Source organism: Mobula hypostoma, chromosome 2 (assembly GCF_963921235.1).
Source record: "Mobula hypostoma chromosome 2, sMobHyp1.1, whole genome shotgun sequence".
Lineage (NCBI taxonomy): Eukaryota > Metazoa > Chordata > Chondrichthyes > Myliobatiformes > Myliobatidae > Mobula > Mobula hypostoma.
The window spans coordinates 220,555,151-220,699,329 of record NC_086098.1 but is presented as its reverse complement, the minus strand read 5'-3'; the positions used below and the strand labels follow the sequence as shown (position 1 = coordinate 220,699,329).

General features: G+C 42.6%; 1 protein-coding gene across 1 annotated transcript; it reads right to left on the bottom strand.

The window, feature by feature from the left end:
- Positions 1 to 81,515: 81,515 nt before the first annotated feature.
- Positions 81,516 to 142,595, bottom strand: LOC134342865 (protein-glutamine gamma-glutamyltransferase 2-like). The gene is made up of 13 exons (XM_063041523.1): positions 142,461 to 142,595; positions 141,977 to 142,156; positions 121,858 to 122,097; positions 120,076 to 120,194; positions 110,873 to 111,001; positions 107,656 to 107,833; positions 96,656 to 96,791; positions 91,907 to 92,010; positions 90,886 to 91,128; positions 88,617 to 88,889; positions 87,866 to 88,026; positions 85,988 to 86,124; positions 81,516 to 83,388 (listed from the first exon to the last, which is right to left on the bottom strand). The coding sequence occupies exons 1-13, from the start codon at positions 142,468 to 142,470 to the stop codon at positions 83,235 to 83,237; spliced, it is 2,064 nt and encodes a 687-aa protein (XP_062897593.1). The 5' UTR covers positions 142,471 to 142,595; the 3' UTR covers positions 81,516 to 83,234.
- Between the last annotated feature and the right edge of the window lie 1,584 nt (positions 142,596 to 144,179).

The window sequence follows — 144,179 nt, the reverse complement described above, 5'->3', positions numbered from 1 at the left end:
TAGAATGTTACCTGAGTTTCATCACCTAAGTTACAGAGAAAGGTTGAACAAGTTGGGTCTTTATTCTTTGGAGCGTAGAAGGTTGAGGGGGGACTTGATAGAGGTGTTTTAAATTATGAGGGGGATTGATAGAGTTGACGTGGATAGGCTTTTTCCATTGAGAGTGGGAGGGATTCAAACAAGACGACACGAGTTGAGAGTTAAAGGGCAAAAGTTTTGGGGTAACGTGAGGGGGAACTTCTTTACTCAGAAAGTGGTAGCTGTGTGGAACGAGCTTCCAACAGAAGTGGTTGAGGCAGGTTCGATGTTGTCATTTAAAGTTAAATTGGACAGCTATATGGACAGGAAAAGAATTGAGGGTTATGGGCTGAGTGCAGGTCGGTGGGACTAGGTGAGAGTAAGAGTTCAGCACGGACTAGAAGGGCCGAGATGGCCTGTTTCCGTACTGTAATTGTTATATGGTTATATTATATGGTTTTATATGCATACTATAATTCACGGATGTTTTTCTCTCTATTATTATTATGGCTAGCACGAGAGGGCACAGAGTTAAGGTGCTTAGAAGCAGGTACAGAGGAGATGTCAGGATAAGTTTTTTTTTACGCAGAGAGTGGTGAGTGTGTGGAATGGGCTGCCAGTGACAGTGGTGGAGGCGGATACGATAGGGTCTTTAAAGAGACTCCTGGACAGATATAGGGAGCTCAGAAAAATAGAGGGCTATGGGTAAACCTAGGTAATTTCTCAGGTAAGGACATGTTCGGCACAGCTTTGTGAGTCGAAGTGCCTGTATTGTGCTGTAGGTTTTCTATGTTTCCATTATGTATTGTATTGTACTGCTGCCACAAAGACAAATTTCACAACATACGCCAGTGAAATTAAGCTTGATTCATAGTCATAGTCATAGTTATAGTCATACTTTATTTATCCCGGGGGGAAATTGGTTTTCGTTACAGTTGCACCATGAATAATTAAATAGTAATAAAATCATAAATAGTTAAACAGTAATATGTAAATTACGCCAGGAAATAAGTCCAGGACCAGCCTATTGGCTCAGGGTGTCTGACCCTCCAAGGAAGAAGTTGTAAAGTTTGATGGCCACAGGCAGGAATGACTTCCTATGACGCTCTGTGTTGCACCTCGGTGGAATGAGTCTCTGGATGAATGTACTGCTGTGCCCAACCAGTACATTATGTAGTGGATGGGAGACATTGTCCAAGATGGCATGCAACTTGGACAGCATCCTCTTTTCAGACACCACCGTCAGAGAGTCCAGTTCCATCCCCACAACATCACTGGCCTTACGAATGAGCTTATTGATTCTGTTGGTGTCTGCTACCCTCAGCCTGCTGCCCCAGCACACAACAGCAAACATGATCGCACTGTCCACCACAGACTCGTAGAACATCCTCAGCATCGTCCGACAGATGTTAAAGGACCTCAGTCTCCTCAGGACATAGAGATGGCTCTGACCCTTCTTGTAGACAGCCTCAGTGCTCTTTGACCAGTCCAGTTTATTGTCAATTTGTATCCCCAGGTATTTGTAATCCTCCGCCATGTCCACACTGACCCCTGGATGGAAACAGGGCTCACTGGTGCCTTAGCTCTCCTCAGGTCTACCACCAGCTCCTTAGTCTGATTCTGTTCCTGGGATGAAACAGTTCAGTTGTGAGCTAGTTCTATTTTCTGTGGAGTGGAGTATCGGGGATTCAGGAGTTATGGTGTTTTGTGAGCATAGCAGGAATTCATTCAACAAGAACCAGTCCTTAGTGCAAATTGCACGCAGTAATCAGTTTGAAGTTAAATGGGCAGCTTTGTAAACAAACATTACCGTCTGTTTGCCCATAGCAGAGGACTGGCTGGCTGTTTAAAAGATCTGCTTTTTAAAGTGAAGTGACCGTGAGATGTTCTCGCCTACGTCAGCCAAAAATAATTCAATGGAAGTATATTAATTAGCCTGCAACAAATGAGGCATCACTGGCTCTGATCAACAGATACAAAAAGGCTGGAGGAATTCAATGGGTCAGGCGACATCTGTAGAGGGAAATGAACAGTCGACATTTTGGCCAAGACTCTTCATCAGGACTGGAAAGGAAGAGGGCAGAAGCCAAAATAAAAGCTAGCAGGTGATCAGTCAGTCCAGGTGAGAGCGGGAAGGTGGGTAAGTGGGAGAGGGGTGGAAAAGGGAGTATGTTATAGGAGATTGAAGGTGATAGGTGGAAGAGGCAAAGGGCTGAAAAAGAGGACAGTAGACCATGGAAGGAGGTGTGGAACTGGAGGGACAAAGGTGTGAATGGTGGGCAGTTCATGAGTGAGGAGGAAGGGAAAGAGAAATGGTAAAGGAGACATATGTTTAAGAGAAAAACAAAAGTTGGAGAGTTGGGGAAGAAGGGGTTGAGTACCAGACATTAGAGAAGCCAATGTTGATGTCACCAGGCTGGATACTACTAAGATGGCATGAGCTATTACTCTACATTGCAAACTTGTGTAATATGTATCCGACCTACAGGTGGCAGTATAGGCAATAAATCACTGGCTCAGGTATTCTGCACCATTTTGAATGAGTTCAGGGGAGTTTCCCGACCAGACTGATGCTGTCAGTTAGCACAACAAACATGGCCACAGGCAGATTTGAGTAATCAAGATTTGGAATATTGGTGTATTCAGGGAGTCAGCCCTCACAGCACTGATTTTGGGTGTCTGGGAACTCTGTCCTCAGAAACTTTGAGACCATTCTTGTGAATCACTTAGATCCAGAAAAAGTGTTTGAATATTCAGAGGAGTCCCCCATTATAGGTATGTAACTCAATTGAAATATCGCCAGATTTGAAATATTGAAGTATATGATGTGATTGTAACTACTGAAATTGTATGAATCACCTGCTGTTACTACTGACCTGAAGGGTATAAAAACTTGAGTTTGGGAGACTCTACTGGGAGGTATCCAAGAGAACTGATATCATCAGTTGTTTTGTGTATAGTTTTTCATAAATTCTATTGTATTTCTTCATTTTCCTGTAAATGGCTGAAAGAAAAATAATCTCAAGGTGGTATGTGGTAACATATACATACTTTGAGAACAATTTTACCTTGACTTCTGAATTTGAGCTTCAGTGTCTCTCTGGTGTCTCAGTTCATAGGTACTACATGGAGGTGGTTAAAAGAGACATGATTGTGATATAATGAAGAGGTGAATTCAGGGAGACTGCAGGAAACTTTCCCCCATATCTGCGAGGAGATAGGCTCAAACAAGAAGACAGATTCAGGGTAAAGGGGTATAGGGGATCTGGGTGGAAACTTTTTCCCTCAGAGGTCAAGAGTCAAGGTTACTTGTCACATGTACATCAAAACAGGTAATGAAATGCGTCACTTGAGCTGACAACCAGCACAGCCGAGAGTGTGCTGGAGCAGCACGCAAGTGTTGCCACACATTCTGGCGTTAACAGAGCATGGTCACAGTGCTTGGCAGAGAGGTGATTCCCGGGAAGAAACTGCCTGCGAGTATGGTAGAAACATTGAAACTGACTGCATTTAAGTTGGTACTCTGTGTTTATTTTTGTCACATGTACCAAAGTACATTGATGTGCTTGTTTTGCATTCTGTCCATACAGATCATGTCATCACGTCTTTGAGTTGAGATAGTACAAAGGAAAGCAATATCTGAATGCAGAATAAAGTGTTACATTTATAGAGAAAGTGCAGTGCAGGCAGACAGGCATACAAGGGCCTTGATGAGGTAGACTATGGGGGCCCTAAGTCCATCTTATCATACTAGGGGAATATTCAACAGAAGGGGAGAGGCTGTCCTTGCCAGGTGGTATGTATCTTCTACCGGATGGGTAGGGTGAGAAGAAGGTACATCCAGTGTAGGTGGGTTCTTTGATTTTGCTGGCTGCTTTACTGAGGCAGTGGGAAGTGTAGACAGAGTTCCTGGCGAGGAAGCTGGTTTCCAGTCTGTGCTGAGCAGTGTCCACAACCCTCTGCCATTTCCTATTGTCCCAGGCAGTGCAATTGCTATACCAAGCCATGGTGCAGTCAAGTAGGATGCTTTCAACCTTTTTCAACCCCTCACAGCTACGGTCAAAAATTCTCACCTGCTTCAAAAAGGCAACAATTATACCAGTGCCTAAGAAGAGTAGTGTGAGCTGCCTTTGTGACTATCACTCAGAGGCACTCACATCTACGGTGATGAGATGCTTTGAAAGATTGGTCATAGCTAGAATGAACTCTTGCTTCAGCAAGGACCAGAACCCAATTTGCAATTTGCCTATCACCACAATAGGCTTTTGGCAGATGCAATCTCAGTGGCTCTTCACATGGCCTTAGATCACTTGGACAACACAAACACCTCTATCAGGATGCTGTTCTTTGACTACGGCTCAGCATTTAACACCATTATTCCCACAATCCTGATTGATATGTTACAGAACCTAGGCCTCTCTACCTCCCGCTGCAATTGGATCCTTGACTCCCAAAGCTGCAGGTCACAACTGTGTGGATCGGTGATAATATCTCCTCGTTGCTGACAATCAACGTTGGCACACCTCAGGGGTGTGTGCTTAGCCTACTGCTCTACTCTGCTCTATACCCATGACTGTCTGGTTAGGTATAGCTCAAATACCATCTATAAATTTGTTGATAATACAACTATTGCTGGTAGAGTCACAGATGGAGATGAGAGGACGTACAGGAGTGAGATATACCAGCTAGTTGAGTTGTGTTGCAGCAACAATCTGGCACTCAATGTCAATAAAACAGAGCTGATTGTGGACTTCAGGAAGGGGAAGACAAAGGAACATGAACCAATCTTCATAGAGGGATCAGAAGTGGAGAGAGTGAGTAGTTTCAAGTTCCTTGTCAAGATCTCTGAGGATCTAACCTGGTCCCAACGTATCAATGCAGCTATGAAGAAAGTAAGACGGTGGCTATACTTCATCAGCAGTTTGAAGAGATTTGGTTTGCCAACTAAAGCACTCAGAAACTTCTATAGATGTACCATGGAGAGCATTCTGACAGGCTGCATCGCTGTCTGGTATGGGGAGAGGGTGGGTGGGGAGCTACTGCACAGGACAGAAAGAAGCTACAGAAAGTTGTAAAATTAGTCAGATCCATCTTGGGTACTAGCCTCCGCAGTACCCAAGACATCTTCAAGGAGCGGTACCTCAGAAAGGCGACATCCATTATTAAGGACTCCCATAACCCAGGACATGTCCTCTTCTCATTGTTACTGCCAGGATGGAGATACAGAAGCCTGAAGGCTCACACACTCAGTGATTCAGGAACAGCTTCCTAAATGGACCTTGAACCAATGAACACTACCTCACCTTTTTAAAATATATATCATTTCTGTTTTTGCTTGATTTTTAATCTATTCAATACACATCTATATACTTACTGTAATCGAGTTATTTATTTATTCATTTATTCTTTCTGTATTATATATTGCATTGAACTGCTGCTGTTGTTAATTAATTTCACGACACATGCAAATGATAATAACCCTGATTCTGATTCTGTGGTGGTGGTATTTAAGAAGTGTCTAGACAAGCAGTTGAATCATAATGTACAGAAGGCAATGAGCCAAGCATTTAAATTGAGATTAATTGTGCTCACTGATTGCTGTGAATGTGGTGGGCTGAATGGCCTGTTCCTATGGTATGTAATGACTCTGACTCTAACTGATTTGCTTTTAAATGCCCAGTGTAGTCAAGCTACAAAATATGCTTTTACATTTTTTGCAACTGTTTGGTATCCAGATATTTTTTTAAAATTTAAACAGTAAGTCCAGAATTTTCAATGGACCTTGCCTTTCAATGTTTCCTTTGAGCTAATTAAAGGTCTTATTTGTTCAGTGGAAAACCAAATTTATTTTCAACACATCCACAAAACAAGATGGATTCAATTCAGGAACTATTATAATTTTATACTATTATTTCATCTCAGCACAAAGGATTATTACTTCTGCTTAGATTATTTATTACAGTTGTATTCTGATGTTTTAATCCAAGGTTCTTTTTGAAACCAGGAAAGAGGCACAACACCTTTTGCTTCACGATCGTTTTATTCAGCACTGATAGAACAAATGACATTGAAGTGAACAGCGGTAGAGGCCTACTAAGTGAAGGGAGAAATAAAATGCTAAGATCTAAGATGACAGTGACCTTGTGGCGCAGCTCTTTTGCACCCATAGATAAAGAAAATTCTATACAAATTTTGTAGATAAGAGTCAACCAATGAGATAGCCCTTATTCAAATAACGCACTACCAACAGAAGCTTCCAGGATCATACCAATATAGCCACTAAGGGAGACATTGACTACCACGTATACAGATTGTGGCCACTAGGAGGCATAGTAAGGAGTTACTTCTATATAAGCAAGTACCTATTTTATTTTTTTATATATACTTGTTGAGACACATTATGTAGTAAGCCCTTCTAGCCCTTTGATCCACACCAGCTTGCAGCCCCCAATTTAACTCTAGCCTAATCATGGGACAATTTACAATGATCAATTAACCTACCAAATAGTACACCTTTGGACTGTGGGAGGAAACCAGAGCACCTGGAGGAAACCCACGCAGTCATGGGGAGAACATACAAACTCCTTACACACAGTGGTGGGCATTGAACCCAAGATCACTGGTACTGTAAAGCATTGTGCTAACCATTAAGCTACTGTGCAAGCAGGTACTTAATTGTTAAACTGTAAAGAAAATTATAATTAAGCAGTCTAATCTAAGAACTGACAGTCAAATCCAAGACAATATATTCCAAAATATCTATCACTATGCTTTACCAAGATTTATTATCAATTTTATATTACACTTCTCTACCCTGCAGTCACTTTTTAAAATTTTGCAAAAATATTCTGTCCCAGTTTTTTTCAATGGTTTAAAATGTGCTATCAAATCTTGCTTATTTAGCACTGAATCAGAAACAGAATGAGATTCAAGTTTATTATAACTGGCATACTGTATGTCATGAAATTTGTTGTTTTGCAGCAGTACAGTGCAAGACATAAAAAGCACAATGAATTACAATAAGAAATATATATTAATATATAAATTAGTGGTGCAAAGGGAACAAAACAAAAACTGAGGTAGTGTCCATGGGTTGGCTCATTGCCCAATCAGATTTCTGATGGCGGAGGAAAAGAAGCTGTTCACAATTCCATGAGATTTTTTCATTTTAGTGCTGAACGGACTCTGCAGCTATGGCCTGCAACCATCGACACTCACCTCGGCACTGAACTGGCTCCTGTGGCCATGGCCGTGGCCTGCAAATATTGAGCTCCTGAATTGACCTCACTCACCTCGGCACTGAACTGGCTCCTGTGGCCGTGGCCGTGGCCTGCGGCTATTGAGCTGCTGAATTGACCTCACTCACCTCGGCACTGAAATGGCTCCTGTGGCCGTGGCCGTGGCCTGCGGCTATTGAGCTCCTGAATTGACCTCACTCACCTCGGCACTGAACTGGCTCCTGTGGCCGTGGCCTGCAGCTATTGAGCTGCTGAATTGACTTCACTCACCTCTGCACTGAACTGGCTTTGTGGCTGTGGCCTGCAGTTCCGTGGCTATGGCCTGCAGATATCGAGCTCCTGGACTGACTTCACTCACCTCAGCACTGAAATGGCTTCGTGGCTGTGGGCTCACTTTCGGGGACTGTGAAGCAGACTTAATGTCTGTTATTTGTTTACTTTCTTATTATTTGTACAACTTGTTCTTTTTTCACACATTAGGTGTGAAAGCCCAATTTTTTTGATATTTGATGGTTTTTGTTGTATGGTGTTTTTTTAATGAATTCTGTTGTGTTTCTTTCTTTTGTGGCTTCCTGCAAGAAGAGGAATCTCAAAGTTGTATACAGTATGCATACTTTAATAATAATAATAATGTGCTGGCGCGTGGCCATGTGGTTAAGGCATTAGTCTAGTGATCTGAAAGTCGCTAGATCAAGCCTTGGCTGAGGCAGCATGTTGTGTCCTTGAGCAAGGCACTTAACCACACAGTGCTCTGTGATGATACCAGTGCCAAGCTGTATGGGTCTTAATGCCCTTCGCTTGGACAACATTGGTGTCATGGAGAGGGGAGACTTGCAGCATGGGCAACTGCCGGTCTTCCATACAACCTTGCCCAGGCCTGCGCCCTGGTAACTTTCCAAGGCGCAAATCCATAGGCTCACGAGACTAACGGATGCCTGTATAAACTTTAATAATAGCTCTCCTTTGAACTTTGAAACTAGCTGTTCCTAAAATGTTAATTTTATGCCTTTAGGATCAGAATCAGGTTTATTATCATTGACATATATAAAACAATTCTTGTTTTGTGGCAGTAGCATAGTACAAGACATAAAAATTACTATCACTTATAAAATAAGCAAATAGTGCAAAAGATGAATAACAAGTTAGTGTTCATGAGTTCAGAACACTGTCCCTCCTCCCAAGTCGTAGTCATGAGAAGAGGGCATGTTCTGGATTGTGAGGGAGTTAATGATGGATGCCGCCTTCCTGAGCCACTGCCTTTGAAGATGCTATTAAGTTTAATATTGCCTTTCTATTATTATTCTGTCATGAGATGGCATGTAGCGTAACATTTAGAGTAACACTATTACAGTGCCTGCAAATTGGGTTTAATTCCGCCGCAGTGTTTAAGGAGTTTGAATGTACAGTATGTTCTCCCCACGAACACGTGAGTTTCCATTTGGTTTTCCAGCTTCCTCCCACATTCTAAAGGCATACAGATTTGTAGGTTAATCAATCATATGGATGTAAATAGATGGCGTGTAACGACCTATTACCATGTTGTATTTCTAAGTAAGTACATAACTAAGTATGCTTCAGTTAGTATCTAAACAACAATATCAGAGCTGAGAGCTGCTCCCACTCTCCAGAACAATTCAGAGGAGAGGGGGTGTGGGTTAATGTTTGAGCTGGTTCCTTCTCTCTAGGACGCATGCAATTCGATTGCGCAGATTCATATCCCAAATGATCTCCAACCACTTCCCCCACCAACATTTATTTAGCTCTTTGGGCCTTTTATTTTGTCACATGACCAGCTTTGAACTGCTGAGTGTTTCCAGCATTTACTTTTTTTTATTTCCCATGTTGGTATCATTTTCCATTTCCCTGAATATTGGAGAAGCACCAAGCATTTTATACAATAGCTTCTTTCAGTGAGTGAATGCCACAGCACATGATGTCAGCAGCAGAGCCTGCATCAGACTTGCAGGTTCTCTTTGATTTGAACTCCTTCGCAAAACCTATTTCTGTCAGCAAGCTTCTACCTCTCTCTTTCGCGCTCTTTAACCCTCTCTTCCGCTACTTGCGTAAGAATACATCAAATTTAAAAACTCCTAAAAGATACAGGTGTCAGAGACGATGTTCTCTCAACATGCCACCTGAAAAATTATGTGAAAACTGTAACTGCACTGGTCCAATGAAATAATGCCCACGCAACATACAGATGTCCTTGAAGATTTATTTTTATTTCTCTCTCTCTCTCTCTCTCTCTCTCTCTCTTCAGTAGACACCGTGAAAACCACAAGAAAATAAAGGACATAAAGTTTGGAACATACATCCCTCAGTCTTTTAAAGTCTCTCAAGCCAGTGTCCGCCGATAAACAGGCCCAAACACGCCAGCACATCAGAAGTGTGCTGAAACCATATAAATCACTACAACATATCACACTGTTCATATAAAGACACCCCAAAAATGTTATATAAAACAAATTAAGAAAAACCGTGTGCGCCTCTTGGACCACATGCAGAATGAGGTTATTTTAGGGCCATGTATCTTTCTCTGCTTCCATGTTGGTTCTGACCCATAATACCACAGTCATGCTTCTATCAAACTCTGGTCATGTGACCCGATACACTCGGTCATGTGACCCGTTACACTCTGCATTAAATAATCCTTACATAAATAACTCAAGGTGATAAATTAATCAAGAATTTATGACAAAAACATATAATATAAACATTTCGATGAAACATGTCCCTGAGACAGTTACAAAAGCTATGTTTGGAATGACAGATAATGCTGAGAGACAGAGCATTCAATAAAACACAATGTTGGGTTATGCCTATAACGTGGTAGAATTCAACACAGAGACACAATCAAGTTGTATCATGAGCCCATAAGTCTGTATCAATGAGTTTTGTGTCTCCTTTTGGTGAGTGAGGACTTGGCAGTCTTTTGAAGGCAGCAAGAAATACAAAGAAAGCCTTATAAATAGTTATTCAATACAATGTTGTTAAGTATGAGGAGAGATGGGAGGAACTTGGACTCTTCAAACAAGAATGAGGAAATCTAGCAGCCATATTTAGTTTGAATTTTGATGGTATTCAAAAAAAGTCACTAGAATTTTTGAATGAAATAAGACCATAAGATATAGGAGCAGAAGTAGGCCAATTGGCCCATTGAGTCTGCTCCACCATTCAATCATGGGCTGATTCAATTCTTCCAGTCATCCACTGCCTTCTCCCCATAACCTTTGATGCCCTGGTTAATCAAGAACCTATCTATCTCTGCCTTAAATGCACCCAGTGACTTAGCCTCCACACCCACTCTGGCAACAAATTCTACAGATTTACCACCCTCTGGTGTTGGCGCGTGGCCAAGTGGTTAAGGTGTCGGTCTAGTGATCCGAAGGTCACTAGTTCGAGCCTTGGCTGAGGCAGCATGTTGTGTCCTTGAGCAAGACACTTAACCACACATTGCTCTGTGACGACACCGGTGCCAAGCTGTATCGGCCCTAGTGCCCTTCCCTTGGACAACATCGGTGGCGTGGAGAGGGGAATCTTGCAGCATGGGCAACTGCCAATTTTCCATACAACCTTGCCCAGGCCTGCGCACTGGAAACCTTCCAAGGTGCAAATCCATGGTCTCATGAAACTAATGGAATCCTATTATTACCACCCTCTGACAAAAGTAATTTCTCTGCATCTCTGTTCTAAAAGGACGTCCTTCAATGCTGAAGTCGTGCTCTCTTGTCCTGGACTCCACTACCATGGGAGGTAACTTTTCCATATCTAATCTGTTTGGGCTTTTTAACATTCGGAATGTTTCTAAAAGATCCCCCCTCATTCTCCTGAACTCCAGGGAATACAGCCCAAGAGCTGCCAAACATTCCTCATATGGTAACCCTTTCATTCCTGGAATCATTCTCATGAATCTTCTCTGAACAATCTCCAATCTCAGTGTATTCTTTCTAAAATAAGGAGCCCAAAACTGCACACAATACTCCAAGTGTGGTCTTACGAGTGCCTTATAGAGCCTCGACATCACATCCCTACTCTTATATACTATGCCTCTAGAAATGAATGCCAACATTGCGTTCACCTGTTTCACCATCGACTCATTCCGAGGTTAATCTTAGGGTATCTTGCATCTCTGCATTTTGAATTATCTCCCCATCTAAATAATAGCCTGCCCATTTATTTCTTCCAGCAAAGTGCATGACTGTACTTTCCACCATTGTATTTCATTTGCCATTTCTTTGCCCATTCCCCTAAACCATCCAAGTCTCTCTGCAGCCTCTCTGTTTCCTCAACACTGCCCACTCCTCCACCTATCTTTGTATCATTGGCAAATTTAGCCACAGTTCCATTAATCCAATAGTCCAAATCATTGACATACATCATAGAAGACTGCGGTCCCAGCACTGACCCCTGTGGAACACCACTGGCAACTGGCAGCCAGCCAGAATAGGATCCCTTTATTCCCATTCTCTGTTTTCTGCCGATCAGCCAATGCTCCACCCATGTTAGTAAATCCCCTGTCATAACAAGAACCACTTATTTAAGCCAGCAGAAGGTTTTTCTAAATAACCATATAACCATATAACAATTACAGCATGGAAACAGGCCATCTCGGCCCTTCTAGTCCGTGCCGAACTCTTACTCTCACCTAGTCCCACCGACCTGCACTCAACCCATAACCCTCCATTCCTTTCCTGTCCATATAGCTATCCAATTTAACTTTAAATGACAACGTCGAACCTGCCTCAACCACTTCTGCTGGAAGCTCGTTCCACAGAGACAATTATTGGAATAATAATAACATTTTTTGATAAATCTTATGAGTTATGGTTAAATTTTTCTGACTAACATGTTACAAAACAGCTCCTATTGTTTCAACATAGGTGAGGGGTCCATTTAGGATTTATATATCTCTGCTGACATTGAATTAAAAAGCATATGAGGAATCAAATGCCATCTTCAAAAATGATTCCATTCTCTAAACAACTAACTAAGTGTCTTCCAATATCATCAAATAACTAATGATGGAGAGCTGAAGAAGGGTTTTGGCCCAAAACACTGATTGGTTATTCATTTCCATAGATGTTGCTTGACCTGCTAAGCTCCCCCAGTGTTCTGTGTGTGTTGCTTTGGATTTCCAGCATCAGCAGAATTTCTTGTGCTTATTGATGAAGGCATATTGTTGTAACTTACTGATTTTCAAGAGATTCAAGACTTATATCTCCTAATAAACAATTAGCAAATGTTTAACAGTTGTCGGCAACTCTCTGTATTTTATATGCTTGCCCAAAGGAATGAAAAATTTGAACTTTTGACCTCTTGTTTGGGAAAACTAAGTCAGTGCTGGACAGAGTGGATGTCGCAAAGTTGTTTCCCATGATGGGAGAGTCTAGTACGAGAGGGCATGATTTAAGGATTCAAGGGCGCCCATTCAGAACAGAAATGCGAAGAAATTTTTTGAGTCAGAGGGTGGTGAATCTATGGAATTTGTTGTCACGGGCAGCAGTGGAGGACAAGTCATTGGGTGTATTTACAGCAGAGATTGATAGGTATCTGAGTAGCCAGGGCATCAAAGGTTATGGTGAGAAGGCGGGGGAGTGGGACTAAATAGGAGAATGGATCAGCTCATGATAAAATGGCGGAGCAGACTCGATGGGCCGAATGGCCTACTTCTGCTCCTTTGTCTTATGGCCTTATGGCTCTTATCTTGCTAAGGAGCCTCATGTGCGGCACCTTGTCAAAGGCCTTCTGAAAATCCAAGTATACCACATCTACTGCATCTCCTTTGTCTACCCTGCATGTAATTTCCTCAAAAAATTGCAGTAGGTTTGTCAGGCAGGACTTTCCATACAGGAAACAATGCTGGATTTAGTTTATCTTGTCAGGTGCCTCCAGGTATTCTGTAATCTCATCCTTGACAATTGATTCCAACAATTTACCAACTACTGATGTCAGGCTAATAGGTCTATAGTCTCGTTTCTGCTGCCTCCCACCCTTCTTAAATAGTGGAGTAACATTTACAATTTTCCAGTCATCTGGTACAATGCCAGAATCTATCGATACCTGAAAGATCATTGTTAATGCCTCCACAATCTCTCCAGTTACTTCCTTCAGAACACAAGTGTACATTCCATCAGGTCTAGGAGATTTATCCACCCTTAGACCATTAAGCTTCATGAGCACCTTCTCAGTCGTAATTTTCACTGCAAGTACTTCATTTCCCTGACACTCTTGAATGTCCAGTATACTGCAGGTGTCTTCCACAGAGAAGACTGATGCAAAATATGCATTCAGTTCCTCTGCCATCTCTGCATCTCTCATTACAATATCTTCAGCATCATTTTCTATTGGTCCAATATCTACCCTCGATTCTCTTTTACCCTTATATACTTAAAAAAGCTTTTAGTATCTTCTTTGATATTAGTTGCCAGCTTCATTTCATATCTGCCAGAGAAAGCAGGATCTCACAATGGCCACACATTTTAATTCCACATCCCATTCCCATTCTGATATGTCTATCCACGGCCTCCTGTACTGTAAAGATGAAGCCACACTCAGGTTGGAGGAACAACACCTTATATTCCGTTTGGGTAGCCTCCAACCTGATGGCAAGAACATTGAATTCTCAAATTTCCGCTAATGCCTCACCTCCCCCTCGTACCCCATCCGTTATTTATTTATATACACACATTCTTTTTCTCTCTCTCCTTTTTCTCCCTCTGTCCCTCTCACTATACCCCATGCCCATCCTCTGGGCTTTCTTCCCTCCCTCCCCCTTTTCTTTCTCCCTGGGCCTCCTGTCCCATGATCCTCTCCTATCCCTTTTGCTAATCAACTGTCCAGCTCTTGGCTCCATCCCTCCCCCTCCTGTCTTCTCCTATCATTTCGGATCTCCCCCTTCCCCTCCCACAATCTCTTACTAGCTCCTCTTTCAGTTAGTCCTGACAAAGTGTCTCGGCCCGAAAGGTCGACTGTACCTCTTCCAACAGATGCCGCCTGGCCTGCTGCGTTCACCAGCAGCTTTTATGTGCATCATTTCATAATTCATCTTTTCCTTCCTAATGACCTTGTTAGTTTTCTTCTGCAAGTTTTTAAAAGCTTCCCAATCCTCTTTCTTCCCACTAGCTTTGGCTTCCTTGTATGCCCTCTCTTTTGCTTTTATTTTGGATCTGACTTCACCTATCAGCCACCGTAGTGTCCTTCTATTCAAACATTTCTTCTTATTTGGCATATTTCTGTCTTGTGCTTCTCTCATTTTTTGCAGAAACTCCAGCCACTGCTGCTCTGCTGTCCTTCCTGCTAGTGTCCCTTTCCATTCACCTTTGGTCAGTTCTCCTCTCATGCCACTGTAATTTCTTTTTTTCCTCTGAAATACTGATACATTGGATTTTAGTTTCTCCTTTTCAAATTTCAAAGTGAACTCAATCATATTGTGATCACACATCCCTAAGGGTTCCTTAACCTTAAGCTCTCTTATCATCGCTGGATCATTGTACAGCACAGCCGATCCTTTAGTGGGCTCAGTAACAAGCTGTTCTAAAAAGCCATCCCTTAGACATTCTACAAATTCTCTCTCTTATAAGACCATAAGACAAAGGAACAGAAGTAGGCCATTCGGCCCATCGAGTCTGCTCCGCCATTTTATCATGAGCTGATCCATTCTCCTATTTAGTCCCACTCCCCCGCCTTCTCACCATAACCTTTGATGCCCTGGCTACTCAGATACCTATCAATCTCTGCTGTAAATACGCCCAATGACCTGGCCTCCACTGCTACCCGTGGCAACAAATTCCATAGATACACCACCCTCTGACTCAAAAAATTTCTTCGCATTTCTGTTCTGAATGGGCACCCTTGAATCCTTAAATCATGCCCTCTCGTACTAGACTCTCCCATCATGGGAAACAACTTTGCGACATCCACTCTGTCCAGCACTGACTTGGTTTTCCCAAACAAGAGGTCAAAAGATCAAATTTTTCATTCCTTTGGGCAAGCTTATAAAATACAGAGAGTTGTTGACAACTGTCAAACATTTGCTAATTGTTTATTAGGAGATATAAGCCTTGAATCTCTTGAAAATCTGTAAGTTACAACAATATGCCTTCATCAATAAGCACAAGAAATTCTGCTGATGCTGGAAATCCAAAGCAACACACACAGAACACTGGGGGAGTTTAGCAGGTCAAGCAATATCTATGGAAATGAATAACCAATCAGTGTTTTGGGCCAAAACACTTCTTCAGCTCTCCATCATTGGCTATTTGATAATACTGGAAGACACTTAGTTAGTTGTTTAGAGAATGGAATCATTTTTGAAGATGGCATTTGATTCCTCATATGCTTTTTAATTCGATGTCAGCAGAGATATATAAATCCTAAATGGAGCCCTCACCTATGTTGAAACAATAGGAGCTGTTTTGTAACATGTTAGTCAGAAAGATTTAACTATAACTCATAAGATTTATCAAAAAATGTTGTTATTATTCCAATAATTGTCTCTGTGGAACGAGCTTCCAGCAGAAGTGGTTGAGGCAGGTTCGATGTTGTCATTTAAAGTTAAATTGGACAGATATATGGACAAGAAAGGAATAGAGGGTTATGGGCTGCGTGCAGGTCGGTGGGACTAGGTGAGAGTAAGAGTTCGGCACAGACTAGAAGGGCCAAGATGGCCTGTTTCCATGCTGTAATTGTTATGTGGTTATACGGTTATTTAGAAAAAACTCCAGCTGGTTACATCTGTTTCTCGTGAGATACCAACACATAACAAATAGATCAAATTGATATGACAGTTAACTAGAAATTAAATAAGTGGTTCTTGTTTACTGTGTCACCAGGTTCAGATATGGCCCAAGCGTGGAGCGAGAGACACTGAAGAAGGTTGATAGTTCACAGGCTTTAATCCAAATGGAGTTAGAAGGAAAAGAAAACAATAAACACTAGGCCAAACAGAGCTGTTAACTAAAACTCTCAACACTCACAACACGCTGGAGGAACTCAGCAGGTCGGGCAGCATCAGTGGAAAAGATTGGTCGACGTTTTGGGCCGGAACCCTTGCCTGCTGAGTTCCTCCAGCGTGTTGTGAGTGTTGCTTTGACCCCAGCATCTGCAGATTATTTTGTGTTAACTAAAACTCTCAGGTGGAAAATGAAGCCTACACTTCGGATGAAAGAAATAACTAAATATGAAACGAATACCACTAGTCTTCAGAGTCAGTTGACTCGACAGTCCAATTTCTCAGGCAAGGCTGAATGCAAGCAGGCAGCAAAACATTGCTGTGCTGGGTTCAAGTCATAACAAGCACTATGACAGAATGAATGCAGTTTAATACTATCAAGAAGAAATAATAATTAGCTGACAAGTGCATATTCATGAGCGTAATTGTCGTATCTGCTGCGCTGCCGAATCCGTCGTTGTGACAACTGACCTTGTAACTTTATTGTTTCCTCCTGATAAGTTACATACGGTCATAACATGCATAGCGGAATCAGCTGCTGTAGATACATGGATTCATTTAGATTCTGCATTTGCTGCCATAATCTGACTCAAGCTGAATGTTTCTTGTCAGATCAATGCTATTGTTTTTATCAGCAAGCATTCTCAATGAAAGATACAGTTTCAAATGTTGATCAGACACATCCTTGTGGCTATCTACCTGACAGCTCAGAATCAGAATCCGGTTTATTACCACTGACTTATATGAAGTGAAATTTATTGTTTGCGGCAGCAGTAAAGTGCAAAGACATAAATTTACTGTAAATTACTAAATAAATAAGTAGTGCAAAACAAAGGAATAATAATGTTCCTGAGCTCATTGAAGATTCAGAATTCCAGTGGCCGAGGGGCAGAAACTGTTTCTGAATCATTAACTGTGCTTTCGCTCTCCTGCACCTCATCCCTGACGCTAATAAAGAGAAGAGGGAATGTCTCTGAAAGTGAGGGTCCTCAGTGATGGATGCTGCCTTCTTGAGGCATCATCTCTTGGAGATATCCTCGATAGTGGGGAAGGTTGCGCCTGTGACGGAGGCTGGCTGTATCTACAACCCTCTGTAGTCTCTTTCGATGCTGCGCATTGGAGCCTCCATTCCAGGAGGTGATGCAATCAGACTGTTTAGCATCTTAATGGGGGAGGCTGTTATTATTTTATGGGCCACGTTCTACTCCCTGTCTCTATTGATATTGAGTGTTGCTTAAGTTCAGTTGCTTGAGCAATAGCTGGAAGCAAATCTTCAATGGACCTATGGGTGTTCCTAAGAATGATCTCAAGGAAGAGGTGGCAGGGCTGCCAAAGAAGAGGTTTGTTTCTGGGGTTGTTTTGTCCTAGACTGACCCAGCAAACTTTCCACCAGACTCACTGAAGAGCAACTAGATCATTACTTGACTCTTCCTTTCTCCAATCCAAGGCTGACACCAGTTGAGTAATTTTACTGGGATTGGACAGTCCATCCTATTGCGAGAAATAACTGTGAGATCTTCCTTCACTCATCATTGATTTAGGAAGATGAATCACTGGGAGTTTCAGTCAAATAGTCAATGTAAAAAGGGAAGCAAAACTAGAAAGTTAAGTAGCAATTGTTAACCTTCACCTGGACCCAGCTATCCTGAATAAACCACTAATCACAAAACTACTAGCTGTACATCTTCTGAACTGGTATTGCTGCAACCTGCAGCCTGTAACTTCCCTTTCAGAAGTGTACTTTTGAACTGCCTAAGTACACTGGCAGTTTTATTATCTAAAGAATAGGAATGCAGGTATGGCAACTTGAAGCAGATGAAGGAGGGCACTGGGCAGACTTCAAGCCAAATTAAAATGAGAGGGTACACAACCACCTCTCCCTAGCATAGTTTTGGCCAGTGTATAGTCACTGGAAAGAAAGATGAGCTCAGCATTCTCTGGAGAGCAACCCAATGCTTGTTGGAGGGTTGTTGCTGCATTACTTGGATGACACACCAGCTGTAACACCCCTTGTTGACAAAAACAGAGAATGCAAGAAGCTGTGTCCCAGGAAAATGAGGGATTGCTGCATTCTCTTTCATCTGGAATATTGTGGGTTCAGTGCCAATGTTGTATTCTGCCAGTCAGCAGATTGCTTCAGGATTTCCTGAGTCTACAGTTGGCAGAACTGAGAACTGAAATAATGTCCCTGCAAAATAATGAAACCCATACCCAGTGTAAAAGTCTCAGTTAGTACAACATTCTCACCAGGGTCACTCTTCCCAGCACCAGGAGCCTGATCAACCACAACCCACTCCAGTGGGTAGGCAAGGTGACTGTATGTCTGTAACCTGGCTCACAAGACATATGTTACTCTTTCTTTTACAGTTTTGTTATCACTGGCTTTATTGATGTGAAGTTTATGGCTTTGCAGCAGCAGTACAGTGTATACGTATATCAAATAGATTTAAAATCCTGCAAAAAACAGAAATAATATGTATTAAAAAGGTGTCTCCCCTTTTGCCATTTATCCCACAAATCTTGCCATAACCCCCTAATTCTTTTTTTTTGTAATTTATTTTTTATTGAATTTCATCATCAAACATTTTCGTAAGATGTATTTCAGATACTGTACATATATATCATTTCATCATATTTGTCACAAATCTCCATATAATATTTATCTGAGGTATACACCTATAGAAAGGAGAGGAAAGAAAGAACAATCGAAAGAAGAAAACTATGTACAGAGTGGGGAGTGATCCTTTTTTTTTACAACATATTCATTGACTTGTGAGAATAAAATCAGGCCTATGAGGTGTTATGTAGTTAAACCATTTTTTCCAGGATGAATAAAACAATATTTATTATTATTTTTTCTTCTATATTATGCATTGCTTTGAACTGCTGCTGCCAAGTTAACAAAATTTCATGACTCATGCCCATGATAATAAACCTGATTCTGATCCTGACCTTTACAGAGTTAATAAAAGAATTGCCTAAATTTACAATATCTTCTTATGGCCACATGCAGAGCATTTGCCATACATGGCTGCTATGCATCCAGATAGGATGCTGTTTATGCTGTAGCCCATAACACTCCATTCCTTTCCTGTCCATATATCTATCCAATTTAACCTTAAACGACAACATTGAACCTGCCTCAACCACTTCTGCTGGAAACTCATTTCACACAGCCACCACTCTCCAAGTAAAGAAGTTCCTCCTCATGTTACCCCTAAACTTTTGTCCTTTAATTCTCAACTCATGTCCTCTTGTTTGAATCTTCCCCACTCTCAATGGAAAAAGCCTATCCATGTCAACTCTATCAATCTCCCTCATAACTTTAAACACCTCTTTCAAGTCCCCCCTCAACCTTCTACGCTCCAAAGAATAAAGTCCTAACTTGTTCAACCTTTCTCTGTAACTTAGGAGATGAAACCCAGGCAACATTTTAGTAAACCTCCTCTGTACTCTTTCAATTTTATTGACATCTTTCCTATAATTCGGTGACCAGAACTGAACACAATACTCCAAATTTGGCCTTACCAATGCCTTATACAATTTCAACATTACATCCCAACTCCTATACTCAATGCTCTGATTAATAAAGGCCAGCATACCAAAAGCTTTCTTCACCACCCTATCCACATGAGATTCCACCTTCAGGCGTTGAGACGCCACTCTTGTCTGTAGTCGGGGCTCCAGGTCTCGCTGCCGTAAAGCAGTGTGCTGAGGACGCAGGCCCTGTAGACTGCAACTTTGGTGTGCGTCGTCAGCTTTCTGTTCTCCCAGACTCTCTTTGTCAGCCTGGCGAATGTTGAGGCTGCATAACCCACTGAATAAATAAGTATACTCACTTTGCCATGTTTTCTGTCCTTGCTTGTGTGAAGGTGGTTTACCTATTTATGCAAGTACTTCTCTGACAATAGATGTGTAACAGCCTAATGTAACATTGTATGGAAATACAAGATAACACTGATGCAGACATGTTTTACACTTTTAACAAGGTGCTTTATTAATGCAACAGAGTTAGTCAGTTTTTCAATGTTTGTCGTCAGCCGGGTCATACTGTCCGTGAACTCCCTGTCGGTTGCCTCCATACACACCGTTTTTGTTTTTTAGTTTTAAGTCCTCCTGCGTGAGAGCCAATAGCTGTCCCTCGTTTGGCAATTTCATTTTAAGTGTTTCTAGTCTGTAACTGCACAAACGTGCACTTTCACAGCAAGATTCGACAACAAGTATGTCGCTTGATTTCTGTAGATGTGTCCTGCGCATTCCCAGTAGGAGGAGATTCACCCAAATACCTGTTTTAATGTGGGCGGAGGTATTTTCAAAAACACTTGGTGTGGACGCCTGTTGTTTTTACGCGAAACCGGAGTTCTCAAAATTATCCGGTCTAGTGTGGGTGCAGCCTCAGTCCTTGAGTCTCCTGCCACTCTAAGTCATTGAGAAAGCACTCAGCATTTTTCCCAGGCTCTGGGAATCAAGAACTGGAGGACATGGGTCTAAGGTAAGAAGAGAAAGATTTAATAGGAATTTTTTTTACATAAGTGGTGTTATCTTTGAGCTAATAAATGAGCAACCGGTTGAAGTGGTTGAAGCAAGTGCAACAAAAGACAGTTGGACAGGTACGTAAAATGGAAACGTTTAGGGGGATATGGGCCAAAAGGAGGCAAAGAGGACTAGACTGGATAGGGCACATTGGTCAGCATGGAGCAGCTGGGCTGAAGGGCCTGTTTCAGTGCTATGTGACCCGATTACTCCTTGAAGTACTGTCAAATTAACATTTGATGCACAAATTAAAGGATCACAATACCAGTCAATTAACTACAAGACTAACAAATTAGCAACATTCAATGTCAAAACAGGTCACACCATTGCCCACTTAAATAAAACATCCATCTACTTCTCTCACTTATTTCTGTAGTACTGTACATACCAAGCATTTTCCAGCCATGGCATCCTGGGGACATTTCAATGCTCTATGCAATCCATTTTTTTTATGAATAGATGTTTCTTCAAGAAAATCAGTTTTGCATTTGTATTGCAAAGTCTACTTGCATCCTCTGTTTGTGTCAACAGAGGGAGCTACAGCTAGTGTGTCATCCAAATGGCAGCAACCTTCAAAGAGGGATTGGATTGCTCTCCAGAAAAAAAAACAATGTAACATAACTGTCTAGCTTGTGTAAGCCTTAATGCTTTATATACACCATTTTGTCTTGCTTGGACTCAACCAAATGATGAGATTCAATGGAGAACCTCACTGAGGTTTTCAATTATAGGGTCATAAACACACTTCAAGATATACTGCTGTCCCTATGCATGGTCATTCTGCTGAAATTACAGGCATTAATGGGAACCTGACATCATTTTCCCCAGCTACATCCATGAATGTTGAGATGAAAGCAACTGCCGGTGCTTTTATCGTTATCTACCAGAAAAAGGCAACGGGGGTTTGGTTGATAAAGGGGCAAGTGTATCAGGAGGGCATGCAGGGCTAAATGTCTGAAATGAATCCATGTGATATTTTGTTCTTAATGTGCCAACCTCAGCTATCCCAGATAACATAAATATTCGGAGTCAAACCATGTTCTGAGGGTCACAGGCATTTATTTCACAAATCCACACAATTGTATTCTTTGCCTTAATTTTAGTCAGTTGTTTTAAAATGCAAACAACAGGAATTCTACAGATGCTGGAAATTCAAGCAACACATGTCAAAGTTGCTGGTGAATGCAGCAGGCCAGGCAGCATCTCTAGGAAGACGTGAAGTCGACGTTTCAGGCCGAGACCCTTTGTCAGGACTAACTGAAGGAAGAGTGAGTAAGGGATTTGAAAGTAGGAGGGGGAGGGAGAGATCCAAAATGATAGGAGAAGACAGGAGGGGGAGGGATGGAGCCAAGAGCTGGACAGGTGATTGGCAAAGAGAATATGAGAGGATCATGGGACAGGAGGTCCGGGGAGAAAGACAAGGGGGGAGGGAGAACCCAGAGGATGGGCAAGGGGTATAGTTAGAGGGACAGAGGGAGAAAAAGGAGAGTGAGAGAAAGAATGTGTGTATAAAAATAAATAACGGATGGGGTACGAGGGGGAGGTGGGGCATTAGTGGAAATTAGAGAAGTCGATGTTCATGCCATCAGGTTGGAGGCTACCCAGACGGAATATAAGGTGTTGTTCCTCTAACCTGAGTGTGGCTTCATCTTTACAGTAGAGGAGGCCGTGGATAGACATGTCAGAATGGGAATGGGATGTGGTATTAAAATGTGTGGCCACTGGGAGTTCCTGCTTTCTCTGGCGGACAGAGCCTAGGTGTTCAGCAAAGCGGTCTCCCAGTCAGGGCCCCAGACAGTCCTTCCAGGTGAGGCGACACTTCACCTGTGAGTCAGCTGGGGTGATGTACTACGTCCGGTGCTCCCGATGTGGCCTTCTATATATTGGCGAGACCCGACGCAGACTGGGAGACCGCTTTGCTGAAGGAACAACACTTTATATTCTGTCTGGGTAGCCTCCAACTTGATGGCATGAACATTAACTTCTCTAACTTCCGCTAATGCCCCACCTCCCCCTTGTACCCCATCCGTTATTTATTTTTATACACACATTCTTTCTCTCACTCTCCTTTTTCTCCCTCTGTCTCTCTGACTATACCCCTTGCCCATCCTCTGGGTTCCCCCCCCGCCTTGTCTTTCTCCCCGGACCTCCTGTCCCATGATCCTCTCATATCCCCTTTGCCAATCACCTGTCCAGCTCTTGGCTCCGTCCCTCCCCCTCTTGTCTTCTCCTATCATTTTGTATCTCCCCCTTCCCCTCCCACTTTCAAATCTCTTACTAACTCTTCCTTCAGTTAGTCCTGACGAAGGGTCTCGGCCTGAAACGTCGACTGTACCTCTTCCTAGAGATGCTGCCTGGCCTGCTGCATTCACCAGCAACTTTGATGTGTGTTGCTTTAGTCATTTGTTTCTTGATTTGCTAACGCTGTTAAACATCAGTGCTTTTATGGCAATGACCACAAGCTTTAAATTCCTTGGCAGTAACTTATCAGAGGATCTGCCCTGAGACCAGCACATAGGAGTCATCACAAAGATGGCACAACAGTGCCTCTGCTTCCTTAGAAGTTTGCATAGATTGGGCATGTCACCAAAAACTTTGACGAACTTCCATAAATGCACAGTGGAGAGTATCTCGAGTGGTTGCATCATAGCCTGCTATGGAAAGATCATTGCCCTGGAATAGAGATGTCTTCCAAAAGAGGTGGATATAGCCCAGTCCATCACAGGCAAAGTCGTCCACACCATTTACATGCTTCACTACATCAAGAAAGTGGCATACATCATCAAGGAGCTCCATCATCCAGGTCATGCCCGCTTCTCACTCGTACCATCAGCCAGGAGATATAGAGGGCTTATGTCCCATACCGCTATGTTCAGGAGCACTTATTACCCTGCAACTATCAGGCTCCTGAACCAGTGTGGATAACCTTACTCACTTTAGCTCTGAACTGTTCCTATGATTTACAGACTCACTTTTAAGGAGTCTTGTACACCTCATTCTCAGTGCTACTTTCATTTGCCCAGTTTGCCTTCTTTTGCACATTGCTTCTTTGTCAGTCTTTGCCTGTATATGTATAGCTTTTCGTTCATTTCTATTGTATTTTTTTCCTTTTAATACCTGTAAGAAATTGAAACTCAGCATAGTATAAGGTAACATATACTTACTTTGACAATAAACTTACTTTGAACGATAAACTTCGAACCACTGAATGTGCTTCATTTCACCCTGGGTTTTTTAGGAAGCACAAGTGGAAAAGCAGTTCAATTCTATTCTCTCTTCTCCCCCTCCCATCAGGCAGATGACACAAAAGACTGAGAGCAGGTACCACTGGGCTCAAGGCCAGCTTCCACTCCACTGTTACAATAGTATTGAACGGTACCCCAGCGTAGCAACATGCTGTTTTGACCTGACAATATATCTCACTTTGGTCTCACGCTTTATCGTCTGGCTGCACTGCACTTTCACTGTAATGGTAACATTTTATCCTGCATTCTGTTATTGGTTTTCCTTGTACTACTTGAATGCACTGTTGTAATGAAATGACCTGTATGGATGGCTTACAAAACAAAGTTTTCACTGTGTTTTGGAATATGTGACAATGGTACCAATTTACCAATATAATTTATCACCGTTGTGGGCACCTTGGTCTTAATACACTTTGCAAAGAGCAGCTGGGGGAGTCCAACTGCCTTAGGGGAGTGGAGGCCATGGAACTTGTGGGCAATGTGCAGAAAACGGTCCATCTTCACTCTTCACCAGAAACTCACCACGTGACAGAACAAGGATCTCGGCAAGTTAAACGGATGGCTGTAATATCAGAACACTGCAGGAATGGGGCCAGAGAGAAAAATCGGTTTAGGCAGCTAACAAAGATTCCATAGACATCTTTTAGGAGGTCATAGAATAAACAATTATAGCCCTGGGTGTTCGAACAAGATCCAATCTTTAAAAATAAAACCTGTTAAAATGTAAACTACAGGCAGGAATCAGTTTTTAAATTTAAAAGGTTTCTACAGAGCGTAAGCTGCTGGCCCAGAGCAGGGACTGGTTGCTCAAGATATTTAGTATTGTAGTGAGATGAGGCAGTACAGCTCGGTAGCCTAGGGTATGGTACGGTAGCACAACCCCAGTGACCCATGCTCATCGACCATCATTGCCCGTAACACATTTGTACGTTCTCCCTGTGACTGCAAGGGCTTTCTCTGGGTGCTTTGGTTTCGTCCCACATTCCAAAAAGCATACGGGTTAGTAGGTTAATTGTTCACATGGGTGTAATTGGGTGGTATGGGCTCATTGAGCTGGAAGGGCTTGATATTGTGCCGTATCTTTAAATTTAAATAACTAAACTAAAAAACTGTATATCATAGTCACAGTCATAGTTATAGTCATACTTTATTGATCCCGGGGGAAATTGGTTTTTGTTACAGTTGCACCATAAATAATAAATAGTAATAAAACCATAAATAGTTAAATAGTAATATGTAAATTATGCCACGAAATAAGTCCAGGACCAGCCTATTGGCTCAGGGTGTCTGACCCTCCAAGGGAGGAGTTGTAAAGTTTGATGGTCACAGGCAGGAATGGCTTCCTATGACGCTCTGTGTTGCATCTCGGTGGAATGAGTCTCTGGCTCAATGTACTCCTGTGCCCAACCAGTACATTATGTAGTGGATGGGAGACATTGCCCAAGATGGCATGCAACTTGGACAGCATCCTCTTCACAAATGCCACTTCACCATTCTGCCCTAATGATGGACGCTGCCACCAGAAAGCAGCATCCAGTCTATCATCAAGGATTTTTAAAACCCAGGCCATGCTCTCTTATTGCTATGACCATCAGGCAGGAGGTAGGCAGGATGCCTTGGGTCCCACACACCAGGTTCATGAACAGTTAGTACCATCAGACTCCTGCATTGGCATGGATAACTTCACTCACCTCAGCACTGAATTGATTCCACAATCTACAGATTCGCTATCAAGGACTCTACAACTCACATTCTCAATATTATTTATCTATTGTTTTATTGTATTGTATTTATTGTATTTATTTATTTACTTTTATTTTCACAGTTTGTTTCCTCTTTTCCCTTGGTTTTTTAATCAGTCTTTGTTTTTGCATAGATGCTCATAAATTCTACTGTATTTCTTTATTTTCCTGTAAATGCCAGTAAGAAAATGAATCTCAAGGTACTATATGGTGACATTTATGTACTTTGATAAAAATTGACTTTGACTTTGAAGATCTGGGTTGTCACTCTGCATGACTTTCAGACATTCTCATCTGCATCAGCTAGGTCTCTGACAATGGGGCTGTGTTAATTTGCCAACATCAAAAAAGGTAGGTTATTCTGCTCTCTTCTTCCAGAGATCAAGAAGTGCTGCCAGACCAGACTAAATTTTGTCACTTGGCTTTTCAAATATGGTCATAGGCATAGTTGCTCTTGATATCTGGGATATTTGTGTACTCAGAAAGTCTGCCCACAGCACTAATCTTGGCTATCTGATTCTCTGTCCAGAATGGTTTAGACCATTTGTGTAAATTTCTCTCTCCCAGCAAAGGTGTTTGACTATTCAGAGTTGCAGTGTGCTTCACGGTAAATACGTACTCAATGTAACCATTTGTCAGACACAAAATATTGAAGTAAACAATGTCATTGAAATTGTATTGACTCATTTGTCCTTAGTGTATAAAAAGGTGATATACTCTATGCATAGCCATTGTGTTGAAATTACAGGCATTAAGAGGAGCCTGAGGCTATTTTCCCCAGCTATATCCAAGAATGTTGAGATTAAAGTAACTGCTGGTGCTTTTCATATATTAACAAGAAAAAGGCAGTGGGAATTTGGTTGAGAAAGGAACGCGTGTATCAGAACGACATGCAGGGGTAAAGGTCTGAAATAAAGCCATGTTATACTTTGCTGTTAATGTGCCAATCACAGCTATCCCAGATAACAGATACATTAAGGATCAAACCATGTTCTGAAGGCCTCAGTCATTTATTACATAAATCCGTGCAAATGTATTCTTGACCTTATTTTTGTTAGTGTTTTGTTACTTTGCTAACTGTCGAACATTTGTGCTTTTATAGTATCCATCATAAATTCCTTGGCATTAACATATCAGTGGATCTGTTCTGAGTCCAGCAATTGTATCATCACAAAGAAAGCACTTCTAATTTCTCAGAGGTTTGCATAGGTGCAGCATGTCACTAAAATCTCCATACATGCACAGTGAGAGTATCTGAACTGGTTGCAGCATATCCTGGCATGGGAACACCAATGAGCAAGAATAGAAAAGGCTACAGGAAATTGTAGATACAGACCTGTCCATCACAGGCAAACCCCTCCCCACTATTGAGTACATTTACATGGAACACTGCGACAAGAAAGCAGCAGCTCTCATTAAAGACCCCCACCGTCCAGGCCCATTCTCTCTTCTTGCTGTACCGTCGAGCAGGAGGTACAGAAGCCTTCGGTCCCACACACCAGGTTCAGGAACAGTTACTGTATTGCCCTACAATCAGCAGGCAACTGAATGGTAGTGGATAACTTCTCTGGACTGATTCTACAAACTACAGACTCACATTTGATGATATTTTACAAGTCATGTACTCACTATTAATTTTATTTGCATAATTTGTCTTTTTTTTTACATTGGTTGCTTGTCAGTCTTGGTCCGTTAACGTAAGGTTCTTTAAGAATAAAATTCTATCGTTTTTTTGTTGTAAATGCTTGCAAGAAAATGAATCTCAAGGTAATAAATGTTTTGATTGGGCAGAAGATACAAAACCAGAGCAACACACACAAAATGCTGGAGGAACTCAGCAGGCCAGGCAGCATCTATAGAAAAGAGTAAACAGTCAACGTTTCGGGCAGAGACCCTTCATCAGACCTTACCAGGTTCAAGGGCAGCTTCAATCACACTACTACAAGATTATTGAATGAGCATCTAGTACAAACAGAAGGACTCTTGACCCCGCAATTTTCCTCATTATGGCCTCGCACCTCATTATGGTACTGTAACACTTTATTCTACATTCTGTTATTGTTTTCCCTTGTACTATCTCATTGCACTGTGGTAATGAAGTGATCTGATATGTATGGATGACATGCAGACAAGACTTGCTTGGTAGGCCACAATGGCCCGTTTCCTTGCTGTACGACTCTGTGACTCCAACTAACTTTCTTAAACAGTGTAACTCACCATGGACATCCTGTGTCATCAACATAAGCTCACCCTGTATTCCTGGGGTATGGAGTTTGATGTGGCAGCGTTAACAGTGAGTAACATTCCTCCTGCCTCTCTGTGATACAGGGAAATCACACTTACCAGATTGCTAGCTCTGTGTAATAGAAGATTAAAGCAATCCTTTGACTTTGCAATTGTTAAGTATCACCATCCTTGCTGCTTGAAAAAACCATCCATCCATGGGAGCCTCCTCAGAAAATGGAAGATGCTGGTTTGTTGTCAGTGTTTACATTCGTCATAAACAGTCATAATTCCAAGGACAAAGACAATATTGATTCACCAAATACAGTAATAGCTCAGATTTGTGCACTTTATTCCCAGCTTCATGATGCTTAACCTTTTACAAAGCCAGCCAGTAGTGTAGTGGCGTTAGTACCGGACTTGGAGGCAGGTGGGCCCAGGTTCACTTCCGGCCGGCTCCTTGCAAGCTTTCCAACCATGCTGGGTTGAGCGTTGAGCTAGCAACTTGGCCTTGTAAGAAACAGACAAGAATGCTAAACATTCGGCAAGGTTGCTGCCTGATGTGCCACAAGATAGTCTGGAGAGGAAGGTCTTCAAACAGGTCCACGGCCCAAGGATAAAAGGCAGGAGTGGTTCATGGCAGAGTGATAGAGCTTTGACTAGTGCCCAATAGGCGTTTGGAATTAATTAGTAAAAGCAAATTAAAGGAAGACAGGGGCAAGTGCGGTCGCCATTGGCCATAATCAGAGTGGAGATCTTAAACTTTAGCTCTTTGAGGCTGCAGTGAAATGAGGTTTCACTCAGAGAGAGCAAAGGAAAGAAAAGCTCATGTCTTCTTTTCCTTTCTCTTCCTTATATCTTCGCAGCTAGGTAGAAATGACAGGCAGGTTAGTTGAATGCTCCTCTTGTAGGATGTGGGAAGACAGGGAGAATTCCAGTATCCCTGACCACTACTACCGAGAGAAGTGCAACCAGCTGAAGCTTCTGACAAATTGCATTCAGGATTTGGAGCTGGAACTGGATGATCTCCGGATCATTCAGGAGGCTGAAGGGGAGATAGATAGGACATATAGAGAGGTGGTTCCACACGTGGTGACAGTCAGGAAAGGGAAAAGGGTTAAGGAGCCAGTGCAAAGTACCACTGTGGCCATCCCCTTCAACAACAGGTATATCACTCCGGATACTGTTGTGGGGTGGGGGGGGGAAATGACCTAACAGAGGAAAGCCACAGCAGTCAGGTATCTGGCACGGAGTCTGCCTCTGTGACTCAGACGGGAAGGGGGAAGGAAAGGCATGCTGTGGTGATAGGGGATTTGTTAGTTAGGGGAATGGACAGGAGATTCTGTGATTCCTGGATTCGAGAGTGAGATTCCTGGATAGTATGTTGCCTCCTTAGTGCCAGGGTCCGGGATATCTTGGATCGAGTCCTCAGCATTCTTAAGTGGGAGAGTGGTCCACATAAGTACCAATGACATAGGTAGGGCAAATGACAAGGTTCTGCATTGGGAATTCAGGAAGTAAAGTGCTAAGTTAAAGGGCAGGACCTCCCAGGCTGTGAACTCTGAATTGCTATCCATGCCTCGTGCTAGTGAGGCCATAAATAGGAAGATTATACAGTTTAATTCATGGCTAAGGAATTGGTGCAGGAGGGTGGCAATAAGATTTTAACATAAGAACATAAGAAATAGGAAAAGGAGTAGGCCATCCGGCCCATCGAGCCGGCCCCGCCATTCAATAAGATTATGGCTGATCTGTCCGTAAACTCAGCTCCATCTACCTGCCTTTTCCCCATAACCCTTAATCCCCTTACTACGTAAAAACCTATCTAACTGTATCTTAAATATATTTAGTAAGGAAGCCTCAACTGCTTCCCTGAGCAGAGAATTCCACAGATTCATCACTCTCTGGGAAAAACAGTTTCTCCTCATCTCCATCCTAAATCTTCTCCCTTGAATCTTGAGGCAATGTCCCCTAGTTCTAGTCTCACCTATCAAAAGAAACAACTTTCCTACTTCTATTTTGTCTATTCCTTTCAAAATTTTGTATGATTCTATAAGATCTCCTCTCATTCTTCTGAACTCCAGAGAGTATAGTCACAGGCAACACAATCTCTCCTTATAGGTTAACCCCTTCATCCCTGGAATCAACCTGGCAAACCTCCTCTGCACTGGCTCCAAGGCCTGTATATACTTCCTCAATGATGGAGACAAGAACTGCTCACAGTACTCCAGGTGTGGCCTCACCAGTACCCTGTATAGTTGCAGCATGACCTCCCTGCTCTTGAATTCAATCCCTCTAGCAATGAAGGCCAACATTCCGTTTGCCTTCTTAATAACCTGTTGTACCTGCAAGCCAACTTTTTGCGATTCATGAACAAGCACTCCCAAGTCCCTCTGCACAACAGCATGCTGCAATCTTTCACCAGATAAATAATAATCTACTCTTCTATTATTCCTTCCAAAGTGGATGATCTCGCATTTACCAACATTGTATTCCATCTGCCAGACCTTGGCCCACTCACTTGACCTATCTATATCCCTCTGCAGATTCTCCACATCCTCTGTACAATTTGTTTTTCCATTCAGTTTATTGTCATCAGCAAATTTTGCTAAGCTACACTCAGTCCCCTCTTCCAAATTTTTGGATCATTGGTCTCCCTTCCAGGGAAGGTGGGACCTGTACAGAAGAAATGGTTTGCATCTGAACTGGAGAGGTCTGATATTCTAGCAGGAAGGTTTGTTAATGCTGCACGGTGGGATTTAAACTGCAGGGGAACAGAAACCAGATTGCCAGAAGAGTTACTGGAGAGGTTGTGGAGGCAGATATTGGTAAGACTGCAGACAAATTTAGGAATCAAAAGGTTGAGCACGGTGTGACAAAATCAAAAAGGGTGAATACAAGACTGAAGGTGTTGTATCTGAATGCTCACAGTATACAGAATAAGGCAGATGCAGCACAGTTGCAGACTGGCAAGTATAATGTTGTAGGCATCACGGAATCATGGCTGAAAGAAGATTATAGCTGAGAGCTTAATTTTGAAGGATACACATTGTACCGAAAGGACAGGCAAGAAGGCAAAGGGAGTGGTGTTGCTCTGTTGATAAAAAATGAAACCAAAGCATTAGAAAGAGGTGACATAGGGCCAGAAGGTGTTGAATCATTGTGGATAGAGCTAAGGAGCTGCAAGGGTAAAGATACCCTGATGGGAGTTGTACACTGACCCCCAAATAGTAGTAAAGATGTTGCCTACAAGTTACAATGGGAAATAGAAAATGCATGCCAAAAGGGCAATGTTATAATAGTCCTGGGGGACTTCAACATGCAGGTAGATTGGGAAAATCAAGTTGGTGCTGGTGTGTTGCCCTTAAGGCATTCATTTGACTTTGTTGGGTCTACGTTTTAAATGATTTGTTTGTAACTATTTTCTAGTTAAAGTTAAAGATTGATAATTAAGTTACAGTCTAACAAAGGTAAATTCATTGTCTGTGGTATATCACGGTATGTGATGACGTCACCTCCGGTTTCGCCACGTCTTGTGTGTAACTCCAGTTCGGGAAGGTGTAAAGGTGGGGGCCATGCGTGCAGCATGATCGTGAAGAGCTCCGTTTCTACCCACAAAGAAACATTATAGAAGCAACGCCTTTTCACCATACGATGTTAATGTGGAAAGGTGCACAGTAAACGGTTAACCTTACTACAACTCTGCCTTCATTGACTCCGGTTTAACTTGGTGTTTAGTCAGAGTTTCAACAGACTGCACGAGAACACTACAGCTGGATTCCAGCACCGATTCCTTTTATGTTGTGTCAATGATTTGAATGATGGAATTGATGGTTTTGTTGCAAAGATTGTGAATGATATGAAGATAGGTGGAGGGGTATGTAGTTTTGAGGGAGTAGAGAGGTACTGAAGAACTTAGACAGATTAGGAGAATGGGCAAAGAAATGGCAGATGAAATACAGAGTTGTGAAGTGTATGGTTATGTACTTTGCTAGAAGAAATGAAAGGGCTTACTATTTTCTAAATGGAGACAAAATGTGAAAAACTGAGACACAAGGAGACTTGGGAGTCCTTGTGCAGGATTTCCTGAGGTTAATTTGTATGTTAAGTCTATGGTGAGGAAGGCAAATGTAATGTTAGCATTCATTTCAGGAGGACTAGAATATAAGAGCAAGGATATAATGTTGAGACTTTATAAAGCACTGGTAAGACTTCACTTGGACTATTGTGAGCAGGTTTGGACCCCTTATCTTGGAAAGATGGGCTGAAATTGGAGAGGGTTCAAAGGAGGTTCTTGAAAACGATTCCAGGTTTGAATGGCTTGGTTTATGAAGAGCATTTGATGGCACTAGAATTCAGAAGAATGAGGGGTGACCTTATTGAAACCTATTGGATGGTGAAAGGCTTGATAGACTGCATGTGGGGAGGATGTTTCCAATGATGGGAAAGTCTAAGACCAGAGGACACAGCCTCAGAATGGAGGGGTGCCCTTTTAGAATGGAGATGAGGAAGAATTTCTTTAGCCAGAGAGTGGAGTATCTGTGGAATTCTTTGCTACATGTAGCCGTGGAGGCCAAGTTTTTGTGAATATTTAAGGCAGAGGTTGATAGATTTTTGACTGGTCAGAGCATGAAGGGATATGAGGAGAAAGTGGGAGATTGTGGCTGAGAAGAAAATTGGATCAGCCAATGATGAAATAGTGGAGCCTGCTCGATGGGCCAAATGCCCTAATTCTGCTCCTATATCTTATGGTCTTATGGTCTAAGGTGCAGAGAGGGATAATAATAAAATAACCTTTCACAAATAGTGAGAGAATTAAGACTATCATCATACTGTGTTTCATTAACTTGTAATGAGTACATCATAAGAAGACCAACCTGGACGAAGCTGAGACAAGAATCAGAACAAGATGTTGGAACATCAACTGAAGACAAGCAGATGTCACCACTGCATTCACTGAGAGTGAGGATTGGCTGAAGGCCTGCGGTGAAAGGCAAGGATCGAGAATACAATACCTGAGTTGTAGTGGAAAAGAAGACAGTGACTATGACATTTCTAAATGAGAAGAATTGAAAACCAGTACTGAATTGGTGGAAGTAACAGAAAATGTCAGTTTCCTCCAGACCCAGAATGGGCACAAATGGAGGTATACTCAAGGGATTGAAAGGTAAGTGAGAGTAAGAACAGAAAAGGTAGATTTGATCAAGTGAATGTGAGGTAAAGCTGCTGCTCGGACTAAGATAAGAACAGCAATAACATTGGATTTTGCTGTAGTATTATACAGTTCTGCAGCCTGGAGTCTGAGGAAGAACTGGAGAAAGAGGATCAACGTATTTGAAATGCAGCAGCAAAGAACATTGCTCAGAACCCCGTGGTCAGCAGGGTTAACTAGGACTCTGGTCAAACAAAGCCAGCATTCTCTTAGAGTGTGGGCATGTGGCCAAGTGGTTAAGGCACTCGACTAGCAACCTGAAGGTCATGCGTTCGAGCCCCAGCCGAGGCAGCATGTTGCGTCCTTGAGCAAGGCATCTAACCACACACTGCTCTGCGACGACACCGGTGTCAATCTGTATTGGCCCTTGCCCTTCCCTTGGACAACATCGGTGTCGTGGAAAAGGAAGACCTGCAGCATGGGCAACTGCCGGTCTTCCATACAACCTTGCCCAGACCAGCGCTCTGGAGACTGAAGACTTTCCAGGCGCAGTTCCATGGTCTCGCAAGACTAACGGATGTCTTTAATATTATTTTATTTATTTATGATGCTGAAGCAAGACCTGATCCACCTGTGACATGCGGTGAGAGCAAACAGTGATGTAATGTTGGTAATCACAGAGGTAAGTACAGGAGAGGAGGATGAAATAAAAGGTAGTGAATGTATGCAACCATTGTTTTGTCTCCACACCTCCTTCTAGAGGTAACTTGTGGCACCTGCTCAGAGAATGAAGAGGTTTATCTGTTTTGGGTAGGTTGACAGAGTGGGCAGATATATGGCAGATCACTGTCAAAGTTGAGTCCATTGTCATATGCACAAGTACATGTCTGCACAGATTCAATGAGAAACTTAACTGCAGCAGCATCATAGGCAGAGAGCATCAGATAAACAACTGTCACACACAAAAAAAAAACAATTTCAACAAGAAAAAATCATTATTAGAATAAAAAGTCAATTTCAGTGCTAAGTGCTCAAAGAAGTTTTGGTGATTGGTTCAAGAACAGAATGATTGAAGAGAAGTAACTGTTCTTGAGGCTGGTGATATGGGATTTCAGAGCTTCTGTACCTCCTAGCGATGGTTGCTGTGAGAAGGTGGCATGTTCTGGATGCTGGGGATTTTTGATGATGGATGTTACCTTTTAGAGGCAGCGCATCCTGTAGATATACCAGTAGTGGTGGGTGGAGCGATGTGTCTATACTGTATTGGACAGAGTCCAAATCTCTCTGCAGCTTCTTGCATTCAGTACCAGACCATGATGCAACCAGTCAGGATAATTCAAACAGTACATCAGTGGAAGTTTGTTCAAGCATTCAGTGACAAGCCGAATGACCTTAAACACCTAACATGGTAAATACACTGGTACTCTTTCCTTAGCCTACACAGCCTACAGATCGGGGGCCAGGAGTGCGCTTCATTCAGCCAGGCCTGCGCTTTCACTAGGGATCAGGAAAGCGAAAGGGGCCTATGCGGGCAAAATACATGGACACCTCTGTGACACAGGTGACATCAGACGGATGTGGCAGGGAATTAAAGCTCTGACAGACTACAAGATCAGGCAGAAAACTGATGACAGTGATGCCTCTCTACCAGACAGGCTTCACAATTTCTTTGCCTGCTTCAAAGCATCAAACACTACAGCAAGCGGGAGAGCCAGTCCCTTTTTACCATCTGACCAGCCGGCTCCAATCATTGATCCAGAGAAAACACGGAGGACCCTTGCCAGGGTCAACCCATGAAAAGCGGGAGGTCCCGACAACATCCCTGGACGTGTGATCAAGGAATGTGCTGATGTATTAACAGATGTCCTGACAGACATTTTCAACATCTCCCTTAGTCAAGCTATTGTCCCCAGATGCTTCAAAGCCTCCACAATCATCCCTGTAGCAAAGAAATCAGTTGTAGCCTGTCTGAATGATTACCGTCCCGTTGCCCTGACCCCCATAGTGATGAAATGTTTTGAACGGCTTGTCAAGCCTCATATCACAGCCAGCCTCCCCTCATCGCTGGACCCTCTACAGTTTGCTTATTGTCCAAATCGCTCTGCGGAGGATGCAATATCCACCACACTGCACACAGTTCTCTCTCACTTGGACAACAAAGACACTTATGCCAGAATCCTGTACATTGATTTCAGTTCAGCGTTCAATACCATCATCCCGCAGAAACTAGTGGAGAAACTGTCGCTGCTTGGCCTTAGCACTGCCATGTGTCGCTGGATTCTGGATTTCTTGACAGAGAGACCACAGTCAGTCCGTGTTGGCAGGAACATCTCTGACTCCATCACACTGAGCACTGGATCCCCACAAGGCTGTGTGCTTAGCCCATTGCTGTTTACACTGCTAACACATGACTGTGCAGCCAGATTCAAGGAGAACCTGATCATTAAATTTGCAGATGAGACCACAGTGGTGGGGCTCATCAGCAAAAGTGATGAAACAATGTACAGGGAGGAGGTCAAACACCTAGAGGGCTGGTGCAGGGATAACAACTTGATGCTTAATGTCACCAAAACCAAGGAGATGATCATCAATTTCAGACAGTCTCAGCCTGAGCACACACCCCCAGCATCAGCGGCTCCACAGTGGAGAGAGAAGAAAACATCAAGTTCCTTGCGGTGCAGATCTCGGACAATCTCACCTGGTCCAGGAACACCACTGGGATTGTGAAACGGGCCCAGCAGAGATTGCACTTTCTGAGGAAGCTTAAACAAGTATCACTCCCCACTAACATCTTAACTACATTCTACAGAGGCATGGTTGAGAGTGTGCTGACCTTTTGCATCACAACCTGGTACTCCAGCTGCAGTGCTGTCGACAAAAAAGCCTTGCAGAGGGTGGTTAGGGGAGCAGAGAAGGTTATTGGGGTCTCCCTACCTTCTGTCCAAGACCTCTTTCAGAGTCGATGCCTCCAGAAGACACGGTACATAATTAAAGACCCCTCACACCCTCTCCATGAACTGGTTGTTTTTCTGCCATCAGGCAAACGTTACAGGAGCATCAAAACTAAAACCACAAGGCTACTAAACAGCTTCCTCCCGCAGGCAGTCGGACTGCTAAATAGCTGCTCCACCTGACTCTGCTTTGGAGAATTTAACTTGCACTGGACACTTATATCTTGATTTTAACTGACATGTGGCTGTTGTGTTTTACTATTTATTGTTATGTTTATTATTTAGTGTTGTGTTTGTTATGTTATGATTGCACTGCTCCTGAGAAACGCTGTCTCATTCTGCCCTGCAGAGCTGATGTATGGTTAGAGTGACAATGAAGTTTTTTGAATCTTTGAATCTTATGATTGCATCTATATGCTGGGCCCAAGGCACGTCATCCGAGATGTTAATGTTTACATCCGAGATGTAAACTGCTGACTTTCTCCACTGCTGATCCCCCAGTGTAGATTGGCAAATGTTCATCCCCTTCCAGTACAATGTAGGCAAGACCATAAGACCATAAGAGATAGGAGCAGAACAGGCTATTCAGGCCATCGTGTCTTCTCCGCCATTTCATCATAGCTGATGCATTTCTTTCTCAACCCCATTCTCCTGCCTTTTCCCCATGATATTTCATGGCCTGACTAATCAAGAGCCTATCAACCTCCACCTTAAAAACACCCAATGACCTGACCTCCACAACAGCCTGTGGCAATAAATTCTACAGATTTACCATCCTCTATCTAAGGAAATTACTCCTCATCTCCATTCTAAAGTGATGTCTCTCCATTCTGAGGCTGTGCCCTCTGGTCCTAGACTCCTCCACCATAGGAAACATCCTCTCCACATTCACTCTATCTAGTCCTTTCAACATTTGATAGGTTTAAATGAGATATCATGCATTCTTCTAAATTCCAGCGAGTAAAGGCCCAGAGGCATCAATCGCTTCTCATACAATAAGTCTCATATTCCCGGAATCATTCTTGTGAAACTCCTCTGAACTCTCTCCAATGTCACCGCATGCTTTCTCAAATGGAACTCAGCAGGTCGGGCAGCATCCATGGAAACGATCAGTCGACGTTTTGGGCTGGAACCCTTCGTCAGGACTGTAGCGGGAAGGGGCAGAGGCCCTATAAAGAAGGTGGGGGAGGGTGGGAAGGAGAAGGCTGGTAGGTTCCAGGTGAAAAGTTTTTCACCTGCTCATGATACTCCAAGTGAGGATAAGGGAGAGGTTAATTATTCTGATGGCAATGCAGAAAGGTGGACTATCCGAATAGTGAAAGGTGGTGTGAAATGTAACATCTATGCCCTTATAAACCAGTCACTGAGGGTAAGTATGCTCTGAAACTTATTTTTTGTGTAAATTTCCCTGAGATTTTGTTAATCTCCTGAAAGATACCACAAGGTGACTATAAAATTACCTTTGGCAATTATCCTCAGTCATTTTTTTCTGTTTTTGTTTAGAGACTGTTGTGTTTGACAATCCCCGGACATCAGCAGTTTCTGAGATACTAAACCACCCTGTCTGGCAGCAACAATCATTCCACAGTCAAAGTCACTGAGGTCACATTCTGATGTTTGGTCTGAACAACAACTGAACCCCTTGACCATGTCTGCATTCTTTTATGCATTGAGTTGCTGTTGTGTGATTGGTTGATTAGATATTTGTATTAACAAACAGGTGTACATAATCAAGTGGCCATTGAGTCTATAATGTAAAAACAAGCCTTGTCAACCCCAGCAAAACACTACTAATCACTGGCAGCCAACCAGAAAAGACCCCCTTTATTCCCACACTTTGCCTCCTGCCAGCCAGCCAGCCAGCCAATCTTCTATCCAAGCTAGCATCTTTCCTGTAATACCATAAGCTCTTATCTTGATTAGAGGTTTGTTTATGACACCTTACCATAAACGTTCTGAAAATCCAAGTAAGCAATATCTACTGACTTTCTTTTATCCACCCTGCCTGTTATTTCCTCAAAACATTCCAACAGATTTGTCAAGCAAGATTTCCTTATTTTATCAAATGCCTCCAAGTACCTCCAACCTCATCCTTAATAAAGGACTCCAATATCTTCCCGATCATGGATATCAGGCTAAGCAGCCTATAATTTCCTTTCTTTTACCTCCCTCCCTTTTAAAGGAGTGAAGTGGCCTGTGGCCATCAAACTTTACTCCTCCCTTGGAGAGTCAGACACCCTGAGCCAATAGGCTGGTCCTGGACTTATTTCCTGGCATAATTTACATATTACTATTTAACTATTTATGGTTCTATTACTATTTATTATTTATGGAACAACTGTAATGAAAACCACTGTCCCCCGGGATTGATGAAGTATGACTATGACTACGACTATGTTGATTTGTGATCATTGAAAACTTCAGAATGAGATCAGGGAAGGGGTAAGTGGCCATCTTCCATTTAATGTATTGTTAAAGGTGTACCCCTGCCACTTAATGCACAGATCAGAACAGGTCTGTGTTGTCACTTAATATTCTGGCCAGGGAGCCATTCCACAATACCACAACCACAGAGAGTGTCTGGTGTTAGTGCTCAGAAACTCTTGGACCAACCACCAGTATAGAAAATTCAAATTCTGATAGTTGAAATGTGTTCCCATTGTAAACATGTATTCCTGTGAACTGGACAGTGCAGACCTGCTGCTGCCTGCATCAGAGAGTGTCAGAGGAGTTGAAGTGCGAAGACAGTATGCAGTTTAACGAGTGATCATCTTAGTCACTTTTCTTGTGATTACAAAACCCTGGTGGATGCTGCTAATGTGGAATTCTGCATTTATTGATGGATGGGAGAGTGGATATCGAGACAGCTGCATAGTGTTGGTCGTAGCAAGAACTAGTCTTCAGGCCGTGGTGTCAACTGTTTACAGCTGCCCAGGACAGAGTTGTTAGAGATGATGTGCACCCCTGGAGTGCCAGAGGCAGTGTGGCGATGCTGCCCTCATGATACGCTCAGCTGACGACAAGCCATATTATTATGTTCGGCTGCAGATTGCTGCAACATTCATCGATTCAGGGTCTTAGATCATATTTTTTGTGGGACTATATTTTACTGATATCTTGCCCCAGAGAAAAGCTGTTTCATTTGGCTGTATTCATGGGTACTTGTGAACTTAAAGTCACCTGTCTACAATCAAACATGTTAAAGTAGGCAATTACAGCCATCGAAACTGTAGTTAATTGTTTATTGACATCTTTGTTTTAAGAAGTATAAAAATGTGTGAAGAGAGAACTAGATCCTGTCCAGAAGACACAAACATGAGGAAATCTGAAGATGCTGGAATTTCAAGCGACACACATAAAAGTTGCTGGTGAACGCAGCAGGCCAGGCAGCATCTCTAGGAAGAGGTACAGTCGACGTTTCGGGCTGAGACCCTTCGTCAGGACTAACTGAAGGAAGAATTAGTAAGAGATTTGAAAGTGGGAGGGGGAGGGGGAGATCCAAAATGATAGGAGAAGACAGGAGGGGGAGGGATGGAGCCAAGAGCTGGATAGTTGATTGGTAAAAGGGATATGAGAGGATCGTGGGACAGGAGATCCAGGAAGAAAGAAAGGGGGAGGGGGGAAGCCCAGAGGATAGGCAAAGGGTATAGTGAGAGGGACAGAGGGAGAAAAAGGAGAGAGAGAGGGACAGAGGGAGAAAAACGAGAGAGAGAGAGGGACAGAGGGAGAAAAACGAGAGAGAGAACTCGTCAAACTTCTCTGGAGTAAGCTTGTTCCAGACGCCTCGGACTTTTCCGAAGATTCTGCCTTGTCCTTTCTCATTCTTTCCCAAACTTTTTGCCTGTGTTTGGGGTAGAGCTGCGATGACATCTAGAACCAAATGCTTCAAGCTCAAAGTACAAGTTCAAAATAAATTTATTATCGAAGTATGTATGTGTCACCATATACTACCTTGAGATTCGTTTTCTTGCGGGCATTCATAGTAGAACAAAGATATGCAGTAGAATCAATTAAAACCTACACACAAAGGCTGACAAATGAACAGTGTGCGAAAGAAGAGAGAATGTGCAAATACAAATAATAAATAAATAAACAAGTAAATTAATGAATGACCAGATAGATGGATAAGCAAAACAAATAAACAAATTAAAAAATCCATAGAACATGATTTGTAGTCTCCTTGAAAATGAGTCAATAGGTTGTGGAATTAATTCAGTGTTGTGGTGAAGTGAAGTGGTTCGTGACGGTTCATGACGCTGATCGTTGAAGTATAAGAACTATTCCTGAACCCAGTGGTGTGCACTTTATGGCTCCTGTACCTGCTTCCTCCCCACAACAGCCAGAAGAGAACACGGCCTGAATGGTGGGGGTCCTTGAGGTTGTACACTGCTGTCTTGGTCTGGTCTGGTCTGGTTTGGTCCTCATAGATGTAGCTATGCTCAAAGGCGGGAAGGGCTTTGCATGTGATTGGGGTGAAACCCAAGCTAAAAATTAGTGAGCGGGGTAAGAGCAAGTATGTGGCACGAGAATCCAATCATTGAGACTTTTCTATATCTTTTGCAAATGAGTCGGAAGAGGTTGATGGGCAGTAGTTGGATTTTCCCTGCTACTCTTGTCAAAGGTTATATGTGGCAATTTTCAGAGCCGTGTTGAAGCATCTTGGCTAGAGACATGGCTACCTCTGGAGCTGTCACCACTCCCGTGGGCTTAAAGCCAAAGGATGAAGACCAGTGCTTGCCAAATCCAGAGACAGAAAGCCTAAAAATGTTGAAGACTGAGAGCGGTGAATCCGGAGGAAGAGGGCGAGTCCGTGCCAGAGACTGAATGCTGGTGGCCCAATGTCAATTAGATTGAGAGTCTGGCCTGGAGGTGGCCTGTCCTGGGGTTAGAGGCCTTTGTGTGTGAGTGGGTGGCAGGGTGGGCAAAGGGTTTAATTTTGCTGTTGTTTGTTTTTTTTTTCTGTTGTAGATGTTGCTACCTGCATTGAATGTTATAGTGTATTGTTCTGCTGTGGGCATGCTATGTTTTTTTTTAGCAAAATAAACTTCATTCATAATAAAAAAATTTACAAGAATAAACCGTTCAATGCCTTTTCATTCTTTACATGCATAGTCAATGCTTTCCTTGCCTTGCCCCCTAGGCCTGAGTCAACGTAGTAGTAGTAGTAGTAGTCAATACTTTCTCTTCTGTTCTATTGCATTTATACACATCACTAACACTGCTGCCACTTGTGGCTCTCTGGGGTGGTATACTGCTACAGTAATAAATTAGGGAGTTCCATCCTCAACCCAGACCCTGCCTCTATAGTAGGAGAAGAACCCAACATTCTGGTCCTTCCCCACCGAGCCCTTATGATGGCTGCACCAAGCTTCAGAGACATCCCTCATCACGTACTCCTGCAGCCTGGAATGCGCCAGCCAGCAGCATTCCTCTGTGGTCATCTCAATGTGCTAGCAGACCAACAAGTCTTTTACCAAGTTGATGGTCTGCCAGCGGTAACTGATGTCCACCTTCGTGTGTGCCCCTCTGAACAGCTCATAGATCAGAGAGCCCGCTGTCAGCAGATGCTCAGGATGAACTGCGGCACAGGCCCTTTCATCTTTTGCAAATCCACAGTCCACAAAGAGGTGAGCTACTCTGTCTTCCCCACTACAGACGTCCTGCAGGCAGAGCACTGTGGGAGTGATCCAGACTCTCCCGCTTGCTGTCATCGAACCCCTCTGTGACAGACAACAGGAAGGTCTGGGTGGCTCTGGTGTCATACCCCTCCTGCTTTTCTGTTGTACGTACTGATATCAAAGGATCTGCGGATCCTTAATATGTCCAACCTGTGAGGCTGCTACTGAGCCACCCTCTTCCTTAACCCCGTGGATCACAGTGCTCCTCCTGTGAAACACGAGCACATCTCACCCTCTTCCATGGTGCGGACACTGGATCAGAAGATGATCTTGGAGGATTCAGCAGTGAAGTGCTGGGCTTGCCAGCCTTTCACCTCTTGTAACTCCTCCCTTACATCCACCCCCTCGACAGCAGTAGGAGAAGTTGTCGCACTCTGTCTGGGGGGTGTTTACGTGGTTCCCTCTGACTCAGTCTCGCTTTCTTAACCCGTTTATGGCTGAAGAAACTCTTGACGTCCTCTTTGGTGGCTTCCCACCAGTGAACAGGGACATCAAAGAAGTGTTTCTGTGTTCTCCAACCTGCGTACTCCCTCTCTAGTTCCTTCATGTTCTTTAGGGTAAGCAGCTTAATGATCTGCTTTGATGTCCCTCTACCTGCATCTGGTCCTCCCGGAGGTGACAGGAGGCTCGGAGGAGGCAGAGGTCAGAGAAGAACTCTGGCATGATGTCGGAGGATCTGACCATGATGAGCTCTGATATGAAGAGGAAGTCGATCTGGGAGCAGGCTGAGCCATCTGATCACGACCAGGTACGTTGTGGCTCCAGGGCTGCTGAAGGCATTGAGCAGTTTGGGTATTTGAACCATTTCCAACAAGGATCTGGAGGTGCTGTCCAGCTTGCAATTGACACTATCGGACCATCCCACTGCATCAATGATGTAGTTGAAGTCACCGGCCAGAACGACTGGCTGAGACATTGCCAGCAGGAGTTGCCATCAGGAATTGCTTGAGGACAGCTACCGGCTTCCTCCACATGGGTGAGGTATACACATTAATTATCCGCAGTGAACTGTTCTGATATATTATGTCAGTCATGAGGAAAAGCCACCCCTCCAACAACCTGTCTGACTTGGGTGACTGAGAAGCTGCCTCCCTGTAGCAGAATTCCCAAGCCAGAAGCATGACAAACATTGCTCCCCCCCCCCCAACCACTCAGTCAAGCCATGGGCTACCATCGTGACCACCTTTAGGAGTTGTGGAGGTTTGGTAGCCCAGTCGTGTAAGAAAGTCACATCTGCCTTAACTTTGGCCAGGTGTTGTAAGGCTTTAACATATCACATATTTCTTCATACTGCATGCATTCAAAGATTCCAGCTTTATGCCCATGATTGAATTCTTGAGTCACAATTACTAATTGCACGTCATTCAGTCTGAGCTATCACGCCCACAGCTTTGGTAAACTGCTGCACTGTTTATGGGCTCAGGAACTGGGAACGCGCCTTCCTGGGTGTGGTGATACTGGTGGTGTGCCTTGGTCAACCCTCCTTCTCCAATATCCTGCACTGGTCGACCCGCACCCTCCAACTCTCTGTTGCTGGTTCACTCATGGACTCTCAGAACTGGGGTTTGATGGCTCCTGTGCTGCTCCCAGTCTCCCAGAGCTGATATTGACTGGGTGCAATACTACTCCCTGTCTCCTAGAGCCAGGAGCTTATGGCTTCTGTGCTGCCCCCAGTTCCCCAGGACTGGGGGAGGTCAGCAGAACTCTCTCCCCAGCTATAGTTCCCCTTTCCGCCTTTTCCTCTCCTGTTTGGTGCTTCCTCTGCCTGCATTCCTGGTTTCATGCCTTTGCTCCGTCCTCCAACGAGGAGAGGTTGCTGCGTTTTTTCGCTGGCTGCCCTTTTCTTCCCATTCCTTTATTCTCAGCAGCCCACTTTCTCTTGGATACTGTCTTCTAAGATTCCTTCCTCTTCACCACCCACCATTCTTCTTCTTGACCCTCTGCCCTCCCATCTTCATCTTGTGGATGGGCTTGGGGCTTTTCGGCTGGTGGTTGGGAGCCCAGGTGGTTGGCCTTTCCTCTGACACGGTCTCTGTTTCACTGCTGGTTGTGGCTTTGGCGCGGGTGGTGTGCACATCTGCATTGGTCTGGCTTTTTTCAGACCTAGCTCCCCCTTTTATTTCCTGTGCAAAGATGCCAGCATGCTTTGGGCAGGATCTGTAGAGGTGGCCTGCACTTGCTGTCCCTGCAGTTGTTTGGTTGGTGACCTTCTGGGTTGCAGTTCTTGCAGATGACGGTACTGCATTGGGCTGCCACATGAGCAGACTTGTTGCAGTTCAGCACAGCTGGAATTGACCGGCATACACCATGGAACCACGGTTCCCTCTGACGACAAAGACTGCGGGCAGGTGGATGATGGGGACATTCAAATCTACCTTCACTTGGCGCTTGCTTGCCCAGATCCCGAACATACCTTTGATGTTCATACTATTTCCTGCTCCCTTGGCGCCACAGAAAAAATTATGAGTCTACAATTGGTACATGAGGGTTGACCACGTGCACAGTGATCACACGCTCCTTCTGGGTGGGATGGTGAAAAGTAGCTGCGCCTTTAGAATGGCAGCGGTGCCTTTTTTCCCATTTCTCAATGGGAATTTCTGCAGGAACATCTGCCAATCCGCCCTGTATTTCATTGTGACATCAGCAAAGTCTTGGAAATAGTAGACAGCATTCAGCTTGAACTTGCAGCACTCGAGCAGAATCTTCCAAATGAAAAGGTCTCTGTTCAAGGGGTTTCCCTTGCTACCATTTCAGGTCCTCCAGTCGAGCTGGTAGATGCAGCCATTCTAATTGGGCATTGATTGCTGGAAAGGCGTGCTAAAATGGTGGCCCCATCAACATGAAGATCTGCTCCAAAGTCAGCTGATTAAGCTCTTAACAGCCCCTTGATCATGATGAGAGCCCCTTTTCTATCTTCAGTTTCGGCGTCTTTAGAGATCGAACATGATACCACACTTGTTCGTAGCCAAGAAGCTGAGAAGCATGTTATGTTGGCACTGGAATTTGTAGTGACACTTGTGGGCTCACCCCAGCACATCTTTAGCTAGTGTTGGATGTTAACACAAGCAACTTATTTCACTGTACATATGATATAACATCTGAATCTGAATGTGAATATGCTCAGCTCCCAGGGTTTTTGCAAGATCCAATACAGGGGCTCTATGGGTGATGGAAGACCTGACCTACAGGAATCTGACTTTATGTAAAGTCTCTAACAGAACATTAAATACATATAATCAAACAATGTCTCTGTGAATACAAACTCGTTAATTTCACTTGATAATATTTGTTTATCCATAAGACTTTAAAGTTTGAAATAGCATTACATTATTTATGCAAAAATGTCAGTATGGGCAAGCATCCAAGTATTTCATCTGTGGCTTAAATAAAAACAAATGTCATGGAGTGTTGTTGCCCCTGCTGGTATTCAGGCTCTGTTATGATCTATCTGCGGTGACTGAGAGCAAATGAGTGAAATTTGTTTGTTATTTCTGTAACACATGTGTTTTCCCTCACTAAGAAGCCGTTCAGTTTTTTTGTTTAGATGAGTAAATTATAGAACATTTCTTGGGAAGAGAGCATTAACGTAACCCAGGGATTGTTATCCATCCATCTATGTGCTGATCTCACAAACAGTGTATTACTTTGGTTGAAGGTGTGTTTCTTGGTTGGTTTGGGGCTTCAGAAGGACAGTGGTACCAATATATTAGTTGAGGCATTGAGATCAATTGTTGGGAAGTCATGATCCTGTGAATGAAACAGTTAATGTATGAGGAGTGTTTGATGCCTCTGTCCCTGTACTTGTGGGATTTTGGAAGAATGAAGGGGAACCTCATTGAAATCTATCGAACGTTAAAAGGCTGAGATAAAGTGGAGATGGATTTGGAGAGGATGTTTCCTTTAGTGGGGAGGGAGAGGGTGTCTAGGACCAGAGGGCACAGCCTCAAAATAGAAGGACGGTAATTTTCCAGCAGAGGTGAGGAGGAATTTCTTTAGACAGAGGGTCATGAATCAGTGGATTTCATTGCCACAGATGGCTGTGGAAGCCAAGTCATTGGAGATAGTTAAAGTTAACATTGATAGGTTCTTGATTAGTAATGACATCAAAATTTATGGGGAGAAGGCAGGAGAATGTCTTTGAGAGGGTTAATAAATCAGCCGTCATAGAATGACAGAGCAAACTCAATAGGTGGAATAGCCTAATTCTGCCTTCGTCTTATGGTCTTATGGTTATGTTGCAGCTTTATAACACTCTAGTTATGCCATTCAGGAGTATTGCATGCAAATCAGGTCATGCAATTAGGGGAAGGATGTGGTGGCTTTTGAGGGGTACAGAAGTGGGTTTACCGAGATGCTCTCTCAATTTGCAGGCATGTCAATGAGGAGAGTTTTGAACAAACTTGGACTGATTTCTCTAGAGCAGTGAAGGATGAGGGGAGACTTCACAGAGGGTTAGAAGGAACTGAGATCATGTAGCATCTGAAGGGAAATGAACAGCTGAAATTTCAGACGGAGACTGTACGCAGTGTTCACATCCCACCAAAGGCCAACGTTGAGTAAGTACTCAAGTGCCGATATCAGCAAACAGGAAACAGCCTACCCCAATGCCTTTCAAATCATACACTCTAGGCCTGGGCCCCACCACCACATCCAAACTTTCCAAATCTGCCCAGCACTTAGATCAATGAAATCCCGCTCTCAATTTAGGTGGACGAGCTCCGATATCCTCTGCTTCGTATGCCACAACTCCATCTCAACCATGACTCAACCTCACTCTAACCACTTCTCCTCGAATATGCCACAACCTTGCTCCTTCTTCTTCATTGTACCTGCACGCCTTGGCCCTCGAGTCAACCTTGCATTTGCTTGTTTCTTCATTGTTTGCGGTGATAGTTTACTGCAGTTTTCCACAAAAAAAACTGTCGTAAATAAAGTATTTATTTGTATTTCTTGCTGTACGAACCTCCATTAAGTTGTCGCCCGCCTTCAGTAGTGCCTCCTTAAACCAGCAGCTTTGACAGGGTTAGAGGACACATTTTGAGCCTGTAGAGGTAGGTTGTAGAGGTTTTGCTGGCTGCTCACTTTGCAGAACCTTCTGTCTCTTTGGTATTATGGGGTCTGCAATGAGAAAAGCCATCAGGGCCATCACAGGAGCTGCTGAGCGAGCCTCCAGGTGGCTATGGATCAAGAGGGGTGACCCATGGACCAGTGCGGCTCGGACAGAAACAGGGACCTGCTCAACCCTGGCTCGACGACCTGCTTGAGGGTATCTGATGTTGAAAGACCTGAAACTCCCAATGACCCCAGGTTACAAAACTGATTACGTGTCCTGGAACGCACCTCAGCACCCTAAGCTCTGGCTCAGCTAATGACACCCAGAAATAGACTAGCTGACAACCAAGGACAGCTTGGTAACTACAGGAGAGATAGCTGATAGCTCAGAAAGATGGCAACCAGGGCAGAAAGGATTATCAACCCAACCTGCATTTTTCCAAGAGGAAGAAACACGAAAAGCGATGGACAGGTCTTCAGAGACATACCCCCAGAGGAGCCCGAGAGGAGTGAAGATGAGCAGCCTGCCAGTACAGAACTAAGAATGTCAACCTTTGTGCACAATCATTGACTACAAGTGAGAGATTCATTTGTGGCAAAGTCAACAAGAATCTACGTGGCCTAAGAATACATCAGACCAAGAAGAAATGCCTGGAGCAGGAGAATAACGCAGCGTGCACTCTCTCCTGGTGAGATGGAGCAGGAGCCAGGCCTGGAGTTACCCCACAGTGCTGAGAAACCCCCACTCCAGGCAAAGTATAAGATCACCGGGGGGGTTAAGAGGCCTCCAGCAGGCCATCGAAGGGAATTACCGCAGTCTGACGAGGACAGAAACCATATCATTGAAGCAATAGCCAAGGGAGATGTCAATAGATGACTCTAGACCATGTTAACTATCATTGTCAGCTTTGCTACTGAGAGATTTGGTCTAATGGAGAAGACAGCCAGCAAAGCTCCCTACTTGAAGAACCGTAGAATGACCAAAATACACCAACTGCATCAATAGTTCCACTTGCTGAGCTCTGTAACATCCACAGAAGTAAGCTATGACACCACAAAACGGCTTAGAAGATGGAGAAGAAAAAGCCAGCAAATAAGCTGCCCCTATGCCACCAAGCAGATGAACCAGAAACATAGCGGACACCTTAATACTCCAAACAAGAGATGGATCTACACCCTCAGATCTCAGTCAGTGACTCAGAGAGGGAGTGGAGCTGGAACACCATAGCACCCCAGTAAACACTCTTCATTCTGTGGTGAAGTTCAATGTGAAGGAGCCATCTGGAAGCAGATCCAGGAATTAGGCAGAGCTGCCAGAGCTAGTTCTGTCCCTGGTCCCAGTAGGGTACCTTACAGGTTGTACAAGTGCTATCCTGAGCTCCTCCAAGTACTTTGGACATTTCTTATGTTTATCTGGAGTAGGGGAAAGGTCGCAGACCAGCGGAGGCGTGCAAAGGGAGTCTGGATCCCCAAAGAGGAGAACTCCAAGGAAATTGAGCAGTTTAGATCTAGCTCACTGCTCAGCATGGAAGAGAAGATATTTTTCAGTATTGTTTCCCGTCACCTGACTGAATTTCTCCTCAAAAACGGCTTTCTGTAGAGAAAGGAGGGATTCCCAGAGTGTTGGGGTGCCTGAGCACATGGCTATGCTTTCACAGCTTATCAAGAAAGTGTACAAAGGAAAGGGTGACCTAGTTGTACTATAGCGAGACCTTGTCGATGTGTACAGGTCATTAGACCTTGCCTATGTGTATGGATCATTCCCATATAAGCTGGTGAAGATCATGTTGAACCTGCATCATATTCCGAGGAAGATAAAGGACTTCACCCTGGACTACTATGGGAACTTCAGATTGAGAGTCTCCTCAGCAAAGACCACATCAGGCTGGCTCCACTCGAGAAGGATGGATTTAAGGAGGCACCACCTCTGGAAACAGCTTGAATTCCTCTCTTTAATGTCGCTTGTTCCCTTTTCAAGGCGGATGGGGTTCTATCGAAGTCCCTGACCTAAAACAACACTCAAACTGTGGTTTTGTCCTGGTGGTAAGTTCCCATTCTTGAAGCTCACTGTCCGACTGGCTGTTTTCCGGCATTCTCCAGGTGCGGCGTGGTAGACACTGGGGCGTGGCGTGGTGGACAACTGATTCCAGGCCAGTGCTGCTGACTGTCATCACAGAGAAGAAATACCAGGATTTCACGGCAGCGGACATGGGGATGGAGTACTCTGTAGTCGAGCAACCACCCTCTCTCGCTTTCTGTGGATGGTAGGGAGAATTTGCTGCCGATTCTCAAGTTGGAAAATCTCCGAATAAAAAGCGACACAGCAGACTGTAACACCATAACAGCAACTATTAATCTCCTCTTTCACTGTGAAATGGTGACGTCTCTCTCCCCCCTGTGAGTGGGAGAGAGTTTTTGTTGACTGCAGATCATGGTCTCTCTCTGGGGGCTTTGCTGTTGCTTGGTGCATGGGAGAGGGAGAGGGGGCTTTGGAGTTCTAATGTTTTTCTGTCGTTCATTCTTTTGGTAAAGGCAGGACAGGTTGCTGTTCGTGTACTGCTACGACAGTTCCACGTCCCAGAAGGTGTCGGGCCACCAGTCTAGGGCACCAAAGCATGTACATGGTACTGGCCCTAATATACTGCCCCTCCCGGAAAAAGTGCTATCCCCCAGGCAGGAAAACCACTGGAAGGCTCTGGGAAAGGTGCTCGACTGCATCTCCGATGTGGTATATCAGGGGCAGTTGGCTGAGCAGTGGAAGGCTCTAGGAAAGGTGCTCGACTGCATCTCCGATGTGGTATATCAGGGGCAGTTGGCTGAGCAGTGGAAGGCTCTGGGAAAGGTGCTCGACTGCATCTCCGATGTGGTATATCAGGGGCAGTTGGCTGAGCAGTGGAAGGCTCTGGGAAAGGTGCTCGACTGCATCTCCGATGTGGTATATCAGGGGCAGTTGGCTGAGCAGTGGAAGGCTCTGGGAAAGGTGCTCGACTGCATCTCCGATGTGGTATATCAGGGGCAGTTGGCTGAGCAGTGGAAGGCAGTCGTGCTGCACCGGGACTAGTTGGCACCATACTGGCCCTCAGCCACCACTGACCCAACGAGGCCGAAAGAAGGAAGTGACACTCTGGGTGCCCTGCCTCTTGCCTCCCACAAAAGGGCCTTCCTGGAGGGGGCTCCAAAATCCTCCAGTGCCCCAGCGGAGCATCAACCCCCACCAGGACTTTTAGACTTTGTTACGGACTCTGAGGTTGCCAAGGACAGCTGACCCTTCAGGTGAGGGCAGTGTGAAGTTGCTGGGGTGTGGGAGGAGTCGACGGCCTGCCTCTGCATTTCTAATGACCAGTACTATTTATTGGTCTTGTGTTAAAATGTCCTGTGGAATTATGATGGGAATTTCCAGTTCATTTATTGTTACCTTTAAGCTTGGATTATACAGTTATTCGCTTGTATATTTGTGGGTCACTCTAACTGTAACTGGGGTGTGTGATGGTCACCTTCCCCATCTGCATGAGACTGGTTGGGTTCACTCTTTGGGTCATGGTGTCTGGTCTGTTTTGTGTTCATCACAATAAAACAGTTGTTGAGTTTAACAAGCTTTTCTCGTCTGTCATCATGGACCGAATGCTCGCCACATTGGTGTCAGGAGTGAGAATAGAAATTGATGGCGAGATTAATGAGCTATGACATCACATAGAGCTCCTTAAAACCCAGGGAATAAGTCAAGGGACCGAGCAGTATGCTTCCCAGAAAGCCCATTGCCTTTGACAAAGCTGGAGACCAATCGCAGCCACAGCCCAGAACATCAGCAAGCTTGCTTGTCACGCGTCTGACTAGCAACTGAAATTTGATCTTGGCAAGCAACTAAAGTTCCCTGACTTCATCATATCATCATCACTGAGGCCTGACCAGGTCATTCTGTCAGAAACTTTGAAGCAGGCGGTCATGGTAAGACTGACAGTGCCCTGAGAAGACTGTGTTGAGAAGGATTTCGAACATAAGAAGAACAAATACCAGGAGATGGTAGAGCCGTGCACAGATAGGGCCAGAGGGCATGTTTTGAGCCTATAGAGGTGGAGTGTAGATGTTTTTATGGCTTCTCACTGTGCAGATCCTACTCTCTCTTTGGTATTATAGGAGGCTGCAGTTCCTTGTGATAGTGCCCCTTATAGATGTGCTGAGTGGTGTGGAGAGCTTTGCCTGTGATGGACAGGGCTGCATCCATTACATTTTGTAGGTCTTTCTGTTCTTGGGCATTGGTGTTTCCATACAAGGCCATGATGCAATTTATTACTTGTTTTGGAAGCTTTCAGGATTTGATCAATAACTGAGGTTTGAAATTTCCAGGATTACAACTTCACAGTTTCCAGAAGTTAAAACTATCCTATAATCAGTTTAATTTCAGTGTGGGAACATTACAATAATAGAACAGAACGATAGGCGGAGGCCACCCAAGGAAGTCCGTGACCCATAAACATCAAATGTAAATATCTACTGATTTATGCATTCATAAGTAAACAAAAAGCACTAAATTACAGATAATATGGCACAGAAAGAAGAATTTTAAAATAGCATATTAAATTTTTGGCAAAAGTTTTTCATACTCTTGCCTTCCAATATTCCTCTAGTTTTAATGTAGATATTATTTGTAAATACGATGGTGACAAGGAGGAGAACAGGAGAGAGACAAATCAGCTGGTTGAGTAGTGTTGTAGTAACAAACTCACACTCAGCATCAGTAAGACCGGGGAATTGATTGTTGACTTCAGGAAGGAAACATCAGGGAACAGACTCCCGTCCTCATTGAGGGATCAAATATCAGGTCTCACCAATACAGAGAAGGCCACACCAGGAGCACTGGATACAGTAGGTGACCCCAACAAACTCACAGGTGGTGGGTCACCTCACCTAGAAGGACAGTTTGGAGCCCCGAATGGTAGTGAAGGAGGAGGTGTAGGGACAGGTGTAGCACTTGTTCAGCTTGTAAGGAAAAATGCCACTGAGGAGGGATGAATAGGGGTGATCCCTGCAGAAAGCAGAAAGTGGAGGGGAGGGAAAGATGTGCATGGTAATGGGTAATAAGAGATAGGTTTCTGCCATCAGCTATCAGAATATTGATCAATGTTGCCCACACAATCCCATGTGCATTAGTGATGTGAAGTTTAACGACTTGCAAAATTCATTTGGTTAAATACCGATAATGAAATAATTCACAAAAATTAGGATTAAAGAATTATTGACAATACACATAGATTCAAAAATTAGAAAAGAGATAAGATAATTGGATAGAAACATAGAAAAATAGAAAACCTACAGCACAATACAGGCCCTTTGGCCCACAATGCTGTGCCAAACATGCATTTACTTAGAAATTACTTGAGGTTACCCTTAGCCCTCTATTTTTCAAAGCTCCAAGTACATATTCAGGAGTCTCTTAAAAGACCCTAGCGCATCTGCCTCTACTACCGTAACCGGCAGCCCATTTCACCCACTCACCACCCTCTGTGTAAAAAAACGTTACCTGACATCACCTCTGTACCGACTTCCAAGCACCTTAAAACTGTGCCATTTCCTGTTAGCTATTCCAGCCCTGGGAAAAAAGCCTCTGACTATCCACACGATCAATGCCTCTCATCATCTATATACACCCTCTATCAGATCACCTCTCATCCTCTGCCACTCCAAGAAGAAAAGGCCGAGTTCACTCAACCTATTCACATTAAGGCATGCTCCCCAATCCAGGGGAACATCCTTGTAAATCTCCTCTGCACCCTTTCTATAGTTTCCACATCCTTCCTGTAGTGAGGTGACCAGAACTGAGCACAGTACTCCAAGTGGGGCCTGACCAGGGTTCTATATAGTTGTAACAGTACCTCTTGGCTATTAAACTCAATCCCATGGTTGATGAAGGCCAATATACCATATGCCTTCTTAACCACAGAGTCAACCTGCGCTGCAGCTTTTAATGTCCTACGGACTCAGATACCAATATTCCTCTGATCCTCCACACTGCCAAGAGTCTCACCATTAATACTATATTCTACCATCATGTTTGACCTACCAAACTGAGCCACCTCGCACTTATCTGGGTTGAACCCGATCTGCCACTCTTGAGCCCGTTCTTACATCCTATCGATGTCCCGCTGTAACCTCTGACAGCCCTCCACTCTATCCACAACACCCCAAACTTTGTATCATCAGCAAATTTACGAAACCATCCCTCCACTTCCTCATCCAGGTCATTTATAAAAATCACGAAGAGTAGGGGGTCCCAGAACAGATCCCTGAGGTACACCACTGGTCACCAACCTCCATGCAGAATATGACCACTCTTTGCCTTCTGTGAGCAAGCCAATTCTGGATCCACAAAGCAAGGTTCCCTTGGATCCCATGCCTCCTTACTTTCTCAATAAGTCTTGCATGGGGTACCATATCAAATGCCTTGCTGAAATCCATATACAGTATATCTAATGCTCTGCCTTCATCAATGTACTTAGTCACATCCTCAAAAAGTTCAATCAGGCTCGTAAGGCATGACCTGCCTTTGACAATTCCTAATCTTATTACGCCTCTCCAAATGTTCATAAATTCTTTCTTAAATAACGGAACAACATCTGCAACCTTCCAATCCTCTGAAATCACTCCCATCCCCATTTATGATGCAAAGATCATTGCCAGAGGCTCAGCAATCTCCTCCTTTGCCTCCCATTGCAGCCTGGGTACATCTCATCTGGTCTTGGAGACTTATCAAACTTGATGCTTTCCAAAAGCTCCACACATCCTCTTTCTTAATATCTATATGCTCAAGCTTTTCAATTCACTGTAAGTCATCGCTACAATCGCCAAGATCCTTTTCCGTAGTGAATACTGAATACTGTATTCATTAATTATCTCTGCTATCTCCTCCGGTTCCATACACACTTTCTCACTGTCACACTTGATTGGTTCTATTGTCTCACGTCTTATCCTCTTGCTCTTCACATACTTGTTGAATGCCCTGGGGTTTTCCTTAATCCTACTCGCCAAGGCCTTCTCATGGCCCCTTCTGGCTCTCCTAATTTCATTCTTAAACTCCTTCCTGCTAGCCTTATAATCTTCAAGATCTCTATCATTATCTCATTTCTTGAACCTTTCATAAGCTTTTCTTTTCTTTTTGACGAGATTTGCAACAGCCTTTGTACACCACGGTTCCTGTACCCTATCATCCCTTCCCTGTCTCATTGAAATGTACCTATGCAGAACACAACGCAAATATCCCCTGAACATGCCGTGCATTTCCCTGAGAACATCTCTTCCCAATTTATGTTTCCAAGTTCCAGCCTGATAGCTTCAGTTTTCCCCTTACTCCAATTCAATGCTTTCCTATCTTCTCTGTTCCTTTCCCGCTCCAATGCTCTAGTAAAGAAGTTAGAATTGTGATCACTATCTCCAAAATGTTGTCCCACTGAGAGACCTGACACCTGACCAGGTTCATTTCCCAGTGCCAGATCAAGTACTGCCTCCCCTCTTGCAGGCTTATCTATATATTGTGTCAGGAAACCTGCTTGAACACACCTAACAAACTCCAACCCATCTAAATCCCTTGCTCTAGGGAGATGCCAATCAGTATTTGGGAAATTAAGATCTCCCACCACAACAACCCTGTTATTATTACACCTTTCTAGAATGTGTCTCCCCATCTGCTTCTCTATGTTCCTGTTACTATTGGGTGGCCCATAAAAAACACCCACTAGCATTATTGACCTCTTCCTGTTTCTAACTTCCACCCACAGAGACTCTGTAGTCAATCCCTCCATGACTTTCAACTTTTCTGCAGGCATGACACTATCTCTGATCAGCAGAGCCACGCCCCCACCTCTCTTGCCTCCCTCCCTGTCCTTTCTGAAACATCTATAGCCTGGCACTCTAAGTAACCATTCTTGCCCCTGAGCCATCCAAGTCTCTGTAATGGCCATAACATCATACTCCAAGCACTAATCCACACTCTAAGCTCATCCACATTGTTCATGATGCTTCTTGCATTAAAATAGACACATCTCAAACCATCAGACTGAGAACATCCCTTCTCTATCACCTGTCTGTCCTCCCTCCTGCACTGTTTCCAAGCTTTCTCTATTTGTGAGCCATCAGCTCCTTCCTCTGGCTCTTTAGTTAATTAGATATGTAGTTAATTAGATAAGATTAATGCTGAAAATTTCTGTAAAACTGTGAATGCTGATGTTATGAATGCAATGCTCTAAGAAATCATTATGGGCAACTGATGTGGTCTATTCAATACTGTTGGGGATTATTCAGGAGTATATGACAGCAAATAAGACTTGTTCCAAATTCAATATCAACTAATATATTAACGATATTGAAACCAATTATTGGATGTAGGATCGCACACAACATGCTGGAGAAATTTAGCAGATCAGGCAGCATTTATGGAAAGGAGTACAGTCGATGAATGGATCCAGAATCTATCTGGTACAAACTGGCGGCAAAGATGTATTCCCAGGAAGGATACGTGGCTGTGATAGCGGGTGTGGGTGAGCACATGGTCAAAGAGTCGGAGAGCAGCAGAGATCACCGAGGAGGAGCAGTGAGAGAGGGTTTCACTGAACTGAAGGGAAGATTTTGATTTTGTCCCATTGAAACTATGCAGGGAAAAACAATGAATGAATGTTCATGATAACCGGGGGTCATTGGAAAATCTGGGATGAGTTAAGGGAAAGCATTAAGTGGGCATATCCTGTATCATTAAAAGCATCGTTAAAGCCATATTCCTGTCACTTAATGTACCATTCAAGACAGGTCTGTGTTGCCACTTAATATACTGGCTAGTTATATATTCAGAGAGCCAACCCTCAACACTGGGACAATGGGGATATTTTGCTTGTGTAGAGCTTGTGCTCAGAAGCTCTCGGACCAGGCACCAGTGTTAAATATCCAAAGGAGTTCTGCTAGTTGGAATGTATTCCCATTCAAAATCTTAAAGCAGGTGATAAGGGCCATTGAAACCATAGTTAATCATTCATTGTTGTCTTTGTTTTTAGAAAGTATAAAACTTTGTGTCTGATGAGGTGAAAGAGATTCTCTCCGGAAGATTTGTTATGTTGTGTAAAACCTTTTCTATCTCCTAGTTACAGCTTTTGTCTGGAATGGTTTTGTCTGGAATAGTTTAGCCAGACGCAAGAAGTAGAACAAGATTGGTTATTTCTGATAATTTCATTGGAGAGTGGCCTGTACCTGAAATATTGAGGGGACCTCGTGTAACTTTGTTTGATGTGCCTGGCTGGGTTGCACTTTGTTGGATTGATGGGTCTGAGATTCTGCCGTAGAGTTGTGGAAGTTGACCTCAAGAGGGAAGTAAAGTTAACACATTCATAGCACTTTATGCTCAATCATAAATATAGCCAATGAACTGGCCTCAACTGTTTCCTGTGGCAGAGAATTCCACAGATTCACCACTCTCAGTGTGAAGAAGTTTCTCCTAATCCAGGTCTCATTGCACCTCCCCTTTTCCTAATCGGCCACCATTCAGATAATAATCTGTTTTCCTGTTTTTGGCACCAAAGTGGATAACTTCACATTTATCCTCATTAAATTGCATCTGCCATGAATTTGCCCACTCATCTAACCTATCCAAGTCACCCTGCATCCTCTTAGCATCCTCCTCGCAGCCAACACTGCTGCCCAGCTTCGTGTCATCCGCAAACTTGGAGATGCTGCATTTAATTCCCTCATCCAAGTCATTAATATATATTATAAACAACTGGGGTCCCAGCACTGAGCCTTGTGGTACCCCATTAGTCACTGCCTGCCATTCTGAAAAGGTCCCGTTTATTCTCACTCTTTGCTTCCTGTCTGCCAACCAATTCTCTATCCACATCAATACCTTACCCCCAATACCGTGTGCTTTAAGTTTGCACACTAATCTTCTGTGTGGAACCTTGTCAAAAGCCTTTTGAAAATCCAAATATACCACATCCACTGGTTCTCCCCTATCCACTCTACTAGTTACATCCTCAAAAAATTCTATGAGATTCGTCAGGCATGATTTTCCTTTCACAAATCCATGCTGACATTGTCCGATGATTTCACTGCTTTCCAAATGTGCTGTTATCACATCTTTGATAACTGACTCCAGCAGTTTCCCCACCACCGATGTTAGCCTAACCAGTCTATAATTCCCCGGTTTCTCTCTCCCTCCTTTTTTAAAAAGTGGGGTTACATTAGCCACCCTCCAATCCTCAGGAACTAGTCCAGAATCTAAAGAGTTTTGAAAAATTATCACTAATGCATCCACTATTTCTTGGGCTACTTCCTTAAGCACTCTGGGATGCAGACCATCTGGCCCTGGGGATTTATCTGCCTTTAATCCCTTCAATTTACCTAACACCACTTCCCTACTAACATGTATTTCCCTCAGTTCCTCCATCTCACTGGACCCTCTGTCCCCTACTATTTCCGGAAGATTATTTATGTCCTCCTTAGTGAAGACAGAACCAAAGTAATTATTCAATTGGTCTGCCATGTCCTTGCTCCCCATAATCAATTCACCTGTTTCTGTCTGTAGGGGACCTACATTTGTCTTAACCAATCTTCTTTTTTTCACATATCTATAAAAGCTTTTACAGTCAGTTTTTATGTTCCCTGCCAGTTTTCTCTCATAATCTTTTTTCCCCTTCCTAATTAAGCCCTTTGTCCTCCTCTGCTGAACTCTGAATTTCTCCCAGTCCTCAGGTGAGCCACTTTTTCTGGCTAATTTGTATGCTTCTTCTTTGGAATTGATACTATCCCTAATTTCCCTTGTCAGCCACGGGTGCACTACTTTCCTTGATTTATTCTTTTGCCAAACTGGGATGAACAATTGTTGTAGTTCATCCATGCGATCTTTAAATGCTTGCCATTGCATATCCACTGTCAACCCTTTAAGTGTCATTCGCCGGTCTATCTTAGCTAATTCACGTCTCATACCTTCAAAGTTACCCCTCTTTAAGTTCAGAACCTTTGTTTCTGAATTAACTATGTCACTCTCCATCTTAAAGAAGAATTCCACCATATTATGGTCACTCTTACCCAAGGGGCCTCTCACGACAAGATTGCTAATTAACCCTTCCTCATTGCTCAAAACCCAGTCTTTCAATATTTCTAGTACATATTTTCTGTTTCAGTACGTTTCCAGTATCTTCAGTTTTGCAGCTTTATCATTAAAAAGCACAGCAATAGTCTTTGCCACAAGCACTCCCTGAGGCAAAGTATCCCACAGACCAACAATCCTCTGCAAACATCATTTCTTTTGGTATTTTTCATTATCAATTGTATATTTTAAATGGACAATCTCTATCACTGATTTCCTAAAATACATTGATTTTGCTAATTCCCCCATTGCATAAAGCGTTATTCATTCTTATCTCAGTTTTTCTTGTTTTTCAGCAATACTTCTATTGTTTAAGAGTCAAAATTCATCCTTGGCTGCAGACAATAATTGCAACATATAATGGCTATGTACATTAACTCCAATTGACCAAAGTTCAAAAGCTGTGGGGAGATCTGATTAAAGTTTTTATATTGTGTAGCCCAGGAAAAACACACACTCAGGACAACAAATGTTTTTTTTCAGGTCTTTAATTCCTTGATCTGTTTTAGATATTTTAATGCAGAAAGAGGGTATCAAAACAAAAACAACAAAATGAACTTTAAAAAAAAATGCAGTTCCTCCTGTTACAATCTCAGCTTAATTTCAGTCCATACACTTGTGTACCAACCAGTTATGTTTTCAGTATGAAAAGAAATAAAATGGAATATACAGAACCAATATGTTATTGGCAATTCTAAGATACAATACAAACAACATTAGAAACCCACTAACCCTGTACCTTACGTGCAAAATCAAAAATATGAGTAATTACATCTCATCTTAACTAAGAGTTGTACTCACTTAGTCACATACATGATTAATGTCCAAATGCGTATAGGCTAGACCCTGAAACAAATTCTCCTTACTCATGCTACATGAACAGCAATTAACACATTCACATTACTCTGTTATCATCCTATTTGGTCGTGAAACAATAAAAAATAAACCTTTATGAAAACTTTTATGATATATTGCCTTGTAATTAAATTACTAGAAAGATTAACCTACTGAGTTGATAAGGAACTTTACATAACCACGCTATCCAGTGCCTACACCTTACTCACAAAAATCTAAAGCATCCACATGTCCAGTACTCAATGTTCGTTCTAGAACATTCTTCTTTCTATTCCACACATTTTCTCTTAAAGGCACAGGCAGCTATTTTAGCATTACCAGGGTGAATACATTAAGTACACTTTAACAAAAAAAGTAGTATTCAACAGTCACCTGGTTTTTTATATATACTTACATATAATAGGCATAGATATAGTAAATGGCTCACATTTTTTTCTCAGGGTTGAAATATTTAATCCTAAAGGGCATGCATTTAAGGTGAAACTGGTAATTTCAAAGGAGACATGTCTGGCAATTTGTCCTACACCTGGCAGCACATTCCAGGCAAGCACCACGTCTCCTTTGAAATGAGGTGGATGCCTGGAATGTGCTGCCTGGGGTGGTGGCAGAGGTAGATACAATAAATGTATTTGAGCAGCTCTTAGATAGGCACATGAATGTGCAGAGAATGGAGGGATATGAACCTTGTGTCTGCAAAAGGGATTACGTTAATCTCTAGTTTAATTAATTTTGCACATTTTCCTGTGCTGTATTGTCTTATGCTCTATCTTCTAAGATGCATATGGTGGAAAATATTATGTTTGATGAAGATACCTGGAAGCAACTCTCTCAGCAAAATCATCTGAATTACATCCTGCTAACTCCACACAGTTTTCTCAATGAAGTTTCAAAGGCCTTTCTGTAATGGGCTGTCTGAGAATGCATTCAGCTTTCCTACTCTATCCAACCATCTCTCTCATAACATTCTGTTTAACAGTTGCCACATGTTGTGGATTAATCACGCTTTCTACTTCTTTCACCAAATCCCACGATATATCATATTACTGAACATGCACACTAAATGGGCAGGATGGTTAATGATAAAAATCGGAAATTTTATTTGTCTTAAGTTCTTCCCATTCTTCTAACTCTGCTTCCCTCTCCACAGATACTACTTGACCTACTGAGTACCTTCTGTTTTGACTTAAATTATCGGTTTACTGATTAAATTACCAAGTAGTATTTTCAAGACAGCAACTGTATTTTCAGTGTAAAACTGTGGGCCTTATACCTGTGTGGCTGATGAATCAGAATCAGAATTAGGCTTATTATCACATGTGTCATGAGGTATGTTGTTTGTGGCAGCAGTGCAGTGCAAAGACACAAAATTGATATGATACAAATAAAAAATACTGCAAGAGAGAAATAGTGAGGTGTTGCTCATGGGCTACTCAGAAATCTAATGGCAGAGGGGAAGAGGCTGTTCCTGAATCATTGATGTGGGTCTTCGATCTCCTTTACCTCTTCCCTGATGGTAGCAGTGAGAAGAGGACATGCGTCCTATGGGGATTGTCCTTAGCGCTGGATGCTGCCATCGTGTGGCACCGCTTTTTGGACGTGTCCTTGATGGCGGAGAGAGTTGAGCCCATGATGGACTGGTGAGTATATAACGCTCTGCAGCCTCTTGCTATCACGCACATTGGAGCCTCCGTTCTAGGTGCTAATACAGCATTCAGAATGCTCTCTACGGTGTATCTGGAGAAATTTGTACAAAACGTTGGTGACGTACCAAATCTCCTCCATTTCCTAATTTAGCAGAGTCACTGGAGTGATTACCTTTGTGATTGCAGCAAGATGCTGGGCCTGGGGTAGACCCTCTGAGACGTTGACACCCAGGAACTGGAATCTGCTCACCATTTCTATCGATGACCCCTCAAAGTTCAGTTTATTGTCTGAAACTCTGTTTCCAACAAGATACTAATGAATTCCCTCTGTGTTCTTCCAGTTGTAATGTCTGGCATGTTCCACTTGTAACATGGCTCGCGCTGTTAAGGCTTTGCTTCACACATTCCCAAATCAGGGAGCTATGTGGAACATGTTAAAGTGATTAAACGTGACTGTAAGATGTTTGTAATTGCTTGGAAATGCTTAGCTGTTGGTCAAATATCCCCACTGTAAAACAAGCAAAGTGTTTTTGAGAGGAGTGAAGTGGATTATTTAGTGGAATATATACTAAGTGACTGGAACTTTCGAGTTGGAGGTAAGTAATGACAGATGGCAGGGTTAAATGTGTTCCTTGGCCCTGTGCCTAATACCAGAAATAGCAAAATGCCTATGGGTATATTAGTATGTTTAGAATCTTGTACTTGGATATCAGCTGAAAAATTAATCAATGATATAAAGTGACTACTTTATTAGGTACACCTGTACACTTGCTCAATAATACAAATATCTAATCAGCCAATCATGTGGCAGCAACTCAATATATAAAAGCATGCAGATATGGAAAAGAAATTCAGTTGTTGTTCAGACCAAATATCAGCATAGGGAAGAAATGTGGTCTAAGTGACTTTACCTGTGGAATGATTGTTGGTGCCAGATGGGGTGGTTTGAGTATCTCAGAAACTGCTGATCTCCTGTAGTTTTCATGCACAACAGTCTCTAAAGTTTACAGGGAATGGTGCACAAATGAAAACAAAATATCCAGTGAGTCGCAGTTCTGTTGGCGAAAATGCCTTGTTGGTGAGAGAGGTCAGACTGGTTCAAGCTGACAGGAAGGCAACACTAACTCAAATAACCATATGTTACAACAGTGGTGTGCAGAAGAGTATCTCTGAATGCAGGACACATTGAAATGGATGGGCTACAGAAACAGACCACACTAGGTTCTATTCCTGTACTTTTGTTCTTTCAGTAGTTATAAACTTTGAGGACAATTTCTTCTGGTTTTCTATATGACTGTAAATCCCTCTTAGATTTTTCAAAGACAGGTACCATCATCATGGAGAAACTACAAAGGTAGGACATAGAATATAGAACATATAACCTAGAATAGTACTGCCCTGTACAGATTAAGAAAACTTTTTAAAGATTAGAGACTAGCATTATTGGTCACGTACATTGAAACATACAGTAAAATGCTTCATTTGTATCAAATCAAATCAGTGAGGATTGTGTTGGGCACTAGGCAAGTGTCACCACACTTCCAGTTCCATCACTAACCTTAACCTGTACATGGGAGGAAACCAGAGCACCTGGTGGAAACCCACATGGAGAGACGGAGAATGTGTAAACTCCTTACAGATAGTAGTGTGAATCTAACCCGATCATTAATTGCTTGTGATATATGCTAACCACTATGCTACCATGTTGTCCTTTGGCCCATAATATTGTGCCAACTTCTTAGCTGACTCCGAGATCAATCTAACACTTCCCTTCCATATAGCCCTCAACTTTGCTTTCATCCATGTGTCCATCTAAAATTCTCTTAAATGTTCCTGATGTATCTGCCTCTACCAGCACTCCTGGCAGTGTGTTTTGCACATCCACACTCTATGTAAGAAACCTACCTCTGATATTCCAGCTATGCATTTTTCCAGTCACCTTAAAATTATGCCGACTTGTACTAGCCATTTCCACCTTAGGATAAAGCTGCTGGCTGTCTACTCTATCGATGTCTCTTATCATCTTATACACCTTCTTTCCAAAGAAAAAAAGCTCAAGCTTTCCACATAAGATATTCTCTCTAATTCAGGCAGCATCCTGGTAAATCTCTGCACCCTCTCTAAAGCTTCCACATCTTTTCAATAATGAGGTGACCAGAACTGAACACAATACTCCAAGTGTGTCTAACCAGAGTTTTTTAGAGCTGCAACATTAGCTCACAGCTCTTGAACTCAGTCCTCCAAGTAGTAAATAATAATCAATGTGAGAAGCAGAATTATCTCTCAGATCCATGTCTGGCTGAGGCACACACAGGTTAGGAGGGTATAGATAGAATTCCCTTTCCACTGATGTACCAGTCTCTTCAGTGCGATAACTGGTTAAAAGTCTGTATTTCCTATGTAAGTCCTAATCTTTTTCCTCCCACCCCAAAAACAGAATGATGATAAACAAAAGTAGAAATAAGATACAAACAAGAGAAAATCTATGGATGCTGGAAATCCAAGCAACACGCACAAAATGCTGGAGGAACTCAGTAGGCCAGGCAGAATCTATGGAAAAGAGTACAGTCACTGTTTCGGGCCAAGACCCTTCATCAGGACCGGAAGGAAAAGATGAGTGAGGAGTCAGAGTAAGAAAGTAGGTGGGGGGAGGGGGGAGAAAGAACCACAAGGTGATGGGTGAAGCCGGGAGCGGGGTAGGGGGGTGAAGTAAAGAGCTGGGAAATTGATTAGTGAAAGAGATATAAAGCTATTGAAGTGTGAATCTGATAGGAGAGGACAGATGGCCATGGAAGAAAGGAAAGGAGGAGGAGAACCAGAGGGTGGTGATAGGCAGACAAGGAAATAAGTGAGAGAGGGAATTGGGAATGGGGATACAGCTTTTATCAATTTACCATCCCAGTAAATTTGCAGATGACACCAGGATTGGGGGTGTAGTGGACAATGAGGAAGTCAGAATCAGAATCAGGTTTATTATCACCGGCATGGGAGGTGAGATTTGTTAACTTAGCAGCAGCAGTTCAATGCAATACATAATCTAGAAGAAAAAAAATAATAATAATAAATGAATGTAAATCTTATTCAGTATACTTTATACGGTATACGTATATTGAATAGATTTGAAATCGTGCAAAATAGTGTCCAAGGGTTCCAAGTCTATTTAGGAATCGGATGGCAGAGGGGAAGAAGCTGTTCCTGAATCACTGAGTGTGTGTCTTCAGGCTTCTGTACCTCCTACCTGATGGTAACAGTGAGAAAAGGGCATGCCCTGGTTGCTGGAGGTCCTGAATAATGGATGCTGCCTTTCTGAGTCACCGCTCCTTGAAGATATCCTGGGTACTTTGTTGGCCAGTACCCAAGATGGAGCCAACTAAATTTACAACCCTCTGCAGTTTCTTTCAGTCCCCGAAGGTAGCCCCCTCAAAAAAAAGACAGTGATGCAGCCTATCAGAATGTTCTCTACAGTACATCTATAGACGTTTTTGAGTGTATTTGTTGACATAACAAATCTCTTCCAACTCCTAATAAAGTGCAGCTGCTGTTTTGCCTTTTTTATAACTGTATCAATATGTTGGGACCAGGTTAGATCCTCAGAGAGCTTGACACCCAGGAACTTGAAACTGCTCACTTTCTCCACTTCTGACCCCTCTATGAGGATTGGTACGTGTTCCTTTGTCTTACCCCTCCTGAAGTCCACAATCAGCTCTTTCGTCTTACTGACATTGAGTGCCAGGTTGTTGCTGTGACACCATTCCACTAGTTAGCATATCACTCCTGTACGCCCCCTCGTCACCAACTGAGATTCTACCAACAATGGTTGTATCGTCAGCAAATTTATAGATGCTATTTGAGCTATGCCTAGCCACACAGTCATGGGTATATAGAGAGTAGAGCAGTGGGTTAAGCACACACCCCTCAGGTGCGCCAGTGTTGATCGTCAGCGAGGTGGATATGTTATCACTAATCCACACAGATTGTGGTCTTCCAGTTAGGAAGCTGAGGATCCAGTTGAGGAGGGAGGTATAGAGGCCCAGGTTCTGTAACTTCTCAATCGGGATTGTGGAATGATGGTATTAAATGCTGAGCTATAGTCGATGAACAGCATTCTGACATAGGTGTTTGTGTTGCCCAGGTGGTTTAAAGCCACATGGACAGCCATTAAGATCATTTCTGCCATTGACCTATTGTGGTAATAGGCAAATTGCAACGGATCCAGGTCCTTGCTGAGGTCTATCAAACCTTGCACCAGGATCAGGACTAGATAGAAAAATGGTGTGAAAAATGGCAGATGGAATTCTTTATCAGAGCCCATTGTGCATGTATTATCTGCTATAGCAAAAACCCCTGTCAGTGACCACAGTGGTGCGCTGACACACCAATGTATCCCCTTGATGAGGGTTGTAATTGCCTCTGTGCCACCATCTCTCTTTGAATAAGCACCATCTCAGTTGCTTTGATGAGTTACCTGATCCCACAAGCCACCATAACCACAATGTCAAAGTAGAAAGCAGTTAATGCTGGATGGAGCATCTTCCAATAACCCAGGCATCAAACCTGGACATATCACTCCCAGGCAACCTTTAATATAACAATTTTTATCTCCTGAAGACTGGCTCTCATTTTAGTTAGTCCACAATTATGCTGCCAATATTTCATAATTCCAGAATGATTCCTACAGTATGCTCAGACAGAATACTTTCTATGGTGCATCGGAAACATTGGTCAGAGTCAATAGGGACATACCAAATTTCTTCAGTCTCTTGAGGAAGTAGAGGTGTTGGTGAGCTTTTTTTGGCCATGACATCAATGTGGTTGGACCAGGACAGGATGTTTACAGCAAAGGATATGAAGCCCTCAACCCTCTCAACCTCAACATAGACAGGTGCATATGCACTATCCTCCTTCCTGGAGTCAGTGACCCTCACCTTTGTTGTGCTGACAATGAGGGAAAGGTTGTCGTCATGTCAACCCAAAGCCCTGAGCGTACTTTGGTAGCAGTAAAATCAGGATGAGTTAATGGCAAGTTAAAGGGAATAGTTTGCAAGGAAACAAGTGGGAGAATGGGGTTAGACTGAGAGCTGGTTTATAATTGATGGGTTGAATGGCCTTCTGTTATATCATATATCATCCTATTAGGGAATGAGAGAGGGCAGGTAACAGGAGTTTGTGTAGGGGAACACTTTGTATCTAGTATTGATAAAGCCATTAGTTTCAACGTACATAGAACAGTACAGTACAGGAACTGGCCCTTTGGCCCACAATGTCCATCAAAACATGGAAACATACAATGAAAAATGTTGTTTGCATCCACGACAAACACAGTTTGAGTATGTGCTGGGGGGCAGCCCGCAACTGTCACCACACTACTGGCACCGATGCAGCATACCTATAACTTACTAAACCTGGGCTGGGCTGATTCCTCGACGTTCCCATACAGTGGAGCGCAGTCTACTAAAAGCAGAACTTGCCTTTGCTATTCTGCAGTTAACTTCTGTATCAATAGTCACTGCTCGGGAGAGGGTGCTGCCAAGGTCAGTAAACTGGTCTACTGCCTGTAGTTTCTGTCCTTTGATTGTGATTTTCAATTCTGTGTACAGTGCATGAGGGGCAGGCTGGTGCATGACTTCGATCTTTTTGATGGTGATGGTGAGTCCAAAGTTGTCACAAGCTGTGGAGAATTTGTCTATATTGACTTGCATCTCTGGCTCCGAGCCAGCATACAGGGCGCAGTCATCGACAAAGGGGAAGTCTCTCAGAACAGTCTCCTTCACTTTGGTAAAAGCTTGAAGTCTTCTCAGGTTGAAGAGCTTCCCACCCACTCTGTACTTGAGGCTGATTCCAGCATCACTGTCCTGGAAGGCATCATTCAGCATGGCAGAAAACATCATGCTGAACAGTGTGGGTGCGAGCACACAGCCCTGTTTGACGCCATTGGCGACTGGGAACGCCTCAGAGGATTCTCCGCTGTCCGGCACTCTGGCCATCTTGCCATCATGGAACTGGGGTACCATCTGAATGAATTTGGCATGGCAGCCAAATTTTGATGTGGTCCTCCACAGCTCTTGTCGGCAGACAGTGTCAAAGGCTTTCGTGAGGTCAACAAAAGTTATGTAGAGTCCGCGATTTTGCTCCTGACACTTCTCCTGAAGTTGGCACGCGGCAAAATATCATGTCAATAGTCCCACGACCTTTGCGAGAGCCACACTGTGACTCTGGCAGCAGGCCCAGCTCCAGATGAGTGACCAGACGATTGAGCAGGACTCTTGCAAGGGTTTTTCCTGCGATGGAGAGTAGCGAAATTCCTCGGTGGTTGTTGCATCCTGGTCGATTGCCCTTCCTCTTGTAGAGGTGTACGATGGATGCATCTTTAAGTTCCTGAGGAATGGATCCTTGCTTCCAAAAAGACTGGAACAGCTCGGTGAGTTTCTCTATAAGTACAGGACCACTGGCTTTGTAGATCTCTGCAGGTATGGTGTCTGCCCCTAGGGCTTCGCCACTGGATAGCTGGCTGATAGCTTTTGTGACTTTGGCTACTACTGGTGGGTCATCCATGGCGCTGTTGATGTCGACCTGGGGAATCCTGTCTATTGCCTCATCGTTAAAAGATGATGGTTGGTTGAGGACGGCTTCAAAGTGTTCAGCCCATCTCTGCAGGATCTGAGCCTTCTCTGTAATGAGAGTTGTACCATCTATACTCAGCAGGAGGGAACTCCCAAGAGACTGATGTCCGCAGAGATGTGTTGAGGGCTTCCTAAAATCGTTTCAAGTTGTTTCTGTTAGCGAATCCCTGTATTTCATCTGCCTTGGCGCTCAGATAGCAGGCAACTGCAGGAAACATAAAGTTGTGGTGTTAGGACATTTTAATTTTCCATATATTGATTGGGACTCCCATACTGTTAGGGGTCTAGATGGTTTAGAGTTTGTAAAATGTGTTCAGGAAAGTTTTCTAAATCAATATATAGAGGGACCAACTAGAGGGGATGCAATATTGGATCTCCTGTTAGGAAACGAGTTAGGACAAGTGACGGAAGTCTGTGTAGGGGAGCACTTTGGTTCCAGTGATCATAACACCATTAGTTTCAACTTGATCATGGACAAGGATAGATATGGTCCTAGGTTTGAGGTTCTTAACTGGAAGAAGGCCAAATTTGAAGAAATGAGAAAGGATCTAAAAAGCGTGGATTGGGACAGGTTGTTCTCTGGCAAGGATGTGATCGGTAGGTGGGAAGCCTTCAAAGGAGAAATTCTGAGAGTGCAGAATTTGTATGTTCCTGTCAGGATTAAAGGCAAAGTGAATAGGAATAAGGAACCTTGGTTCTCAAGGGATATTGCAACTCTGATAAAGAAGAAGAGGGAGTTGTATGACAGGTATAGGAAGCAGGGAGTAAATAACGTACTTGAGGAGTATAAGAAGTGCAAGAAAATACTTAAGAAAGAAATCAGGAGGGCTAAAAGAAGACATGAGGTTGCCTTGGCAGTCAAAGTGAAGGATAATCCAAAGAGCTTTTACAGGTATATTAAGAGCAAAAGGATTGTAAGGGATAAAATTGGTCCTCTTGAAGATCAGAGTGGTCGGCTATGTGCGGAACCAAAGGATTGAGGGAGATCTTAAATAGGTTTTCTGCGTCTGTATTTACTAAGGAAACTGGCATGAAGTCTATGGAATTAAGGGAAACAAGTAGTGAGATCATGGAAATTGTACAGATCGAAAAGGAGGAGGTCCTTGCTGTCTTGAGGAAAATTAAAGTGGATAAATCCCCGGGACCTGACAGGGTGTTCCCTCGGACCTTGAAGGAGACTAGTGTTGAAATTGCAGGGGCCCTGGCAGAAATATTTAAAATGTCGCTGTCTACAGGTGAGGTGCCGGAGGATTGGAGAGTGGCTCATGTTGTTCCATTGTTTAAAAAAGGATCGAAAAGTAATCCGGGAAATTATAGGCCAGTAAATTTAACGTCGGTAGTAGGTAAGTTATTGGAGGGAGTACTAAGAAACAGAATCTACAAGCATTTGGATAGACAGGGACTTATTAGGGAGAGTCAACATGATTTTGTGCGTGGTAGGTCATGTTTGACCAATCTATTGGAGTTTTTCGAGGAGGTTACCAGGAGAGTGGATGAAGGGAAGGCAGTGGATATTGTCTACATGGACTTCAGTAAGGCCTTTGACAAGGTCCCACATGGGAGGTTAGTTAGGAACATTCAGTCGCTGGGTACACATGGAGAGGTGGTAAATTGGATTAGACATTGGCTCAATGGAAGAAGCCAAAGAGTGGTAGTAGAGAGTTGCTTCTCCGAGTGGAGGCCTGGAACTAGTGGTGTGCCACAGGGATCAGTGCTGGGTCCATTGTTATTTGTCATCTATAGACAGGTATATGGAGGAATCTAAGGTGGGGGCTTATATGGGAGGCAGGGTTTGAGGGTCGGCACAACATTGTGGACCAAAGGGCCTGTATTGTGCTGTACTATTCTATGTTCTATGTTCTATATCAATGATCTGGATGATAATGTGGTAAATTGGATCAGCAAATTTGCTGATGATACAAAGATTGGAGGTGTAGTAGACAGTGAGGAAGGTTTTCAGAGCCTGCAGAGGGACTTGGACCAGCTGGAAAAATGGGCTGAAAAATGGCAGATGGAGTTTAATACAGACAAGTGTGAGGTATTGCTCATTGGAAGGACAAACTAAGGTAGAACATACAGGGTTAATGGTAAGGCACTGAGGAGTGCAGTGGAACAGAGGGATCTGGGAATACAGATACAAAATTCCCTAAAAGTGTCGTCACAGGTAGATAGGGTCGTAAAGAGAGCTTTTGGTACATTGGCCTTTATTAATCAAAGTATTGAGTATAAGAGCTGGAATGTTATGATGAGGTTGTATAAGGCATTGGAGAGGCAGAATCTGGAGTATTGTGTTCAGTTTTGGTCACCAAATTACAGGAAGGATATAAATAAAGTTGAAAGAGTGCAGAGAAGGTTTACAAGGATGTTGCCGGGACTTGAGAAACTCAGTTACAGAGAAAGGTTGAACAGGTTAGGACTTTATTCCCTGGAGCGTAGAAGAATGAGGGGAGATTTGATAGAGGTATATAAAATTATGGTGGGTATAGATAGAGTGAATGCAAGCAGGCTTTTTCCACTGAGGCAAGGGGAGAAAAAAACCAGAGGACATGGGTTAAGGGTGAGGGGGGAAAAGTTTAAAGGGAACATGAGGGGGGGCTTCTTCACACAGAGAGTGGTGGGAGTATGGAATGAGCTGCCAGACGAGGTGGTAAATGTGGGTTCTTTTTTAACATTTAAGAATAAATTGGACAGATACATGGATGGGAGGTGTATGGAGGGATATGGTCCGTGTGCAGGTCAGTGGGACTAGGCAGAAAATGGTTCGGCACAGCCAAGAAGGGCCAAAAGGCCTGTTTCTGTGTTGTAGTTTCTATAGTTTCTATGGTTATAGCAATGATGAATCCTTCTGCATTTGAGTATCATGGTATTCCTGAGTCTCCAGCCTGGACCTGCATGACAAACAGCAGTGAAAACTGAGAGGAAGCTACTGACGTGATGAAGGAAGCCCTGAACACTACCAGAGATGGAGAACCTTCATTGCTGTCCTAAACGCCAGCGTTGCAATGGGCAATGAAAAAAAAACACTTCCGTGAAATTGAAGAAAAACTTCATTAAACTTTGCGAATAAATCTGACAGATAAGCAATGTTATGCTAATATTCTTGAGTTGATACTGACAGAAGCATTTGACTCTTCAAAGAATTTTACCAGTGTTTCAAAGAGCGAACAGTAAGTATTCAAACTGTTCATTATTCTCAACTCAAAGCTCTTGAAATAGTCAAGCATGGGACTTGACTTTATTTACAGCTGTGATAACAGTATTTAATCAATTGTGCAGCCGATCATTTAGGTCTGTTAATTACACAATGAACGGTAAATATTTTAGGTACAGCTTTATTGAAGAAACTAATAATCACACGGTAGTATCCTGTCATTGATTGTGCCCCATTTGTTGCAAAAGTATGATTGTTGATGAGCAGAATGTCCTTCTCTTTGAAAAATTGCTCTTCCTACCTATCTGTTTCTAGAGCCCGTGTAAATCACGATTCTTGAGCTATGCTTTCAATTTTTAAGAAAAGAACATAACCAAGAAGCAAAGATTTGTTGCCTGGCAAAGTTGGTTCATTCCAAAGAAATATAAGTTACAGTTAGTTAAGTTATGGCCATGCTATCTTGGTGCCAGAACCGTGGTGACACTTGCAGGCTGCTCTGCACAGAGTTCACTGATTTGATTTAACACAAACAACACATTTCACTGTATTTTTTGATGTTTCAATGTACATGTGACAAATAAGGCTAATTTTTAGCTTTGAATCCACTAACGCATTTGAAGCTAATGATCCTACTAAATTAAACAATATTTGCATGGGTCCGCGTGGCAAAAGTTGAGATCAAAAAGAGTGCTTGCATTTCTCATCGGAGGTGAATAAAACTAGAGAATATAAATTTTGGATATGGGGTAAGAGGTGGGGTTCTGAGAGGGATCTTCTGTCATCCAGAGAGTGGTGAGTACCTAGAACACATTGTGAGGGAGTGGTAGAAGCAGAGTCAGAGTTCAAAGCAAATATATATGTCACCGTATACTACCTTGAGTCATTGACTACGGTTAAATGTCAAGAAAGCACTTGAATCACCCAGGTATTGACGGTTATCAGCCAAGTACTGGAAGGTAGATTATTCTGGATGGGGATGAGTAAGGAGGGGTGTGATGGCCTGAATGGCCTGCTTCCATGAGGTATAAATCTGTGAATCTTCATTATAGCTGAAGCAACAGGTTCTAACTCCTTTCATAAGATATGAGCTCGATACTACAAAATCATATTCATCTCAATGGTAACATAGCAGCTGGCACTATGCTATTACAACTCGGGACGTCAGAGAGCAGAGTTCAATTCCAGCACCATCTATAAGGAGTTTAACGGCATCTCCTTGGAGTGCACAGGTTTCCTCTGGGTGCTCCAGTTTCCTCCCACGGTCTAAAGATGTACTGGTTAATAGGTTAATTGGTCATTGTAAATTGTCCCTTAATTAGTCTCAGCTTAAATTAGGGGTTGCTGGGCTGTGAATTGATGGCTGGAAAGGCCTATTCTATGCTGTATCTCCAAATAAAACAAATAACAGTAAGTAATCATTTTTACATCTTGCACTGTACTGTTGACGCAAAACCACATATTTCATATCACGTAAATCAGTGATAATAAATCTTGATTCTGATTCTTCTGGTGACTGTTACCCCACAAGACAGTTGCAAGTTTGCAGCTCAGAGGCCAGACTTTTACAGCCAAACTCTGCTGGCCATTCTCAGCTATTTCCGCAGCTTCACCTTGTTCGCCACTTGTTTCCTCTTTCTGTGAGCCAGCATCTAAAATTCCTGCAATGCACACAAAATACTGGAGGAACTCAGCAGGCCAGACAGCATCTGTGGGAAAAGTAAACAGTCAACGGTTCGAAATGCCAACTGCTCACTCTTTTCCGTTGATGTTGCCTGGCCTGCTGAGTTCCTGCAGCATTTTCTGTGCATGCTTCAATTACCAGCATCTGTAGGTTTTCTCTTGTTTGTGATCTAAAATTCCACTTCACTCAAGCCACAAACCGGAAATGTTGCTTATCAAGTCTCTGGGGATATCCAGCAAAAATTTAGCTCTCTCCATGTCACCTCATCAGCGTTGACCTCGCCTTATTTTGGCACATTTCTGTAGATCACAGACCTACAATCTTAACTGCTACATTTAATTTAATATGTATACATTTGTATATATACAAAAAGGTGCCAGCAAAAAAGGCTAGCAGGATGCTAAAGGATCCCAGACACTTTGCTTAAGGACTGTCTGTCCCACTGCCATCAGAAAAGAGGGTACACAGTATCCACACCAGGATGAACAGGCTCAGAAACAGCTACTTGCCTCCAAGCAGTCAGGCTGGTGAATATCTCCATCCATTAACCCACTCCTCCATCATTCTACAGACACATTGTGATTCATAGGGTTGGTTTTATACTTATATGTTATTCATTGTATTTTTACAATTATTATGTTCTTTATGTTTATTGTGATTTTTATGCTGCTTCAGATTCAGAGCAGCAATCATTTTGTTCTCCAAGGCCAGCTTGAAAAAGTCTCTAAATAATTATTACCAACAAATCACTTGAGTACCAGAGGAAGCAACATACCGGACCACTGTCATACCAACATCAAGAGTGCTTACTGTGCTAACCCACACCCACACTTTGGTAAGTCTGATCACCTGGCTGCACTCCTACTCCCTGAGTGCAGGCAGAGACTGAAGACCACAGCACCAATAGTGAGGACCAAGAAAGTGTGGACAAGGGAGGCTCATCTTCGAGTCTGAATGAGTAGGCCACAGCTGTCACTGACTTCAATAAAACCTGTGTGGATGAGTGTGCGTTTACTAGAACTTACTGTACATACCCAAATCAAAAGCCATGAATGAACCAAGAGGTCCATAGTCTGCTGAGGGCTCGATCTGTGGCATTCAAGTCGAGCAACCCAGGTTTGTACAGCAAAGCCAGGCGTGACTTGCAGGGGGCTATTTCAAGAGCTAAGGAACAATTCCAAGAGAGGTTGGAGGTGAAATCAGATTCACGTCAAATCTGGCAGGGTTTGCAGGCCATTACTTCTTACAAAGCAAAACCCAACATCATGAATGACAGCTGTGCTTCACTCCTAGATGAGCTCAATGCCTTTTATGCTCTGTTTGAGAGAAAGAGTAAAACTACTCCTAAGAGAATCCCTGCAGCACCCGGTGACCCTGTGTTGTCTGTCTCGGAGGTCGACGTCAGGCTGTTTTACAAGAGGGTGAACCCTCGCAAGGTGACACTCTTGCAGATGGCATCAGCTTTTGCTCCAGGATTTCCCTGTGTTTTGCTGCATTCATTTATGCTCTGCCTTCACAAGCCTTCCAGGGACTGCTGCAGTGAAGCATCCCCACAGCATGATGCACCCACTATCCTGCTTCACAGTAGGAATAGTGTGTTTTGATTATGCAGGGTATTTGGCCTACACCAAACATAGCATTTAGTCTGCTGGCCAAAAAGCTCAATTTTGGTTTCATCAAACCATAGAACCTTCTTCCAAATGACTTCAGAGTCTCCCACATGCCATCGTCAAACTCCAGCCAAGATTTCATGTGAGATTTTTTCAACAGTGGCTTTTTCCCTGTCACTTTCCACTAAAGCTGTGACTGGTGAAGCACCTGGGCAACAGTTGTATGCACAGTCCTCTCTCATCTCAGCCACTGATGCTTTTAACTCCTCCAGAGTTGTCATAGGTCTCTTGGTGGCCTCCCTCACTACTCCTCTTGCATGCTTACTCAGTTTTGAGGATGGCCTCTTCTAGGCAGACTTACAGCGGTGCCATAGTCTTTCCATTTCTTGATGATTGACGTAACTGTACTCCAAGGGATATTCAGTGACTTGGAAGTGTTCTTACATCCATCTCCTGACTTGTGCTTTTCAATAACCTTTTCACATCAATTATTTTGTGTTTTATATTTATAATTAATTTAGATCACTTTGCAGAGATCTGCTTTCCCTTTAACATGAAAGAGCCTTTTATGTTGATTCAAATTAAATACTCTGTGGTCCATAGAAACATAGAAAACCTCCATGCAGAATGTGACCCATCCACAAACACTCTTGCTTTTTGTGAGCAAGCCAGTTCTGGATCCACAGAGCAAGGTCCCCTTGGATCCCATGCCTCCTTACTTTCTCAATAAGCCTTGTATGGGGTACCTTATCAAATGCCTTGCTGAAATCCATATACACTACATATACTGCTCTACCTTCATCAATGTGTTTAGTCACACCTCAGAAAATTCAATCGGGCTCGTAAGGCATGACCTGCCTTTGACAAAGCTATTCTGACTATTCCTAATCATATTATGTCTCTCCAAATGTTCATAAATCCTGACTTTCAGGATCTTCTCTATCAAGTTACCAACCACTGAAGTAAGACTCACTGGTCTATAATTTCCTGGGCTATCTCTACTCCGTTTCTTGAATAAGGGAACAACATCCACAACCCTCCAATCCTCCAGAACCTCTCCCATCCCCATTGATGATGCAAAGATCATTGCCAGAGACTCAGCAATCTCTTCTCTCGCCTCCCACAGTAGCCTGGGGTACATCTCATCCAGTTCCGGAGACTTACCCAATTTGACACTTTCCAAAAGCTTCAACACATCCTCTTTCTTAATGTCTAAATGCTCAAGCTTTTCAATCAGCTGTAAGCCATCCCTACAATTGCCAAGATCCTTTTCCATAGTGAATACTGAAGTAAAGTACTTATTAAGTACTTCTGCCATCTCCTCCGGTTCCATACACACATTTCCACTGTCTCACTTGATTGGTCCTATTCTCTCACACCTTATCCTCTTGCTCTTCACATACTTGTAGACCACCTTGTTTCAATGTAATAAAATGATAAAACATGAAAACTTCCAAGTGGGGGGGGGGGGTAATTACTTTTTACTGTATATTTTTGCACTACTTATTTAATTTAACTATTTAATGTATCTACTCATACTGTAATTCGTTTTTTTTCTCTATTATTATCTATTGCATTGTAGTACTGCCACAAAATTAACAAATTTCACAACACCTACAGTGATATTTAACCTGGCTGTGATTCTTTTCACTTGTGTACTAAAGAATGACAATCAACAAACCTGAATCTTGTAATCACAAAATATTCTGCAGATGCTGGGGTCAAAGCAACACTCACAACACGCTGGAGGAATGTTACTTGCTTATATTGTAAAATACTTGACAAGCTGAGAAATGAGCTTCATCCCAGTAATGATTTTTAGTTTTAATGTTTTAAAATGCTTTTTGAGTTGAACGCATACTTGCAGGAGGCAAAGTTTCTATTTCCCTGAACACAAGTGTTCAAAATAGGAAATGTAGTGCCCAGAATTTCCTTCTGTGCACATCCTGCTCTAAAATGGCAGTAAAAACTCCCTTAGTTTGCTGATATCGAAAAACTCATTAATAACAAATACAAAACTTTATAGAAGAGCCTTTCCTATATAACTGGCAAGGCCCAGTTCGAGTGGACATGGAGAGGATGTTTCCTATAGTGGGAGAGTCTGGGACCAGAAGGCACAGCCTCAGAGTACAAGGATGTTCCATTAGAGCAGAGAAGAGGAGGATTTGCCAGAGAGTGATGAATATGTTGAATTAATTACCACTGGCAAATGTGGTGGCCAAGTCATTGGGTATATTTAAAGTAGAAGTTAATAGGCTCCTGATGAGTAAGGGTGTCAAAGGTTACAGTGAGAAGGCAGCAGAACGAGGTTGAGAGAGATAATAAAACAGCCATGATCGAATGGCAGAGCAGACTCAATTGGTCAAATGGCGTAATTCTGCGCCTATGTTTTACGGTCTTATGTTCTAACTGCCTAACCTATTTAAATGTTGGGATGATGTTTTTGCAGGGAAATGTACTATGGACATGTGGTCGATGTTTAGAGATCTCTTGCAGGATGTTAGGGATAAATTTGTCCCGGTGAGGAAGATAAAGAATGGTAGGGTGAAGGAACCATGGGTGACAAGTGAGGTGGAAAATCTAGTCAGGTGGAAGAAGGCAGCATACATGAGGTTTAGGAAGCAAGGATCAGATGAGTCTATTGAGGAATATAGGGAAGCAAGAAAGGAGCTTAAAAAGAGGCTGAGAAGAACAAGAAGGGAGCATGAGAAGGCCTTGACGAGTAGGGTAAAGGAAAACCCCAAGGCATTCTTCAATTATGTGAAGGAAAAAAGGATGACAGGAGAGAAGGTAGGACCAATTAGAGATAAATGTGGGAAGATGTGCCTGGAGACTGTGGAAGTCAGCGAGGTCCTCAATGAATACTTCTCTTCGGTATTCACCAATGAGAGGGAACTTGATGGTGAGGACAATATGAGTGAGGCTGATGTTCTGGAGCATGTTGATATTAAGGGACAGGAGGTGTTGGATTTGTTAAAATACATTAGGACGGATAAGTCCCCGGGGCCTGATGGAATATTCCCCAGGCTGCTCCATGAGGTGAGGGAAGAGATTGCTGAGCCTCTGGCTAGGATCTTTATGTCCTCATTGTCCACGGGAATGGTACCGGAGGATTAGAGGGAGGCGAATGTTGTCCCCTTGTTCAAAAAAGGTAGTAGGGATAGTCCGGGTAATTATAGACCAGTGCACCTTACGTCTGTGGTGGGAAAGCTGTTGGAAAAGATTCTTGGAGATAGGATCTATGGGCATTTAAAGAATCATGGTCTGATCAGGGACAGTCAGCATGGCTTTGTGAAAGGCAGATCGTGTCTAACAAGGCTGATAGAGTTCTTTGAGGAGGTGACTGGGCATATAGATGAGGGTAGTGCAGTGGATGTGATCTATATGGATTTTAGTAAGGCATTTAACAAGGTTCCACACAGTAAGCTTATTCAGAAAGTCAGAAGACATGGGATCCAGGGAAGTTTGGCCAGGTGGTTTCAGAATTGGCTTGCCTGCAGAAGACAGAGGGCCGTGGTGGAGGGAGTACATTCAGCTTGGAGGATTGTGACTAGTGGTGTCCCACAAGAATCTGTTCTGGGACCTCTACTTTTCGTGATTTTTATTAATGACCTGGATGTTGGGGTAGAAGGGTGGGTTGGCAAGTTTGCAGATTACACAAAGGTTGGTGGTGTTGCAGATAGTGTAGAAGATTGTCAAAGATTGCGGAGAGACATTGATAGGATGCAGAAGTGGGCTGACAAGTGGCAGATAGAGTTCAACCTGGAGAAGTGTGAGGTGGTACACTTTGGAAGGACAAACTCCAAGGCAGAGTGCAAAGTAAATGTCAGGATACTTGGTAGTGTGGAGGAGCAGAGGGATCTGGGGGTACATGTCCACAGATCCCTGAAAGTTGCCTCACAGATGGATAAGGTAGTTAAGAAAGCTTATGGAGAGTTAGCTTTCATAAGTCGAGGGATAGAGTTTAAGAGTCGTGATGTAATGATGCAGCCCTATAAAACTCTGGTTAGGCCACACTTGGAGTACTGTGTCCAGTTCTGGTCACTTCACTATAGGAAGGATGTGGAAGCATTGGAAAGGGTGCAGAGGAGATTTACCAGGGTGCTGCCTGGTTTAGAGAGTATGCATTATGATCAGAGATTAAGGGAGCTAGGGCGTTACTCTTTGGAGACAAGGAGGGTGAGGGGAGCCATGATAGAGATGAACAAGATAATAAGAGGAATAGATAGAGTGGATAGCCAGCGCCTCTTCCCCAGGGCACCACTGCTCAATACAAGAGGACATGGTTTTAAGGTAAGGGGTGGGAAGTTCAAGGAGGATATTAGAGGAAGGTTTTTACTCAGAGAGTGGTTGGTGCGTGGAATGCACTGCCTGAGTCAGTGGTGGAGAGAGATACACTAGTGAAGTTTAAGAGACTACTGGACAGGTATATGGAGGAATTTCAGCTGGGGGCTTATTTGGGAGGCAGGGTTTGAGGGTCGGCACAACATTGTGGGCCAAAGGCCTGTACCGTGCTATACCATTCTATGTTCTACAACTACTCTTTGCCTTCTGTGGGCAAGCCAGTTCTGGATCCACAAAGCAGTATCCCCTTGGAACCCATGCCTCCTTACTTTCTCAATATGCCTTGCATAGGGTACCTTATCAAATGCCTTGCTGAAATCCATATACACTACATCTACTGCTCTACCTTCATCAATGTGTTTAGTCACATCCTCAAAAAATTCAATCAGGCTCGTAAGGCACAACCTGCCTTTCACAAAGCCTTGCTGACTATTCCTAATCATATTATGCCTCTCCAAATGTTCATATATCCTGCCTCTCAGGATCTTCTCCATCAAATTACCAACCACTGAAGTAAGACTCACTGGTCTATAATTTCCTGGGCTATTTCTACTCCGTTTCTTGAATAAGGGAACAACATCTGCAATCCTCCAATCCTCTGGAACCTCTCCCATCCCCATTGATGATGCAAAGATCATCAACAGAGGCTCAGCAATCTCCTCCCTCACCTCCCACAATAGACTGGGGTACTTCTTGTCCGGTCCCTGTGACTTATCCAACTTGGTGCTTTCCAAAAGCTCCAGCACATCCTCTTTCTTAATATCTACATGCTCAAGCATTTCAGTCCACTGTAAATCATCCCTACAATCGCCAAGATCCTTTTCTGTAATGAATACTGAAGCAAAGTATTCATTAAATATCTCTGCTATCTCATCTGGTTCCATACACACTTTTCCACTGTCACAATTTATTGATCCTATTCTCTCATATTTTATCCTCTTGCTCTTCACATACTTGTAGAATGCCTTGGGATTTTCCTTAATCCTGTCTGCCAAAGCCTTCCCATGGCCCCTTCTGGCTCTCCTAATTTCATTCTTAATCTCCTTCCTGCTAGCCTTATAATCTTCTAGATCTCTATCATTACCTAGTTTTTGAACCTTTTGTAAGCTCTTCTTTTGTTCTTGACTAGATTTACAACAGCCTTTGTACACCACGGTTCCTGTACCTTATGATCTTTTCCCTGTCTCATTGGAACTTACCAGTGCAGAACTCCACGCAAGTATCCCCTGAATGTTTGCCACATTTCTTCTGTATGTTTCCCTGAGAACATCTGTTTTCAATTTATTGTTCCAAGTTCCTGTCTGATAGCCTCATATTTCCCCTTACTCCAATTAAATGCTTTCCTAACCTATCTGTTTTATCCCTCTCCAATGCTATGGTGAAGGAGTTAGAATTGTGATTGCTATCTCCAAAATGTTCTCCCACTGAGAGATATGACACCTGATCAGGTTCATTTCCCAATACCAGATCAAGTACAGCCTTTCCTCTTGTAGGCTTACCTACATACTGTGTCAAGAAACTTTCCTGAACACACCTAACAAACTCCACCCCAACTAAACCCCTCGCTCTAGGGACATGCCAATCAATATTTGGGAAATTAAAATCTCGAACCACAACAACCCTGTTATTATTGCACCTTTGCAGAATCTGTCTCCCTAACTGCTCCTTGATGTCCTTGTTACTAATGGGTGATCTATAAAAACACCCAGTAGAGTTATTGACCCCTTCCTGTTTCTAACTTCCATCCATAAAGACTCAGTAGACAATCCTTCCATGTCTTCCTCCTTTTCTGCAGCCGTGACACTATCTCTGATCAGCAGTGCCATGCCCCCACCTCTTTCACCTCCCTCCATGTCCTTTCTGAAACATCTAAAGCCTGGCACTCAAAGTAACCATCCCTGCCCCTGAGCCATCCAAGTCTCTCTAATGTCCACAACATCATAGCCCCAAGTACCTGATCCAAGCTCTAAGCCCATCCACTTTGTTCATAATACTCCTTGCATTAAAATAGACACATCTCAAACCATCTGTTTGAGTGCATCCCTTCTCTATCACCTGACTATCCTCCCTCTCGCACTGTCTCCAAGCTTTCTCTATTTGTGAGCCAATCGCTTCCTCCTCCATCTCTTCAGTTCGGTTCCCACTCCCCCCGCCCCCCAGCAATTCTAGTTTAAACCTCCCCGCCAGGATATTAGTCCCTCTGGGATTCAAGTGCAACCCATCCTTTTTGTACAGGTCACGCCTGCTCCAAAAGAGGTCCCAACGATCCAGAAATCTGAATCCCTGCCCCCTGCTCCAATCCCTCAGCCACGCGTTTATCCTCCACCTCACTCTATTCCTATACTCACTGTCATGTGGCACAGGCAGTAATCCCGAGATTACTACCTTTGAGGTCCTGCTTCTCAATTTCCTTCCTAACTCCCTGTAGTCTGTTTTCAGGAATTCCTTCCTTTTCCTCCCTATGTCATTGGTGCCAATATGTACCACGACTTCTGGCTGTTCTCCTTCCCACTTCAGGATATCATGGACGTGATCAGAAACAACTCGGACCCTGGCACCTGGGAGGCAAACTACCATCCACGTTTGTTTCCTGTGTCCACAGAATCACCTGCCTGACCCCCTAACTATAGAGTCCCCTATCACTACTGCCATTCTCTTCCTTTCCCTACCCTTTTGATCCACAGGGCCAGATTTGCCAGAGACGCAGCCATGGTTGCTTCCCTCAGGTAGGCCGTTCCCCGCAACAGTACTCAAGCAGGAGTACTTATTGTTAAGGGGGACAGCCACAGAGCTACTCTCTAACATCTGACTCTTGCACTTCCCTCTCCTGACTGTTACCCACTTATCTGTCTCCCGAGGCCCCAGTGTGACTACCTACCTATAGCTCCTCTCTGTCACCTCCTCACTCTCCCTGACCAGACCAAGGTCATCGAGCTGCATCTCCAGTTCCCTAACGCGGTCCCAAAGGAGGTGCAGCTCAATGCACCTGGCGCAGATGTGGTCGTCCGGGAGGCTGGGAGTCACCAGGACTTCCCACAACTGACACCGAGCACAGAACACCGGCCTCACACACATACATCCTGTCTGTATTCTACACAGTTAACCTACCTGGCCTCGACCCGTTATCGCTGAAGCCCCGTTGAGCCAAAACCTTCCTACTCTGTCTCCCTCTACTCCATTGCCTGCCCCTCAGATGCCCATTCTATAAGGTGTCTCCTTTTAAACTCTTCTTGCTGTTCTAACTGACTGACGTCCACACGCTTGCACAGTCATGCCCCTGGCACTGATGACATTTTCAAAAGGCAATACCTCAGAAAGGCAGAATATATTATTAAGGACCTCCTACCAGCTAGGACATCCCCTTCTCTGATTACTGCTATCAAAGAGGAGATGCAGGAGAATGAAGGCATTTTTACGCTATTTATTTAATTTTACATATATCTTTCTTATTAATATCTATAGTATACTGCGGCTGCAAAACAACAAATTTCACGTCATATGTCAGGGATAATAAACCTGATTCTGATTCAACATTCTTAATCTTCTGCCACCAAGTTGTTGGCCAGCAGTTGAAGGCAGAGTTCACCGTTCCCTCCGGATGACAGATAAACCTGAAGATAGCAGCCAAAGATCCCAAATTGAAGAAAGATCAGCTTAAAACTGAAACCTTACAACAGTGCAGTAAAAAAAAACATAATACTCCTCTGTACTCTTTGTAAGAGACTTTATTGACTGCAAAATTAGCAAAACTCCATTATGATGTTTTAAAAATGTTTATGATGAAGAAGACAGAAAAACATCCAATAAACAGAATGGCTTACAAAGACTTTGCCAAGTTAAAACTTAGATTTACATCAGATATAGAAATTGCTATTCCCAATAAAACATATAGAAACATAATTCTCATCCTTAATTAACATTCCAAAGGTGGATATAGGGCAGTTTCTGAAACTGATTGAAAGAAGGGATTTGTACTTACACCTCAACTTCTACAAACTCAGGACACCCTAACACACTTCACAGCCCAAAAATATGAACCCAATGAACAGTGACTGATATAATGTAAAGAACCGCAGCATTCTTTGGACACACTACTGTTACACAAACAGTAACGTAAGAAATGACCAAGGTTTAATGACAGCATTTCCAAATAGTGCCCCAGCTTTTCGCATTGTGCTAATGTGCTGAATTTCACTATATGCTCAGGCCAATGGGTTAGACCTGGAATAAAATTCCATAAGACATGGGAGCAAAATTAGGCCATTTGGCCCATTGAGTCTACTCTGCTAAAGTAAGATGATTGCTACTGATTTAATTCTGAACAATTGGTTCAGTGTTAACGTTCCTAAATTGGTATTAGTGCTATGAATTGCCTTGACCCAGTCTTTGATTGTTCTAACATTTTAAATGATCTCTATAATGCAGTTGCAGAGATGTTGATCAGTAACTGTTGCCTCATGTGCAAAAAGGTCCATAAACACAGGGCAGTGGTAGCTAATGAAATCTGGGACTCCATCCTCTCGATGAGTTATGTGTTAAATGGAACACAAAGGAGGAAACACAGGACAAAGATACAGAGACCACAGGTTTGACGTCTTTGGTTAGAAGGCAGGGGAATATTACTGGGCTGCAATCAAGCTCAGCGTCAGCGGCAATGCATTCCAGACGCCATCAAAAGAACTAAACCCCCATTCCCATTCCCTGACCATATTCATCCTTCCTGAGATAAAGGTAAACAGCTCACAATATATTTTGGCTTCGTTTAAAGGCACCAAAGCAGAGATAAGCAAAGAACAGAAGATTATGTGGACATGATTAATGGGGAAGATAGAAACACCATATGAACAAGAAGGTTGAAGTGCTCTGTATAATTCTTATGTTACAGCAGCTCTCGGTGTACATTCTAGAAAACTCTCCTGACCACAAAATGAAACAACTGCAGATACTGGGAATCCCAAATAAAATGATGGAAATACAATGTCCGATCCGGCCCCAATCCGTGGATTTCTCCACTGTACTACTTGACCACAGCTCACCCCGCCCTCGCTGAAGTCTCTCTCACTTCCCAACAAGCTTTTGCCTTTTCTTGGGGGACCTTGTGTTGCAGGTCTTCTATCTGACAGGACGTCGCAGCCGATCAAAAGGGAGAGCATGGGAGAAAAATCACCTAACAGGCGTTCTGAAGTTTTATTGGGTTTCTTTCCTTCGCCACACCCCATCACCCCACAAATCACTACACTAAAAGCATCAAGTCTTGTTCCTTCTTCGAATGAGAAGAAAGCTGGAACAAGACTGCACAGCAGTGGTTCACTTTATCATTCAAAGATCATTCTTTATTGCAGTATTTTTTTAAGGAGACAACGCCTCTGCTTATTTTTAAAGGCACAGTGTCAGACGCATCACTCCTTTCATTCCGGGTGCCAGGCTTATTTATAGGGTATAATGATGACGTTTTTCACCCCCTTTACGTTATTCAGCCTGTCACAGTAGAAATACGCAAGCATTTTCCGCAGGCCTGATCTCTGAGGGGAAAATTTAGCCCTTATCTTCACCTCCTGGTGTGGCTTAATGGACTGAACCCTGAAACAAAACAGAGAGAAGGGTCAGTGCTTTTTGTCCATTAGACACCGTGAACGAGTCTGTTTTTTTTTTAAATTCTGGTTCACATCCGGCAAAATAATGATCAACCATCCAATCACATTTTGTGCTCTACATAATATGTCACAAGTTTCATAGCCACACAAGGCTGAAAGGCCCAGTAAGTATTCATACTTAATTCTCTAACTACTTTCTCAGGAGAATTGATTTTGAATGTTAAATTATGAATACTTAATAGACCTTGTCTATACTGCATTCATGTTTGAAATGATACTGGGTTGGAAAGTCTCCAGTACAGATTTAGACAGATTAGGAGAATGGGCAAGAAAGTGGCAAAAGAAATACAGTGTTGGAAAATGCATGGTCATGCACTTTGGTAGTAGAAATAAATGTGCGGACTATTTTCTAAATGGGGAGAAAATCCAAAAATCTGAGATGCAAAGAACTTGGGAGTCCTTGTACAGAACACCCTAAAGGTTAACTTGCAGGTTGAGTCAGAGGTGAGGAAGGCAAATGCCATGTTAGCGTTTATTTCAAGAGGTCTGGAATGCTAGAGCAGGGATGTGATGTTGAGGTTTTATGGCACTGGTGAGGCCTCACCTTGAGTATTGTGTACAGTTTTCGGCTCCTCATCTTAGAAGAGATGCGTTGGCATTGGAAGGGGTCCAGAGAAGGTTCACAAGGATGATTTCAAGAATGAAATGGTTATCATACAAGGAACGTTTGATGACTCTGGGTCTGTACTCGCTGGAATTTAGAAGGATTAGGGAGGATCTCATTGAAACCTTTCAAATGTTGAAAGGACTAGACAGAGTAGATGTGAAAAGGATGTTTCCCATGGTGGGAGAAGAGTCTAGGACAAGAAGGCATAGCCTCAGGATAGAGGGGCAACCATTCAAAACAGAGATGTGGAGAAATTTCTTTAGCCAGAGGGTGGTGAATTTGTGGAATTTTTTACCACAGGAATCTGTGGAGGCCAGGTCATTGGGTGTATTTAAGGCAGAGATTGATGGGTTCTTGATTGGATATGGCATCAAAGGTTACGGGGAGAAGGCCGGAAATGGGAATGGGGTTGAGGAGGAGAAAAAATGGGATCAGCCATGATTGAATGGCGGAGCAGACTCGATGGGCCAAAAGACCGAATTCTGCTCCTCTGTCTTATGGACTTATAAGACCATAAGAACATAAAACATGGAAGCAAGATTAGGCAATTTGACCCATCAAGCCTGCTTCAACATTCCATCATGCCTCTGTATATACAGCATATCTAACATGCCTAGCATTTGAGTAATCGACAGAGTCAGCCAAAAGGAAAGGCCTTAAGGATGTTTTAGAGGAGATAGAGAGGTTGAGAAGTTTATGCAAGGAAAAGGCAATTGGATTATTGTTGATCATTAAAAGTAAACTTGCTATATAGTACTGGCCATAACTTGACACAAAAGTTCAGTTCCACTTAAGACAGTAGATTGAATTTCAGAGGCATAGTGCAGTGCGTTGGGGTTATTAAAACAATGCACAGTTAATGTATTTCTAGGCTGATCTATTTTAATGAGGTGCTTGGGGGATGGACCTCGGCCAGAATTTGGAGAGATATTAGGAAGTGGAAGTCAAGTGAACACACACAATTCCTTATCGAGGAGTCAACAGTGGAAAGGCTGAGCAGTCTCAACTTCCTGAGCGCTAACGTCTTGAAGGGCCTGTCCTGGGCCCTGCACGATGATGCAGCCATGAAGGCCGCCTGCTGGTAATTTAAGCAGATTCATCATGTCATCAAAGAGTCTGACAAAGCTCTACAAATGTACAGGGGAAAGCTTTCTGGCTGTTTGCCTCACTCCAACACAAGGACTTACAGAGAGTAGTGTGACTCATCATGGGTACAGCTCTCTCCACCATCGAGGACATCTACAAGAGACAATGCCTCAGGAAGGTGGCGTCCATCATTAAAAACCACTACCAGCCAAGCTCAGGGAATTAGCTGGGCTTTGAGTTTACACCTTCAAAGCAAAGATCATACCCTCAGTGGCCACTTTATTAGAAGCACCTCTATTCCTGCTCGTTAATGCAAATATCTAATCAGCCAATCATGTGGCAGCAACTTAATGTATATCAACATGCAGATGTTGGCAAGAGGTTCAGTTGTTGTTCAGACCAAACATTAGAATGGCGATGAAATGTGGTCTCAGTGACTTTGACCATGGAATGATTGTTGCTGCCAGACGGAGTGGTTTGAGTATTTCAGAAACTGCTGATCTCCTGGGATTTTCATGCACAATGTAGAGTTTATTGAGAATGGTGCGAGAAAGAAAAAAAAATCTGGTGAACGACAGTTCTGTGGGCCTTGTTAATATGAGAGATCAGAGGAGATCAGCCAGACTGCTTCCAGCTGACAAGAACGTGACAGTAACTCAAATAACCATGTGTTATAACAGTAGGTACACGAGATAGCTATTACAGTGGCCAATGAGTGTAATTCCAACATTGCTTGGGGACTGTAGCTGAGCATTGATTATGGGCAAGGAAGCTTCAGCCTGAGCCAAAACAGCACCTTACACAAACCCTCTCTGCCATATTTTCTACTTACGGGCACGGAAGTCTCTGCTCCTCGGTGAGACCTGCTCCCTCTACCAGGAAGATACCATCACACAGATTCTCTGGCAGCGGGTTGGTCAAGGAAATTTCTGCCTCCAATTCTCGGTACTGCACTGGCTCTCCGATGATCTGAAAGAATAAACATGTTCAAGTAACAAAGGGTACATTTTGTTCTGTGCAAGATGTTAAATAATTGATTTAAATTGAACTATTATAAAGTACTGAAATCAACAAAATATTTCGTTTTGATTTTCAGGAGCAAAATATGGGCTTAATGCACATCAGGTTTTCAAATTTTATCTGCTGTGGCCTTAGATTCTTCCACATGGAATAATTATCTTAAACTGTGCTATATCAGTTGTATTTGATGAAAAAATATTTGCATCTGGGATTCAGACCACTGATGGGATGCTGGAGGAACAAAAGGCTGGGAATGACAAAAAGCAATTGGAGCAACGTTAGAGGCGACAGAGGAAAGGGAAGGTAGAACGTGTGGAAAAAGTCCTGATGAAGGGTCTCAGCCTGAAATGTCGACTGTTTACTGATTTCCATAGATGCTGCTTGACCTTCTGAGCTCTTCCAGCATTTTGTGTGTTGCTGTGGAAACAGTAATGTGATGGTAAGGATATTCCTGGCCTGTAGAATGGACTCAATATCTCCAGGAACAAAAATGGTAGCACTGAAAGAGTAAAGGGCTAAGCATTGGTCAAAAAATATTACCGGGGAGCTGGTGGGCTTGGAAATTAATAAGTCCAAAGAACCCAATAACGTACATCCCAAAACATCAGATGAAAATGTTTTCAAGAGTTTTGAAGGAGGTTGCTACAGTGGGAGAGGAAACTGGAGCATGGGGGGGTGGGGTGGTTACTGTGGGAAACATACACACCAACAGGGGGACCATGCAAACACCACACTCACAGTTAGGATTGAACCTTGCTCTACGCAACTGTGAGGTGGCAGGCTCTACCAGCACTGCGCCATCCAGTCATATTTGGTGTGTTTGACCATAATTGGCAGAGTAAACAATGGCTCCTATTAGTAAGAAAGAATCCAGAGTAGGCCCCTGTGCTATCAGTGTCCTGTCCAAGGTTTGGCAAGCCAGTTTCTGTTCAGAATCACTGGTGAATGCCATGAAATTTGTTCTTTTGCAGCAGCAGTGCAGTACAAACCATAAAAATTACTGAGAGTCACAAAATCAACTAAAAAATAATGTGAGAGATACATAGTAACGTACTGTTCGGGGATTGATTGTCCATTCAGAAATATGATGGTGGAGGGGAAGAAACTACTCCTAAAACTTAGGCTACATGGGGAGAAGCAAGGTTTCACAGGACTATGGCCACAGTGTTTTTAGAATTGGTTTAGTATTGTCACATGTACCAAGATAAAGTGAAAATCCTGTCTGCATACTGTTCATAAAGATCAGATCATTACACAGTGCATTGAGAAAATATAAGGTCAATTAACAGAGTGCAGAATAATGTGTAACAGCTACAGAGAAGTGCAGTGCAGCCAGATGCTCAGGTGGAAAATCATAACAAAATAGAATGTGACGTCAAGAATCCATTGTATCAAATTAGGGAACCATTCATTAGTCTTATAACAGGGGGATAGAAGACGTGCTTGAGCTTGGTGGTACGTACTTCTGTCCAATGAGAGAGAGGAGGAGTGAGAACGTCTGGGGTGAATGGGGTCTTTGATTATGCTGGCTGCTTTACTGAGGCAGCAGGAAATGTAGACAGTCAGTGGAGGAGAGGCTGGTATCCCCAATGTGCTGACCTGTGTCCACAGTTCAAATATACGGTATCTGATGCATGAAAATTATTACAATGAAACGCAAATTCCTGCCAGATTTCCTGGCAATCCTTACCTTAATTTGCAGTTCTGGATTCTGTACTGTGATCACTTTTTTGGCAACCTGTACTTTGTTACTGTCATACTCAATCACAAGGGCTGTGACCAATATCTGGTTGTAGTCTACTAGGGACTTGCTGTAGTCTGCGTAACGCACCTGAAAGGTCTCAGTCTTTGCTGAAGGAAGAAAGCAAAGTTTGGTAAAACTTTAAATATTTTTACAGTGGGTTATTCTTGATTTTCTTGCTTCTTCTCTTTGGTTTTCTGTTCTGTAGTATTACAGGGATATATGTATTGCTCTGGCACTCGTGATGTTGAACAGTGGTGTGCAGAAGAACATCTCTAAACACACAACACATTGAACCTTGAAGTGGGTAGGCTACAGCAGCAGAAGACCATGAGAAAACTCAGTGGTTACTTTTTAAGGTACAGGACATGCATAATAAAGTGGCCTCTGAGTGTATATTAAGTGAATGCCCCCACAGATGAAAACCTACCCCATTCCTCTACTTTCACTGGAGCCTCCAGGTCTAAGCTATAGCTGAGCCGGCAGCTATTCAGTCAGTTCTGTAGCTATGTAAGTGCACATTATGCATTTATCTGCTTTGTTTCTGTGGGGTTTTTTTTTGTGCATTAATGATTCTTTTATTGCGATGTAGAAACCAAAAATCAATTGTGAAGGTAAAAGTTGTTTTATTTCCTGGCCCCTTTCTTGATTATCTTCACACCAACTTGCATTTGAGCCATCTCCACAATCACAGAATTACCTTCTCGAGGTTCAGTTGTGAAGTTCTCCAGATCCTTCCAACCACATTCTCTATACGGTTTCCCATTGTACGCGATGGTCTGGGCACAGAGCAAGAGCCTGCAATTCTTTTTCACTGAGGATGAATTCGTGACAACCGCAGAGGCTTCAAAATCACTCCCATTCTTACAGGACCTCTTGGCATTCAGTTTTATAGTGAATGGTTCATTCGACTCATTGGGCATGTTGGCCAACTTGCTTGCTTTGTTGTAAACACGCCTTTCTTCATCAGAACCTTTTAAAAATTGAACAATTGTTGTATTTATTAGAACAGTTAAGTACATACTTTTACTTCCGTTTATGTGTAGATCTTCCCAGTATGAACATAACCAGTGGCAAGCTAATGGAGAATGAGATAAAAAAAATATTTTTTCACTCTTTCCTCCCACCAAAATTTTTAAAAATCCTGTGAGTGAGTGTGTGTGTGTGTGTGTGAGTGTGTGTGTGTGTGTGTGTGTGTGTGTGTGTGTGTGTGTGTGTGTGTGTGTTGGTTGGTCGGTTTAAGCAATCAGTAGTTAGGAGGATAAGTGGCTTCACTGTGACCGTGAGCAAGGGGTGTTGTGTGCATTTGTGCATGTGGTATAGAGGAATAGGTTGAGGAGAATGGTTAACCGTACTGTTGAGTAGGGAGAAGAGCTGACTGCTTGTAGGAGAACAAATGTTAATCAGCCCATTGGGATCAGCCTGTTTTAACCCCAGCACTGGGTGTGGGGATCGTTGGGGAGCAGCTGAAAGGATACAGTGCTGCAGAGGGAACGGCATTATTGAAGCGTGATTGAGATGAAGGTGCCAAACGATGGGAGTTGTAGAAGTGAATAAGGAGAAGCAGGAAACATCAGAAGCAATAGTTTGACCGGAGGGTTGAGCATGGAAGTGGAAGCAATTGCTACTTGTTGTTGGCTGCCTTGGAGCATATTGTGCTGGGGTACAAAGGCAGGCTTGCAAAACTCTCTGTTAATTAAGTCAATTGAGTTTCTGAAAACCATTACAGTATAGTTCATGAAATATTGTAAAACTAATCTCATTAACACTGAACAACACACACAAAATGCTGGAGGAACTCAGCAGACCAGGCAGCATCTATGGAAAAAGTACATAGAAGCAAAGTTACAAGGAAATTGATTGAATAACCAAAAAACAGCTTTTTGCTCAATCATTGAAGTATGTAAACGGAGGGAACTCTTCTCAGACAGAACAGTCTGCGAGATTTTCTAGCACACACTCAAAATGCTGGAGGAACTCAGCAGGCCAGACAGCAGCAATGGAAAAGAGTTCAGTCAGCCTTTCAGGCTGAGACCCTTCAGCAGGACTGGAGAAAAAAAACGAAGAGCAGATTTAAAAGGTGGGGGAAGGGGAGGGGGAGACACAAGGTGATATGTGAAACAACTGGGAGGGGGAGAATTAAAGCAAATAACTGGGAAGTTGACTGGTGGAAGAGATGCAGGGCTGGAGTAGGGGAATCTAATAGGAGAGGACAGAAGGCCATGGAAGAAAGAAAAGAGGGGAGAAGCACCAGAGGGAAGCGATGGGCAGCAAGGAGATAAGGTGAGAGAGGGAAAAGGGGATGGAGAACGGTGAAGGGGTGGGAGGCATTGCCAGAAGTTTAAGAAGTCAATGTTCATGCCATCAGGTTGGAGACTATCCAGACAGAATATAAGGTGTTGTTCCTCCAACCTGAGTGTGGCTTCATCGTGACAGTAGAGGAGGCCATATAGGAATGGGAATGGAAAGTGGAATTAAAATGGGTGGTCACTGGGAAACTCCGCTTCTTCCGGCACACCAAGAGTCGGTGCTCGGCGAAGTGGTCTCCAAATCCAATCTGCAGGGATTACTCCCTCGCAACTCCCCTGATCATTCGTCCCTCCCCACTGATCTCCCTCCTGGTAAGCGGAACAAGTGCTACACCTCCTCCCTCACTACCACTCAGGGCCCTAAACAGTCCTTGCAGGTGAGGTGACACTTCATCTGTGAGTCTGTAAGGGATCAATTATTGCGTTTGGTGCTCCCGCTGCGGCTCCCTGTATATGGGTAAGACCTACTGTGGATTGGGAGACCACTTGGGATTTCCTCTGAATGCTCCAGTTTCATCTCACTTTCAAAGATATACAGGTTAGTAGGATAATTGTTCCCATGCTGTAATTGGACCTGTGGGCTCATTGCTTCAGATGGGCCTGTTACAATACTGTATCTCTAAAAAAAAATAAAATAATATCAATACTTTCACTGCTTACCTTCTGGATACTTGTAATTGTGCGTAACATCTTCACGCTCATCACTTCCCACTGCCTTTGTGCTGATATACTGACCAACTAGACGAGAGTCAACTTTAATCTGTTTCCTTGTGCCGTCGTCATAGACCAGCCATGACACGGAGTCTGCATTGACTTCAGCAAAGACAAATGGAGTATCAAAGTTCAGATCAACGTCTCCATTTTTAATAGCTTTGAGCGAGGAAGGACCACAGCAGTACACCCCTGAGGAGAACAAAGCTTAATGTCACTTCATTGATGACAGTTCACCAACTGAACAATGTGCCTAGTTCATGCAACTACAATACCGTTTACGTGTTGAACTTCTTTATTTAAGCATGGATACCATTACTGCAGGACTTGTATGTGTCCAGGAAAAAAAAGCGGGCAGCAAACTTCATTCTGAATATTACCCATACTGCAAATTGCTTTTCTCAAAAGCTGCCTACTAGACAGTGTTATAGGACTATTAAAACAAAAACGTCACAGCATCTTAAAAGTTTCTTTCCATCGCCTCCCCGCTCCGGCATCTAATCTGATTAACCATTCTCGTTAACCCTCCGTGCCCCCTCTATCAATTACCTCAGTCACCGTACTGCATTGTAAACATTTTAAACCACTTTTTATCACGCTGCTACATTGTAAATATTTATATAATTCCTTTATTCTGTATAATTGTTGAACGTTGCTGTTTTCTATTGCATATTGCGTCAGCACACCACAGCAATTTTCTAGTACATTTAAATTCATATGGTGAACAAAGTTAATTTTTGATAAATCTGGTGACACAGAATTCAATCCATGGTGTGTGGATTCAATCCCCTACTAGTTCATAGCTGTTGATTCATTAAGTAACAATCTGGACTCGCTGAAAGGGACATAAAAAATATTTTTTCAGAAGAACGGATGTTTTCGCACTCACTGGCCCATTATATTTCTACCGTACCTGACAGAAAAAGGAATCTTAATGTTGTTAAAACACATGCTGTTTACAGCACATTACCGTCACTCCTCTCCTGTGGAGTGGGGTCCAAAGCTTGCCAACCATCATAGCCTGGCTTCAGATCAGGACGCTTCATCCAGCACTCCACCCAACAATGGAAGTTCCTTCAGGGTCACAAGAGAACAACTATCGTTAACAACAGCTTGTACGGCTGAGGAAGAGAACATTCTCTTCTCAAAGTGGAAGTTCACAGATGGTAAAACTGTGAAATCTAGAGAATTGATATGATGATATTCATTTAAAGGTTTAATATTTTAAAAGAAGAGTTTGCTCTTCCTATTCTGCCCTGAGGAGAGCCCCCAAAACATTCTGTCTTCCAAGCCTCTCATTTCACAGGTCACATGTTTTAAACTCCACAAAAAAATCTATCCAAATAAATTCTGAAGGAAACCTTCCCAGAACTGATTAAAGATAGTTTTTATTTGTCGTATGTACATCGAAACGTACAGTAAAATGCATTGTTTGCATTAGATGAATTCAGCGAGTATTGTGCTGTGTCACAGCAGTCGGAATTGAATCTCGAAAGGCAATCACTGGCATTGTAAAGCAATGTGCTAACTGCTACACTAAATTACCTTCACTCACAAGGTTCTCAGCAACTTGATTCTGACCTGCTATGTGTGTTCCATGTTGAACTGCACCTGAGCTAGCTTGCTAAGGATAACTTGAATTTGGGTTCAAATTCTTCAAAGGTAAACTCCGTGATCCACTCACATGTTGAATCACAGATGAAATATTTAGCTGCATGTTTCTTTATAGATCACAATATATGTGCATGAAGAATTTGCAGGACTTTGACCGATAAAAGGACTGGGATATATCTACCAAGAATGCCCATGCAGACTCTGGCTCGGTGGGAGTTTGTTCAGTGTATGAGGCTGTTCACCTCTCATCCCAGAAAACTAACTACCCCAAGATCAAGAATCTCAAAGCAGGACCATCTTGATATTCTTCCTTCCCTCCTTGCACCAACCTTTAAGTGCAATGAAGTGAACTGTCACCTACAGCTGATATAGTCAGTATAACAGGTCTCCACATCACCGAATAACCAGGTTGTGAGAATCCTCTACATAGCCAGGCATTAATACCCCTCTAACTAGAACGCTTCCTTTAGCCAAAGGAAAATGGAGCTCTAACCCTTGGAAGTTACTTGGATCGTTAACTGAGGGACAGCCTAGAGTTTGGGGTCCCATCACCGGTGAGTAGGGTTCAAGGTCTACTGTTTGGTGACCAGCATGTCCTGGGATCAATACCACAGATCGAGGGCCGAAGTTTGGGAGTTGAGGCCCAGTGCCTGCAGGCCTGAATCTGCTGGAGACTGGAGTCAGAGAAGACAGTGTGTACTCGTCTTAGAGGACTGTGTATGAGGGGGAGTGGCAGGGAGGAATGGGACTTGCTTTGCTGTTGACATTTTGCTGCATGCTGTGTTCTGTGTTGTTTTGCTGAGCACTGCTAGCATGTTCCGTTGGCGCTAGAACGTGCAGCAACACTTGCAGCTGCCCCTAGCACGCCATTGTTTGTGCTGGTTGTTAACGCAAATGATGCATTTCATTGTACAGTACGTCTTGATGCACATGTGAAAAATAAACTTGAATCTTGATCTTGAGGTTCATTTTCTGCATTGTTTTCCAACTGAAATAATGTTGCTAACGTCTGGAATCCACTGAGGCAGCAATATAATTGTTAATTGTTTCCAGAAAAGGACGATTTAATAAGTACCATTTGTAATTACATCTACAAAATGCTGAATAGATTCCCTGGTCTTCCTGTGAATGCAGCAAATGGCAGCACAGTCTGTCTGAACAGTGTATGGATTAGTATTGAGTTATTATTGTCACCTGTATTAAGTTACAGTGAATAGCTTGTCTTGCATTCTGTTCAGATCATTACACAGTGCATTGACATAAAACAAAAACAATGCAGAGTAAAGTGTATAAGCTACAAAGAAAGCACAGTACAGATAACCAATAAGGTGCAAGATTATAAGGAGGTAGATTGTGCGGTCAAGAATCCATTTTATCGCACTAGGGAATCATTTAGTAGTAATAAAACAGGTTAAAAACTGTCCTTGAGCCTAGTGTTACATGCTTTCAGGCTTTTGTGTCTTCTATCCTCTGGAAAAGGGGAGATTGTCTGGGGTGAATGCAGTCTTTGATTCTGCTGCCTGCTTTCCTGAGGCAGAGAGAAATGTAGACAGAGTCCATGGAGTGGAGGATAGTTTGCAAGATGCCCTGAGCTGTGTCCAAACTCTCTGCAGTTTCTTACAGTCACAGGTAGACCTGGTGCCATACTAAGCTGTGGTGCATTGTGATAGGATATTTTCCATGATTCATCAATAAAAATGGGTGAAGCTTGATGGGGACATGCCAAATTTGTTTAGCTTCCCAAGGAAACAGAGACATTGATGAGCATTCTTGGCTGTGCCATCATACTTAATACATATTAAGTCAAGACACTTGTAGTGATATCTCGTCTGTCACTTGTTTTGGCAATAATGAAGGCTTAATGCAGACAGTTTTGACCTTAGGAGCAAAAAGATATTCATGCACATACTCTGTCATCCCAAACCTTGGTAATGGCAAACAAAAGACAGGAGAAAATGTGAACAATATTCTTTTTGAAAGCCTGGCAAGCTCTCGAGGGGTTCGTAGCCTAGAAATCATTACTATCTCCAGAGGCTGAATAACTGGTCATACAGCAACAGAGCCAAACCTTTTGATGATCAATTTATCCGAGATGGAGGAAGCAGCAGACATTCCTGGGAGCAGGACAAGATGACAGGGCAAATGGACAGCCTGTTGGATAATTGCACTGGGGCCCAGAGTTTGGGGAGGTCAGTGACCAGAACTTACAGGTCTGGAACCACCATCATCAGCGCCTGAGTTGGATTCTGGGAGAAGAAGTGATCTAGGAGATCTGACAGTGCAGTTAGGCTGGGCGGCTGCGTATGTTGTGACTGGCTGAGTAACTGAATTAAGGAGTTTGAGGAGATTTGCATGTCAACAAAAACTCTTACAGATTTCTACAGATGCATGGTGGAGAACATTCTGATCAGTTGCATCACTGCCTGGTACGGAGACTCCAAGGCACAGGCTCCAGAGAGCTGAAGACTCAGTCAGCTCCATCATGGGCACAACCCTCCCCAACATCGAGGACATCTTTAAGACGGCGTGCCTCAAGAAGATGGCATTCATCATATCGACCTTCACTATCAGGGACTCACTTTTTGCATTACTACTAGTAGGGAGGAGGTACAGGAGCCTGAAGATCCACACAAAATTTTAGGAACAGCTTCTTCCCCTCAGCCGTCAGGTTTCTGAATGTTCCATGCACCCATGAACTGAACTTTGTTATTCTTTTTCTTACACTGTTTATTTATTTGTTTGTTTACATTGTAACTTGTAGTAATTTTTTATGTCCTGCATGGTACTGCAGTCACAAAACAGCATATTTCATGACATACAGTATGTCAGTAATAATAATCCAGGCCTGAGGGTGCAATCTCTGCACTGCAGGCCTACTTTGATAATACAAAATGGAGAGTGCTCGGGGAGGCTGCTGCCTATGTCAACCATTGAGGGCATTGGTGACCAGCTACATAGAAAAGTATACGGAGGATGTTAGCATCACAAAACACATCCAGGTGAGGGCAAATCAGAAGGCCTGGCTTATTGAAGAGGTCTGTCTGTACCAGACTGAGGAATTGTGATGGGGCCTTTAGATCAGGGCATGTGACAGCTGTCAGGGAAGCAAGAGCTGTGCTTTCCCGCTCCATCAAGAAGGTGAAATGAGAACATCCTCAGAGAATTTACAACCTCTTCTGTGGTACCAGAGACAAGAGGCAAGGAATTCAGAGGATTACAGACTACAAGTCTACCCTGTGCATCAGTGACCAGGATGCTTCACTCCTTGAGAGACTGGATGTCCTCTATGCCTGGTTTGATGCACAGAACAAAGTGTTGGCTGAGGAATGGAAGACACTGGCCAGAGTCAACCCACACAAAGCTGCGGGGCCCGATACTATACCAGGTTGCGTTCAGAAAGACTGCGCAGCCCAGTTGATGGAGATGCTGACAGATAATATTCAACATCTCTCTGGAACAATCCATTGTCCCCTGGGTTTTCAAGGTGGCAACCATCATTCCAGTGCCAAAGAAGGCGGCAGTAACCTGCCTAAATGACTATTATCTGGTGGCATTAACATCAACCGTTATGAAATGCTTTGAGCGGCTAGTCATGGAGCATATTAAAGCCTTTCTCACGGCTACACTGGACCCTTTCCAGTTTGCTTATTGCTCAAATCGATGCACTGACGATGCAATAGCCTCTGCCCTCCACTCTGTCCTGTCCCACCTGGAAAGTGGGGTCTCATATGACAGGCTGCTGTTTATAGACTTCAGTTCGGCCTTCAGCACCATCATACCCCAGAAACTGGTGGGAAAACTCTCCTCGCTTCTATTATCAACACCTTCTTCTGCAAATTGATACTGGAATTCTTAACAGTAAGGCCACAGTCAGTCCATGTGGGCAGCAATGTCTCTTACCCCAGTGCTGTGTGCTCAGCCTGACGCTGTTCACACTGCCGATGCATGACTGTGTCGCAGGGTTCAGTTTAAACCGTGTGGATAACACAACAGTGGTTGGCATTATCATGAAGATGTATATTGTTAAGTTGTTAATCTCAACCTTACAGATGTTGCGTCTCTTTTTCAATGTATTAATTAGTGTAACTGTAGAGATGAAACTTACCAGATGCTATCCTTTGTCGGGTTCACAGATCTTCCCCTCATATCACTGAAGTTGTCAATTCTTAAATCTTTCTCCTTATCATGTGCTGAGTTGAAATTCGTGATGAGCCGGGTTGGAATTCCTAAACATCTTAAAACTAGATAAGAGCAACAAGTTAGCAAAAGTTCTGTGCATATTTTCTTAGAGTCTATATACTGTACATTAGTGGCTGGAAAAATGATGCTGTACATTTAGAAAAGCACACCTTTTTGGAATTTTCACATCACAATATGATTCTCTTTTTGTTTTTTATCCCTGAACCACTTCTCTTGCTCTGTCATTTTACAATTTTTTATTCAGAGATACAGCATGAAATAGGCCCTTCTGGCCCAGCAACCCCTGATTTAACACTAATCTAATCACGAGACAACTGACAATGACCAATTAACCTACTAACTGGACTCCTTGGACTGTGGGAAGAAACCAGAGCACCTGGAGAAGACTCAAACACTCCAGGGGGAGAATATACAAACGCCCTACAGAAGATACTGGGATTGAACCCCAAACTCTGATGCCCTGGTAGTGCCGCGCTAATGGCCACACTACCGTGGCAACCAAAATTGTCATACTTTCACTTAGACCATAGAAACCACAAATGCTTGGCAATTCACAAGATTTCCTTCAGTTATGGGTCAGCTTGAGAGATATTGAAAGATGGAAGTGAAAAAAAGTGATGCTGAGCTTTAATTTTCCTCAAGAGTTCTACCCCTACTGTAAGATCTGAAAAAAATTATATACATTTCTCCAGGAAATAATGGAGGATAGCAGAAAAATGCAAACACCAGGAATTCTGTAGATGCTGGAAATTCAAGCAACACACATCAAAGTTGCTGGTGAACGCAGCAGGCCAGGCAGCATCTATTAGAAGAGGTACAGTCGACGTTTCGGGCCGAGACCCTTTCGTGAGTCCTGACGAAGGGTCTCGGCCCGAAACGTCGACTGTACTTCTTCCAATAGATGCTGCCTGGCCGCTGCGTTCGTTAGAAGAAAAGTGCCATTTTTTTAAAACTTCAGATGGTGGATGTTAGAGATTCAGGAGTTATGGAGTTGCATGAATATTGCAGATATTAATGTGAACGAGAACCAGTCTACAATTCTTAATGTTAATTGCAAGCAGTGATCAATTGTAAGTTAAAAGGACAGCTTTGTACGCGAATAGCACTGTCTATAGAGCATAAGCTGTTGGTTCACAGCAGGGGCTGGATGCTCAGCAGATGTGGTTTATAAAGTAAAATGACGGTGAGACATTTTCATCTATATCAACCAAACACAGACAAGGGGGTAAAGTTAATTGTCCTGCATCACACTAGGCAATATGGGCTCAGTTACTCAGCATGATTGTGACCTAGTTCGAGGAAGCTTACAGATCAGAATGATGTTGTTACTTAGTGCATTAAACAAGACCACAGGCAGATTTGATCTATTGATATTTGGGATATTTGTGTACTCAGACAATCATTAAGTCTGGGATCTCTGTCCCCTGAAGCTTTTAGGCAATCCATGTGAATGACTTTGTTGCAGCAAAGGAATTTAAACATTGAGAGGTTTCTTCCTCTGTATATATATATAATTCAAAGGAAGCATTGTCAGACTTAGATATATTAAAGTAAGCAATGCCATTTTAACTATTGAAAGTCTATTAAGTCCACAGCATTATCTTTTATCTTAAGATTATAAAAGGATGTTGTACTTTGAGTTTGGGAATTGTCAACAAACAGTTGAAGAGACCAGCAGTAAAATTTGTCTTAACCCCCACCCCCCCATAATTTCTCATCTATATATTGTTTTTAATTTTGGTTACCCTTCCTCACTGTTTTTGTTGCTAATGTGGAATCCGATTTGCAATGTTGCCGTGCCAATGCTGCTACATGCTTTTCATACAGGTGTTGATATTTGAAGGTTTGCTAGAATTCCTGCACATGTTAGATTGATCTTAGAGTAGGTTAAAAGTTCAGCACATCATTGTGCCAAAAGGAGCTGCACTGTGCTGCAGTGTTCTATGGCCTAATTCTCCAGAATTAATCACAAATGCAAGGTTTGGCCAAATCCTGTCACCTTTGTAAACAGTAACATTCAACAAATAACTGTTCAGAGTAATAAATTGGCTCAATTAGATACACAGTGGAGAGAATCGTGACTGGTTGCGTCACGGCCTGGCAAGGAAACACCAATGCCCATGAATGGAAATGCCTAATAACAGTAGTGGATATGTCCCAGTCCATTAGAGGAAAAAGCCTTCCCCACCATTGAACACATCTTTAAGGACTGCTGCCACGAGAAATGGTCATCCATCATCAAAGATCCTCAGTATCTATGGGCTCACTTACAAAGACTCGACAACTCATGCTCTCAATATTATTTATTACTTATTTATTCATTATTATTATTGTTATTTGTTAATGTGTATTTGCATAGTTTGTCTTCTTTGGTTGTTTATCTGTCTTTGTTTTTGTGAAGTTTTTCATTGATTCTATTGTGTTTCTTTGTATCTACTGTGACTGCCCACAAGAAATTTATTCTCAATGTACAACGATAATAAATTCACTTTGACTTTAATTGTGGAAACTAAGAGGTTCAGAAAGGCATAATTCATAGAAAAGCACCACTGATTTTGATGCTAATATTGGGACATTATCAATTTATTTGTCAGAACCAAAATGTGATTCATTGGATAGGTTGGAGCAATATGACATAATTGTTCAAGAGATGCCTTGTGGTCTGAGTTTCAAAATCTAAAGAATCATTTCTAATTTTTAATTACAAAGGAATATTGACCTGTTTATTTACATGACAGTTGAATTAAAATTATTTTTGTGCCAAATATAAAAGATCTCCGAAATAAATAACAAATAGCTAATTCTTCCGGTTAACATGACCAGCTTCTCTCAAGGTTCATCAATTCCAAAACTTGCTCTGTGTCTGCAGCCAACCAGCTATTACACTTTGTGTATTTGTAAATCAGGTCTCCACTGGTTTTTATCTCCCCTTATCCTTGTTACGAGACCATGTCATGTGTATACTTCCACAGTTGTAGAAAGCAGAACCTTTCATTGAGGAAATGAAAGATCCTGCCTTCAATCCTACTGTCACAAAAAAACTAGAAAAAAATTGAGACCATTTGACAAATCCATTGGCTTCACAGTAGTTCTATGATTCAGAAGTACAGCAGCAACAGCAAAAGTTGAAAAGACTACAGTTTTTAAACACAAAGCTACTCCACAGCAGACAGAATGAGTTGAGTTTTGATTATACTCGGAAAGCAGTAAGAAGGAATAACCTTCCTATCTACAATAACCTCCAAGACTGAAAGTAAATTTTAAACAATAGTTAAATTAGCTTCTTTTAAATGCACACTGTACAAATGCATTTCAATAGTTGCTTAAAAAAAGAAATAATAAAATCCTGATTAGAACAAAGAATCATTCAAAGTTTTTCATAGGCATGTGCTCCGACCTATACTGAGCTTCTTCGTACTTTGGTAGTCAGAAATTCACCCTAGTTTGCTTTACATTCCACACCACACACTCTCATGGTCCCCTGTCGCCATACCAGCCGGGATATCCTGGTGGCCAGCTACTTTAATTCCTCTTCCCATTTCTGCACTGACATGTCTGTCGATGCTCTCCTTCACTGCCACATTGAGGTCAGTTATAGATTAGGAGAGCAGAATGTAGTATTCCACCTTGCCAGTTGCCAACTTGATTGCATGAACGTCAATTTCTTTAACTTCTGGTAACCTCTGCCGTCTGACCCTTTGTTTTCCCTTATTTCACCTATTTCACCACGCCTTCTCTTCCCCCCTTCCTTCTCCATCTGCCCATCAACCACACATTTCTCCCTCCATTTCCCTGCGCATCTCCCTCCCTTTATTCCACAATCCACCACCCTCTCCTATCAGATTCTATCTTCTTCAGATTTTTGCTGCTTCTACCTATCACTTCCCTCCTTCTCACATCATTCACACTTGCCCCGCCCCCACCCACCTCTTCCTTGTCTCTGCTCTGCTAGTATCTTCCCTGTAATACAGTGGTCCCCAACCACCAGGCCGCGAACCGATACTGGGCCTCAAAGCATGTGCTACTGGGCCGTGAGGAAACAATATGATTTGGCAATATGAAATGATAAGAGTCAGCTGCACCTTTCCTCATTCCCTGTCACACCCACTGTTGAATTTGAACACACGTGAGATCATTACGCACACGAGGTCATCAGTGACCCAAGACGCAAATGACCCAAGACATGCAAAGGAATGGGTCCATGACCCATTTGTGAATGTCCCTGGTGAATCATCCATGTCAGCGCGGGAAAAAGATCAACTCCTCGAGCTTGCAAATGACGGTAGGCTGAAAAGTATGTTTGACATAACATCTCTGCCGGCATTCTGGATCAAAGTCAAGGCTGAATATCCTGAGATAGCCTCGAAAGCACTGAAAACATTGCTTCCATTTCCAACATCATATCGCTGCGAAGCAGAGTTTTCTGCAATGAATGCAATGAAAACTAAATTGCGGAATAGACTAGACATAAGGAACCCTCTTCGAGTATCGCTGTCTCCCATCACCCCTCGATAGGACCGTCTTGTTGCAGGAAAACAAGCTTTGGGCTCCCACTGATTCAGCGATGTTCATATGAGGAAAATATGCGCTGTGTGTTTAATATCCAAACGTTACTTAGAATGTTATGATGCTATTGACTTATAAGTGACTTATAATAATTGACTTATCACTATATTCATGCAAGGAAAATATGCGCTGTGTGTTTAATATTAAATTCGTTAGATAAACCCTTTCAGAAACAAAATTGAGTGTATTAGCCACTTACAAGTGACTTATAGTTGACTTATCACCTATATTCTGGAGTGATTAACACCCCCCCACACCCCCGTTGGCCGGTCCGCAAGAATATTGTCAATACTAAACTGGTCCGCGGTGCAAAAAAGGTTGGGGACCCCTGCTGTAAACAGGAGTTCTTATCTTGTTTAGTCACCTCATGTGTGACACTTTGTCAAAGACCTACTGAAAATCTAAGTAAGCATCCACTGTCCTTTCTTTGTCTAACCTGTCTGTAATTTACTCAAAGAATTCCAACAGATTTGTCAGACAAGATTTCCCCTTAAGAGAACCTTGCTGGTATTGGCCTACCTTATTATGCACCTCCTAGTACACTGAAACTTCACATTAACATCTTGCCCCAGATGATGCCATTTCTTTGGCAGTTGAACGGGGCACGACGGCGCAAGCGCATGTAAGTCGGACCATGAGGCAGCGGGAGTGTGCTTAAAAGAGAGCAGATTAATGGAGCGGGCGACAGAGTAGAGGGAGACAGAGTAGGAAAGCTTTGGCTCGAGCTGCTTCAGCGAGCAGAGACTGAGGAAGAGCTTCACTCCAAGTGGGGTAAGGCTGGGTAAGTTCCTTCAATAAATCTAATTACCTTAAGAGTAGGTAATGGAGGCAGCAGTTAGGGCAGTTGAGTGCTCCATTTGCAGAAAGTGGGAAGTCAAGGCGAGCACCATCGTCCCTGATGACTACACATGTGAAAGGTGCATCCAGCTGCAGCTCCTGACAAACCGAGTTAGGGAACTGGATCTGGAACTGGAGGAACTTCGGATCATTCGGGAGGCAGAGGCAGAAATAGAGAGGAGTTACAGGGAGATAGTCACCCCTAAGAGTCAGGAGACAGGTAGCTGGGTGACTGTCAGGAGAGGGAAGGGGAAGAGACAGAATGAGCAGAGCACCCCTGTGGCCATTTCCAACAATAATAAGTACATCGTTTTGGATTCTGTTGATGGAGACACCTACCAAGGACAAGTTGCAGTGGTTGCGTCTCTGGCACCAAGATGGAACCCTCAACTCAGAAGGGAAGGAGGGAAAAGAGGAGAGCAGTAGTGATAGGGGATTCAATAGTTAGGTGGACAGATAAGAGTTTCTGTGGAAGAGATTGAGAATCCCGAATAGTCTGTTGCCTCCCTGGTGCCAATGTCCGCGATATCTCGGATCGAGTTCTTAGTATTCTCAAGACGTAAGGTGAGCAGCCGGATGTCGTGGTCCATGTAGGGACCAATAATGTGGGTGGGAAGAGTGAGAAGGTCCTGAAAGATGAGTTTAGGGAGTTAGGCGCCAAGTTAAAGGACAGGACCTCCAGGATAGCAATCTCAGGATTGCTACCAGTGCCACTTGCAGTCGGGTTTAGAAATAGTATGATAGCACAGATCAACACATGGCTGAAGACATGGTGCAGGAGGGAGGGCTTCAGATTTATAGATAATTGGGCAGTTTTCCAGGGAAAGTGGGACCTGTTCCAGAGGGATAGTTTACATCTGAACTGGAGGGGGATAAATATTCTTGCAGGTAGGTTTGCTAGAGAGGCTCCGGTGGATTTAAACTAGATACAAGGGGGGAGGCGGACCAAAGTGTAGGAACAGATGTAGGGAAGAAGAAAAAGGAAATAGTAAATTTGTTTGTACCGTTAGTGATAAACAGAGAGTAAGAGGTGGAAAATTTCTTAAATGCATTTATTTTAATGCTAGGAGCATTGTAAGAAAGGTGGATGAGCTTAAAGCATGGATTGATACCTGGAAGTATTATGTGGTAGCTATTAGTGAAACATGGTTACAGGAAGGGTGTGATTGGCAACTAAATATTCCTGGATTTAATTGCTTCAGGTGTGATAGAATTGAAGGGACAAGAGGGAGAGGTGTTGCATTGCTTGTCAGAGAAAATATTACAGCGGTGCTCTGGCAGGATAGATTAGAGGGCTCATCTAGGGAGGCTATTTGGGTGGAATTGAGGAATGGAAAAGCTGTAGTAACACTTATGGGGGTGTATTATAGACCACCAAATGGGGATCGAGAATTGGAGGAGCAAATTTGTAAGGAGATAGCAGATATTTGTAGTAAGCACGATGTTGTGATCGTGGGAGATTTTAATTTTCCACACATAGACTGGGAAGCCCATACTGTAAAAGGGCTGGATGGTTTGGAGTTTGTAAAATGTGTGCAGGATAGTTTTTTGCAGCAATACATAGAGGTACCAACTGGAGAAGGGGCAGTGTTGGATCTCCTTTTAGGGAATGAGATAGGGCAGGTGATGGAGGTATGTGTTGGGGAGCACTTCAGGTCCAGTGATCACAATGATATTAGTTTCAATATAATTATGGAGAAGGATAGGTCTGGACCCAGGGTTGAGATTTTTGATTGGAGAAAGGCTAACTTTGAGGAGATACGAAAGGATTTAGAAGGAATGGATTGGGACAATTTGTTTTATGGGAAGAATGTAATTGAGAAATGGGGGTCATTTAAAGGTAAAATTTTGAGAGTACAGAATCTTTATGTTCCTGTTAGGTTGAAAGGAAAGGTTAAAAGTTTGAGAGAGCCATGGTTTTCAAGGGATATTGGAAAAATGGTTTGACAAAGGAGAGATATCTACAATGAATATAGGCAGCATGGAGTAAATGAGGTGCTTGAAGAATATAAAGAGTGTAAAAAGAATCTTAAGAAAGAAATTAGAAAAGCTAAAAGATATGAGTTCGCTTTGGCAAGTAAGGTGAAAATAAATCCCAAGGGTTTCTACTGTTATATTAATAGCAAAAGGATAGTGAGGGGTAAAATTGGTCCCTCAGAGAATCAGAGTGGACAGCTATGTGTGGAGCCAAAAGAGGTGGGGGAGATTCTGAACAATTTCTTTTCTTCGGTATTCACTAAGGAGAATGATATTGAATTGTGTAAGATAAGGGAAACAGGTAGAGAAGTTATGGAAACTATGATAATTAAAGAAGCTTTTAAGGAATATAAAAGTGGATAAGTCTCCGGGTCCTGACAGGATATTCCCTAGGACCTTGAGGGAAGTTAGTGTGGAAATAGCAGGGGCGCTGACAGAAATATTTCAAATGTCATTAGAAACCAGGATGGTGCCGTAAGATTGGCGTATTACTCACGTTGTTCCATTGTTTAAAAAGGGTTCTAAGATTAAACCTGGCAATTATCGGCCTGTGAGTTTGTCATCAGTGGTGGGTAAATTGATGGAAAGTATTTCTTAGAGATGGTATATATAATTATCTGGATAGACAGGTCTGATTAGGAACAGTCAACATGGATTTGTGCATGGAAGGTCATGTTTGACAAATCTTACTGAATTTTTTGAAGAGGTTACTAGGAGGTTGGAGGAACAACACCTTATATTCCGTCTGGGTAGCCTCCGACCTGATGGCATGAACATTGACTTCTCAAACTTCCGCTAATGTCCCACTTCCCCCTCGTACCCCATCTGTTATTTATTTATTTATATACACACATTCTTTCTCTCTCTCTCTCTCTCTCCTTTTTCTCCCTCTGTCCCTCTCACTATACCCCTTGCCCATCCTCTGGGTTCCCTCTCCCCTTTTCTTTCTCCCTGGGCCTCCTGTCCCATGATCCTTTCATATCCCTTTTGCCAATCAACTTTCCAGCTCTTGGCTCCATCCCTCCCCCTCCTGTCTTCTTCTATCATTTTGCATCTCCCCCTCCCCCTCCCACTTTCAAATCCCTTACTCACTCTTCTTTCAGTTAGTCCTGACGAAGGGTCTCGGCCTGAAACGTCGACTGTACCTCTTCCTACAGATGCTGCCTGGCCTGCTGCGTTCACCAGCAACTTTTATGTGTGTTGCTTGAAATTCCAGCATCTGCAGATTTCCTCGTGATTGCGTGGATAACTGTTTGTCAGATTGGAGGCCGGTGACTAGTGGTGTGCCTCAGAGATCTGTACTGGGTCCAATGGTATTTGTCATATACATTAATGATCTGGATGATGGGGTGGTAAATTGGATGAGTAAGTATGCAGATGATAGTAAGATAGGTAGAGTTGTGGATAATGAAGTAGGTTTTCAAAGCTTGCAGAGAGATTTAGGCCAGTTAAAAGAGTGGGCTGAAAGATGGCAGATGGAGTTTAATGCTGATAAATGTGAGGTGCTACATTTTGGTAGGACTAATCAAAATAGGACATACATGGTAAATGGTCAGGCATTGAAGAATGCAGTAGAACAGAGGGATCTAGGAATAATGGTGCATAGTTCCCTGAAGTTGGAATCTCATGTGGATAGGGTGGTGAAGAAAGCTTTTGGTATGCTGGCCTTTATAAGTTGGATCATTGAGTATAGGAGTTGGGATGTAATATTGAAATTGTACAAGGCATTGGTGGGGCCAAATTTGGAGTATTGTGTACAGTTTTGGTCACTGAATTATAGGAAAGATGTCAACAAAATGGAGAAAGTACAGAGAAGATTTACTAGAATGTTGCCTGGGTTTCATCTCCTAAGTTACAGAGAAAGGTTGAACAAGTTGGGTCTTTATTCTTTGGAGTGTAGAAGATTGAAAGGGGACTTGATAGAGGTATTTAAAATTATGAGGGGGATAGATAGAGTTGACATGGATATGCTTTTTCCATTGAGAGTGGGGGAGATTCAAACAAGAGGACATGAGTTGAGAGTTAAAGGGCAAAAGTTGAGGGGTACATGAGGGGGAACTTCTTTACTCAGAGAGTGGTAGCTTCCAGCAGAACGAGCTTCCAGCAGAACGAGCTTCCAGCAGAAGTGGTTGAGGCAGGTTCGATGTTGTCATTTAAAGTTAAATTGGACAGCTATATGGACAGGAAAGGAATGGATGGTTATGGGCTGAGTGCAGGTCGGTGGGACTAGGTGAGAGTAAGAGTTCGGCACGGACTAGAAGAGGCAAGATGGCCTGTTTCCATGCTGTAATTGTTATATAGTTATATGATGCACGACCCACTGAGTTTATCAGGCAGATTGTGTGTTTCTCGAGATTCCAGCACTGTCATCTCTTGTGTCTTGAGGTCTAATACATGATTTTTAAAAAAAAATTTATTCGCCATTGTACATGCTCCATGACTAGGGAAGGGTTAAATCGGGGGTTGCTGGACAACATGGCTCGAAGACCCGGAAGGGCCTACTCCACACTGTATCTCAACAAACAAACAAATAAATAAGGGCAGTAGTGTGGTTTACTTCTATCCATTTGTGACTTGTGTATATTTAACAGTTACTTTAAGATTGACATGCCACAGCCAATTTAAGAAGCTGTAATTGGTTGGCCACTACAACAGCTTCGGAATTGTGGAAGTTCTGGAAAGGCAAGGGTTAAGAAATGTCTTTTATGCAAGGTCTTTGAAGAGCATCACTTCCCTTTGCATAGCGGGAGACTGGAGCCAATCGGCTTGCAGAGACAAGATAAGGATGTAAGGCCCTCACACCAACTAAAGGACAATTACTTTACTAACTTCAAAGTATTGTTGATTGACTTTTAACACTTTTAACACAGCATTGATCTTGCAAATAAGGAATTTGAACATATGCAAGGTTGCCAATTAGTCAACATCTGTAAATATCTCTGTATAAAAATGGCATTTCTCTGTTCCGACTTCAGAAAGGTGTGGTGACAGGGCCAGCTGTTCTCCTTCTGCACACGTAAATAAAGTGTGTTTTAGGAATGAGTGTGAGTTTTCAAAGTCCAGTCAATCAGTGATGACAGTATGAGGCTTCAGTTTAGCCCAGAATCAAATGCTGCAATAAATAGTTGATTTTCCTTGATGTTATTCATCTAATGTTATGCCCATTCCAGAGTATAGTTGTTCCCAGATCACTCTGTTCTTCCACACTCCTCAGTGTTCTAACACAATCCTACAATCCTTAATGTAAATCTTAGCCTGGTTTGTCCTCCCAAAGTGCAATACCTCACACCTGTCTGCATTAAATTCCACCTGTCATTGTGTCACTGAAGTTCCAGCTTTTCACAGGGAATTGTAGATGCAAGGTTCAAATGGAATTATAAAAATGTGTGAGAATCCAGCAGAGATAATGAGTGTCTTATTGGTATGGAATCACATCAGTTCAGCAGTTCCATGGTAATCAATGACGTTAATTCTTATCTCTTACAGTATTTGTAGTCAAGCCCCATGGTGCAGAGGAATACATACCTGTACAGGACACAGCAGCAAACACCCAACATTGGCCATAGCGGACAGGATTACAACCTGAGTCATTCCATCGGTGGAGAATCGCAACACTTCCATTCCATGATGCTGGAGATATTCCATCTGAATAGTTACCATCCCACTTACCCGTCAGTATTCCCTTATCATCATTGGAATTCACCTGGAAAGAAGAGAGGAACTTTACATCCTTGCATAGATAATAAACACTGATGAAGGATTTGAAATGTATCTTTGAAGATTAAGTTCTATACATGGGATATCTGGTGGGCAGTCCACTCGGCCTGTGAGGTGTTCTGTTGGTGAATTCCACTCTGGGCAATTGCATCACTAAATATATGGACAAATCCCTCCTTGCCTGGTTCAGGAAATGTTCCTTTGAAAAGTCAACAGGAAATAATGGCCATGGTGGTGAGGATAATGGACAGGCATCTTGGCCTGACCACTTTCGAGCCAGTGGTTTGAATGCGAATCCTCGACTTGATTTGTGAAATTATTATCTTTTTTCAAATAAACTTAGAGTGCCAAAGCATTTGTCAGGGTAGTAGGGTCTTGCCCTGGATATGTAAGCAATAAACAGTGTGTAGACAATGAGAGAAGAACAGGAATGGGCATCATTTTCTTTTGACAGACAAGCTTATTGCCTCAAGTAGCTAAGTTCAGCACTCTTGCCAGCTTCACTTCATGATGCAAACGAGATGCACGTGCCTCATGCTCAGTGGTAAGTGGGAGAGAAATGTTGAAGCCCAGGACTCAGTAGGGAGCTTGAAACCTTTGTCATCAATGAGGAAATACTGGGAAATTAATCTCACAGAAGCTGTGGTTTGCTAACTTGCTTGAAAAGCTCCTCTCCACACACACACACAGTTGGCACAATGCCCAGCCAGCTACAATGGTGTTATTTCTTGTACATCCTTAACTACCTTCTACCTTCCACTGTAAAAATGGACCAGTCTCAGTAGCAACATTCAGGACCCAGGAAAACATTTGAACAATCTCTAAACATGCTTCCATTCTTTGCTGTGCCACAATTCTTCTTTTTTCAAATTTCTGATGTGGTGAAATAGGGAAAGAGAGAAGCGGGGAATTCTGGTGCTGTCATATACTCAAGCACTGAATACGTAAATATACAACCATGTTTCATCTTATTTACCACTTTACTCCTTCCGGTTTGGTCGCCGGCTGCTCGACCATGGTTTTCGGTTAGGCGCTGGTCGCTCAGAGAGATTTGGCGGAGGGTGGGCGCCCAGCGCTCGGCCGGGGGCTGTGGTCGAGTGGTCGGCGACTTGGCCGGCTGCCCCACCGGACTTAGTCTGGTCAGGAGGGTGTGACAAGACCTGACAAAGTGTGGTGAGCTCCTTCTGAGCCAATGGCCATCTTCCGTGGAAGAGATTAAAGCCTCACCACGTATCTACGAATCGTAAGCTATGCACCTAGTTAGAAGAGACATGATGAACTTGGGCGCTGCACCGTGTGCCTGGACCTGCCCAAGGCCTCCGCCTAAGAAAGGGCCGAGCTCGAAGAAGCAGCTGCAGCTGGAGGCCGACACGGCCTCGGGCTCGAGTTCAGCGGGGGCGGCGGTGGGCGGTGCCAAGGCGGCCAGCAAGAACAAGCTGGAGGAGAGGCTGTACTCGGTGCTGTCGCAAGATTGAAGAAGATGGAGGTGCATAGCTGCCAACCCTGGATTCGGGACAGCACCCACTGACTGACTGACTGACTCCTTCCTGCACATTCTGGGTGAGGTTTCTGAGGAAACAGGTGCATGGGTTATTTTGGTTTAATATATTTTTAAATATTTGCATTTATCATGAACCACATTCATTCATTTTTCTAACTAAAAAAAGGTTATGAATGCAACAAAATGAGTCTCAACATGAACAGGACTAAAGAGATGATTGTGGACTTGAAGATCACTCCCTATTGCATATCAATGGCTCCCCTCAGGAGAAAATCAGCAGCACCACATTTCTTGGAATGCACATCACGGATGATCTCACCTATATCCTCAATGCCACCTCTTTAGTTAAGAAAGCACAGCAGTGCTTTCACTTCCTGAGATGGCTGAGGTGAGCAAGGCTCCCCACCACCATTCTGACCACATTCTACCAGAATGTCATCAAGAGTATGCTGACCAGCTCTGTCACTGCAAGGCATCCGACTGCAGGGCCCTGTAACATATTGTGGGGACCACTGAGTGAATCATCAGGGTCTCTCTCCCCCACCCTCCATCCAGGATACATATAAAGTGCTGTGTATGCAGACCCCCTCTCATCTACCCTACAATCTCTTTGCCCTTCTGCTGTCAGTCAAAAGTACAGCAGTAGAAAAACAAGGACTGTTAGGCTGGGCAACCGCTTCTTCCCTGCCTCTGGTAGTTTTATGAAGGCAATGAGAAGTATATTGAGAGTCCATGATGTGCTTAGTTGCGTCCATAAGTCTGCAGTTTCTTGAGGCTAAGGATGGAGCAGCTGCCACAGATATCCAGAAAGTATAAAAAACAGCCTTAAAACAATCAAGTGTTGCTGCTTATGTTGGTAATGGAGCCCAACAAAATCATAGGAGATTCCCACCTACTGAGTGTGGGGAGGAATAAATTAACTCCCTCCAACTCTCAGCTCCATGCACTGATGTCTTTCTAGCTAACCAGTTGCTTAGTTGGTTTCCATAACCAATCTCGTCAACTGTTACTCTTTCTCTCCCCCATTTTATCCTGAAATCTGACTAGCTTGGGAATAATAGACCCACTGTGAGTCTTTTTGCTGTACTTTGGTACACATGACAACTGGTAATAATCTTTTCATAATAGTCCTTCTCGTAAATTTAATTATTGCAGTGGTAGTTTAAACATATGACCAGAGTCATACAACAATGTTCAAAGTCCTTCCAAAGTTCAAAGTTCAAATTAACTTGAAAGTCCATCTTCTTGTACTGGGGAGCCACTCAACTTATAATAGTGGGATAGAAGCTGCCCTTGAACTTCTGGTTCATGCTGTTGTATCTTCTACCCAATGCGCGAGGGGACAAGAGAGAACGTCCATGGTCAGCGGGGCCTTTGATTACGCTGACTGTTTTACCAAGAAGATGGACTTTAAGTAATGAATTCCCAAGTTCATTTGAGGACATCTGTGGCAGACTCTTGGTCTCTTGCCTTTGGAGTTTAAGTTACCAACAGAAAAGGTAGAGGTGAGTTACTGGTGCTTACCATCGCAGACACGATCCTACTGACGTAAGTGGGATCACCTCGTTTGGAGCAGTCTTCCTTTGGATTTTCCAGGCAGTTTTTGCTGTTGTCCAAGACTTTCAGGCAACTATCCAAAATACGATCTTCAAACTGAAAGTAAAATTCAATAACTTTACATGATGAAGTCTGGCTGATGAATCTGACCTATCTTCCAATAAAAGTATGGTTCATATTCTTGACTGAGACTCCACACCAATGTTGGGGAGTGAATTCCATACAGAACGGCCTCAATCTTTGCTCATATGCCATATCCTTATCCACTTATTTGCAAAAATATATCCCACTGAGGCTCTTCTGCATTCTGCTCAGTGCCATGTTGTTGCTCAGCTTTGCGCCAACAGCATGCTGAAATATATTTTGGTTGATCCTCTCAACCAAAACATGGATAGAGATTTTGAACAGTTGGGCCCCAGGCCTGATTCCAACAGACCTTACTCTTCACACCTGGGGACTCAGTGATCCCACAGGCCCCCTTCACTGATTCCCAGCAGACCACACTGGCTTCCTGAACTGATTCCCAACAGATCCTACTGGGACCCTGGCATTCAACCCTGTAAAACCTACTGGCCCTCTACACTGATTATCAGCAGACCCTACTGGTCACAGCTGGGGATCGCAGTGCTGATCCCAGCAGACCCCACTAGCCCCTGCACTCATTTCCAGCATACTTCACTGGTCAGAGCTGGAGAGTCCCACATTGATCTCAGCAGACCCCTGGTCACTGATGTCCATTGTGCTATTCCCATGTATTCTTATTCCTGATATTCTGCGTGGTATCTAATCCTCATTCCACAGTCTGTCATGCCTTCTACCATGCACTTTGCTTGTTTAATGTGTCTTTGGATGATATTTTGCAGAAGGCCATCTGAAACTTTGAATAGACAACTCCTGATAGTTTACTTTCATCTGCTAATTATTCCCTTAAAGAACTTCACACAGATTTGTGTGTGTTCAGAAAACTTTTATAAATGGACATTGTTTCCCCACATTTCTTGAATTATTTTCAAAGTCCTTGAAAAATAGATTCCAGTCCTTTCTCTCTTATTGTTGTCAGGCTATTGTACTCCTACCCTTTCACATAGAACATAGAAATCTGCAGCACAATACAGCCCATTCGGCCCACAATGTTGTGCCGACCACGTAACCTACTCTAGAAACTGCTAGAATTTCCCAATGCATAGCTCTCTAATTTTCTAAGCTCCATGTACCTATCTAAAAGTTTCATAAAATGTCCGATTGTATCAGCCTCTACCACCATCACTGGCAGTGCATTCCATGCACCCACTAATCTCTGTGTGAAAAACTTACCACTGACATTCCCCTTGTATCTACTTCCATGCACCTTAAAACTGTTCCCTCTCATATTAGCCAGTTCAGCTCTGGGAAAAATTCTCTGGCTATCCACACAATCAATATCACTCATCATCTTATACACCTCAATCAGGTCACCTCTCATCCTCTGTTGTTCCAAGGAGAAAAGGCCAAGTTCACTCAACCTATTCTCATAAGGTATGCTCTCTAATCCAGGCAGCATCCTTGTAAATTTCCCCTGCGCTCTGTCTATAGTATCCACATCATTCCTGTAGTGAGGTGACCAGAACTGAACACAGTACTCCAAGTCTGGTCTAACTAAGGTCTTATATAACTTTAACATTACCTCATGGCTCTCAAACTCAATCCCACGGTTGATGAAGGCCATCACAGAATACACCTTCTTAACAACACTGTCAACCTGTGCAGCAGCTTTGAGTGTTCTATGGACATAGACCCCAAGATCTCACTGATCCTCCACACTGCCAAGAATCTGACCATTAATATTATATTCTGTCTTCAAATTGGACCTAGCGAAATGAACCACTTCACACTTATCTCAGTTGAACTCCATCCGCCACTTCTCAGACCAGTTCTGCATCCTATCGATGTCCCGCTGTAACCTCTGACAACCTTCTAGACTAGCCACAACATCCCCAACTGTTGTGTTATCAGCAAACTTACTAACCCACTCTTCTACTTCCTCATCCAGGACATTTATAAAAATCACAAAGAGGAGGGGTCCCAGAATAGTTCCCTGTGGAACACCACTGGTCACTGACCTCCATGCAGAATACAAACCAAATATAACCACCCTTTGCCTTCTGTGGGCAAGACAATTCTGGATCCACAAAGCAAGGTCTCCTTGGATCCCATGTCTTCTTACTTTCTGAATGACCCTTGCATGGGGAACCTTATCAAATGCCTTATTGAAATGAGGCTGGGACAGGTTGGGTGAGTGGGCAGATACATGGCAGATGCAGTTTAATGTGGATAAATGTGAGGTTATCCACTTTGGTGGTAAGAACAGGAAGGCAGATTATTATCTAAATGGAGTCAAGTTAGGAAAAGGGGAAGCACAACGAGATCTAGGTGTTCTTGTACATCAGTCACTGAAAACAAGCATGCAAGTACAGCAGGCTGTAAAGAAATCTAATGGCATGCTGGCCTTCATAACAAGGGGAATTGAGTATAAGAACAAAGAGATCCTTCTGCAGCTGTACAGGGCCCTGGTGAGACCACACCTGGAGTACTGTGTGCAGTTTTGGTCTCCAAATTTGAGGAAAGACATTCTTGCTATTGAGGGAGTGCAGCATAGGTTCACAAGGTTAATTCCCGGGATGGTGGGACTGTCATATGTCGAAAGATTGGAGCGACTGGGCTTGTATACTCTGGAATTTAGAAGGCTGAGAGGGGATTTTATTGAAACCGATAAGATTATTAAGAGATTGGACACACTGGAGGCAGGAAGTATGTTCCCGCTGATGGGTGAGTCCAGAACCAGAGGCCACAGTTTAAGAATAAGGGGTAGGCTATTTAGAACGGAGTTGAGGAAAAACTTTTTCACCCAGAGAGTGGTTGGTATATGCAATGCTCTGCCCCAGAAGGCTGTGGAGGCCAAGTCTCTGGATGCTTTCAAGAAAGAGATGGATAGAGCTCTTTAAGATAGTGGAATCAAAGGTTATGGAGATAAGGCAGGAACTGGATACTGGTTATGGATGATCAGCCATGATCACAGTGAATGGCGGTGCTGGCTCAAAGGGTCGAATGGCCTACTCCTGCACCTATTAGCTATTGTCTATAATCCATATACATAACATCAACTGCTCTATCTTCATTAATGTGTTTTGTTACATCCTCAAAGAATTCATTCAGGCTCGTAAGGCATGACTTGCACTTGACAAAGCCATGCTGACTATACTTAATCAGATTATGTCTCTCCAAATGCTCATAAATCCTGCCTCTCGGGATCTTCTCCAATAACTTGCCCACCACTGAAGTCAGACTCATTGGTCTATCATTTCCTGGGTTACCTCTACTCCTTTTCTTGAACAAGGGAACAACATTTGCAGTGTTTCAATCCGCTGATACTTGTCCCATCCCTATTGATGATGCAAAGATCATTACCAGAAGCTCAGTATTCTCCTCCCTCACTTCCCACCGTAGCCTGGGGTATATCCCACAACTTATCTAACTTAATATCTTTCAAAAGCTCCATCACATCCTCTTTCATAACATATATATGCTCAAGCATTTCAGTCCACTGTAAGTCATCTCCACAGTTGCCAAGGTCCTTTTCACTGGTGAATACTAAAGCTAGGTATTTATGAAGTACCCCTGCTACCTCCTCCAGCTGCATGCACATGATTCCACTCTCACTCCTGATTGGTCCTATTCTCACACGGCTCATCCTCTTGCTCTTCATGTACTTGTAGAATGTCTTGGGGATTTCGTCAGCAGTGGAGTTATGTTTGATATCTTCTAATACAGAGTACAGCATGGAAACAGATTCTTCAGTCTAACTCATCTGTACTGACTGTGTTGCTCAGCGAGCTAGTTCCATCCATGTACATAACTGATTCATTTAAGAAAGCCATTTGGTGTTTTGTGCATCAGGCAATTAGCAATGCGAAGTGTAAGAAGCTGTACAGTAGCTCAGTCAGGTTCATTGATTGAGTACATAGGCATTGATTCGTGGCAGTTTGGTGCGTTGCACAACGGCCAATCAATGATCAGAATTGGTTGACAAGAACAAACTAAAATAGCAAGCAGAGTGCTTTTTTGGAGTGGACAATGTTGGAGAGCAAATTTTGAGACTTTAGCTCTTCAAGGCATCATCAAGGAGAGACGAATGAGAGAAGGTGAAAAAGCTGGAGGAAGATTTTATTTTCCAGTTTATTTATTGCTTCCTTCTTTATATTTGCACAGTTAGAACAGCAGGGATGCCAGATGGGATAGTTGAATACTCCTCTTGTAAGATGTGGAAAGGCAGAGAGACTGCTAATGTCACTGATGACTACAACTGAGAAAAGTGCATCCAGCTGCAGCTTCTAATAATCTGCATTACAGAGTTGGAGCTGGAACTGGATGAACTCTGGATCATTCAGGACATACAGAGAGGTAGTTACACACAAGGTGCAGGACACAGAAAACTGGGTGGCAGTCAGGAAAGGGAAAAGTATTAAACAGCTAACGTAGAATAACATTGTGGCCATCTCCCTCAACAATAGGTTTACTACTTTGGATACTGTTGGGGAGGATGACAGCAGAAGAAATTTGCAGCAGTCAGCTTTTTGGCATAGAGTCTGTCTCTGTGACTCAGAAGGGAAGGAGGGAGAAGAGGCAAGAAGTGGTAACAGGCAAATCATTATTTAGGGGAACAGAAAGGAGGCTCTGTGGACAAGAACAAGATTTCCTGATGGGATGTTGCCTCCTGGGTGCCAGGGTCCAGGACATCTCGGTCGAGTCCACAGTATTCTTAAGTGGGAGGGTGAGCATGGGTAGGATGAGTGACGAGGTTTGCCAAAGTGAGTTCAGGGAGTTAGGTGCTAGGTTAAAGGGCAGGACCTCCAGAGTTGTGATCACAGAAATGCTACCCTTGCCATGTGCTAGGAAGGCTAGAAATAGGAAGATCATACAGTTTAACATGTGGCTGAGGAGTTGATGTAGGAAGGAGTGTGTCAGATTTTTGGACTATTGGGCTCTTCTTATAGGGAATATAGGACCTGTACAGAAGGGATGGTTTGCACCTGAACTGGAGGGGGACTAATATTCTAGCAGAAAGGTTTGCTAGCGCTGTACAGGGGAATTTAAACTAGAGTTGCAGGGAGATGGTAACCAGAGTGCCAGAACAGATAGTTGTAAGTTGGGAAAACAGATGTTGTTAACCTCTCAAATAAAGTTTGGAATTAAAAGATTGAGCATGGTGCGACTAATGTCCTCAGCTGTGTATCTTTCTATGCAAAAAGTATTGTAGAAGAGGCAGATGAGCTCAGGGCATGGATTAACATTTTGAATTATAATATTGTCGCCATTAGTGAGATTTGATTGCAGGAGAGGCAGGACTGACAGCACAATATTTTGGTGTTCTGTTGATTTAGATGCGACAGAGCAGGAGGGATTAAAGGGGGAGGGGTGGCATTACTAATGAGGGAAAATTCACAGCAATGCTCTGTCAGGACAGACTGAAGAACTCATCTAGTGAGGCATTATGGGTGGAATTGAGGAATATGAAAGGTATGACCATGTTAATAGGACTATATTATTGACCACCCAGCAGTCCACAGGATCTAGAGGAACAAATTCGGAGAGAGATCGCAGAATATTACAAGAAACATAAAGGTGTGATAGTAGGTGATTTTATCTATTGGCTGGAAATCCCATTCTGCAAAAGGAAAAGATGGGATAGGGTTTGTCAAATGTGTTCAGGAAAGTCTCCTTAATCAGTACAAAGAAGTCCCAATAAGAGAGTGTGCGATACTGGACTTGCTATTAGGCAAGGTCCAGTACCACAGTGCAGGCGGAAGAAGTTTGTGTAGGAGAACACTTTTCATTATTATCAATGTAAATATAGAAAAAGGTTAGGTCTGGAACAGGTTGAGATTGTAAATTGGAGAAAGTCTAATTTTGATGATATCAGAGAGGATCTGGCAAGTATGGACTGGGACAGGTTGTTTTCTGGCAAAGGTTTACTTCATAACTGGAAGCTTTCACAAGTGAAATTTTGAGAGTACAAAGCTTGTATGTGCCTGTCAGAATAAAAGGTAAAGATTTTTTCTCATTCTGTGCATTGGGTGTTTGATGGTCTTTTTTAAAATGCTTCTTTTTTTTTTTTGTTTTGTGGTGGCCTGTAAGGAGAAAAATCTTAAGTCTGTATAACGCATACATACTTTGGCAATAAATGTAGTTTGTATTTGAACTTTGGTTGCAAGGGATAAGATTGGTCCTCTGGAAGATCAGAATGGTAATCCATGTGTGGAGCGAAAAAAGATGGGGGAGAGTATAAATTGATATTTTGCATCTGTATTTACTCTGGAAACAGACACAGAGACAGACTATGGAAGTGTGGCAAAGCAGCAGCAAGATCTTGGTACAGATTACAAAAGAGTAGGTGTTTGCTGTCTTTTGGCAAATTAGTGTGGATAAATCCCAAGGGCCTGACGGGTGTTCTCTCAAACCCTGTAGAAGGCAACTGCAGGGGCCCTGGCAGAGATAATTAAAATCCTTGGTGATAGGTGAGGATTGGAAGATAGCCAATGCTGTTCCACTGTTTAAGAAAGGCTCTAATTATAAACCAGGAAATTATAGGCTGCTGAATCTGACATAAGTTAGACCAAAAGACCAAATGGTAAAATGGATACTATATGGATGAAAAAAAAAGATAGCATGTAGGATTAGTATCAGTGCATTCGGGATGCAGAATCAAAAAGAGTAACAAAGTCAGCATGGCTTCCTTAAGGGAAAATCTTGCCTGGTGAACCTGTTGGAATTCTTCGAGGAGATTACAAGCAGCATAGATAAAGTCGATGCAATGGATTTTCAGAAGGCCTTTGACAAGGTACCATACAGGAGGCTGCTTATCAAGTTAAGAGCCCATGGCATTACAAGAAAGTTACAAGCATGTTTAGAGTATTGGCTAATTGGCAGGAGGCAGCGAGTGGGAATAAAAGGATCCTATTCTGCTATTGAATAGTGGTGCTCCACAGGGTTTGATGTTGGGATGGTTACTTTTTATGTTGTATATCCATGATTTAGATGTTGGAATAGATGGCTTTGTTGCAACATTTGCAGATAATATGAAGATTGGTGGAGGGGCAGGTTGTATTGAGGAAACAGGAAAGCTACAGGAGGTTCTACAAGAATTCATCATTGTCTCTTGGATGGCCCCAACATTATTTTTAGGCAGGCATTTTCAGATTCTAATTCACCATCTCATCCGCACCCTCCCTCTGTTTTCTTCACAGCTCCCCCTCTTCTTTGTACTTTAAACTTTGGGTCTTTCCTCTCTTCGCTCTGATGAAGGATGATGACCTGAATTGTTTCTGTCAACACAGACCCTGTCCAGCCTGCTGAGTATTCCGAATATTTTTATTTATTCTCTTTTCAGATGTTGAAAACCTAGAAATATAAATAGTAATGCCTCCATTTTCTATTTTTATTTCAGATTTCCAGCATCTGCAGTACTTTTTCCAGCTTTTTGATTTTTGATGCTGTCCAAATTGCATGCCATCTTGGACAATGTCTCCCATCCACTACATAATGTACTGGTTGGGCACAGGAGTACGTTCAGCCAGAGACTCATTCCACTGAGATGCAACACAGAGCATCATAGGAAGTCATTCCTGCCTGTGGCCATCAAACTTTACAACTCCTCCCTTGGAGGGTCAGACACCCTGAGCCAATAGGCTGGTCCTGGGCTTATTTCCTGGCATAATTTACATATTACTATTTAATTATTTATGGTTTTATTACTATTTAATTATTTAAGATGCAACTGTAACGAAAACCAATTTCCCCTGGGATCAATAAAGTATGACTATGACTATAAAGCCTGTTCTAAATCATTACATGAGAGGATACAGCCTCACAACAGTTACTGCATCAATTTCTCTTGGAGACTCAATACGATCACCTCCTATCCTAAACTTGTTGAAAAGACATCACCCCTTATCAAGATGCTTACCTGGAGAGCCTACACTTTATGAACCTCAAGACATGTACCCCAGACCAAACCTACACAAAGTACCACAGAAATGGTCTAATCTAAATACTATATTTCAGTTACTTTTATTAATTCTATCCTTCATCTCTTTTCCAGTGAAAGTTCAATTTCCATTTGTGTTCTTAATTGCCTGCCATAGTTGTCCATTGCCTTTCTACTTCTGATGAATCAATACATCAACATCCATTGGAATGTCAGATTTATTACTGTTCCTCTCTATATTTCTTCCAAAATTAATAACCTGTCTTATTGCACAATGTACACATCAACCATCTTCCTTCTTTATCTATGGTTTTCATGCCATTGTCCAAAACTTACACCCTCAGTATATTCCATGTTTTTCTGCAAGCTGTTCCTTTTTAATGGTAAATCTTTTCTTGATATTGAGCATATAAACTTTTAACATAAATCTTTTGTCTTTTCAATGGTATAATGATGAAAAAAATCACATATAAGTAAGAAATAATTCAAAGTGTGAAGTGATGAATTATTATAACAGGCACATCTATGTATGTGTGCATGCATGCATCCGTTTTTATGTGCATCTGCATCTGCATCTGCATGTGAATGTGCATGTGTATGTATGTATCTGTGTGCATGTATTTAGTAGTGTGTATGTGTCTATGTATCAATGTGTTTATGTTTGTGTGTGTGTCAAAGTCAAAGTTGGTTTTATTGCCATCTGCACAAGTACCTGTGTAGACAGGTACAGTGAAAGATATACCTGCAGCAGCATCACAGTCACATAGTATCAGAAAACCAGCTTTCACTAGAAAAACATCAATTAAACATAAATTATACACAGATTTTATAAGAAAGAACACAATCAGAACAAAAAAAGGGCATTTTAGTGCAAAGTGATCGAAACAGTCACAGTGTTGATAAGTGGTGATTAGGATTGTGTTGGTTGGTTCAACAACTGAATGGTTGATGGGAAGAGGTATAATTGTGCCTGTTCATATGCATGTGAACATATATGTGCACGTGACTGTGTGTGTGTGTGTGTGTGTGTGTGTGTGTGTGTGTGTGTGTGTATTCACATGCATTTGTGTCCGCACACTGTGTCAGTGCAACCCCTCCTTCTGCTTCTTCACTCAGCACCCGCCACTCATACTGGTAAAGCCTCCATTACCTGCCCAAAATTCCAGGCTCTCCAGTCAATGTTCTTATGTGATCCGATAAATATCACCCCCTGATCATTCAGCACATATTCCCTGCGCTGATCCTCAGAAGGCTGGAAGACAGAGTCATCTGCAATATGAACAGAACCAGAGGGATTAACCACTTAACACATACAGTATGTCCACACACCTCCTTCCACCTATGCCTGTGTAACATGGTTGTTTAATACTGAAGGTTGAACCTCAGTCTCGGCCCCCTACTTTACTCCGTATAAACTCACGACTGCATGGTCAGATTTGGATCTAACTCCATCTGCAAGTTTGCAGCTACTACCACAGCAGTGGGCTGTATCTCAAATAATGATGTGTCAGAGTACAGGAAGGAGTTAGAGAGCATAGTGCAACAACTTTTCCCTTAATGTCAATAAGAGAGCTTCTGTTATAAAGCTATTGAGTACATAAATCTTTACTCTTTTCAACTGTAGAATGATCAAGAAAATCATGAGGGAAGGTGTATTTGTGTGTTTCTGTGTTTGTGTGTGTGCATGTGTTGTTTGTGCACAACTGCATGTGTGCCGATATATGTGTATGTGTATGTTTGTATGTGTGTTATTTGTGTGCATCTGCATTTGCAAGTGTGTGCTTGTGGGTGTGGGTGTGCTTGCGTCTGCATACACTCAGTGGCCACTTTATTATGTATTCCTGTTCCCAATAAAATGACTACAGAGTGTATGTTCGTGGTCTTCTGCTGCTGAAGCCCATCCACTTCATGCTCTTCTGCACACTACTGATGTAATGCGCGGTTAATTGAGTTACTGTCACCTTCCTGTCAGCATAAACCAGTCTGGCCATTCTCCTCTGTCCTCTCTCATTAACAAGGCATTTTTGCCCATAGAACTGCCACTCACTGGATGGTTTTTGAACCTTGCACCATTCTCTGTAAACAGAGGGACTTGGTAGTGCAAGTGCATAGATCACTGTAGGTGGCATCACAGGTCGACAGGGAGGTGAAGAAAGCATTTAGCACGCTGATCTTCATCAGTCAGAGCACTGAGCATTTGCTTTGTAAAGTTATCTTGCAGTTATAAAAGATGTTGCTGGGTCCACACCTGGAGTATTATGTGTAGGTTTGGTCACCCTGTTATAAGAAAAATATTAGTGAACTAGAAAGAGTGCAGAAAATATTTACCAGGATGTTGACTGGACTGGGAGACCTGAATTACAAGGAGAGGTCGTGTGGACTGGAACCCTATACCCTTGAGTGCAGGAGATTGAAAAAGGTATAGATAGGGTGAAAGCACAGAGCCCTTTTTTCCCAGGGAGGTGGTGCTAAAAACAAGGGGACATACGTTTAAAATCTGAGGTGAGATATTTAAATGGGACATCGGGACAGATAAGACTGGGCTCACTAGGCTACTCAGTCAGCATGGACAAGATGGATAGATGGGCCTGTTTCCATGTTATGTGACTGATACCTTTGGAAGGTACTGACATAGCTCCACTGTTGAAGGAAGGAGGAAGGAACAGAACAAGGGCAGCTTCTTCATACAAAGGATGGTGCGTATCCCGAAGGAACTGCCAGGCAACTTCAAAACGCTGTCCAGATAGTACATGGACAGCAGAGGTTTAGAGGGCTACGGGCCAAATGAAAGCAGATGGGACTCGCTCAACTCGACAACACTATGTTCACTTTATCCTACACTCAATACCTGTACCTTGACTGAGAGTACAAGTGTTTCAGGTTGCTTGATCTTTCGGATTATCGTTTTGATACATTTCAGCCATGTTTGTACCTGAGCACCAGGGGTTGAAGAGGAGGATGAATTCTCCCAGTTGAAACTGACTGGAATGACCCTGTGTTGTGCACACCATCTTCAAGGAGAAGCGTCCGACCTTACTGTTGGGCGGTGAACACATGGACAAGGTCAGCTGATTTCCAAAATTGTTTTTGAGGGCAGCATTCCATGAGTTTGCAGATGGTGAACTTGAAAGTTGAAACTCAACTTTTTCAGATGCCTGCACAGCCTCCAAAACTGGAATAAAAAAGAATTAGCGAAAACCAAAGATGAATTAGACTGTTACTCAAATTACGACAAGAAAGCTCATCAATTTATTGTTCAAAATTAATTGCCAAGCTAATCTATTTACCAATTAATTACAGGCACAAGACATGCTGCAGATGCTAGTACAGAAACGAGAGGTATTGCCAATCCTGATGAAGGGTCTTGGCCCGAAACATCGACTACATATTCCTATCTGTAGATGCTGCCTGACCTGCTGAGCTCCTCCAGCATATTGTGTGTATTGATCCCAACTAATTACTGTGAATATTAAACATATGTCATCATTTCGTATGCTTGTTGTTCTACTGGAATTATGTGAGTGCATGGTACTATAGTGGTTAGTGTGGCACTGTATTATAGTACCAGCTACCCAGGTTCAATTCTTCCACTATCCATAACGAGATTATACGTTCTTCCCGTGACCATGTGGGTTTCCTTCCACATTCAAAAGACATATGTGTTAGTAGGTTAATTTGTCACAGGGGTGTAATTGGGTGGTTCGGGCTCATTGCGCAGAATTTTTAACCCTAAATAAAAATATATAATATTTTTCTTTCTTTCCCATGCTTCTTATTTTCTTTCACTCCATTTCTTAACTTTTATTCAGTTGCTCAGCAACCATGGTTTTGGTGCATTGCCACAGTGATGGAGTTCCTTGCTATGTGAGAAAGGACCACCCATCTACTCAACATCTCAGTCATTAAATTATTGGTGAAACATCTTTACCATTTCTGTAAAGTTTCCCCTGGTGTGCCAATATGCCTCATGTTCTCTCCCCTTGTAGTAGCCACTGTAAATTCAGTGGCCACTTTATTAGCAATCTCCTATACCTAAGAAAGTGGCCACCGAGTGTATGCTCATTGTCTTCTACTGCTATATCCCATTCACTTCAAGGACCAAATTGTGTGTTCATCGATGCTCTTCCACACACCACTGTTATAATGTGTGATTATTTGAATTACTGTCAACTTGAATCGGTCTTGCCATTCTCCTCCAATCTCTTTCATTAACAAGATGTTTTCACCTACAGAACTGCTGCTCACTGAACGTTTTTTTTGATTTTTGCATCTTTCTCTGTAAACTCTAGAGACTGTTGTGCGTGAAAATCCCAGGAGATCAGCAGTCTCTGTAATACTCAAACTACCCTGTCTGGCACCAACTTTCACTCCATGGTCAAAGTCACTTAGAACACATTTCTTCCCCATTCTGATGTTCGGTCTGAACAACAACTGAACCTCTTGACTCAATGCTTCTACGCATTGAGTTGTTGCCACATGTTTAGCTGATTAGATATTTGCATTAATAAGCAAATGTACCCAATACAGTGGGCACTGAGTGTATATCATAGAAACTCTCTTAGTAGAGAAAGTGGATGGACACACTGCTGGTGCACCAAGTTTGACTGTTTTCAATGTAGAACCAATGCACTATCACGCACTTCATACAGAGCAGTCCAGTCAGAGGTCAGTTTCAACTCATTGAGTGCACTCCCATCAAATCAAAGAGCAGCTTTAAGCCCCATAAAATTGTTTGTGTACAACTTTATGGGAGTGCTCCACCATCTCTTGGAGTTACAACCAAAGGTATCTCTATACTCGCAGGAAGATCAGCGTGACTCAAATATCTGTTGGGGAACAACTTGCCAGCAGATTTTGGGCGGTGTCAGGACTCTGAAATCCTTGTGGATCTAATCCTAGAGTGCAAAGCTACTGAAAGATGTAGAGATCTGTCTGCTGGTCCTGCACAGGTTTTAACCTCGTACCTGATTTGGAGCTCACTCACCTGAATGGAGAAGAAGAACTGCATGGCAGAAGGGCAGTTTACTGGTTTGTTTTAAGAACAATTGAGTTTGTTTTAACATTTCTAATTATTGAAATATGTTCTGCATACGTTCTGTATTCTGTAACGGAGCAGAGCACAGGTTTGCCATCCAGGATAGTGCCTCGACATGGCAGCCACCCCCAGCAATGGTCATACCAGCACTGTCTCTGCAAACTGGTGCTGGCAACCAATGGCAACGCTTTGCAGGTAACTCACATAATTACTAGATACTTTAATAGATTTACTTCTTCTGAACTGTGATTGCTGCAGACTGCAGCCTGTAATTTCCGTTTAAGGGAAATACTTTTGAATTGACTAAATAAACTGCCGTTTTTTGCAATTTCCTGGGGGATTTAGCAAAATTAATCTCTCGGGAGTGCCAGTACAGCCTTCGCTGGGGTGGACACTGCATCAAGGCCTGATAGTGGAAGATAAACCCATGTTTGGTTCCATTACTCCCCGCTGATTAAAGTGTTGAGCAAGATTAAATTGTCGACACTGAAAACAGAAAACAAAGACTTGTTCAGAGATGTCTGCCTGCGTTTGATTGGCCTACCTCTCTTCTTACTACTACTGTTGGGATGGAAGTGCAGCAGTCTTGAGTCCCATGCCACCAGGTTTGAGAGCAGTTATTGCCCTGCCTCAGCGCTGACTGTCTTCACAGCTGGGAACTCTGCAGTTCCTGCACTATGTGTTATTTGTTTACTTTTTTTAACTATTTGTGTGATTTGTCTTCTTTTGCACATTGGATATGTGGCAGTCTATGTTGTGTGTGCTCTTCTCGTGAATTCTACTGAGTTTCTTTGTTTTGTGGCTGCCTGCAACAAGATGAATCTGAAGGTTGTGGATGGTATACATGCTTGATAATAAATTTGAACTTTGTTTGTAACAAAGGAATATGACACATGGTTTGCTTTTATACTGCAAACATTTTTGGGCCAGTTGAGATAAGAAACCTGTGAACAAGTACTGATTGACTAATACTTCTGGTTTGTAGACATAGAAACTACTAAAATATAAAACTAAATGTACTACATGATGCTAGAAGTTACAGACTAACATGTGATTTTAAACACATACATATAAGCAAACATAAAGGTTAAACCACATGGAAAAAAACACATAAAAACAACAATCTGGACTCTAATCCAGCAGGTCCAGAAGTGACTGTTTAGTGTGGGAATACATAACACCCTTTGTAGGACTTAGGTTGTTATAGCCAGAGTTGATAATGGGGACAAGCTCCCACTATCTATTAAGGGCTCCCAATGGCGTGCAGCTCAGATAGCCTTGGACAACCAAGTCCAGCTCCTGGCCTTCATATGTGGGTTAGCTGCTAAGCCTAGCGGAACCATTTCTACAGACAGGAAAAGGGGCAAAGATGAGTTACTGGTGCCTTAAAACCAGTCGCTTCAAGCATATGGGGCTTGCCAGCTGTGGCTGGCATCTCATCTATGAGAAGGAAAACTCTGATCTCAAATCTCCGCTGCCTCGCAGCTATACCCACTCATGAAGAAGGCTTCGGGGTAGACCCTGAGGGAATAATTTGGAGCTGGAGTTCCAAAGGCACTCCTACATTGAGTTCAAAGCTGACTGGCAACTCCAGTGATGCTTCTGGTATCAAACTGTATTGGTCTCTGCCATTCCTTTCGGTTCATCAGATGTGTGGAGACGGGGAGCTTGCTACATGGGCAACAGCTTGCTGTCCATATCGTACTGCCCAGGCTTGCGTATCTAGGCAACTAGGATGCAATATCCATGGTCAGTCAGCTCTGACCAACAAAGGCTTCCACTCCACTTTAACAGAGATACTAATCCATGAAATCAAACAGGCCAAATGTTCAGTATGTCCTGAGGCAGGTAACCTGGAACCAAGGCCCATGCTCATTCCATGCTTTATGCTGCTCAAGGAGAAATCGAAAGATTTCACCAAGCATTAGTACACCTGAACATTAGCAGCATTTACTTAAATGATGTCGACTTGATCCATAGGCAGCTCTGAAAATTAATCCCACTTATTTAGTCAATAAAAATATTTAACTACAGGGATTCCAGTAAAGAACTTAATGAACTTTTAGAGATGAAAGATGTTGTTTATACCAGTGACTGAGATGCTAAGAGATTAATGCTTCTGCATAAATGCAGAAAGGATGTTTTATTTTAAGACTGCCAACACAGGAAGTTTTGGGTGCTGGTTTGATGCTTTATTTATTTTTATATACTAACATCATGCAGAATTTACAGTACTGAAATAGGTCACTACAATTACGCCCCTTCAAGTAACAAACACCCACTCCAAGTGGGTGTTAATGTCCTGCTTGACAAGGGATGGCCTGATGACGGTATGTATATAAGATCAAGAGGGCACAGACAGTCTTTATTTTTCCCAGGGAGGGGGTGCTGAATTCAAGAGAGCACAGGTTTAAGTTCAGGGGTGAGAGACTTAAAATGATTGGAACTGGTTTTGGTTTATTACTGTCACATGTAACGAGGTGTAGTGAAAAACAGTTCTCTTATACTGTTCACACAGATCAATTCATTATACAGTTCATCAAGGTAAAACAATAACAGAATGCAGAATAAAGTGCACCCGCTACAGAGAACGTCTGGTGCAGGGAGACAATAAGTTGCAAGATCATAACAAGGTAGACTGCAAGGTCAAGAGTCCTTCAGCAAGGGTAGTTTTCTCATGCACTGGGTGGTCTGTATTTGGAATGAGCTGCCAGAAATAGTGGTTGAGGCAGGCACATTGGCAACATTTAAAAGCTTTCAAGGTAAGTATTTGATAAACTCAAGAGATTCTGCAAATGCTGGAAATCTTGAGTAACACACAGAAAATTCTGGAGGAACTCAGGAGGTCAAGCAGCATCAGTCCTGAAGAAGTGTCTCAGCCCAAAAACGTTGACTGTTTACACCCCTCCATAGATGCTGCCTGATCTGCTGAGTTCCTTCAGCATTTGTATATGTGTAGATAAGCACATGGATAGAAGTGGGTTAGAGGTCCACGGGCCAAACAGGGGCAGATGACGCTAACCACTGGGAACAGCATTCGGCATGGACGTTAGGCTGGAGGTCCTGTTTCCCTGCTGTATAACTCAATAATGCCACGACAATTGATTCTTTCTGCTTCCCACATAATTAAAATTCATCCATACAACTTGTTGTTCATTCCTTCCCTCTGTTCTCTTTTCCACTTATTGACATCTGTATCATTCCCTGCATTTTCCACGTGGGAATAAGTTTGCAGAACTTTCCACTGTTCTCTGTGGATAAAGAAGTTCCTGTTGAATTCTCTGTCAATGATTTCCTTATAAATGGCTCTTACTTTTAGACTCACAGAATCATCTCCTCCACAGCTACCCAGTCAATACCTTTGTAACTTTAAGAAACACCCTCACAACTTTTGCTTTCTTCCTTTGTAAAGAGCATCAGAAGGCTCTAATAGTCATAATGTCCTGTTACTATTGCTCCAGATTCCTGTGTCTCTCAATTCTGAAATTGTTCTTGGAAACCTTTCAAAGTTCAAATTATTTTTTTATCAAAGTATGCACATGTCACCATATATGACTTTGAGGTTAATTTTCTTGCTGGAATTCACAGTAGAACAAAGAAATATAATGGCAGACATCCCTCCCTGCAAAAACTCATTTCAGGGAGGTACCACCATCAAATTGCGGGAGACTCCAGGAACTCCCAGGAGAGGTGGGATGTCTGCAATAGAGTAGCTCCTTAGCAGCTAGCCAGCTAGTTTAAATAGTGTTAGCTATGCTAATGAACGAATGACACCCGTTAAACTTACCTCAATACGTCTTTTACAGTCTTAACCCACTATGGGCAATAGAAAAGTCACTATTGCAAACAGTGCAGTGAGCAACACTGTCATTATTTTGACCCCTATTAGGCAGGGGTACACTTTAGGGTAGCCTGGGGTGACATACGTTTTATATTTTCTTTTTTTGGAACACTCTGCCATGGCGTGCTCTCTCTCTCTCTCTCTCTCTCTCTCTGGCACTCTCTCTCACGCTCTCGCTCTCTCTTTCTCGTGGTCTCTCCAACGCTCTCCCTTGCTTTCTCTCAAAAAAATTGATTTCCGTGATATTGTATATAATTTTCGGGCATCAGGGAGCCACTATTCGTATGCGGGAGACTCCCAGAACTTCCGGGAGAGGTGGGATATCTGTAATGGAGTCAATGAAAAACTACACATGAACAAAGAGTGACAAACAACCATTGTGCAAAAGAGACAAGCTGTGCAAATACAGCTGTATTTGTAAGATAATAATAAATAGATCGATAGATGATAGTGAGAACTTGAGTTGCTGAGTCCTTGAAGATGAGTCCACAGGTTATGAAATCGGCTCATTGTTGAGGTGAATGAAGTTATCCACGCCCTCATAGCTCCTGTCTACAGAAGTTCATTCATCCTCTGATCACTCTTGTTTAAAATTGTACCTTGACCATGGAGATGAACTACAGCTTTGAATAGTTTTTGTCACCAGCTTAAGACAGTTTTGTAAGTCCCAAATTTTCAACTGAATACTGAAAACCAAATGAAATGAAAAACAAATGGAAACCAAAACAAGACGGCTGCAAGTACTGAAAGCAGGTCATATCTATGGAAAGAGAAACAGAAATAATGCTCTAAGTAAAAAATCCTTAGTCAGAACTAGGAAAGAGATGATAAAAAGTTATTTTTAAGGTGCAGAGAAGTTGTCTGGGGGCGTGGATATGACAAATAGGATGTTTGTGATAGTGTGAGTTTGGATTTGCCAGTGGGATGAACTGTAAGAGTCACCTGGACAGATAACACACAACTACTGGGGAGAAATACACATAATCACAAATCTTAGGAGGAACGGAATTAATTCTCATCTCAGACTGAAGTGGTCAACCTCTTATCCTGAGGTAACTCCCTCAATTCCTGACTCTCCAATGTGAAACAACACAAAGTACCTACCCTGACAGAGCAGCATTTTATTCACTCTGAACATCCACATTTAGCTAGACAGATTAAGGTAGATCAGCCTTATTTGTCACGTGTACCTCGGAACATAGAAACACACAGTGAAATGTGTCATTTGTGTCAACGATCAACACAGCACGAGTATTGTGCTGGGGCACCAACATAGTGTGCCGTTAACTTTCTAACCCCAACCTGTACATCTTTGGAATGTGCTAATGTACTGGGAGCACCGGGTAGAATAGATGACACCAATAGACTCACAGGTGAAGTGTCGTCTCACCTGGAAGGACTGTTTGGGGCCATGAATGGCAGTGAGGGAGAAGGTGTATGGGCAGATGCAACATTGGTTCCGGTTTCAAGGATCAGTACCAGGAGGGAGATCAGTGGGGAGGAACGAGTGGATATGTCCACCTTGTACTACCCACAGCCTTTCATATGGCACGTGTTCAAGTGTCTTATAACTATCATCACGACATTGAACATAATTTCTCTTTCAACGAAGCATGTTGCTTCTGCCTACTCAAGCTATACTTTTCCAATGACATTTTTTCTGTGGTAATAATAATGTGACAATAATGTATTTTAAGATTAGTACATCAGAGTAGATTGGGACATGTGAATTAGGTCAATGCATTCTTGAAAACAATTCTGAAATAAACATGAATCAGCAAAAAATAAACCACAACCTACAGACAAGCTTTCGAAAATTCTACAAATCGTTTTCTCAGTACTATTTACTTATTTAATTATTTATCTGTAAAAATTGCTTTCTTTTCACCTTGGTTGTTTGTCAGTGTTTATGTATAGTTTTTTTTCATAAATCCTATTTTCCTGCAAATGTCTCAAGAAAATGAATCTCAAGGTAGTGTATGGTGACATATAAGTACTTTGACAATAAGTTTACTTTGACTTTGACTTGAAATAAATGGTGACACACAGGCAGACCAGAGGTACCATTTGCGCTGCTGCCTCACAGCCCCATCATCCTGCATTCAATCCTGACCTTAGGTGCTGTCTGATTTAATTTAATCTCCCCGCAACCATGTGGGTTCCCCCTAGGTGCTTCAGTTTCCTTCCACTTTTGCAGGCTTGTAGGTTTTCGCAAATAAAATGGTGGAAGCATTTTATGTTTTATAAAATCTGTAACAACTTATTTATTGAACTCTAAACACTGAACACAAAGCATGCTAAAAGTACTTTACGTAATTCCATCATCATGTCAGACCAGCCTCTTAAAGTGAACCCCAACTCAATGTTAGTGGCTGTGAACCATGTATATTTCCACTAATTATATTATCCTACAGGCTAACTGACCACTGTCAACTGCCCCTAGTGGGTGGGTGACTGGTAGAATCTGGGGGCCATTGGGGAGAATAAAATTGAGATCAGCAATTGGATGAGTGTCACTCTGTTGCTGGTTGTCATGGATTCTTGAGTCAAAGAGCCTCTTTTTCGTTCAGGGTGCTCCACTTTCCCCCCCTTACCAGAGATGTCTGCTGAGGGTTGGTGAGTTGTGAGCATGCTATGTTGGCACCAGAAGTATGGTGACACTCGCAGGCTGCCCAACACAGTCCTCGCTGATTTGATTTATCGGAATCAGAATCTGAATCGGATTTAACATCACTATTTAATATAGTGAAATTTGTTGTTTTGGGGCAGGAGTGCATTGTAATACATAACAATAAAAACTATAAATTATGATAATAAGTATATACAGTGCCTATAAAAAGTACTCACCACCAGCCCCCCCCCCCCTGCCCCCGCCACCGGAAGTTTTCATGTCTTATTGTTTTACAACATTGACTCACAGTGGATTTAATTTGGATTTTTTTACACTGATCAATGGAAGAGAATCTTTCATATCAAAGTGAAAACAAATTTCTACAAATTGGTCTAAATTTATTACAATTATTAAACACAAAATAATTGATTGCATAATTACTCACCCCCACCAAGTCAGTATTTATTTGATGTACTTTTGGCTGAAATTACAGCCTTGAGTCTGTGTGGATAGTTTTCTATCAGCTTTTCACATCTGGATATTGCAATTTTTCCCCATTCGTCTTTACCAAACTGCTCAAGCTCTTTCAGATTGCTTGGGGATCGTGACTGAACAGCCCTTTTCAAGTCCAGTCATAAATTCTCAATTGGATTGAGATCTGGACTCTGACTTGGCATCTCTGAGACATTAACCTTGTTGTTTTTCAGCCATTCCTATGTAGCTTTGGCTTTATGCTTGGGGTCATTGTCTTGCTGGAAAACAAATCTTCTCCCAAGTCGCAACTCTCTTACAGACTGCATCAGGTTTTCTTCCAGGATTTTGCTATATTTTGCTGCATTCATTTTACCCTCTACCTTCCCAAGCCTTCCAGGCTCTGCTGCAATGAAGCATTCCCACAGTATAATGCAGCCACCTCCATGCTTCACAGTAGGGATGTGTGTTTTTGATGATGTGTGGTGTTTACCTAATGCCAAAAATAACGTTTAGTCTGATGGCCAAAAAGTTAAATTTTAAAGTTTTTTTCAACAGTGGCTTTCTCTTTGCCACTGCCCATAAATCTGAAACTGGTGAAGAACCTGAGCAACAGCTGATGTAAACTCAGTTTCTCCCATCTCAGCCATTGAAGCTTGTAACTTCAGCTGTCATAAGTCTATTGGTGGTCTCCCTCACTGGTCCCCTTCTTGCACGGTCACTCATTTTTTGAGGATGGCCTGCTCTAAGCAGCTGTACTATACTCTTTCCATTACTTTATGACTGACATAACTATATTCCAAGGGATATTCAGTGACATGGAAATTTTATTGTATCCATCTCCTGACTTGTACTTTTCAGAGGTGCTTGGAGTGTTCTTTTGTCTTGATGGTGCAGTTTTTTGTCTAAATACTGACTCACCAACAGTTGGACCTTCCAGATACAGGCGTATTTTTACTACAATCAATTGAAACACCTTAACAACATGCAGATCTCTAAAAACAGGTCTCCATTTAACTAATTGTGTGACTTCTAAAACCAGTTGGCTGCACCAATAATGATTTGGTGTGTTATATTAAAGGGAGTAAACACTTATGCAATCAATTATTTTGTGTTTTATATTTGTGATTAATTTAGATCATTTTGTAGAGATCTGCTTCCACTTTGACATAAAAGAGTCCTTTCTGTTGATCAGTGTCAAAAAAGCCAACTTAAATCCATTGTGATTCAATGTTGCAAAACAAAAAAAACAAGAAAACTTCTAAGGAGGGTGAATACTTTTTATAAGCACTATATAAAGAAATACATGAATTAATTAAACAGTGCAAAAAGAGAGGGAAATATATAGTAAGGTAGTGTTCATGGGTTCTTCGTCCATTCAGAAATCTGATGGCAGAGGGGAAGTAGCTGTTCCTGAAATGACTTGTTTCACTGTATGTTTTGATGTACATGTGGCAAATAAATTTTAACTTTTTCTTATCTTTCTGTTCTGTATGTCTCGATAACTCTAAGAAATATCTGACATATTTAAGATGGGCTATTAATTTATTTTTCTCCTGATTTTAAACTTGCAAACAGAGAAATATTAGCTCCACATTTCATGAACAAATAAGGATCATTTGTGAAACATGTCTCTATAATAAATGGTTTTCAGATATCTCAAATAGTTTGAAGTAATATGCCTTATCACTAGGAGAGTAGATTGTTTTTCTTGGTTTAAAAGAATAAAGTTACTTGAGTCTTCTATCAAGAATTATTTTCTTTTTTTTTAAATTTTATTTTTATTTGGATAAGGAATTCACAATTATCATGTACTTTTTTCACACATATAACCTTTTCCATTTTTTTATATGTATAAAACTACAATTATTTATACATTCTTAAGTACACATTGAGATGATATAAAAGGAAAATAAACATTTAAATAGATAATTATGTACTGTGGTAAATCTAACCTATTAGGCTAAGTAATGAAATTAGTTGTTAAGAAAAATGGTAATAATAGTTTCCATACAACCCTTCTGGACCATTTCCACTGGTCCAAAATGTTGCATACAAGCCTATATACCAACCATTGTAGGTGTTTATATCCCAATTTGTTCGTGCTTGTTTCTGCCCGCAGACATAATTATCCAATCCCTATGTACTTATTTACTTAATTTCTTCATTTTGTTTTATCCCTTTCCCAAATCTTTCCCTTTACTTGTGTTAATTCTCTATTTTCCAAAAAAAAACAACAAACATTTAGACTAGGGGTGCTTACGTTAGCAATATTACTGTGTTGATGAGAAGAGCAATATAAATCATTAGGAGAGTCATCTAAAGTCTGCTCGCATTGGGGTTATATATTCAATTCATTTATTCCAGATTTGATAAAATGTTTCTTTTTGAGTTCTCAGGGAGTAAGTCAACTTTTCCATTTTAAATATTTCCAAGATAATTTCGTACCAATCTTCTAATGTAGGTGGTATTGGATTTAGCCATTTTCTAGTGATTGATTTCTTACTTGCCGCTAAGAGGGCCTGCAGCAACTTTATATCTTCCTTCTGTTCAAGGAACAATACATGCCCCAAATAGAGCGTCTCAAAGTTCAGGGGTATCTGGGACCTAAGTACCTTAACTAATGTTCTATGAATACCTTCCCAAAATAGACTTAATTTAGGGCAATCCCAGAAAATATGAAAATGATTTGCCTCCTTGGAGCCGCACCTTCTCCAACACATCACATTTGTATCTTTATATTTTTCCTGATATGGGGTCTTGAAGTATCTTACAATGTTTTTCCAACAATGTTCTCTCCAGGTCAAAGAATTAGTCGAGGACCATTGAAAGCTGCAGATTTTCCCCCAAGCCTCCTCTGAAAGTACCAACCCCGCTTCTTTCTCCCACTTCTCTTTAATATACAGTGTATTTACATTTTTAGCATGGGAGAGTGCATTATATAGGCGAGAAACTGATTTACTAGGTATTGAACTGCAAGCCGAATTCAGAATCTTGAAAAATTCTAATTCTACTGTTGATAGGTCTGTATATCTACAACTCTGGTTAACATAGTTTCGTATTTGAAGGTACCTAAAAAAGTCATTATGTTCTAGGCCATGTTTGTCCTGCAGGATTTGGAAACTTTGTAATACTCTTTTATCTATAAATGAGAGGTAGGTTGTAAGACCTTTCTTTATCCATAGCTCAAATCTTTTATCTCCTCTGTTGGGAAGGAATTCGGTATCATATGCACACCATCTAAAGAGTTTTAGCATGTTATTAATTCCACATGAATTAACCACCTTCTGCCATACTTTTAATGTAAGATTTATCCAAGCATTATTAAATTTTTCCAACTGGGCCATCAATCCTTTGTCAGCTATTGAGGCCTGAAGAGGAAAACTGTCAACTAATCCAAATTCTATTTCCTTCCATCTAGCCTTATATTCCCTATTACACCAATATAACAGAGGGGTTATCTGTGAGGCATAAAAATAATTTCTCAGGCAAGGAAGAACCATACCTCCTCTTTCCTTCCCTAACTGTAAGATGTTATATCGAATTCTAGGTTTCCTTCCTTGCCAAATGAAGCAGGAAATCCATTTGTCCCATTCCCTGAATTGATTATCATCCACCTCCACTGGTAAAGTACGGAAAAGATATAATAACCGAGGAAGAACATTCATTTTTATAGTATTTATCCTTGAATTTAAACTTAAAAAGGGGATAAGATTCCATCTATGCATATCTGCTTTTATCTCTGAGATTAATGGCCCATAATTTACCTGTGACAGTGTTGAAAGATCCTTCGGCAGGGTTATTCCTAAATATTTTAATGATTTAGCTTCCCACTTAAGATCATATGTATCCTGCAATTTTTTGGATGGTGTATAATTTAGGGACATAACCTGCGTTTTCTTTACATTTATTTTATAACCTGATATTTTCCCAAAGTCATCCAACAGTGTAAACAATCCTATAAATGATTTTTCTGGTTCACTCAGATAGACCAAAACATCATCTGCGAATAACGCCACTTTCTGTTCAATCCCTGCCACCTTGATACCTTTTACGATTTCGCTCTGTCTTATTAGTTGGGCAAGTGGTTCAATATATAGCGCAAAAAGGAGAGGAGAAATTGGGCATCCCTGTCTAGTGCCTCTCTCTAAAATGAAGGAGTCAGAGAGGTCCCCATTTATCTTAATTCGGGCTGTAGGGCTATCATATAGAGTCTGAATTACTTTAATAAACCTTTCTTGAAAGCCGAATCTTCCTAACACTCTGTATAGGAATGCCCAACTAACCGAATCAAAAGCTTTCTCAGCGTCCAATCCTACTACCATTGTCTCTGTCTCATTCTTATTAACCTGTTCTAATATGTGCAGAGTTCTCCTTATGTTGTCCTGTGTTTGTCTTTGTTGAATAAATCCAGTCTGGTCTAAATGGATTAGGCCAGGTAAAAGCTTTTCCAATCTGCACGCTAATATAGATGTAAATAGTTTGTAATCTAAATTAAGAACACTAATTGGCCGATAATTGCCACATTCTAGTTTATCTTTACCCTCTTTAGGAATAACTGAAATAATCGCTTCTCTCCAGGAAGATGGAGTTTCTCCTCTCTGCAAGATCCAATTAAAGGTGTTAAGTAGTAATGGGGCTAACTGTGTCTTCAGGGACTTGTACCACTCTGAGGTAAACCCATCAGAACCCGGGGACTTTCCAGCCTTTAACCTAGAGATGGCCACGTTCAGTTCTTTGACAGTTACTGGTTCTAATAAACTTTCATTTTGTAAATCTGTAAGTTTAGGTAGATCTAAAAAATTCAATACACTGTCTATATAGGGCTCATTGGGGGCCCAGGGTTGGGAGTACAGCTCTCGATAATATGTTTCAAAACTCTCTTGAATTTTCCCTATTGTACTCTCCACAAGCTTTGTCTTTGGATTCTTTATTTTATGAATTGTATTGTCTGCTTGTTGTTTTCGTAATTTATATGCTAATAATCTAGCTGATTTACCTCCTACTTCATAATTCTTTTGTCTCAGGTAAAGAAAATTTCTTTGAGTTTCCAACGTATAAATATCATCAATTTCACTTTACAATTTCCTAATTTCCTGTTTTTGATTTGAATTACTTTTGTTGCTATCTACAACTTGAAGTTGTTTTAATTTTCGTTGAAGGCCTGCTAATTTTTGTGCATTGATTTTTTTCATGTGAGTAGTAATGGAAATAATTTTCCCTCTCAGTACAGCTTTCAATGTATCCCATAAAATCACTGGTGATGTTTCTCCCGTGTCATTAAGGTCTAGATATTCTTTGATTTCTCCCCTTAATCTCTCCATTACTTTTGGGTTATTAAGTATATGTGAGTTTAGCCTCCATAGTGTTTTCCTCATTTTCCTTTACAGGATTAGAGACATAGAGACTGGGCTATGATCCGACAGATCAATTGTTGCAATATTACAGTTTTTTATCCTGAGTCTATCTGTATTAAAGATAAAGAAATAGTCTATCCTTGAATAGGCTGAATGAGGGAAAGAGTAATATGTATAATCTTTACTAGTAGGGTGTAATTCCCTCCAGACATCTATAATTCCCAACTCCTCCATCAATGAATTCACTTTCCGAGTCAGAAGTTTATTCTGAGTAACTATTCTTGAAGAATCTAATATAGGATTTAATCTAATATTAAAATCCCCTCCACAAATTACTACCCCTCGAGAACTGACCATTAGATCAAAAATGTGTCTATAAAATGACCATTCACTACCTGGAGGAGCATAAATATTCAGCAATGTTATTTCTGTACCTTCTATTCTTCCTGTGATTTTTACAAACCGTCCTTCTTTGTCTCTAGTCTCTGAAATATGTTCATAATTAAGAGTACTTGATATTAAAGTAGCTACCCCTCGTTTGTGACTCAATTTATATGATGAATAAAATACATGCTTAAAGCCCATTCTTTTTAATTTTCCATGTTCAGATTGGCTCATATGTGTTTCCTGGAGGAAAGCTATTTGTGCCCTCTCTTTTTTCAATTTAGACATAATCTTATTTCTTTTAATTGGATTCAAAACCCCATTAACATTATAGGAAATTATTTTTACCAATTCAGTTTGCATTTTTCTCTAGTAGAATAAAAGCACTCTCCTTTTCTAACCAAACAGTAAGCAATCCCTTCTCAACAGTAAACCAAGACATATAACCACACCCTAGACATTTCTGAACGTATAACATTTGAAAATTTTTCCCGACTTCCCACAGTGAGGCCTGAGCACCAACCCGCCTCAGTTCAGAGGGATAACCTCTATCTTCACCCTGTGTTGGAGGGCCCTCAGCAGTTTGAATAATCATAGAGAATTTTCTCCTATTTATGTCTCGACCATATTGCTATCATTCAAGTTATTCCGCCTAGTTTATTTTCAGTTACCAGTTTTCATTTTACTTTTAAGTCCGATTTACTCTTTTCAGTCATTTCTCTTAATTAATCTGTATTCTCTGTACATTCGCGTCTGAATATTTGCAGATTTTCCTTGTAGTTTGACACTCTGGTTCGAGTGGAGCGTCCTCGCCCCACTAACTGCCACGACTTCTGCCGAATCCTCTCCAGTAGCGACTCCGGTTGGGTGATAACTTTAATAGGTAGTCCCTGGTCTGCCAAGTCCGACGTTGCCTCCTCCACCGTAGCGTAAGTTTTTGTCCCTTCGTCGTAAAAGACTCTCAGCCGAGCTGGATACAGGGTCTGGAATCTGATGTTGTTTTCCTTCAGGACTCTCCGTGTTTCTGTATATTCCTTCCGTCTGGCAAGAATCCCCGGTGCGTAGTCGTGGTCTAAACTGATTTTGTAGTTGTTCCACATGAAACCTTTCTTTTGCCATGCTCTTTTAAGCACCTCTTCCTTCGTTCTGTAACTGAGAAATCTGATCAGAATCGATCTGGGCTGGGCGCCTGCCGGAGGCTGTGGTGCCAACGTGTGGTGGGCCCTTTCTATCTGTAGGTCTTTTGCGGCCGGTATATCAAGGTTCTCTCTAAGCAGCTTCTCCACGAAGGGAATCATCAATCCGGGTTTACCTTCGGTTCCTTCGGGAACTCCGTAGATCCTCACATTTTCCCTTCTCGAGCGGCCTTCTTGATCTATTAGTTTCCACTGGAGCTGGTCTTGCAGCTTCAGCATTTCTGCTATCACTTCCTCGGCGTTTTGTAGCTTCTCTTCAATTCCAACAATCCTCGCTTCGGCTTCATCTATCCGCGAGTTAGTTTTTACTATTTCTCCTTTAATATCTTCCAGCTGTTTGCTGTTATCTTGTCGGAACTCACGAATCTCTCCAAGAATCAAAGACAGAGTCACCGATTCCCCCTCATTATCTCCGTCCTGGCTTGCCGTGGGGGAGCTAGGCCCTTCGCCTTGCTGCATCTCTTTATGTTTATCAGCCTTCGAAGCGGACTTTTTAATCTTGTTCTTAGGCATCATCCTTGCCCCTTTTATTAATATAGTTATGCAATATTAAGTATTTGTCTAAATTCGATTTTGGGGCAGTTTACCTTCTTTTTTGTCGAGAGACCTTTTCCTTACGCCGCCATTCCCTTGATGACCCGGAAGTCCTCCCCCCAAGAATTATTTTCAAGTACCAAGATGGTTCTAACATTAAAGAAAGAGGAAGTAACATTTGTTCATTTCACTTTTCCCAATCACTATTATCCCCACCACTGGACTGTAACTTCAGCCCCCTACACTACTCCCTGTACACTCACAACTTTGTGGCCCAATTCTGTTCTAGCTCCATCTACAGGTCTGCAGATGACACCACTTACAATCGGCTGAATCTCAGATAGCAGTGAGTTGGAGTACAGGAAGGAGATCAGAGAGCCTACTACCATGGTGTCACAACGACAGCCTTTCCTTAAATATCAGCAAAACAAAAGAACTGGTCATTGATACCAGGAAGGAGATATTACACAGGCCCATGTTTATATCAACAGAGTTGAAGTCGAAAGGGTTGAAAGCTAAAGGTTCTCTTTATCTCTCTTCCATCAGGCGGAAGATACAAACACTTGAAAGCACATACCACCGGCCTCAAGGACAGCTTCTGTCCCACTATTATAAGACTACTGTATATTCCCCTAGTACAGTAAGATGGACTCTTGGCCTCACAAACTAGTTCTCATCGCGGCCTTGCACTTTATTGTCTGCCTGCACTGCATTTTCACTGCAACTCTAACACTTTATTCTACACTTTGATTTTGTTTCCCTTGTATTACTTCAAAGCACAGTTGTAATGAAATTACCTGTATGACCATTTTATTACAATCATAATGAATATTAATTCCAGACATAATGATCGTTATGAACAATTTATTCACTGCACCTTGGTACATGTAATAGTATTAAACCAATTCCAAATCATGGGATGGTGTTAAACTCCTGACATCTAATGCATTATTTCTGAAGTTCCGGTATAGTTGTCCCACACTGCAGCTCACTCACTGTGTTGCAAGCATTCTGATCTTGAACTCCATTGAACTTTCTCTATATTCAGTGCTATTCTCACCATAAAAGGTCATGGGGTGATAAAGACCAATTGCAGATTGTGTTAAGTGATGAAAATTTCTGGTGAGACAGCCGTCAATAATTAAGTATTTAATTTGCCTGTAAACCAAACAAAATCAAACCAGTAAGTGGAACAGTCAGGAATGGTGCTCCTCTTTCTCCGTCTCTTCTGCTCTGCTGAATTACAACACATTTTAAATTCATTTTTAATGTTCATTTCAGTTACTGAAAATCTTTTGGGCATGGCAGAGTAGTGGTTAGCACAATTCCTTACAGTATGGATGACCCCGGCTTCAATTCCCGGTGCTTCCTGTAAGGAGTTTGTATGTTCTCCCTGTGACTGCAGGGATTTCCTCCAGGTGCTCTGGTTTCCTCCCACAATCCAAAGGCATTAGGTTGGTAGGTTAATAGGGCATTGTAAGTTGTCCCGTGGTAAGGCTAAGGTTAAATCGGGGGAGGGGGGGTGGGATTGCTGGACAGCATGACTCGAAGGGCTGGAAGAGCCTATTCCACACTGTATCTCAATAAAGAAATAAATAAATATCAGATCAACAGCTCCACAACATCCTCTCTTAGGGTTCACTGTTAGATTGGAATTGACATAGCCAACAGGCGAATTACTTACTCAACTTGATACATGATACAGTTGTGAATTCATATGGGTAGTGGAGAATCGTATGTTCTTATGGAAATCACAAACAGACTGACTCACACACTTGACTTCGTGTGGAGCACGTTTGTAAGCAGAGCTGCTGAGTGCAGCTTGTATCTTCAGAAGCCCCTGTGGAGATGCTGAAGATACTGCAGCTATGTGATAAGCAAATGCTGAAGTTTGCCTGTAACATTGATTCATTCTTGCTTTCTTGTTCTGAGCTTGTACTGCAGACTCACATTTGGAAAATGACTGCTTCTCAGTGGTGTTAATGTCGTAATTCCAAAGTAAATTAATTAAACCCTAGTGAACTAATGATTCTTGCTATGGCTACTCGAGACAGGCTAATAACAATATTTCCCTTTTTCATAGAAAAATAAAAGTAGGTTAAGTAAAAGTAATCGTAAAATGCCTTGAGAGTGCTAAAAAAACAATTTCAATGCTTGAAGTACTGTTCTACAGATTATCAGACTGGTCTAAGATGCAGAATTATGCAATTTAACAGCAGGATCGGTTTTGATATCAAAGATAAGCATTCTTGAATGTTCAAAGCTATAAAACTTAATAATATTTTTCAACGCAAACAATATTTTTCAATGCTAAAATGACTTTATTATGAAGGGAAGTGTGCATAATAACTTCAGCAGCAATTCACATTTATTTAAAACTGAAGCTGAGGAGATACTGAAAGCATCCCTTCTTCACCAAGCCTTTACCTTCCCACCAACCTGGCTTCACCTATCACTTTCTAGATAGTCCTCTTTCTCCTCCCCCCAGCACCCCCTATCCCCCGCCATCACTTTTTCATTCTGGCATCTCCCCCTGTCCTTTTCAGTGCTGAAGAAGGATCCTAGCCCAAAATGTTGGCTGTTCATTCATTTCCATAGATGCTGACTGACCTACTGAGCTCCTCCAGCATTTTATGCATTATGCATGTGAGCAAAAGCTTTGTCAGGAAGGTAGATGTTAAGATGCTTCTTAAAATGGGAAAGAAAGATAGAGATGGAGAGACTTAGGAAGAGAATTCTAGAGTTTAGAGTCAACAATGAAGTAAGGCCAGCACTGGTAGAGTGCTTCAGTTCTGGGACTTAAAATTACATCATGGTTATGGTGTTGGAGCAGAATGGGACCAAGTCCAAGAGATACTTCAGTAGTGGGGACACAGTGGGAGCGTCTTGGACAAGAGGGTACAACCACAGAATAGAAGGATATCCTTTCAGAACGAAGATGAGGAAGAATTTCTTTAACCAGAGGGTGGTGAATTTGTGGAATTCATTTCCAGACAGCTGTGGAGACCAAGTCATTGTGTATACTTAAAGTGGAGGTTGATAGTTTCTTGGTTAGTAAAGGTGTCAAAAGTTACGGGGAAAAGGGAGAATAATGGAGTTGAGAGGGATAATAAATTGGTCATGATAGAATGGCAGAACAGACTTGATGGGCCAAATGGTCTAATTCTGCTCCTATGTCTTATGGAAATCAATTATTCCCCATATCCCAAACCAATTTTACCCCTTGATCCATGTGATAACGTAGAAATAATTTTGTTCATAGCTGTCAGTGTGTACTCACACAGTTTGGTCAGGAAGCATCTGTTGACAGAGGAGAAGAGTGCTTCAGATTAATACTCTGCCATCACAACCTAACAAGACTTGAGGACTGCTCCCAGCTGATTCAGATTTTCCCCTCTGCCGAGGTGGAGTACCCTGCTACCTATTCTGTTTCCATTTCAGTCAAGGGCGTAGGCTGGTCAGCATTTCACTGCGTTCCCATCACTACAACAGCGACCTTCTCACAGATACTTCATACTGTAAAATGCTTTGGGATGTCTTCTGACAGCGTCTGTAAAAATGCAAGTTCTTTCATTCCCAGCCTTACCAAGACGTATCTGAATCGCATCTTGCCCCCTTTTACCTGATTCCACGATGAAGGAGATCTGGTCACTTGGTGGCTTGTAGCCCCGCGATGTGAAGTTCACAATGATAGTAAAGTGACTGCCCCGTCTGACAATCAGTCGCTTGAAGCCGAAATTGTCCGTGTTGTGCGCCGTGTTATTGACCTGATACTGCAGATCTGTGCTAGCCACCTCGAGTGCTGTGAAAAGGACACATACAAGAGCGTGTTGTTAAATAAACTAACCCAAACCGTTATCTCTTTGAATTCTGCAAACCACAAAGCGATGACTCTCATTCTCTTCATTCACTAGCAATTTCTAGTAGAGCCTCGTGAAATATATGCAATAATTCAACAATTACTTCAAACTCAACACATTTTTAACTTCTCCTTTCTAAGCCCTAATAATTTACAGTACGGTTAGTATTTGTAAGTGAAAAGCAATACTTTGCCCGCAAGTTTAAAACCCGCGGCTGTCTTTTCCATGGACTTGAAGCGCATTTACCTTGTGCCATTTCTGCTGCAGGCTGCTCTCACTCCGAACCACTTTGTCTTAATCTGCGCGCTCCCTGTCAGGACTGCAAACTTTTATAGCCAAACCTGCGCGCCCCAGCCACAACTTCCGCTGAATTCAAGCGCAATAGACTCCATATACGGGTGACGCTGAAGCGTGTGAATCAGATTTAAAGCTGGGAGTATTTCACAATTTTGAGTAAACTGTTTAAAACTCTCCCTCTGCTGGTCGAGTCCCCAGTTCCTCGGGGAGAGACGCGACGATTTTGGGCGCACCCGCCGGCCACATTTCTCTGCCCTTATATATCCATCTTCAAAGCGGCAAAACCAAACAACGGGGCTCAGGGAGGGACAGATCTAGCAGACTCAGAGACAACGTTACCCCGGCCAGGGAGCCGAGGTGATCTTTTTTAAACTGCGAATTTTGGTGAATCTTGGGGTTCTCAGCTTTAGCCGGCTTTGGAGAGTTCTTTGAAAACAAATTGAGATGAATTTCTGGATACTAAGAAGTTCATGCGCTATAGGGATGATGCTGGTAGACTGCATCAAGGTCCTTGATGGATGAGTGATCGGGCTTCAAGGTTTGGATCTGCGTGGATTATTCCTGCCCCAATCATTGGGCCGCAGTTAAAATACTGGGCTAGATGATGAACAAGGTGGTTAAAGTGGCAGGTTTAAGGAGTCACAATGGGAAATCAGGGTCAGCAGTATTGACAGTTTGTAGGTACAAAGGCAAACACTTCAAGTGCAAGGGATTCAGATTTCTGGATCATTGGGACCTCTTTTGGGGCAGGAGTGACCTGTACAAACAGGACAGGTTGCACTTGAATCCCAGGGGGACCAATTTCCTGGCAGAGAAGTTTGCTATGGCTATAGGGGAGAGTTTAAACTAGGATTGCTGGGGGTGGGGAGGTGGGAACCGAACTGAAGAGACAGAGGAAGGGGCAGTTGCCTCACAATTAGAGAAAGCTTGGAGACAGTGCTAGAGGGAGGATAGGCAGGTGATAGAGAAGGGATGTGCTCAGACCAATGGATTGAGATGTGTCTACTTTAATGCAAGAAGCATCATGAACAAAGCAGATGAGCTTAGAGCGTGGATCAGTACTTGGAGCTATGATGTTGTGGCCATTACAGAGACTTGGATGGCTCAGGGGCAGGAATGGTTACTTAAGAGTGCCAGGCTTTAGATGTTTCAGAAAATACTGGGAGGGAGGCAAAAGAGGTTGGGGCATGGCACTGTTGATCAGAGATAGTGACATGGCTGCAGAAAAGGAGGAAGTCATGGAAGGATTGTCTACTGAGTCTCTGTGGGTGGAAGTTAGAAACAGTAAGGGGTCAATAACTCTACTGGGTGTTTTTTATAGACCGCCCAACAGTAACAGGGACATCGAGGAGCAGATAGTGTCATGGTCCAGTCTGTGAAGTCCGCATTCCGGTTCATGTTCCGGTCCATGTTCTGGTCCATTGCTCCTTATTCCAGCGTTTCTGGTTTTCCCCAGTTTCTGTTGTAGGCACATGATTCTCATTTTGGGGCTGAGACATAAATACCTCTGCAAACCAGGGATTCCCTGCTGGAATGTTTTCCTCCTCTCCCTGTCTCTCTGCTCCTGGATACCTCACCTGACGCTTTGCCTGGATACCATGCCTGACTCTCTGCCTGCTCACCTAGCCTGGATACCCTGCCTGTAATCCTTGCCTGCACCGCTGTCTA

Excerpts from the sequence above, each read along its gene's own strand:
- LOC134342865 (XM_063041523.1), bottom strand. Across the intron at positions 107,834-110,872 it reads GTAGGATCGTGTCTGCGATG|GTGAATTCCAATGATGATAA; the intron begins GTAAGCACCAGT and ends TCTTCTTTCCAG. Across the intron at positions 96,792-107,655 it reads TGCTGCTGTGTCCTGTACAG|TTTTAAGATGTTTAGGAATT; the intron begins GTATGTATTCCT and ends GCTCTTATCTAG.